Here is a 144,179-nt window from a genome sequence, read left to right as displayed (position 1 = left end):
ATAAAGTTTTAATGTGACACTGTAGGAACATATTTGAGGTATGTGTAAACAACTTTGAAATATAAGGAAGATCATAAATATGAATTCCCAGTGGTGTCCTTGCAACTTCCCTCCTATTCCTAAAGACCAAGTATGTTCTTGTAAAATTGATTGTGTCTTGGACAAATATAATCTGTCCCAAAAGAGTAATCATACAGAGTTATGTCAGTCTGAATGTCTTCTTGTTCCTTTTTAAAATAAGTTCCTTGTTGAGAGACCACCAGAGTTGGAATGAATTTTACATCTTCAACATATATCCCTTTTATTTTAATTTTTGAGGGATTTTGTAAGGAATTTGACCATACCTAATTTATGTGGAATTTAGGGTTAATAAACAAGCACATGTTCTTGAAAAAAAGAAGATGGATAAAAGAAAGCAAGTAAAAGCAAGGAAGTTAATCCTGTTGTGAAAGAAAAAAAAATTTACTTTCATTTGATGAATCTTCGCTTAATGTCGATGATTACAAGTGTAACCTTTTTCAACAATATTTTTTCTGAGGATGGAATGACATCTTTAATTACCATTTATCATCAAGTAATGATAAAATTCAAGAGGAACTATTCCATAAAAAACATGTTTATTTAATCTCATAGTATTTAGCATTGTAAAGATTATTCAAGAATATCCTGAAGTTCACAATTATGAATGCCTTCTTCCCAATTTTAGCCTCAGGTTGAAGAAAAAGAGAAACCAGCAGAAGCTACAGCAGAAGCAACAACAGCCATTGAGGAAACAAAGCAGCAGGAAGGAGAAACACAATCAGGTAACTTAAGTGATGTGATCAGGAAGAATGCAAGATGAGCACTGTCTATTTTGATCGCAGCAAATTGTTCCTTTTTGGCAGATGAAAGTGAACTTCTGCTGCTGAGGAAGTTTTGTTTACAAGAGTAATCCTGAAGATAGTATTCCTATTTAAGTTCCTGATGTCCACGAAAACATTCCCTTGGTCTGTAGGACTTTCATTCAGCATATCACCACAGGGTTGCTATGTATCCCTGACCCAACTCCAGTTTCCATGGCAATTTTAAAAATTGATCCCTAAATCAAAATACTTTTTTTTTCGGGTGATACACATTCTCTTTGTGATTCAGATTGGTGGGAAAGTTTTCTTTGGATACACCTACGGTGCTCTCACACGTGCCAGATCAGGGAAAATAACTCACATTTATTTATCTGATTTTGACCCCATTTAGAAAATCCCCATTATAGAAAGCAGCGTTCTTAAGATATTCTTATAAGAAATTACATGCAGATTAGCAGATACTTTTCAAAATGACAAATTTTGCAGGGGCTTTACAAAGTAAAAGCAAATTGTGAGATCTTTCGACTTAGATAAGAATGTGATTATTTTACTATAAAAAGTGAAAGCGTTGTTCCAGCCTCACAATTGTGAGAACTTTGAATGGTTTAGCCAAGGTTGAATGCCGTTAAAAAAATTTAAGGTACTGTAGTTTTCTTACCAGGCAAGTGTGAATAGGCAGATTCTGTTCCTGTGATAGTGTGGAAGTCAGTGACAGATGATAACTTATTGAAATGTCACAAGTTTTTTTTATTTGATTTGATGGCACTTGTGCACTTAATGTGTTCCATACTACCTAGCCTATACTTTGAAGGTTTTATGCTTTCTGACTCTCTGTTTGCATGGCCACCTCTCATCTGATATCAGCAATGTAGACCAATGTAGTCATCTGTATTTGAATAATAATAAAAATATTATTTGATAAACTTATTTTGTTGTCATAATGTGAACACTTCTAGAATGTGGACTTTAGTAATGAATTATCTTTGTTCAGTTTTGACCAGAGAAAAAATTAAAAATAGGAGATATTTTAATTTTTTGGTTTGAATATCCAGATGCGAGAAGATGTGCTCAACTTTTATGGAAATAGTTATATCCAAGTTTGAAGAAAATTAATGCTATTGTAGACCATCTGATGTCACAATACTCGTAAATTATAGGAAATGGTGTATTTAAATGAAAAGAAAAGTGCTGGGGTCATATTAGGTGTGCCAGCTAGGATGCAAATTGGTATGTGATGAAATGTTTCCAGATTCGACATCATCTTGCATGTGATAGGTTACAATTAAAGAAGAGTGTTATTCTTCTGGCATGTTCTCAAACAGCATGATATCCATAAATTGTAGACTTCCCCATCTCCAGAGAGTGAAGACCAACTATATATTTTTTTACTGCTCAGAAACTCCAAATACCCTTGGGAGGTAGGATAAACTCTGAAATTTATGGAGTGAAAGGTTCATCTCCATCAAAACTCCAAGGGCATAGGAAAACAACATTTACCTTTGCTTCATCATAAATTCTCATTCATGAAAAATAAGGTGTCCTTGCCCCTATGCAGTGGTTTACCCTAAAACAAACTATCTGGAGCTATACACATTATAATCATCTTTTTTTGATATATACATGTAGGACCAACATCACGTTTTACGAACAAATAGATAAGGACTACTTTTTTAAAGTTAGAAAAACATTGACTTCTGTTATGATAGTATGCTTACTTGATTCTCTACTTCAGCAAAATATCTATTCACAATTCCAGTCTACAAAACAGGGAGATGGGGTGCTGAATTATATTGGCGTACACAATATGATTGACCAGAAAAAATGTGTTAAGAGGGTGGGTTTTCGCGGGTTAAGATGCAATACTTTGTGTGATTAGGAATGCCAAAATGAGAAAATTTAAGAAAAGAGGGAAAAAATAAAGGGAAAAGGGGATTGCTGCTGAGTTTATACAGTTGCTTTCGGGATATTATTTCCAGAGAATTATAACTAATGCATATGAAAATCCCTCCTGTTTCTATATCTTTCATCTTTAGGGAAATGTATGGCACCGTTGAATGTTTAAATAACTTCCTCTTTCATGGCAAAAAACAAGGGGAGCATTTCATGAAGATTACTGTCTGATTTTCACTGATTGATTTTCTCTCAACCAATCGTTTTAAAGGTCTTTTCATAGCTTATAACGTCTTCCGGGGAAATCACCAACAAATATTCTTCATGAAACCCTCCCCAGGTTCTCAATTCAGGATGTTTTTTTTCCGGATGGTATAACCATATATTTTGGGAGTATCATTGAAAGTGATGCCCATGAATTCCCATTTCACAGTTGAGTTCCCAACCATGGCTCTTATCGGGCTGCCTTACCAGAGGCATTTGCACTTTGAAAAAAGTATGTGCACTGGCATTCCCTTGAACAAAATATCAGTTATGATAGTATATATGGTACAAGATGGGAAAAAAATTACACGGGCGATTTTGACAGAGAAATGCTCAAAAGTGTCCTGGAAATAAAAAAAGAAGAGCCGTGGAAAATCCCCATTCACAAGTTGCAATGTTAAAGCTTATCTAATGTTGCAGATTTATGCAGCAGTTTGCAAAAAGTACCCCTGAAAATAAATTGTTTTTGTTGTTGTTGCAGTATGCAAGAAGTGGTCGGGGGGGGGGGGGATATACAGATCTACCGACTTTGGGTGCAAATAATTGCCCTGTGTAGCCTTCATTAGAAGAGCCTATTTTATGCTCTTTGAAGACACATAATGTGAACCTGATGAAAAATGCTCACTCAGTATTGAAATGATTCTAAGTAAAAAACTTGGAATAAATTTCTTAGGTGAGCAAGGTTGACTCTGTATTGAATACTGACATGGTACGTGTATGCTGATGTGTTTAACTTGTTTGGTTCAAAACACTCCACATGAAATAATAATCGAGACACACCAAATGACCCTGATGAAGTTGGATCAATATCCCTTCTGGCTCAGTGTACTCTACTCAATTAACTGAAATCCATTCTCAATTAGTAAATTTCTATCTCTAGAGAACCCTGATAGATTTTGTGCTTTTACACCTCTCTTAAATCAGAAATTGTGTGTAAACTTAAGATAAATAGTTTATTTTGTTGTTTACCATTCCACATATAATTCATCTTGAACTTAAAACAAAAAACTAATGATATAACATTTAATATTCCTCAAGGAATGGACTTGTTTCAGGCCTCAAACAATTCAATAATTACTTTGAACATTCACTGTTAAACAAGACCTGTATGAAACTTGCACTAATATTTCATTCCCAGAATTTATGATTGATTGCTTGTATTTTTTCTTTCACACTGCAAATATCTAGAATTTCAGAAAGTATCTTAAATTATCATTCTTCTTTTCATGTTTGGGGTTAGAATATGAGATTCAAAATAATTAGAGATAATTTTCTTGATTTGGTTGGTGTAAGAGTGCTTACTAATTATTGTTCTAATTCTGTATCAATTAGCTTTCTTTACTTCCGCTGCCTACATGTATGGGAATTATTGTGGTGTAAATATCCAGACATAAATAATAATAATACCTAATTAGGTCTAGGAAAGTTTATAAGGCAAACAACTTTCATTGTTCTTAGTATTGGTCAATGAATATCCTATGGATAACAGACAATATTGTTGTGATTATTTTATCCTGCAGTCCAGTGATTGATCATCTGCCAGTCTATGTATCATTCAAAGATAGATTTTCTTCCCTCTGAATACTAATAACACTCACTGCACTGGCTCCTTATCAAAAATCGGATTATCTTTAAGATTTTGTTGCTTGCTTTTCATAGTATTCTTGGATCAGCACAACAATACAGTCTTTCATTTATCAATGACCAAGCAGGTCTTTTGCGCTCATCCACTTCTGGCTTCCTTGTTATTCCAAAAGTTTCAAACACCTGGGGGAAAGATCATTTGCTTTTGCATGCCCCACTTTGTGGAATAGCCTTCCTGGAAACATAAAAAATATACCTCTGTCGAAACTTTTAAAAATCCTCTAAAAACTTTTTTATTTAAAGTTGAATTAAGAAGGGGGTGAGTTTCCATAAATATAGGTTCTACACACAATATATAGTATATATAAGTTGTTCAAACAGATAGCAAGTCACAAAAATCCTCTGCCTTCTCGATATTTTGCTTTGAAAGTCTATGAAATTAGCCACCTGTCAGAGCCCGAGAGACGAGTGTACAGAAAAGCCACTCGGAGTGTGCCGTCACCGGGGGGGGGGGGGGGGGGGGGGGGGGATTTAGTATAAGAGGTGCCTGAATGTCATACAGAAATGCTATGCAGAGAGAGAAAGATATTTTACAATTTTTTTTCAAAGCAACTCAAATCAAACAAATAGGACTGATAAGTACAAATCTTTACTTTCCCTGTATAAAAAACAGTATGAATAACCATCATGAACTCTTCAATCATGATGTAAGATAGCAAACAGTGAGTTATTGAATGATATTTTCACTATTTCTCATTTATTTTATCACGATGTTCAATCAAGTGAATAGCTGGAAAGTAATTCCGGCGGCTAGCTCAGCTCTCGCTCAGCGCGCGCTGAACGCATAATACTAGTACACACAACACCCAGGCATTGAGTGTACTGTTATGGTCTGGTATGTCGACTTTATAGTTCATGGCCGTGCAGCGATCCCCTGGCGTTTTTTCTTCTTTTCTTTTGTCTTTGACTCCACTTTTATATCCTCTGGATCATTTCCACTCATAGCTCATTCCACAGAACAATCTTGAACCAAACGTATTATTCTTTCTCGGCCTTCTGAGTTGTTTTCTATATTTAATTACGCTAGGGGTCACCGTCACACATACAAACGCAATTCGCAAGTGAGTTGAAGACAGAGAGATATTATAGTAATTAGTATACATATCTATGGTTGAAGACAACAAGAAAGGTATGTGGTACGGTAGCTCGACAGCTAGCTGCGCCGGAGCGGGCGGCCGGTCGGCATAAAGCAATTCCGCAACCAACTATGTTTTTTTGCAAGGGCCGCGTCACACGCGGATAAATATGTCATAATAACACGTCTGCTACGTTATCGACTGGTGAGAAGATCTCGATCAAATTTCATATTATTCACCTTGAAATTATTCCTTTAGGGTCTATGGTATCATTCTGAGGGAATTTACATATTTGGAATAATAGTACGGCCACAAATATTTTAATCATTTCCTCTTTGCAAGTTCTATGGCTCGCAGATACAACTTCAACTGCAGTTATTCCATATGAAGGCGTACGTACATAGTACACAAAGCGGCACTGCCTTGTTTACTACACCGGGACCGAATACCCGCCGGTGACGTCACACTCAAAGAACACCCGTCTCGGTAGGCATTGCAGGAGCGAACTCAGGGAAAATGGGTAGGGATAAATCGTTCAAATTCACTATTTTGAAAAAAGAAAATGGGGGGTCGAATCACCTCTTAGTGTTTGGGGGGTTGTAAGGTTGCTATTAATGTAAATATCTCAATATTTGGAATCGTCTTCTTAATTCAACTTTAACTCTTAGCTCTTTATGTGCCTTGAGCACTCTACAGAGTTGATTATCACATTATTATTATTAAAGTGATTGGTTAACATTGGTTTGACTTTTAAAAAATCTGAGCTAGAAGGTCACACTTGTCACCTGTGTCTGTGATATGTTACAAAAATGAAGCCCAGAAAAAATTGTGTTCGAAAATAGTTATTTAGTGCTTCAAAAATTGAAATATAAAGTGACCGAAAACACCACCTCAATTTCATCCCATACACTTATGTGTACTATTTAGGCGTCTATAAGACGCCTATTTACAAAATCGGGGTTTGCCTTGTAGTTTTAGCTTTTCATTCTCAATAATGGTTGTTTTCAGGGTTTACTAGTTCTATTACATGCACTTGTACACATGTTTCATATTGGTTTGAGATTTTTTTAAATCGGCTGCTCACAAAGTTAAACAATACCTTTAATATACATTCTTCTCCACTACCTCAAGATTTTAGATAATCCCTCTTTTTCTGATCTGTTAAGTTTTCCTGATCAGATTGATTGTGATATAAGTCTTAGGGGATATGTAATAAGTGTGATATTTCTTTGGCTTATTCTCAAGATGTCATTAATAAGATTCTGTGTAAACTTGCTCAAGACTTTCGTCCACCTTCCAAGACCAAATTATGCTCCAAAATAATTCAAACAGATTTCTTCAGTACCCCAAAATCATCTTTGGCAAAGTTATCCTACAAATGAAAAGCTATTTCGCAAATTTATACAGCTAAGTCTCATTTGGAAAAGCTCTCTGGTTTCAGCTCTGAATGATTTATTTGTGATGTTACGATAACATTGCGCACTATTCAAATGTGGAGCTCAAATTTGCAAACACATTCTCACTGGTTTAAGTTTAAAGAATACTCCATATACATGCAGAATTTATTTGTTTCAAAATGTACGTTCGAAAAAAGGATATAACAGAAACCGCTTATCGTGGCTGGGCCGATAAAACCTCTTTTCTCAAAATGTAAATATTTTGATGACAGCTCAGAATAAGCTAGATTTTAGAGTTATAACATAGGTAGCAACCTTCTTTTGCCTCAAAAGAGTTCTCCATAGGTATCAGGAGACTATTGTCAGACAATACGAGACGCCACCTTTGCTATATTTCTATAATACAGCTTTTTCTATTTAAAGCTGCCCTCAAAATTTTTCCATTTTGAGATATGAGGTTTTATCAGCCCAGCAAGGGTTATGCTTATTTTTGGTTATTATGGGTGTGGCTTATAAACATGCCCAGTTTGACAGGGAGCATAAATCTTGAATATATGGAGAAAAGTTCAATTTCATTTATGGAGATTCCACTCATTTTATAACACAAACTTTTGAAGAACCCTTTTAAACAAGTAAATTTTGACCCTGTGTAGTTTCTAATTTTGTCATAAATCACCTCTTTTCTAACTGATATTATATCAAATAACCTGAAATTGTTCTGGTTTTCAGTGACGTTTGATGATGACCATTTATGGCATCCATTACAGCTGGGATGTGGACTTGCTTTTGATTTCAAAACCTGGTATAATTACCATTATTCATAAACATTTGGGAGGAACTCAAAGTCGCACAGTTTAAAGTCCTAATGATAATAGTAATAGTTATATTTATAGTGCTTTTACAGGAGATGTTTGCAGTTTTATTTTGGGATTTCTATTAATTGGGAGTATGCTTGACACATCCATTGCCTAACTAGATTCACATGTTCACAATTTCTATCTATAGAAACTAGAAATGATATGGCTTGTTTATTTATGTTTTCAACCCCCCCCCCCCTATTTTATAAGGATGTTTTTTTATAAACATACTGTCCATGAAGTTTTGTTTAATATTTTTTTCTCACTAAAGAGTTTGACTGGACTGTCAACTGATGAAGAAAACATTTGCATGGCTGAGCAGCATGCAGTCATCCTAACAAAGTTCAATTTCACACTCTAGCTTGCACTCTGAGTGAGTTTTAAAGAGGAAGCAGGGCGCGACACTGGCACTGGTCCGACGGTCCCAGACCAGTAAAAATTGCTGTCGGGCCAGTAGTTTTTCAGAAATAGCCAGATTTACTGGTCCGACATGACCAGTAAAAAGTATATCAAACTGATACAAATGATATTTTCTCTTTTGTAAATTATACAAATGGCTCTGGCATCTTCAAAAATGGCTCTCCAAAATTGAGAAATGGCTCTCATGAATTATGTTGTGGGGGGCATGATAAAAGTAATTAAAGTCAACAAAATAAACTCAAGTCTTTTTATATTTTTCTTCATTTTGGGGGACCAGAAAATTTTAGGTTCGGACCAGTAAAAAATTGAAAAATTGGGGATCTACTGGTCCGACATGAACAGCTTGGACCAGTAAGAAAAAAAAGGTTTAGTGTGGAGCCCTGGAGGAAGGAATGGAATTATTATAATGTACATGATAGCATTATAGACCCATAGGATTAAAAGATGTTGTGGCTCAGTCAGCCAATCTGCAGATTTTGAAGAAGGTCTGGGGTTCAAATCCCAACCCAGCAGTTGCATCCTTTGGCAGGGTTTTTATCTACATTTACCACTCTTCACCCAGGTGTAAAATGGGTGGAAAGAATTCCTTGAATGCTCGAGCAACTGATCAGGGTAGCTGTGCTAAAGCCTGGTTATAATTTGCAGCACTCATAAACATCTAATTAATCTCATTTAACATTTTCATTTTCCTTCATAATTAATGCATGATTATTAGGATTCTGGTCCCATGCAGCAAAGATTAAGTCAAACTCTTTTATTTACCAACCATTCCAATTCAGTTTTGAATACTATTATCAAGCTCTAGATAAATTGATTATCTACAAGTATTTGTGTCACTTTTAGCTCTCCATGAGACTTAGTGTAAAAGACTAATTTTTTGTTAGAGGTTCTGTAACTCTACTCATCTTTGATGCATATTTGCATGTAGAAATGTATCACCCCCCCCCCCCCTTTAAAGAAACATAAAATTTATAACTTGATCAGAGATAAATTGTGCTTATTCAGGATTTCTTTTCAAGCTTTCATGTACATATAGCTCAGAGAACATCCCGCATACCTTTGTTCCCATTCATGTAACTGTTATTTCTTTCCTCATGATGGTACTCATAAATAAAATTCCAAACTCCTCAAGTAAGTGAAAGTCCCGATTTCGAATATTGCCTACAGTTATTTTGTCATCAAACATCTCTTCCCTTTGAACATATTTTTTCTCTCCCGAGTCCTAGCATGTTTTGAAATCCATGGTATATTGCTCTTCAAATTTTTACCTGTATTTTGATGTGAATTCCACTATTAGAAAATAATCTGATAGTGCTCTGGTTTAACTCTTATGGCTAGAAATAATATCCGCTGTTGTGTAGAGAAAAAAGTACCTTGGCCATCAGAGTTAACTGTGATAGAAAGATAAAAGTCTTTCCCAGATGGAAATAGGGGAACAAGGCTTTTCCATAGTTCCAATGAACAAAAATGTTTAACTATTATTTGTATTGCTATTCATTAAATTATGTTTCAAAAAATTTTGATAGCAAAATGCAAAAAAAAAATTAACCCAAGGTATAATACACTACTCTATTTGCAAGACTTGTCTAATGAAAGTTCTGTTTTGTTTAACTGTGTTGCTCTGGCTTTGTTAAACTATTAATGATTTTACTATTTCTCTCTTAAAAATAGACCAGCATAAAAAATAACTAAACAAGTGAAAGTACAAATTTTATACAAATATAAATGATTTTAACAAGTTACATTTTTCAAAATTTAGAAATAAGCTCTCGGGCAAGATTGATTTCTCCCAATAGGTTTCAAAGTGGGGTTGAACCCTAAATGAAATACCAGGTATGATTGCCTCTGAGAATGAAATGAAATCAGAAATATTTCCCACAGAAATGCTCTGTGTAACCCAAACAAGGATAGAATGGTGTTAGGATTACATTGTGTTGTCAGCAATAGTTTTGACTTTCCACATTTCAGCATTTCAAAAGGAATTCATAAATCTGATCTGGCTTGAAATCATTGGGGAATTGCAAGAGTTGAGCCAAGGAGAAAATTGTCCTTAAAAAAGTTGGTTGTGGTTATCCAGATTCCTTTATGGTTTCAGGTGAAATGGGGCGTTACATTCCCGCCCTAGATATATTCATATTGCACTTTATATCCTCTCCGTAGATTCTTTGACGTTTAAAGTTGTTGGCATGCTAAATTGGAATCTGCCAAATTGAATTGTAGTCTGACACAATTGAACTAACCAAAGATTATTAATTTGATGGTTTTCAAGTAATGAGTCAATTGTGTTCCGGTTTCCCATTGGATCAGAGCAGAGCATGGTTTTTTGATTGAAATTGATTCATATAATTTCATTAAAATTATTTTTCATGCAGATTTCTTGGGATTATTATTGAACTAATGAAAGCAGAATTGAAAGATTATTCCCACTTAACTTTTATTCAGCAAAGCAGAATCTTATTACTATAGGATAGGTGGCAAAAATGGTTGATTTTATCAATATTCCAGGTATTCCAGGGAATGATTTTCGCAATCAAATTTGCCCCACATTTTGTATGACTGTTTCATAAGATTTCCTTAGTGTGCTCAGTTTTTATTACAGTACTGTACAGAAGAAAGCTTTTCTCCAACAACTAGAAACATTTCATTCCCTGTATTCTTTATATACAGTTGGTGTTACTGCTTCACTAGATATGGCTATCCAAGGTCCAGATGTTGCTGTATCATCACCAGAGACCAGTGCTACCCTACAAGGGTCTGCTGATGTGGATATTAGACCTGAAGAGAAGGTCCTTGTAGACTGTGTAGAGCTGGTGAAGGATGAAGAAGATAACCAAGAATTCGAGAGCACAGGGGAGGATTTTACTACCACTGATGCACTCTTGGAGCAGATAGCTGAGACAATCACTTCAATTGAAAAAGCACAAAACCTCAGAGCTTCACAGGTAAGATCTTACTGGAAATAGTTTCCCATTTAACATTCATTCATTCCCTCTAAGATGAAGCATTCAAACAATTAACTAAATTATAAAAGGATAATCAGTTTGAAGAATGGCTTAATTTGATTGAAGTTAATGTCTTTGAAGTCATTTGGAATGTAACAGTGATGGGTTATTATGCTAAACAGATGTAACAGTTGGAAGTCTGAATTAGTACGAAAATTGGGTATGACTTTAGACTGTAGGGGGGGCCCCTCAACGATTTGCGCAATATTTTCGTCGTGCAATTTTTTTTGACCGCGCCGCTCGCTGACTTTTGCGTGACCAATTTTGCGTGACCCGGGTATGCGGTTCCGAAATTACACAACATTATGTAAGTGCATGTCAGACCAAAAATTGCTCAAAAACGTGATTTCGTGTACAAAGTCAATGCAAATTGTGTTTTCAACCAAAAATCATAAATGTATGATTATTTTTAATTTTGCTGGTCTAATTGTATATATTTTATGCTGTTTATGATCTCAGAAGATTGGTTCTCAACAAATTTCGTTGAAAAAACAATGAAAAACAAAAGCTCCAAAAATCAAAGAGATACATAAGAAATTGCAAAAAACAATATAATATAAAAGAAATTGATCTGATATCGCAACTTTTTTCATGTACGCTTGCTAAAAACACCACAAAGAGTTTCTATACAAAGAATTAAAACACTTGGGGCTTTATTTAGGGAGTTAGAGGAAAAAGTATGATTTCGCATACTAATTACGCATAAATTGGCATAATCACTGAATAGCAAATTTGCATGAAATTAATTACTATATAATTTTGTAGATTATGTCCCAGACAACCTTCATGCCAACTTTCGGCGTGATCGCACGGTCGACGGCCGAGATCTCAAGGGGGGGCCTGGGAGACCCCCCCCCCCCCCCCCGGCCATATGAACTCCCAAAATACCCCGGCCTAGACAAGGTTAAGGTACCTAAGAGAATGAATCTAAACATTCTTGGAATCATCACTACCTGATTCTTAACCGATTCTTCATACTTTATAGGTGATGGATGTGAATGTCTTAGCCGACACTGCACCAGAGGGCAAGGAAGAGGAAGATGGATACGGACTAGATCTCCAGGCTGATATCCCAAGTCAAGTGGATGAACAGGGCATCAATATACCATCAGCTCAGATAATCCTAGCAGTACCAACAGAGAGTACTCTCCTTGAAGTGTCAGAGGAAGATAGATCAGATGTCCAGCCCGTAGACATAGACAAGACTAAAAAAGAAGCTAAGGAAGAAACCAAGGAAGACACAACAGAAAAGGATGGCGAAAAAGGTATGGATTATCCACCATTATGTAATTTTTTTTAGATGAATGAGGTAACTACTGAAAATGTAAAATTTTTATATCATCATTTTATATCATCACCATTGACACCATCATAATCATCTTCATCACCATTTTTTAAAGTCGACATTATACGCCAAATCTGTGTTGGCTTTTCAATAAGTTTCACTTATTTCAAACTTGGAGAAGTCTCCTGACTTTCTTTGATATTTGCAAAATTTTTAGTTGCTTTCTGATGATGGTATGAATCATATATTAAGCCACTATCTGTTACTCTCTAGATTCCTATACCATACAAACCTCGATGGATTCGTATATATATATAATGATATGTAAACAAGTTTTGACTTTCTGAATGATTATAGTTTAATAATTTGGAATCAAATATCTTTTGCATGGAACATCAGACAATTACATTGTTTAAAGTTGATCGGTACTATTATGGACATTATTCAATTACACCCCCTTTGCTTATTTAATTTCAGGTGCTACTGATGCAGAGGAAACTCAGGAAGGTGAAAGTGTGTCATCGCCAGGAAAGAGCCCAAGGTTCAAGCTTCATCTGCCTAAGTTTCACCTCCCTAAGATGCACCTGAGTGGCAAGAAAGACAAAAAGAAGCAGGAGATTGCACCAGAAGAGGAGGTCAAGGATGTCCCTTCCCAGGCTGATAGACCAGTTCTGGAGCGACTTGATGGAGATGGAGCCGAGAATACGGATGGACTGGAGGTTGATGTTGGAACTGATGGAACTGTCATTGCTGATGTGGGTGTCACTGCTGATGTAGGTGTCACTGCCAATGTTGGAGCTACTGTCCTTGATAAGGTTGCAGTCAGTGCTGATGGACTTGATGACCCAGATTGTGTGGTTCCAGAAAAAGAAATTGCTGATGAGAAAATAAATTATGTCGCAGGTAGTGCCAAAGGAGAAGTCTCTGTTGGGATTGATGCCCTAAATATTGTTACAGAAGTTGAAGAAACCAATCAACCCATACTTGATGCTGTCATAGAGGCAGAAATACCCAGTGCTGAAGTTGATAGAGGGGTGGATGTATCAGCTGCATTACCATCTTTAGATGCTGATGTTGATACCTCTTGTCTGTCAGAAGCTGTCACAGTGAACAGCCCCTCTGTTGACATAAATACTGCTTTAGATGAGCCAGAGAAGCAGGAGGTTGTGGTGGTAATGAATGAGGGAACATCAGAAGAAGATGATGGGTTGGAAGATAAGAAAGAAGATACCTCTGTGGTGCAAAGTGACGCTAAGATCACAACACCTAAGAAAGGGCGTTTCAAGTTACCCTCCATAAATTTCCACATGCCCAAATTTGGAGGAAGCAAAAAATCTTACAAGATGGATTCAGATGCTAATGCAAGTTCTGAGAATAGAATTGATGAAGGAAAGGACAAAGTGATTGAACCAGATATGCAAAAAGAAGGTGGAAGTGTTCCAGAAGTTGAAGGAAATGAATCGCTTCATGTTGAAGGTGATTTGCTGACTAAGGTGGATGCAGAGATAAATGCTGGTGGTGGAGACATATCAATAGATCCAGAGGTACCAAATGTAGAAATACCAGAATGCAAAATAGAAGCGCAAGAATGTAGCAAGCTGGCGGTTGATGCTGGAGATCTTCTTGTTGGTGAGGTAGCAGCTGTAGCTGTTTCTGCAGATGCAGATTTTCCAAAAGCATCTATAAATACTAACATTGATACCTGTAATGCATCTATTGATACACCGTCATTGATTCCTGAAGTAAGCAATGATGCAACAGTAAACATTGATAAAACAGTCCCAGAAGTCACAACTAATACAGTAAATATTGAGACAACAGTCCCAGAAGTTGCAGCTAATGTTGAAATTCCTCTTGAAAGTGAAAAAATATCAGTGCAAGAGCAAGGCATGTCTGCTAATGTAGATGTTCCAGAGATTAAAGCTCAAGTGGAAGGTCCTAGTGTGTCTGTTACTGTTGAGGAACCACCTTCACCTGCCATTGATGAGGATGCCAGCATCAAAGCTAAAAAGAAAGGACTATCCCTTCCTACAATGCATTTTCGTCCAAAATTCACAGGAAAGAAGTGGACCAGACACCCACGATTTAGATCAAAAGCCAAGGATAGTAAATCTTTAAGTGCTAGTGGTAAAGTCACAACAAGCCTGCCTAATGTTGCAACAGCTACATCTTTGGAATCACCTCTGTCAGGGGAAGAGATGAGGGCTAGAAGGGCATCTGATGTTATTGACCCCAAAGTTGCTGCAGACATTGGAACACAGCATGAAATTAGTGCTGCCGGAGACATCGATGAAACACCTGGGAAATCAAAAAGAAGCAGATTCCACTTCCCAAGCCTCCATTTCTCTCTGCCAAGATTCTCCTCACTGTTGTCACCTCATAGACCCAGAAAGAATGAGGAAATGGAAGAGCCAGAGATGACTGAGCTCAAAGCAGACATAGAAGTTGTGGACATCACTGCAGAAGCAGACATTCCTAAGACTAATTTGGATGTTGTTATGCCCGAGGTCTCAGGAATGGCAGAGTCTTCCCCCGAGGTAGATGTTGAAGGAGCAGTTGGTGGGGTTGAAGTAACTGGAATTTCGGAAGCAGAGCAAGCAGATGTAGATCGGGCGACAAGCCCACTTTCACTGGCAATTGAAGATTCTTCATCTGAAATAAAACTTGATACTAACCCAGTGAGTGTAGAAGGAGAGTTGCCAGTCATCAGTGAAAAAGTTTCTACGGATATTGAAAGAGAATGTACTTTGGAGCAGCCAGAAAAAACAGATGTTGGATTGAATATCCCAGACGCTGATAGTCCGAATGTTGAAGGTGCACTTTGTACAGATACTAGTGTTCCAGATATTAAAGTAGGAGGAAACATAGCATTATCCTCTGATGATGTTCATGTTGAATCACTAGAGGCAAATGTCCAAGATGCAAACAATATTAGTGGAGAAAAGAAAACCAAGAAAAGAAGTTTTTTGCCCAATTTGCATCTTCCAAAGCTTAACATAAAAGGAACACCAATCAAGTTTCGATCAAAGGGAAAGAAAGGAACCTTAGAGACTACAGACATTGAGGGTGATGTTAAAGTTGGAGGAGATGTTAACATTGCAAGTGTTGACACCCCAACTTCCCCAGACCTGAACATGGTTGTCAATACATCTGGAGAACCTAGTGTGACAGGAGACAGCAAAGATGTAGATATTGAAGCCAAAGACAACCAGAACATTTCTGGAGAAATTGAAATCCCTCAGGTTAGTGTTGGTGCTGATGTAGATACTGTGGTGAAGAAGTCTGAAGTTGATGTCAAATCACCAAGTATTGAAGCTGATGCATTAGTGGGTAATGTGCCAGATATCAATGTTGATCTTCCTAAAATTGAAGGCAAAGAAGAAGAGAAGCCATCAGTACCTGATGTAGATGTATCAGCAGATTTATTACCTGCAGCAGGAACTGTAGTCATTGCTTATGACACAATAGTTGAGTCAGATGTTGTGGTTGAAGCAGCCAAAGACAGTAATAATGATGGAAAAGGTCAATTGGAAATTGAATCAGATATCCCAACACCGGATGTGGATGTCAGCTCTGGGGCTACAAATCATGTACTTGATCTTGCATTAGGTGGTGCAGATCAGGAGTTGAAAGTTGATGGAAACATTGCTGATCTCAACATATCATCATCAGATAATGAGGACAGTGATACAAAAGACAAACGAAAGAAGAAAAAGAAAAAGAGGAAGGGACTTCATATGCCTTCTATTAATTTGCGAAAATTTCATCTCAGGCCTGAGAAGAAGCAACCTGCAAGTGCAGATGTTAGACTTCCTGATGTAGTTGTGCCTAATGGTCAAGTTGATGGATCAGCCAAACTAGAGGCAAGCACACCTGAGGTTATTTTACCAGAAATTGAGCTTTCAGAAAAAGCAGAAGTGAATGTTGAGGGCAAGACTGATGGAGAAAATGAAGTAGAAATGAAGCGAGATCCTCCTTCTGCTTTAGAGGCTGCATTAGTTGTAGCAGGTGTAGCAATGGAAGTGGGTCGTCCAGAAGCTGAAGTTGAAGTTCAATTGCCATCCACCAAGGAAGAACCAAAGTTAAGTCTGGCTGCTGATCTGAATGCAGATCTTCCTGAATCTGTGGAAGGCACGGTTGATACAACTGCCATTATAGAGAATGCTAGGGTAGAGATAGATGCAGCTCCAAAAGTTGATCAAGTTGTGGAAGAAATTGTTCCTTCGGTCAAGCAGGCGGTCACAGAGACATTGCCAGACATGGCAATGTCTGAGGATGCTCCATGCAAAGATGTAACAATAGAAACTGTAACTGAAACTTCAGAGTTAGTGTCCCCACAAGTTGAAGTCGACGATAGTGGTCTTGATGCCGAGGTTTCTTTAGACGACTCATCTACCTCAAAACCAGCCAAGTCAAAAAAGGTTAGAATGCCGAAAATCAATTTTCCCAAAATGAACTTTAAATTGTCTCCTAACAAATCTGAAATGCCAAGTCAAACTGCACCAGAAGATACGGAAAAGGAAAATGACAATTCTTTGACTCCTGCTGAAATTGAAAAGATAGAGGAATCCCTTCCATCAGGTCAAGCACAGGTAACTGTACCAACTGTAGAAATCAATGGGGTCAGTACAGAGGTAGCCATTGATGAGGCCTCTTCAGCCAAGAAAGGAAAATACAGGAAGAAGATAGGGGGTAAGCTCAAGAAAATCAGAGGGAAGAGCAAAGGAAAGGTGTCTGTATCGGAAAACATCAAAGGAGAAGGATTAACTGCTGGGGTGTCATTAGAAGCTAACAGTGAGCCAAATACAAATGGGAAGATAGAACCTATCCCAGGTGATGTGGAAGATCTGGATTGTGGCTTATGCAGTACACAGGATGCAGATGTCGGAGCTGATACTACTCTCGAAACTGGTAAGTTTCGATATGTATTTCGCTACACTTTTTTTTATTAGTACCATAAACTGACAGCTTACACGGCATGTTTTGGGTGCAGGCTAGTCAACCGCGTAGCCAGTATTTAATTTTAGAGGGGGCGGTAAGTGCACGCGAAGTGCGCTCCCTAGGAGGGAGGGGGGAGTTCCCCCCCCCCCTCCTTCGCAAACCGCGAAGTTTTTGATGTCTCATCAAATTCAAATTAAAAGAAGATGTCTCTAGTACCCTTATCAATTCAAATTAAATCAACTTTGCGATTAAAAAGAAAATTGTTTTTGAAAGAAATTATGAGTGCCCCCAAAATGGAAAAAGATTGAGAAATTTGAAATAATTCCTCTTACCGTACAAAGAATTTACTTTGTCAAATTATTATTTTGGAGGTGAATATTGAAGTATTAGGGTAATTTGTAATTGATTGCTAGCTCTATAGCACCTATCCCAACACTGGTTGCATTGGCACAGGTGCTTAAAAGAGTTACGGCAAAAAGTTCTGGTGTTCAGCTTTCTAGAATTTTATATTGCTCGATCCATTCAGATTTTTAAAAAATACAGACTTTTCTACTACAAAGTGCGATCTTGATCTCATGGTTTAATGTGCACACATTGAAATAAATGGCAGAAACAGCTTAAGTTTACCGTCAATCTTAATACGATTTGAAAATAGTGACAATTTAGTGTGCGACTTTTATTTACACAAATGCTAGTCAATGAGTGTAGGATCCCTCAATTGAGTAATTGCACAAAACCTTTTCATTTATAAGTTAAACCATTTTGATTTGGAGTGAACTTACTTTCTTAATGTTTTACTTTGAATTTTAAAATGGGGTAGGGAGTAACATGTATTTTTGTTTGTTTTGATATGAAAGATGACTTTTATGTCTGTCCTGTAATCTAAAACTTTATATCTCAGACATTCTTTCTCTGATACTCTTCATAGGCCAAGAGTGTCCATCATTCATTGGCAAGAGGGGTCAGAGGTCATGTGTAGAGTTTACTTACTGACATGTGATTTGGGGTGATGAATGATGAGATGAAACTACACCAAGTTGTTTCTGTTAAAGTAGAGATTGTTGTTGGTGGCAATAACATTTTCTTTCCTTTCCTTTATTCTTTTCTTCATTTCATTAAGCTAATTCGTCCAACATTCTTGTGAAGCAACCAATTCTGTGTATCACTATAAACATGGGAAGTTTTCCTGATGTGATATTTCTATTCCTAGTGAGCAAAATTAGTTACGAGTAGAGTGCGAATGCGTGGAATTTTGCTTCTGAAATATCTAAATAATCATATTTACTCTGGAATTTGGCTTGTATGTTTGGTGACATTCTTTCCTCTAATCCATAATGTAATGAATAGGTGTAGATATTTGTTATCCCCCCATATCTCTCTCTCTTTCTTCCAACCATTCACATCTCTGTCATTGGGGTACTAGATAAAAGTGCTTTTACCTCCATTTCATGCCATGTTGGTATGTGATGGACCTTCATATCACATGAAAACATGATAAAAGGACAGAATCAGTGAGTCCTATCTTTTCCGTTCTGGTATTTGACTGGTATACGTGCAAAAATGGACACTGCATTTATCCCACTTTGCTCCTGGGGTTACAACTCAAGAGGATAAGGAAACCATTGACAGTTTTACTGGCTGAGGTTTTTGTATTTTTCTTCAGCCTTTATACTAGCAGAGGTTGTTTTCTCCCAAGATATGTTCTGGGGCCCAGCAATGTAGGAAAGAGGTGATATGTGTTATCGGTATTGGTATGCCCAAAGATAGGCATTTATGGGTACTTGGTACAAGGGAGGGGGCTGTTGACTGATCCTGAGTCAAGGTAGTGAGTACATGAGATTCATAATCAAAGTCACCTCTCCAGCTACTGTTATAGTCATAATTGCAAACCTTTAGGTTACACAGGAGTTGCCTGAGGTATACAGACTGAGCAGTCATCCGAGTATGTCTCAGTAGCATACCACCATACCAAATCCCTCTGGTAGACATAGCTTCTCTGTGTCACAGCCAACTGCTCCAGCCCACACATGGCTCTGCCTACTGGCCCCCTTGGGCACAATGTACAATCAACCTGATCGATTTCGACACATTTTTTATTGTTAATGACTTTAATTTTATGTAAATTTTTCAAGCACTGTTATGATACGCTACTTCTTTTGTCTATGTTATTGTTGATTTTGTTCTTTATTCTGGAGAGATGAGAGGGTACATTGAAAAAGTTTGACTTTGAATACATCTTCAGAAGTAGGGTATTAATTTATGATATGTTCTTTATAAAGTTGTTTGGTAAGTCAACCTGTTTAATATCAATCAAACATACTAATAAATTTGACAATTGTTTGGCCAAATTCTGGTTAAAGACCATTACTTTTTAGTTCTTTTCTGGAACTTCAAAAAAAAATAGTAGAATTGTTTATAAACTCCTCTATTTAACTATGGTGAATAATCCATTCCTCTGATTGGTCAAAAGTCTGGTTATGTATTTCACCATACCTGCAAAACAACAAACTATGGTGGTTACCAAGGGCAACGGGCATAGTTAACAAGATTTCTGCCCATTGCCCCCTAATCCGCCATTTAACGACGGGCATAAATTTGGCTGAGATCCCCATTGGATTACGTGCAAAATGTTGCTTTCTGTGGTGATTGCAAATACCATAAATATCAGTGTGATTTGATTAAAAAATTCAGACAACTCGCGCATTTACACGTTTATTGCGCAAGTTCGCGCAACGGATATGACATATAGATGGAATTATACAGATTCTTGACTTTTGCTCTTATCCCCAATATTTTATTGAGTATTGTTAAAAAATAAAGACATTATTGGAAAGAATCTAAAGGGAACTTGTTACAGACATGACGGTTATATCAATCTTCAAGCCTTTTTGAAGTTGTTCAAGCCTATCGCCTTAACTTATGCTCGCAAAAGGTGAGTTCGGCTAGTTACGGTAGGGGACGTTATGACTAACGTAGAGTAGATCTAGACCAGTAATGTTATGTCCAACTTGTTTTAGATTTAACGTTAGCTGTTCCGTTTAATCTTAGAACTGATGTAGATCTAGACTATTTTGGATAAGTTACACTTATTATTATTAATTTAGTTCATAAAATATATATTGTATGCACTGCTTTGACATTCGAGACCCAATGTGACATGTTAGGCCTAGAATCTAGGCCTATTGTTTAAGATCTATGTTCACATTAGCTGTTCCGTTTAATCTAAGATCTGACATAGATCTAAACTATTTTGGAGAAGTTAACTTACTATTAATTCTGTTCATAGATATATATAGAGACTGCTTTTATATTAGAGACATAAGTGTTTCTTTTGGCTCGTGGGTAACGCACCGGCCAGACCATGCAATCGGGCATATTCCCGTTGTGGTCTTGTTGAGCCTCTAGAAACAACCATGCTTTTCATAGTGGTCCATATATCTATATTATTGCAAGGGAAATTTTGTCACCCCTGGAACATGTTGATATTGTCAAATTGTATGAATTGAATAGGCCTATACTTCAGACAGATTTGCTGAAGTAATGCTCTGCAGTCAGGAAGGCACTTAGGTTTGAACTGAAGCTTATTACTGATAGATGTAAAGTCATATGACCACACAAAACATTCACTGTTTGTGGTCGAGTCAGCCACAACATAGATCATATCTATAGGCATGATAGGCCTTTTTGCCCAGACATTGGGAAAACAGAGATAATCAGTGTGATCCAATCAAAGTCTCTGTGTTTTCTGTGCTATGCATGATAGTGGGGGACCAAATCTAGGCCACAATTGTTTAAGCAGTATCCATTTTCATCTGTGGCTATCACATTTCATGCATAGACTCATGGATCATGCGGAATGGGCATACTTGGAGGTGAGTGTACTGTAGGTGTCATAATGGAAATATGAGATTGTTTAGTGAACATAGCAACCTTTGCTCCTGTACAGGTTCCACTGTTAGATTCCTATTTCTTAATTTTTTCAGCTCCTCTCTTTCTTCCGTCACTTCTTTAATCCTAAATACTTTGTATTATCTGCATCAAATTAAAAAGAACAAATTTCAACCACAAATTTTACACCCCTCTCTATGATACAGAACCTAATGTCTATCAGTAGAAAGAATCTTCGTAGATGGTGATACGAATTTGTATGTTCTATCTCCACCCACAATGCTTCAAGCATTATGATTCTGGTGGGTGTTTCATAAAGCTGTTCATATGTTGTGAATGACTTTATTATATGCACTGTTGACCCTTTCTTGTGCTAAATAATATCCCAATATAGCTGACCTAACCTAAGAACATGTTCCAGTCGTGTGTAAAGGCGTGAGTGACTTTACATACAACTTATTGAAACACCCACCAGGGGAGCATTTCATCAACATTTTTGTCAGACAAGATGTCAGATCTGACAACTTTCCTCGATTCTGATTGGCTGAGAGGCACTGTTACTATGGTAACTGTCGGATAAAACAGGACTTGTCGGATAAAACATCCGATAAGGGATTTCATGAAACGCTCCCCTGGAAACTTAAGTATTCCAACCGATGGTCTTCATGAATTTATTTCAAATTTTCAAAAAGTATATCAAAATATACAGAAAAAAAATCAAGAATACAGACTAAATCTAATATCAAGCAAACTGATTGTTCATTGACATTTCAACATGAATTGGCCTAATTTCTTAATCAGTGGAAGCCCCCCCCCCCCCAGAAATACATATATATATATGAATAAATTGTGATCTTTTTATTGGATCTTTCCTGTAATTGAATGGTTCATACAGGCATTTAGATTTCTGGCACCATCTGTAGTGCTTGGCTTTAATTTCACAAGTTCATGTCCCAACTCTAGTTCAGGCAAATCATCATAAACTTAAAACCAAATTATCTCTATCTGTCCTCTCGGTTTAGTTGTTTCATGAATAACTTCACTAAACCTTTTCTTAAGTGCTCCATCAAAACCTCATCAAATCGGAGTCCAGGTGAAACAAAATCTTGCCAAAATTGAAAGTAACTGTAGAAGTCGAATAAAGAAACCGATACTCTCATGACATGTAATTCAGCCAACTGCAGAAGTTCTTTAAACTCCTTCTATCAAGAGCTTCAGGCCACTTGTTTCTTCCCATAACATCTTAATTGGTCACCAAATATTCAATGACCAACAGCCCAAGCCTTGTCCTCATATCCCTGGGGACTAACTACTCCTGATGACCCCAGATGACCTTTTGGTGACCCTAAGTGACCTCTGTATTGGCTTCAGTCCCTAGATGCCCCAGGTTCTAGATCAAGAATGATAATTTAGCTGTGAATCTTTCATCTTGGTTATGCTCTGATTCTTGTTATTTTCCCATGAAATCTAGACATTTTTGCTTGTCTTCTCTCTCTTTATGGTATTTACTTTCTTGTCTTTGGTTTATATCATCTTTCATCTTTGTGTGTTTACTGCCTGTCTTTACTTCCCCAAACATGAAGTTTCGTCAAAATTTTGTCATGTAATTGTATTTTTCCTTGTCTATTTCCCTTTTCTGTTTAATTACTCTATTCTCTCACTCCCTTCCTCTCTCTGTCTCCCTCTCATCCTCTCTCCCCTTGTCTTCATCTCTACTTCTTCCCAATCTGTCTTTCTCTTTCTCTTGTTTGTAGCGAATAGGGCTTAACTGTATATCAATTTTCATCCATTTATTACCTGTAAGCATTCTTATTTCATGCAAATTTGCTTCAGAAATGTAAACTTGCTGATGAAAAGTTTACAGATGAGTTTTGTCATGATTTCATTCCTTTTTTTTTCAGTCTTCATTATTTAGGGCATACTTTGATATTATGTGTACATGAGTGCCATGAGAAATGGATAGACTTTACTTCAGAGAAAGTTTGCTTGAGAGCAGAATATCAAAACTAACCTTTGCAGAGTAATGTAGACTAATCTACCTGACATTGAAAGGAATAAGCATACAAGCTAAAAGCCTATTTTGGCATACCTTGCATTTTATAGGGCTATTAGGTGATGATGAGGGCTTGTAATTTATGGTAAACAAACTTCGCCAGGAATGTAGAATAAATATGAAATATCAGAAACTAAGGGCAACAAAATATTCCTCTACATGTTCAATTCATAAATTGTACACTTGTCATTTTTGCTGGAATATCATATGACCTACTTTCATATGAAACCAGTTTTCTGAGTGTAAATCCTCCAAGGCAATGGTGCCTGTGTGCCAAAAATATGGTTCCGATTTCCCTCATCACTATCTTGAAATTATATCACTTTGTGACTCTACCTTAGTCCATCCTCAAATTGTGAAATTTCAGAGCTCTATAAGCATTTCTAATGAAACACTATTGTTTAGAATTAAATCAATTTTCAAGTATTCCTCAGATATAATATCCAATTCATCTATTTCCCACTTGGTCTTATATCCAATTCATCTAATGAGCAGTTGGGCTAAAACCATTTAGTCTAATTTCCAGTGTTTCTAACACCACTTGGTCTAATTTCCACTTCAGCTAATTTCTACTTGGTCTAATCTCCACTTGCTCTTATAGCCAAATGGTCTATTGACCAGTTGGGCTAATCGTCAATTGGTCCAATTTTCATTTTGTCTAATTGTCATATGGTCTAATGGTCAGTTGGTCTAATTCACATTCGGTCTAATGTCCATTTAGTCTAATATAAAATCATTCATTATGATTTATTTGATCTAAAATTAACAAATATGGTCATGGATAAATAAATGCACCATGCATCACTCAATACATGTTGCCAGGATCTGGAGGGGTATAGCAGGGGAAGGGCTGGTGGCGGACGCAAAACCTCTCTGTGAAGGACTATCAATGAGGAGATAGTCGCTCATCGAATTAATCATTCTAATCAATAATCAAATATAATTCTTATAATTAGGCCTATATCGATTATGTCTATGATGCTGAAAATTATATCATACTCGTAATCATTACATCACCGCATGCACATTTACAGATTCTAAGTATTTGGTGAACAATAAGTTGGGGACCTTGTAGCTTATAATGTTTGAATGGCGGGGGTTTCATCAGAATAACATTATTGTGTTATGCACCATTACAGACGATACTTGAACTTGGCGGAAAATAAGCAAATAGTTATGCAGTTTGGGGGATTCAAAAAGTTACAAAGCCATTTGATCATGTAATTTTGTTTGAATATTTTGTTAGTAGCTATTCATCTTATCTTCTCATTCTGTTTCTTGTTCTACTCCTTTGCCTCCTCAAAAAACCTTCAAATTTTTTTAATGTAGGGCTTCTTCTTTCAACCTTTATCACTCTCATTTCCTCTTAATGTATTTTTCGCTTACAAGTTCTTATTTATTATTCCTTCCCCATCCCTTCTCATTTACATTTAAGAAAATGGATAGGCCTAATATACACAACTGTACACATTTTGTACAGTTGGTTTCTAGTATTGTAGATAATGTAGGGTATGTTAATACATAATCGTGTTTTATATATTAGGTAGATTATTGTTTGCTTCAGGTGCTTCGGGTGTGTGCAAATTATTTGACTGATGGATATGTATTTTGTTACCATATTCCAGTACTTGTCGTAGTTTATACTTTTCGTTGTTACAATATATATATTAATGTTTTGAATACTAACAATAGGACCCCATTGGAAATAAGCCTTTCGGTTTTCATGGGCTATCCTGTCAAGGTATTCTTTAATTTCATTGTAATCACCTGTGATATTCTTGACGAATAAAATCAATAAATCGATCAAAGGCCGAGAGCGAACATCATGCAATTCAATATTAAATTTCTACAGTGTTCAGGTTCAAATATGAAAAGAAAAACACAAATAACATTAATAAACTGGAGGTATGATGGCCTAATGGGAATATCCCAACAAACCATTATCCCAAATAGAAATAAGACAAATTAGAAATTAGACCAAGTGGCATGTAGACGAAATTGATGTTAGACTATCTGGAAATTAGACCAAGTGGAAATTAGCGGAAATGGAAATTAGACCAACTGCAATATAGCCCAAGTGAGGATTAGACTTACCGACTATTAGACCAAATGCAATTAGACCAAGTTACAATCAAATACATTAGACAAAATGGCAATTAGACCATGTGACGATTAGCCCAACTGGGCATTAGACCAAATGGCTATTAGACCAAGTGGTCATTAGACCAATCGGCTATTATACCAAGCGGTCATTAGACCAAGTGATCTTTAGACTAATTGGCTATTAGACCAAAGGGTCATTAGACCAAATGAGAATTGGACTATAAAGTGGGTTTAGCCCGAATGTTGTTAGCCCAGCTGAAGATTAGAAGATCAAGTGATATTAGACCAACCGTCAGTAAACCATTCTCCATACAAGGCTCAAAGCATGCTGGCGAGGCAAATCTTTTTTGCTTCATCATAGGTGATTGCAGTTGGAATCCTTTAAAATTTTGATAACTTTAGCCCACCTCTCCAACCCCCCCTCCCCAAAATACACCAACAACCAAACAAAAAAATCAACCAACTAACCAAACAAACAAAAAGCAAACAGAACAGAAAGGTATACCTGAATTGCCTTTGGCAGCACTTGAATTTTATTCAAAACTTGACCTGGTTTATATTACCTTACCTGACTCTGTTGCCAAATAACCTTGCAGAAAAATGATACCCAGGGATATTTCGGGCACAAAGATATTGCTTTGTGTGTTCTGTCTCTGTAAGAAAAAGAAGTAATGAAAATATTTGATTTTATCGCACATTCATACCTTGTAAAAGGTAATATTATCGGACATGAGGGGAGCATGAATCAACACATACCCGATCCCCCACGGCTTGGCATCTCCCATGGTATATCTATGTTTGCAGTATGCTACATATGCATGTGAACCCAATTTACATCTACAAAGTTTGGGTCTTGAATTTTTAGGCCAGTCAATAGGGTATCACTAGGTGGTTTTAAACGGCCTTGATCACAAGAATCCCTGTTAAATTACGATAACTTTTTCAGGCTCAAATATACCCATTATCTATTCCTTCATTCACCCCCCTCCCGAAACATACCCTTCGGAAAAAGTTCCTGACATTACGAGCATGCGCAGTATGGTCTGATAAGCAAGCAAGGCGCGAGATTCAAATCGCCAGCTCAGCAGCCACCCAAGGCGCCCAACTACACACTGGGCTTAATGTTCCCGTAATTTGCTTTCACACTGCCAAAATACCTGTGACCTTGGAAAAATCCCCAAGAAAGTTCTAGTATTTTTTACAAGTATCTACTATTTATCGGGTATTTCCTTTCGGGGAGATAACTCGTAATTTGCTTTCACATTGCCAAAATACCTGGAACTAAGGAACTTTGAGGTGGTCTGAATCCACCTCATGGGTTCAAGGCCTTTGATGGCCATGGATTTTAAGAACTAGGAACTTTAGCCCTGAAAGTTGACTCTCCCATTATTATATAATTTAATAATGTAAATCATTGTCTTTGATCGATTTCTGAATATTTGTGACTCCCGTAGACTATACAGGCCAAAAGGTATTTCAATATTGGAAAAAAAGAGAAAAATTGGCACAAATAAATCTCCAAGGCCAACAGTAGGGCATCCTCGGCCTTGGCGTCGGAAAGTTAACTCTCTCACTGTTGCCAACATCCTTGTTGAACTGATAGTTACTGAAATTTTTTGACCTCCATAAACAACCAAAAGTTTCTGCGTGAGTAGTCCCAGAATCATTCTGCACCTGAGAGATTTGAAGATTGCGATGTCATCATGTATTGGATGGCAGGGAAGGGGGGGGGGGGGACTTTACTTGGATTTTATTTTTTTTTTTAATAAGGACAGGTAATATTTCCCAACCTGGTAAATTCACATGATATAATTTAATGAAATCTTTGAAATCATGTCTAGGCCTATACGTTTCAAATCATTAGACTGATATTTTCCTTTTCTTACTTGCCAGTGTAAACGAGTTGGAAAAATTATATTTAGGTTCTCGTTATCATGGTTATGTATGTGAATTATGATGGTAATTCTACCTGGATCAGAAGTGGTTATGACCTTGGTGTCCTCTCACGTTTAGAATCAATCATAAGCTTTGAACAATGTGCAAAAGGTTAACATTATGATGTTACACGTAAAGGCAATACTGAAGCTTGCCTAGGAATGTGAAATAAAACCTCAAGCAATTGTAGCACGGGACCGTTTTGGGTGGGGGAGGATCTTTTACTTTACAATAACAACAGTGCAGCGGAAGGATTTTTATACATAGAATCCCCACCCTGTCCGTCTACGGAGGTAGAACTTAGATAAAACTATATGGTTGTAATTATTTTACTTTGTAATAATCACATCACATAATCAAACACCATCAATCAACAACATTCACACTATGTTATTAACTAATGTAAATTAATAAAACTCGATAAAATAAACTAACATAGACATAATATAAAGGATATATGTTCCTTTAATTCTAATCTAACAAATGAACATTATATACATGATATTTACAGTTATAAAAATATGGTGTAACTCTTGGTTACATAATTATCCGAACGGGTATGAACATATAGTTCAAATGATACTTATAATTTACTTAACTGGACATAACTTTCAAATAGTTGTTGAACAACTACTGTTATCAAGACTAACATAATGACATTGAAACTAACATAACATTGAGGGTCTCAGTGCAGGAAGAAGTAAAATGTGGATGCCATTCATGGTCAGAAGACCAGTGACCTGAGAATCAGGAAAATACGGAAATTATTGAAAAGTGATGTCTGGAGGAAGATGCTCTCTCTCCATCTCAAAAGTTGTGTATTCATTTTAATCAAAGCATGATTAGTTATTTCTTATATTAAATATCAATTATGAAACTTCATCTCAAATATTCTTATATCAACTAGGATTAGTAAATCATTTTACAATAATACATCAAATCATTAATGAAATAGAATGGTTTAGCACAATGTTATTCAGGAAAGTCTTTAATCAGATACATTAGAGTCCGCACAGTATTAACGCGGCAAGATAGGGAACTCAGCCTATCCGCTTGACCAGAATAATACCGTTCCGTTGTTTTGGATTCGCGACTTGCTTAGAATTTGTAATTCGCAAAGTTCAAAAGGCTCAACTATAAAACTCGCACCATGCTCGCGCTGCTAGACAATCATAAATAACAAGTGCTAAAGTGCTTCACCATGAACAATAATCATATATGGTTAGTAACAATGATAAGAAATTCAAACATTCAACAAGAAGTAGATTATAGAATAATATCTATCATCAGTTATGTAAAACTAAATTTTAAATATTATTCAATCGAAGATTGATAATAAGCCAAATGTGTAAAAGACAATTTTGGAAAAGTAACTTAACATTCAAAATTAAATCTATAAGATCAGTTATCAAATAATCTTATAAACTGAAATATGGAAGGATGACTTTGGATCTTACCTGAGAATCAGGAAAATACGGAAATTATTGAAAAGTGATGTCTGGAGGAAGATGCTCTCTCTCCATCTCAAAAGTTGTGAAGAGGATGCCTCCAGAAGCTCTATATATAGGTATTTTTGACAATACCATTATTTTTGGGAAGGGGTGTGTATATTTATAACAAGTAATACTTTTTGATCCTTGGTCATCTCTTTTCACAAACAAAAACCAGTAAACAATTATTGCTTACCCCTTTAGGGTAGCAAAGATGGAAGAGTCCATCAACTTTTCCCCAAAATACTACTACGTCATTCATGTCATTCACGTCATTATTTTCTGAGAATAAGGACCACCTGACCCTTACTCACGCTAGCCAGAACTGACCATTGGCTCTCTCTTTCGCTCTCTCTCTCCCAGTATGTACAAAAGGTCATCCAAATCATCTCACTCTCTCCTCACTCTCTGTATGTTATATACATATGGGTACAAATACTACAATACAAAATTAATAGAGACTAATCTCTTTTAACTTATGTCTCCAATTATGTAGCACCATAAGAGGGGCTACAACTCTTCCCTCCTTAAAAAATGAACCACCGTAAAAAAATGAAAACATACACATATATTGTAAAATATCAAGATAAATTCCAACTGCTCCAATCAGTTGAATAACGAATATAATTCTTGATCTCCAAGAGTTCCTTTATACCAAAGGTATTTAGTCGACAAAACGATGAAATGACGTTTCGCGTAAAAGCTTTCAGGTCCAAGTGTGACAACCAGTTGCAACTGACGAGTAGGGATTCCCAGAATCCTAGTATTGCAGTAGAGTTCTGTATGTCATCTTGTCTGATGCACACGATGAGGTCGCTATAGTTTATGCAAAAGGTCCTGATGTATCAGTTAATCAAGGACAATCTCAAATCAGTAAAAATCACGAACAGTGCTTGGGTTCCGGACCATTGTCCTGGTTTGGAGTTCGCAGCTTGTATTATTATACAATGTTGCAGTCCATCAAATTCCAAGATTGATGTGTGTCTCTGTCGATTACCCATGACAATGATCAATGTTCAAGTTCAACAATGCATTTGTTTTAGCAACCAAGTCTCTGTACTGGTGTCATCTTGTCCCAAGGGATCATCAAGAGGAACTGTCTCTCACTGGGGTAGGCCTCTGACAGGATCCAGGTCTCGTCCAGGATGCCAGCAGGTGGACTTCTACCTCTCAACTCCTCTGAGCACCCTCATGCCCTAACTAATCATCCTAGATTAAGTTATGACAATTATAGAATATGTCTAAACATAATGGTAATGCTATCTTAGACAATGTTCCTAACAATAACATACATTAACGTGAAGGTTCAAGTACAAACTACTATATGTAACAAAGATCCTACACTATCAAAACATTCTGACTTTAAACAAATAAGACGCATATTGGTTACATCAAATTAAAAAGTCATATTTCAAACAAACACTCAAACATACATACAAGCACACTATTCTTATATAACATATGATACTTGTGTAGTTCATAACAGGTCTGTCATAAATGCTCGCATTTGCTGTACTAGCGCAAGCTTAAAATCCAAATTGATGGGTTGACCAGGCTGGTTGTAGGACAGTTTATCAGGACCTACACCTTTATTATTCCTGGCTGACCTCCTCACTGTTGGTTCATCCACTGAGGCTGCATTTTCATTTGATGCTGTATCCTCAAGTTCACCAATATCTACATCAGGGGGATTTGATAGGTTTTCACCACTACCGATCACATTATCGTTCATAACAATATTGTCGTCTCCATCCCTACTTGCCGTATCAGCTTCTTCAGAATTATTATCTTCATTGTCGCTAATAATGCTGTCCTCACCAACTTCTGAATTATTTTCAGAAGGGTCATCATTAAGCTGACATGAATTATCCTCTGAAGGGCCAACAGATATGACTTCTGGGTCTGAAGTCATCGGAACAAACAAACTATTATCGTCATCATCACTATCATTACAATTGGATGAACCATCTGAATTGATATCCACCTTTTTAGACATATTCTTAGCCTTTTTGCGGGTGATGGGTGTTTTAGCACGAGGTGGGTCATTCACCTCTTGTTCTGCCTCCTGTTTACCATCATATGGCAACAATAGGTTCCGATGGAGGACCTTTGGTGCAAGGTCAGTACCCACCTTCTGCACTCGATAAACAGGTGAGTCATCCATCTTTGACAGAACTACATACACATCATCGCCCCATCTATTAGCTAATTTATGCTTTCCCCTTAAGTGTACATTCTTGACCAGAACATGGTCACCTTTCTCGAGGACAGGTGCCTTGGCTTTCTGATCGTAGTGCCGTTTATTGGCACTACTGCGGGCGGCCATATTCCTCCCAGCCAATTCATATGCCTCGGCTAACTGCTCACGCAGGGCCTTGACATATGCTGTTCTGTCAGTATCATGTACGGACCACTGCGGGTCTATCCCTAAGGCCAAGTCAATTGGCAGGCGTGCATTCCTCCCAAACATCAGATAGTAGGGTGAGAAATGCGTAGTGTCATGTTCACACACATTGTACGCATGCACAAGCGTACTTACATGACGCCGCCACTCTGACTTCTGTTTGTCGGAGAGACATCCCAGCATGTCAAGAAGGACACGATTGAATCTCTCCACTGGATTTGACTGTGGATGATAAGGGGTCGTCCTTACCTTCTCAACACCAGCCATAGCACACAGTTCCTTTATCAGGCGGGAATTGAAGTCCTGCGCTTGGTCAGAAAGGATCTTGGCAGGCCATCCATAGTGGACAATAAAATTGTCCCAAAGGGCCTTAGCCACTGTGCTACTACGCTGGTCTTTAGTAGGTACAGCAACAGCATACTTACTAAAGTGATCAGTCATGACCAGTACATTCTCTACTCCTCCATTATCAGGTTCAATGCTCAGGAAATCAATACATAACAGCTCCAAAGGTTGAGTTGTTATGATTGAATCCATTTCCGCCTTCTCTTGCTTTCGCTTCCTCTTGATGCATCGATCACATTTGTCGATCCATGCTCTAATAGAAGTAGCCATGAAGGGGAAATAAAATCGAGCCCTGGCGAGGGAGACACACTTGTCAAAACCCAGATGTCCACATTCATCATGAATACCATGGATGGCTTGATCAACATGGCTACCTGGGATTACCAGTTGGCGTCTTTTCTCGCCAGAAACCTGTTCAACCGCCTCTCGATAAAGAACACCATTGTGTAGAACCAGCTTATTAAGTTCACGGTAGAGTATCAGTAGCCTTCGGCTCGCTTGCTTCCTATCTTGCGAGGAAGGGCGTGACCGTGAGTCTACAAATTTCCTTACCGCATTTATATCTGGATCCAAACGCTGGTATTCTTGCCACTCAGCATTACTTATACCTGGCATTGCAGGATCCCCTTCGGTACCATCAACATAAGTATCAGGTATACCTGCAGGCTGCATCGCCAGGCTCGTAGCAATGGTGAGAGGCACAGATTCTGTCAGGGCTATCTTGTCTTTTCTAGACTTCTGAGATCTTTGTTCTGGAACATGAATGTGACCTTTGAAAATTGCATCAACTTCTCCATGGTCAACAGCCTTGACTCGAGACCTTAGGAAATCAACTTGATTATTTACCTCCTCCTCGATTTGTCCATCATCAGGGAGGAGATTTGGTCTCCTACTCAGTGAGTCAGCATCATTCAGGTTTTTTCCAGGACAGTACCTGATCTCAAAGTCATAGACAGATAGATTGGCAACCCACCTTTGTCCAGTAGCATCAAGCTTTGCTGATGTCATGACATAGGTTAGGGGGTTGTTATCTGTAATGACCAAGAATTTGGTACCATACAGATAATCGGAGAACTTTTCGGTCACAGCCCATTTGAGGCATAGGAATTCGCGTTTCCACGCGCAATAGTTCCTCTCAGAATTGCCCAAGCCTCGAGATGCATAAGATATTACACGTTTCACACCATCTTGTTCCTGGTATAACACAGCTCCTAACCCAAACCCTGAAGCATCACAATGAAGTTCAAATGGTTTGGAAAGATCTGCAAATCCAAGAACAGGTGCTGACGTGAGCATCTCTTTGAGCTTTTCAAAGGCTTCTTCGCACCTCTCAGTCCATTTCTCTCGAAATGGCTCGAGCTGTGCTCTTCTTACCTTTGAACGTTCTGATGGTGTACTTTTGCTCTTCCTTGGCATTGACAAACCTGTGAGTAAGTCATTCAGAGGCCTACAGATCTTGCTAAAGTTCTTGCAGAACCTCCGGTAATACCCGCAGAAGCCAAGCCATTGCCGAAGTTGTTGGACATTGTCAGGCCTCTTCCAGTGTATCACGTCTTGAATTTTCATCGGGCATGGATGGATTCCCTGGCCACTTATCTCATGACCAAGATGGGAAATGGTCTGATAGAGGAAATGGCACTTAGATTTCTCTAAGGTTAATCCAAAGTCTCGTACCCTACTAAGAACTCTAGACGTGCGTTCAATACACTCTTCAATGGATGGGGCATGTATGACAATGTCATCAATATAAGCGATTGCTTCCCTGAGGGAGCAGTCACCAAGACAACGCTCAACTACTCTTTGCATTTGGGCAGGGCTCGATTTGAGTCCTTGAGGCATTCGTTTGAATTCGAACAATCCAAATGGAGTGTTGAAAGCACTGTACTTTCTATCTTCTTCACGGAGTGGGATCTGAAAGAATGCTCCTTTGAGATCAACTACCGTGAAGAATTTTGATCCATGGAGCGAATTGAATAAGTCTTCTACCTTGGGTATGCTGTACGCATCTGGAATGACACGCCTATTCGGTTGCCGATAGTCGACTGTCATCCTCAGTTTTCCTGACTTCTTGCGTACCAGACATACAGGTGAGCTGTAAGCGCTCTCTGAAGGCCTAATCAATCCTGCATCCAAAAGACCTTGAAAAAGCTGTCTTGCTTCTTCATACATGCTTTGTGGAATTGGGCGTGCTCGTGCATTCCACGGAGTCTTATCAGAAATGTTTATGCTATGTTCCACGCCCTTAGCACAACCATAATCTAGATCATGTTTGGAGAACAATCCATCCAACTGATCTAGCTGCTGCCGCAAGGTGTCGGCTATATCTTGTGGGACACCAGGGGCAATGTCATAATCATTATCATCTTCATCATCATCCTCATTCACCTTGCTAGGTGAAGAAGTGAAATAGCAAGGGACAGACTTGCTAGAAATATCTACATCAAAATCATCATCAGTCATCATCTGCCTCAGGTTTTGAGTAACCTGTGACAAAGGCCTACTCCACATGTAGGTATATGCAGACGCAATTACCTGGCTATTGCGGAGTGTTACAGGGGCCTTTGTGTTATTGGCTATTGTGACCTTGATCTTGGCCTTCCTTCCTCGCACCGTATGAATGGAATTCAGCACCTGAATTCCTGGTGTTCTATGAGTTCCTTCCACTTCCTGAACCAGCACTTCATACTTACCAGCTGGCAGAGTATGGCAGAGGACTCCAGCTACCTCTACCACCTCAGAGGGTTGAATTGTGATAGGCTTACGTAACGTACTATTCACGTGTCCAACTTTACCAGTGATGGGGTCACCCATCTTTCCCTCTTTGATCGCCTTCTGGTAACATGCCAGAACAGTCGTTGGAATGTCTAATCTAGACAGAAACCCAGCACCCAACTGTGCTCTGCAGGCTTTTGCAAGGCCTCGAAACACATTGGTGCCAACAATGATTGGGGAAGGGCAAGATACTGGACAAGTAACAATAACCACTAACACATTAACAGGGCTATCGATTCCTACAATTTCTTTTGGGAGGGTAATGGGAACGGAAATGTATCCTTCGTACATTACAGGGCTTCCATTAGCACCTTCTATTCTAAATATTCTGTCTACTATTTTCTCAAGGGGATACTTATCTCTTAAGTGTTCGTCATAGAAGTGTTTCTGCATGGTAGTGACTACGCTCCCACTATCTATGAGACAGGTGGTGGGAATGTCGTCAACTACACATGCAGTCTCACAGGGCTCACCTACTAAACCTTCAGGGATATCAATATTACAATTACTATTGTTATCTGAACTTTGTGTCAAACAATGAGGGCGCTTTTTCCTCTCTTTGTTTCGACCACCCGTCCACCCACTGACAGGGGTCTTTACTCGTTTGGGGGACTCCTAACAGTTTTTGGCTCGTTAATTGCCTCCCATGCCTTAATAATTTCCTCTCTTTTGGCCATGTTCCTATTCTTGAGCTCTTCGTTTGGTGGGTTTTCGCACTCATCTTGATAGTGGTCAAACTCACCACACTTGAAGCACACGATTACCCTAACTGGGCATCGAGGGGAAGATTTGGGACGAGATGTTGAGGGATGATATTTGGATTTACTGGAAGGAGATGCTCCTTTATTTGGGCCTATCTGGGGTTTGTTGTGTTTTGGTCGGGTCTCTTTTTGTTCCTCAGTGTGATATAAGCTCATGTTCTCAAATTGCACATAGCTACGGACTATTTTGGGGTTGGGTTTGTATTGGGCCATCTTGGCATTTCTGGTTGCCTCTGCCTCTCTTATAATACTAATTAATTTAGGAAATGGGGGTGCAATGATCTGGTTATGCAAATTCGTTACTGTTAATATATATTCGTCGTGACATCCGAGCTTGAATTTGTCCAGCAACTTTTGGGTTGCTGCTTGATGGGAGAACTCCCCCACCTCAACCAATCTACTAACCTTCAATTGGAGTCGCTTCAGGAAATCCGATGGTCTTTCGTCCTTACCTTGGACCAATCCCATGAACTCCTGAAGCAACAGGTTATTGTTTTGAACAGCACCATAGATGCTGTCCAAATAGGCCAGTAGATCGAGTGAGGTGGTGCCTGCCGCGACTTGCTTAGCAAAGTCTTTAGCAGGTAATAGGAGGCGAGTCACTATTTCACGACGTTTTGATTGTTCGCTCAGGCCAGCCATAGTGGCTATTTCCCTTGCGACATCGTGAAATGTCTCCCAGTCCACTTCACCTTGCTTAACTGGTTCCTTTCCAGAGAAGAGGCCAAGCCTCGGCAAGCGGATCTGAGATGACTCTGGGGTAGAGATACCTCCTTGGGGGGTATTAGAACTCCCTCTAACTAACTGCTTCAACTCATCAAAACTTATCCCTGCCCCTGCAAGGAAATCACTCAGTGTATCTGAGGGAGAGGGAGGAGGCGAATCCTCCTTGACCTCAAAAGGGGTGGGGGTACCAACCAAATCATTAGCTTCAGCCATGATTAACAAACCAAACAATATTGGAAATATAACTAACAAAATACGAAAATTACGAACATGAACAGAGTCCTAAGATAATTGCCTGAAATTATCTATCAAATACAAATCTCAAACAATATCAAAATAAAAATGACAAAATATTCAACACCAAAATACTGTGCTCCTGTAAGGCAAACAGTATCAAAATATAATACAAAGAGAGAAAGAAAGAAAAAAGAAAACTAGCAACAGAAAAGGCAACTACCAAAGAGTTTGAGTGAAAACAAATGTACTATCAAACTGAGTAGATGACAGATTGATGGAACAAGAACCTGATCGGGAATAGTCTTATACCTAGACCCTAATTATCCACTATATTGAATGAACCAAAAGTGAGCGCGCAAATGCAGCAAAAGTATAATGCAAGAAAAAGATTTTCCAAGTAACCTGTTATGCACTCCTACGAAGTATCTTCTTACTCAAACACTAGAGCTAAATGGTGTAGAGATAGGATTTTCAATAACACACACAAATGGAACAAAATGAACTACTGTCATATACGAGTTCCTAAAGGTATCTTCACTCAATACCTATACTTACACCTTCTCCCCCTTAATACCATTTATTTAAAAGATAATCAAAAGGATTATACTATCACTTTGGTCATACAATTTATAAACCTAACAATTGCAAAGACATAGCAATATTATAGTCTACTAACAAAATATAAACCTCGCTCTGCTACCAATTGTAGCACGGGACCGTTTTGGGTGGGGGAGGATCTTTTACTTTACAATAACAACAGTGCAGCGGAAGGATTTTTATACATAGAATCCCCACCCTGTCCGTCTACGGAGGTAGAACTTAGATAAAACTATATGGTTGTAATTATTTTACTTTGTAATAATCACATCACATAATCAAACACCATCAATCAACAACATTCACACTATGTTATTAACTAATGTAAATTAATAAAACTCGATAAAATAAACTAACATAGACATAATATAAAGGATATATGTTCCTTTAATTCTAATCTAACAAATGAACATTATATACATGATATTTACAGTTATAAAAATATGGTGTAACTCTTGGTTACATAATTATCCGAACGGGTATGAACATATAGTTCAAATGATACTTATAATTTACTTAACTGGACATAACTTTCAAATAGTTGTTGAACAACTACTGTTATCAAGACTAACATAATGACATTGAAACTAACATAACATTGAGGGTCTCAGTGCAGGAAGAAGTAAAATGTGGATGCCATTCATGGTCAGAAGACCAGTGACCTGAGAATCAGGAAAATACGGAAATTATTGAAAAGTGATGTCTGGAGGAAGATGCTCTCTCTCCATCTCAAAAGTTGTGTATTCATTTTAATCAAAGCATGATTAGTTATTTCTTATATTAAATATCAATTATGAAACTTCATCTCAAATATTCTTATATCAACTAGGATTAGTAAATCATTTTACAATAATACATCAAATCATTAATGAAATAGAATGGTTTAGCACAATGTTATTCAGGAAAGTCTTTAATCAGATACATTAGAGTCCGCACAGTATTAACGCGGCAAGATAGGGAACTCAGCCTATCCGCTTGACCAGAATAATACCGTTCCGTTGTTTTGGATTCGCGACTTGCTTAGAATTTGTAATTCGCAAAGTTCAAAAGGCTCAACTATAAAACTCGCACCATGCTCGCGCTGCTAGACAATCATAAATAACAAGTGCTAAAGTGCTTCACCATGAACAATAATCATATATGGTTAGTAACAATGATAAGAAATTCAAACATTCAACAAGAAGTAGATTATAGAATAATATCTATCATCAGTTATGTAAAACTAAATTTTAAATATTATTCAATCGAAGATTGATAATAAGCCAAATGTGTAAAAGACAATTTTGGAAAAGTAACTTAACATTCAAAATTAAATCTATAAGATCAGTTATCAAATAATCTTATAAACTGAAATATGGAAGGATGACTTTGGATCTTACCTGAGAATCAGGAAAATACGGAAATTATTGAAAAGTGATGTCTGGAGGAAGATGCTCTCTCTCCATCTCAAAAGTTGTGAAGAGGATGCCTCCAGAAGCTCTATATATAGGTATTTTTGACAATACCATTATTTTTGGGAAGGGGTGTGTATATTTATAACAAGTAATACTTTTTGATCCTTGGTCATCTCTTTTCACAAACAAAAACCAGTAAACAATTATTGCTTACCCCTTTAGGGTAGCAAAGATGGAAGAGTCCATCAACTTTTCCCCAAAATACTACTACGTCATTCATGTCATTCACGTCATTATTTTCTGAGAATAAGGACCACCTGACCCTTACTCACGCTAGCCAGAACTGACCATTGGCTCTCTCTTTCGCTCTCTCTCTCCCAGTATGTACAAAAGGTCATCCAAATCATCTCACTCTCTCCTCACTCTCTGTATGTTATATACATATGGGTACAAATACTACAATACAAAATTAATAGAGACTAATCTCTTTTAACTTATGTCTCCAATTATGTAGCACCATAAGAGGGGCTACAACTATGAACGAATCCTGCTAGAAAATAATTGGGTCGCTCTATTGTAACTTGTACTGAGCATCTCAGGTTTGTTGAATTCTGTGTGGAAAGACCACTTGTTGATGATTAACGGTTTAGTATTGTGGTAATTCTAGAAGTTTTTATCATTCAAAGATTGATTTAGGCCTATTCATTTCTTTTATGGGATCTGTTATTTTTCAAAATAAAAAAACTAAGCCCAGTCCATTATTATGCAAGTTGTGAGACCTTTTTTTTTTTTTTTTTTAAATGTGTTTTATTGAATCAATATAATAAAAAAACATAAACAAAAATATATCAGTGATTTTAACAATAATGATAATAATCAACAACAACAAAAAAATAAAACATGACAACGCAATGTATACGAAAAAAGCAGCTTATATCCATGTACAGATATACGAATACATATTACAACCTAATATGACAGTCATCTTGTAAACTTCTATTGTGGCACCTGAGATAAGATTGATGAGCAGCATCTTTGCGGGGAATTCAGCTCATTAACCTTCCCTTGCTAATCTTCTCATTTGAGCAAAGAGAAAACAATGGGGAATGTTGGGTTCCTGATAAAAAGGCATGGCACAGTTTGTTGTTAAGATGCCGAATTGTCACAGATGTTTGAAATCGAAAAAAACAGAGATTCCTTGTGAATAGCTTTTCTTTCCCTTTTGAAAAATTTGATACTTTCAATTTGTTAAGTGGTTATCGTGGAATGTCAATGCCTGAATATTTCAGCTGTTATAAGTAGAAAAGAGCTATATTCCATAACGTTTTTTTTTTTAATGGGCCACAAACACAATTCTTGCAGTCGAGTTTCTGCAGAGGAGTTGATAACTTGTTACATTTGGCAAGCCTTTGCAGTAATTGTGTCTGTCTTAGATATTATCTTCATTCTTAAATGTCATTTATTTATTCATGTGCAGATTGTATCTGCAGACAAGCTTATTCCCTTATAATGATGTATGCTTTCCGCTCTCTTCCATTCTAAATGAATTTCGAGGTAAAAACCAGTCCCCTGGTACTCATTTCACCTCTCAATTTTGTGAGGCTCGGGTATAGACCTCTCTGAAAATAACTTTTGATTCACATACGGTACTCTATTTTTGTCTTATAAATGATAGATAGCCAAAGAAAAGGACTGAAGTGTAGATTTTATAAATATAGTAATTATATATATATATATATATGTGTAAATATGTTCATTAAGACACTATAATCCTTAATTAAATGAAGATAATAGAAAGATCTATCTCGCTGTAATCTGTTCTGATGCATAGTATTATTATTTCCTTGGCTTTGGCTCGAGCTGCTACCTCCTGTGTTCAGTGCATTCAGGGATCCTGCTGGGTACCCATTCTCTTCCCCTGGGTTGAGTGCAGCACAATGTGGATAAATTTCTTGCAGAAGGAAAACATGCCATGGCTGGGATTCAAACCCATGACCCTCTGATCGAAAGACAAGATAGAGTGAAGCTTTTGTAGTGTCTCTGTTGGTAGATACTATCATGTAGTATCCAATAGATTTGTGGATTGTTATTTCAGCTCCAATTGAAAGGGAAATAACCTTTTGAAAATACTACAGGTAGTGATATTTGTTTTGACTGTGATCGTATCATGATCATACAAGGTATTTTGGTTCATTCTGAGCTGAACTTCTCTTTCCTCAGACGCCCTATTCCCCAGATGCTTATTATCCACCCCCTTTAGATGACCTCATGCAGGTGATATTGTAGTTCTGTAAATGTGTACATTAGAGGTGACTGTACAGAAAAGTGGGACATTGACTTGACACATTTTTGCATTATTGCTTTTATTAATACAGCAAAATACAACATTGTCATGAACTGATATAATATATCATATAACAGAGTAACAGACAAAACAAGACATGACACAAGACAGATGATAAATATCTAAGACTAGAATTCGTCAACAAATTTTAATCCCATGTTGTTTTCTTTCCAGGGGATTTCTAAAGTTGATCTGTTTTTTTTTTAAATGACAATTTTTTTTTATCTCCACATTTAAATGTTAATCTGATTTTAAATTCTTTAGTGCTTCTTGTAGTGTTCACAATTTGGCACCTGGCTGCCATAAGAAGTATTCCAGAAACTTTTCAAATCAAATCAATTAAAAAAAAAATGATAACTGCTATCTGAAAAGTGTACTTTTAGCTGTATGGAGGAGGGGGAGGGTGTGGATATTAAGGGGGCACTAAGTTTGCCTCCCTCACAGATATACATGTACATGTATCATACTTCTCATTTTTCTGAAAATAACTTGACATAGTTGATGATGGTTGTGACAGAGACGTGATGATAGATAAAGAAGGGGGCTTGAAAGAGTTGATATCCTGTTGGAAGTTAGCTGGAACATGGGGGGAAATATGGCACTTCAGGTAGCAACAGAAGCAAAACTTGGCTCAAAGCACTTCCATCATAGGTCTTTCAGTAGAGTGATGTATGAAAGTATCTTTTCTTATCTTACCAAACCAAATAGATGAAATGTGTCTGCCAGATGTGTGGAATAGAAGAGCAGGTTATTTTCATGGTTTCTATCACTAGGGCCGTCTGCACCATCCCGAGTTTTCAAATTAGCGCGCTATTTCTGATCCGGCAAATTATCCCGATCTGAACAATCTCGAGATTATTTGCAATGGAGACGCAATTATCGCGCTAGTTCGTAGGATTAATCTCGAGATTGCAATCCCAAGTCAACTTGGGATTATTTGCAAAATAGCGCGCTATTTTACGAAATATGGCGCTAATTCGTAGGTGCAGATGCACTCGGGATTATTTATTCACGGCGTCAGACCATAATGCATCGATGCTTCGCTCAAGCAGGAATCGCTCTTCTTGCGATGGTGGAGACGGGGTTTCTTGAATCTCGAGATTAATCGCGAAGAGGGCCGATCGAGGGATGCACTTTCTGATGAAATTAAAATTTATAGAATTATGACATATAGAGTGCTGCTGTTATGTGATAATTCAAAATTACTTTAAAAATCAAAACTGTTATTTATTTGTGGATTTTTGATTGTTTCATTTTTCTGCTTGTAAACCACTCGATGTCAGGGTTGATTTTCTCATTCAATTGAGAACTAGAAGTATGGTGATGCTCCTGGTGGAGGGTTTGTGATTATATTTTGTGGTCATAAGTGAAGTTTTATATTGAATATTACTCAAGAGGAAGGAAATAACTCATTTCATAAGAACCCCTGGAGACGAAATTTTCGTTAAATATTTTGCCTCTTACATAGCAGAACTATGCACTTTAGATATCAAGTTATCAGCTGTCGGTAAATCATATTACTGAAAATTGTCAGAGGGTAAAATTTGGAAAGCATAAAAGTTTTGATATCAGCCCACATACACTAGGCCTACTTTTTTTTTCCAGTACATTACTGAGGTTATTTGTCTGTCTATCCTGTTTTCTTCTTATGATTACTAAAGAACCATTTAAGCCTAAAGTAATTGAAGTATCAATAATGGCATGTGGCCTAATCTAGATAGGAGTCATAGAGGCCGTTCTCATTACGCTTTCTAAAACTAGTTTACTGGAAACCGATTCAGGAAACCACTTTGGAAGATCGCTTAGCTAGCGTTCCCACTTGATCACACGAAAGTGGTTCTCAAAATCACTTCACGTAAAGCGCTCTTGTTGCTATGGAAACGCTCTCAGTGGGGTGACACGTTTCGCGCGAAATTCGAAACCGCAGCATAGGTATTCTACACCTGTCGTGTGGAGTAGCGCGCTCAAAATGTGTGAAGATCGCTTCCCGAAGAACGGTTGTATCCTCACTTACGCTAAAACCACTTTAACGAGGCAAAGCGATCTTGAAAACTACATCGCGAGGTGGTTTTCCAAACTGGTTTGGAAGATCGCTTCCAAGACCGCTTTGACCGTTCTCACTACGCGTTAAACTAGTTTCCAGTAAACCAGTTATAGGAACGTAGTGAGAACAGCCTCATAGGGTCAACATGACTTGTACCCTGTACTAGGGCAATATGCTTTGACCTAATCTTCATTCAGACTGTACTGCCAACCCATTTGAAAGTCAAGTTACCATTTTCACCAAGCATGCATATCGTACCATCCCATCCCCTCAAACTAGGGCCGTCTGCACCAGCCCGAGTTTTCAATTAATCGCGCTATTTCTGATCCGGCAAATTATCCCGATCTGAACAATCTCAAGATTATTTGTAATGGAGATGCAATCATCGCGATAGTTTGCTGGATTAATCTCGAAATTTCAATCCTACGTCAACTTAGTATTATTTGCAAAGTGCGCTATTTACGAACTATCCTGCTAATTCACAGGTGCAGACGCACTTGAGATTCGACGCGGGATTATTTATTCACAGCGTCAGACCGTAATGCATCGCTCGAGCACGAATTGCTCTTCTTGCGCTGGTGGAGATGGGGTTTCTTGAATCTCGAGATTAATCGCGAAGAGGGCTGATCGGGCTAAAATCTCGAGCTTGAGCAAACTCGGGCTGGTGCAGCACTGCCTACTGAGCCTAGAAATCACAATTATCAGTATAATCATATCTTGAAGTTGAAAGGAGAATCAGAACTGAGAGATTTGATATTCCAGGGTTAGAGTATCATCTTTGGTATGTCCTGGGTGCATGGGGGTCAAATCATTGCAGATTTCTAGGGTTATACTATGCCATCTGACTTGAGTAACCTTGGGATGCGTTCATGTTCAACTCTTTACCAGATTTAGCATTTCAATAACAAAAACAGACTTGTACTCATTGTCATTTTGGTCAATAGTACTAATCAAAGATTGCATTTTTAAAGCATTCAGAACAAACAAAAAAAATATGCTGATTTACTTGTTAGATATAAACTGGTTAAATTTTATTCACATTTGTCCCTTTTCACTTGACGCTTAGCATCACCCACAGTGAATTACACAGTGTAGGCTCTTTCAACTCCTTGCCTTTTTAATGGCACTCATGCCCTTAAATGAAAAGTTCAAAGGAAGTTATACTCCACTAACTTGAACTTTATTTACCATGTGCATTTAAAACGCTCATTGGAAGTATAAACACAGCCATGTTTCGTGTCATACAGCTACAGTTGCTGTAAATCAGAATGTTCAAACTTCAATAATTCATTTCCTGACTTCAAGTGAAGGAAGTGCATTTGGAATTGGAAAGCATCAATCATTTTTATGGTTTATCCACGTTATTGTAGTTTGCTGACTAGCAAAGCTTTGTTTATAGATTAAAGAGTTTATAAAATAGAGGCAAAGTAAGAATGCAAATAACGTTATGGATGGCTCAGGAAATTAAATGTTTTGCTGTTTTTAGGACACTCAGTTTATGTAAATTAAGCAACTGTGAAATAATCAGTAATTACAGTTCAACTTCTATTGTTAGCTGATATTTCTATATTAGGCCTACATGTAGTGTTGGTATATCTCTCTCCAACCATGGACCTATACAACCCAGATATTGATTTGCGGCTAATTCTGTGTCTGCCATACTCCACCCGACAGGGAGTTCTTACCCTCTACTCTAACATAAATATTGATGTTTGACCATCTGCCCAGGGGTTTCATAAATGACCAGCAGGAGATTAAAACAATGATGACAGAGTAGGGCAGGCCTTATTTGGGTGAGGGGGGGGGGTCTGCAGGTTAGAAAATTATGTAGATTCCTTGGAAGATGTTACTGGGTGGCAGGGGGGGAGAGAAATCTGGCAGCCCCCTGCTCCTTGCCCCTTTTGCATTATTTTTGTGTATCAAAACATGATGATGAAATAAGAAAAGCAGGAGGGGGTGGGGAACCCTGGTCTCCTCATTTGTATACTGCTGTTATCAAGCACTAATACATTATGCCTGTAAATGGACATAATTACATGCATTAGCTTGGACATGATTCTACATATATTCGAGAGTGCACATGGGCAACATTAAGATTGATTTTTTTTCAATTAAAGGGAGAGGGTCAGAAAAAGGTTTAATGTATATTTTACATGACCCATGTAGACAGTGTAGAGGAAAATGTGGGGGGGGGGCTGTTATATCATTAGTGGAACCAGAAAGTGATGTCTTTCCATCATGGCTTGTCATTTGGGTGGCATCCATCCCAGAGGAAAATTACCTTCTAAACAACTTAACTTTGGTTTACATCAAAATGTGTCACTTCTGAGCTATAAATAAAGTACATCATTATACTCACTCTGTCTTCCTCAGATTGTACACTAGCTGTGAATTCCTGAAGCAAATTGATTTAATCACTGTCCATTGTAACTTAATTAGGCATAACGAGTATCTATTTATACTGGTCTCTAGGGTTTCCAAAGTCAATGTTCCTTATCTAGTTCATAAATTAGTCACCTTTTTGGTATTTACATGTATACAAAAGAAGCAAAGCTTTTTTTAAATGTGGAACTATGGAGCTCTGCTAATATTGCTGATGCGTTCATATTCATGACTTTATTAAATTCAAGATAGTAAATGTTGACATATATTTCCCAGGTCCATGGTTCTATTCTGAACCCGTGGCAGGTCCATCACAAACATTATTCTACAATTAAATGGATGGTATCTAGAAGGCCTATTCATATTGATTTGTATAGCTGAAAGTAGCTACATGCTAGTATATGTCTGGATTGAAGTTTCTTACCTCAATCGTGTTATAAAAATAAGTACCTTGCCAAAAATTAATTTTGAAAAAGGAAAAGTTTGCTATATTTCCCATAGAATATTGAAATTGGCACAATAAATGCATCTGCCATACATGTAGCTCAGAATGTACAAACTTGTCTCATTAAAAGTGGGCTAGCTAAATTTAATTTGTAAATTTTACACTTGGTATTTATCCCGTAAATCCAATTTGATAATTGTATTATTATACCATTCTTGCTTTCATATATTCCAATTGTAACCAAGCAGCTGTTTTACAAGTTCCCAAAAAGTGTTGACCCAATACCATATCCTCAAGGATATTCTGAAATGATCTCCTTGGAAGTTTAAAATTGATCTAGATTGTAACATGTAAGTGTTTCTTGCTGTGTATGGCAGTATATATTTATATAGTTTGATGTACATTTTTCATTCATACCTTGACTTTGTACTGAGCTTCCTGCTGATGCGTTGGTGCCCAACATTCCTCATAGTGGGATGTACACAATGGTATTCTGTATTGTGCAAAACATCACATAACTTCAAATTTGGATACTGCGGCGAAACGGAAATTGAGACAATTTGACAAAAACTCAAATTATCTATTTGTAAACTTCCTCATAATATACCTTTTTTGTGCTTGAAGGAATACAAATAAACCTGTATCTGCATGAGTAGCACTTTCTTTTAACATCTTTATTTAAGAGGACATGATTCATGAATTGATTTATTGGATGAAATGCGTATATTTAACAAGGCATGTTCTGTTTAAGGCATTTGTCACGGTCCAAGAATGTCACGTTTTTATGTTTTTGAATCAGGAATTGTGGGTTCAAATGTCAAGATATGAACAAGGGAAATCCAGGGCATGATCACTTTGGCTTTTTAGAGCCAGAAGGCTGTTGGGTTACATTTACATTTCAACATTGTAAAATTGGACTCTAAATGGCAACAGTTATAGTAAACCTACAAAAATTTTAACATGATAAAGTGGAATTATCTCAATTGGAAATGGTGCTTTAATAGTGAGTGGGCTTAGAAACAATTTTCTAACTGGTAAAAGTTGATAAACACAGCCTTAGTAAAATGAACTAATTAGTACATCATTCTAATGATGCAATGAGTTCATATCAGAAGTAGACAGTAAGCTATGAGATACATAGTTCACTTAAAGTTCATGCTTGTGCTAATTAGGTTCTATAGGTTTGAGTAAAGAACTACATTGTGTTAGGTATGTTTATTGTAATTTTCTTTAACCCTCATATCACAGTTTCTGTTTGTATCTGCAAGTGAAATTACCCCCCCTTACCTTTTTAAAACCATTCTAATACAATCACAAACTTTCTTGGATACTATTTTTACCTCTTGTGCCCATTTCTTTCTCTTTTTTAGATTTTTTTGTAGATATCAGTCCTATGATAGTACAACTTTCTTTTGATCTCCACCCCCATGTCCAACTTTCCGCCTACACATGCCTGTCCCATGTAAATCTAGACAAATTGTTTACACACTTTGGGTTAACTTGATTGAGGAATAAGGCCAAAGTCGGCATACAGTCATGTACTGGTAGTGGCCATGATGACTGCTAGCAATGGAATGTTAGCAGGCTTGTACATGCTGAGCCCTCGAGTTAAGATCAGCCGTTCCCCTTTTTCGTTTCATACTAATTATTCCTGCTTCACCCACTCTTGAGCCCAGCCCAATATAGCTTCATGGTACACCAGCTTTGACTCTGAACTTCCCCTCTCACCATACTAACATGGATATTGTATAACACTGGACCTCCTGCATTTTGTATTGCATTTTGAAATGAGGAGAAATAGTTTAGCGTGTTGTGGATTTGCACTGAGGGATCTAAGTCTTTGTTTCTGCACAGTGCAAGTTAAATCTGTCTTTTGGCTCCATCTACCTCATCATCATCATCATCTTCATCGTTGGAGATTGAGAGTTCTAGCGGTGTGAATTTATGCCCATGCTCGCTCCTTGAGTACACATCATCCAGAGATCTCCCACCTATACCCATGCTAAGTAACGATCTTGATTATCTAGGATTGTGATTAAGGATGTCCTGCATGTTTGTAGTGTCATTGCCACTCTATCTCTGGAATGTAGGAGAAGTGACAGTTTATCCAGGCCTTCCAGGGTATCATAAATAAGGATCTACACATTGAAGTGAAGAGATATGGCCTGCTTGAAGTGCAGTAAAGGTTGGTGAAGTACAGTAAATTGTCAATGATTATGTGAGTGAGAACAGGAATGTTGCAAGGATTTTAAGCCGTGACTGCAGCCTGTTCCATATTGTAGACCTATAGTAGTAGATGACAAGTACATGAGGCAGAATTGAACTAAAAACTGAAATATAAATGTTCAGGTGAGGTCAATTCTATTTTATTCATTTGAGTAAATGATTGTAAGTGAATAAATCAAACTAGAATGGAAAAAGAAGTTTTGTGGCTATACGTACATGTAGAAATGTTATAGGCCTATTTTGTATAGTATGCACTTTCCTGTATGGATTGAAGAATACATGTAGACATTGAGGGTCTGAAGTTTTACAATCGAGGACTTTGGTCAAAAGGCACAGGTCATGGTCATGTATATTTAAAAAACATTTGCTTTCTAAGGATTGAAGACAGTAAAAATCTTGAGATTAGAACAGGTAAAACATTTATTCAACAAATTAGTTTTTTGAATGTTTTGATCACTGGGGATAGGTTTATTGAATGGGTGAGTTCTAGATTCAAGAATCGTTTAACATGAGGTCATTGAGATGTTCAAGTTATGTTAGCTTTTAATTTCAATTAAAAAATCATGATTTTTTTTAAAGTTCATAGGTGTCTTCCTTACATACAATCTGTATTTGTTGGAAAATTTTGATATTGATCACAATGCTGGCCTTTTCCTTCCTGTCTGTGCCTATTTCTATGACGTGTAATGTGAAACAACATTCATGTCCGTTTTCCTCCAGTTAAAATAAATGTCGCATTATTCTAAAGGGTTTTTATTCTTGAATTTATTCCAGTGTGAAAGGAAAAAAAAGAAAATGACACTGGTTGACATCATAAAGTATTTGACCCATGTTGCCATGGTGAGGTTGCAATAAGTCCAAACAAACAATGCTCCAGGGAGGGGTGTGATGCCCACAGCCTGTAGCACCAGGCATGTTATACTGTAGTCGTCTTTATCAGACTTATTCTGTAATGGTCAAATGTATCCTCAAATATCAAGTCCATAACATGTCATGAATTCTGTAGGCCTGTATATCTGTGTAACAAATTTTTTTTTTTAGAAAATTAATATAAATGCTATTATCATTCTGGAAAGAAAGTTACATGATATGCATAGTGCTACAAACATCCTTGTTGATACATGTAGGCCCATGCCTATTTGATGATTAAATGTATTAGATACATGTACAAAACTTGCAATTGTTAGGCCTAAATTGATGAGTGAAATCCACTTGTAGATCCATGAATTCAAGCAGGTCGATGGTGGTAAGCTTTAATAGCGAAAGTTTACCAACTAATTGTTCTGATCCTCCACATATTCCCCTGCTATAGAGACTATTTGGGATGGACTTCAATTTGTACCCTTAATTAATAATGCTCTTAGGCATGCATGAGGTTGGTAGGTTACATTTCCAAAGTCTTTAGGGTTCAAATGGAAGGGAGATAAATCACACTATTCTATACTTGCCTTACCTTCTGATTATGAGGTATGTTGAATCAAAGAGTATCTAGTCGTCCAAATTGATACAAAATAGAAAATGGTAATTTTAAATACAGTTTTCCTGAACGAAATATATGTTGGTTTTTTTTTTTTTGCAATGGAAAGGTCAAAGATTTGAAGTATGAACAACAAAACAGCAAAATCATGCCCCACATCTAATCCACTGATCAATGTATTTCTCTCAAACTATAGGTTGATGGTCCAAGTGACACCTACTAGTGCATCACACGAGTTTGTAGTTGAATATCCCTTTCAAAGACTATTCATTCATGTCATCTAGCACATATGACACACAAAACAGACAGAGATGAGGATGGTGATGATGATGATGATGATGGCAACAATGATGGTGTATGCTGATAATGATGGTGGCAATGATTACAATGATGATGATCATTATTGTCTACTGGATCCATTGTGCCCCTGGTCAAAAGTTATCAAAGAAGGCATAGTTTATGAGTCATAAACTATTATATACCCATTATATGTATATATATCTGTATGGTGCTTTCAATATTATTGACTTAAAAGGATGAGAGAGATAAGTAAGAAATTAAGAATTTGAATGAATTCTTAATCAATGAATTTACAGGAATCTGTTATCCATGTTTTTAAACCGATGATTTCCCCCAGATTGAATGACTGAGATGATTTTTTGTTGGAGTTTCATCGTCTAGACTAGAGAAGATTGTTCCTGTGACAATGATACTATAGAAATACGTCTTTTGGATCAGGTTTTATTTTGACATCAACGTGAGCATGCAACATTAGTGTGTCATGTTTCTCTCTGACATTAAAGTCATCCAAATGTTCTGCGTTGATGGATCAGAAGTTTTACAGGATATTGACCAGTATGCACTACTTGGAACTTTAGGGACAGGCTATGAGAATATGAGCACTGATGAATTGACCACAATTTTCTTAATATTTTTGATTTCCTATAATTATCGATGAAATCAAAGTAAAGTCAACTGATAAAGTGTGAAGTTATGGAAAAAATAATGAATTATGAATTAGCCTTTTCGTTTTTCACCCCAAATGATGCCAAATGGAATTTTGATTTCAAGAGCAAATTAACATGAATTCATTGGATTCATTCTCATTCTTCCTATAGTAGGCCCCATGTTATTTTGCTTCTAAAAAAACAAGACCCTTCAATGATCAGGCTTACATATTAATGAATAAACATTTTTTACAGTGAATGGAAAAAAAATCATTGTTATTGGTAACTTGAATTTAAGTATTGTGTTTTTCTTTTGTCCCAACCCTATCACTACTTCTCAAATTGATTTTGTTTTCTTCTCCAACCACCATAGGTGGTTGCTGGGGGCATCATGTAATCAAGTTGCCCATCAGTTAATCCAGTTTTCATGGACAGATCAAGTTCAAAATTCAAATGTGGTCGAAGTAGCTTGTTGGAGTGACAATGGCCTTATAAGTTTAGGGTCAATGGTCAATGGTCAAAGGTCAAAACTTGCAGAGGTCATTGTTCTTTCAATAATAAAAAGAACTGTGAAGGGATACTGTAACTTACAATTTGGCAAATTTTGGGTTCTTCCGGTCAAAGGTTCCAAAAGTATGTGATCATTGTTGCAATTAACATGTAGATCCAATTGAAAAAAAAAAAGAATTTAACACGGTTCATGAACTGGGAGTGACGATCTGATGAGATTATATAAGTTTTTGATAATTGTAGGAGTTAAGTGCACATGCATCCTGCATTTTGACTGGCTACATTCTAGAATCAATCTAGTTTTATCAAGATTAGTTGAGGAATTGTCTTGGTTAAGCTTCCTTAATTGAAAGGATAAGTTTTGAAGAATCCTTCCTATGTTTACATTGAGCTCTGTGTTGACATTCAGAGAATATGTCTACTATATTCATCTGAATGCGATTTAATTCATTCTTGCTCATAGATAATGTGAATGTTTAGCCAGAGAAACATTAACCCACCCTGGCTGTATATATCTACAGCAGACATCTTTGTTCAGAAAAGTGAGCTATATCTAGACACATTATCACTGCAACAGATGCATGCAAAGCTACGTGACTACAGATCTCTATAAAGGTCTTCATATCTTTGAATTCAGTCATTGCCCTCTCTCCAGACATATCACAGTGCCCAGAAAACAAAGACCAAGTATTATCATACCCTTTCTGCACTATGAAACTCTCTGAACTATGTGACTCTCTTGTGAATTCATTGGATGATTTGGGAGATAATTGTTATGAATTCAAACAAATCATGTGTCACTGAAATAGAAAGTCTTTCATGTGATACTGAAAGGCAAGGCATGCATGGCAGGGTGTGTATCAAAGTCGAGTTGAGTGAACTTGAAGTTTGGTTTTACAACAAGATTTTGACAAGCAATAGCCTGGTTTGATTCATCCTGAAAAGACACCATTTTCTTGATGGTGAATGTTGTCCATCTCTCTTACTCTCAATAGAGAAACATTTTAAAGGAAGGATATCTTTTTAAATGTTTATTAATGCACTAATTTGACTGCCCAAATATCTTCCTCGACTGATTTACTGATTAGTGAGTGGACCTTCTGTATATCCATGCAATTTTTGCCTAAGTTATATGCACAGTATATACATTTGCAGATAGTTGTGTTTTAATTTACAATTCCTCATATCAAAACATAAAAGGTGTTTTTGCTACTATTAAGTTTATTTAAGTTCACTTTTCTTTTCCAACATGAAAATTCTTTCAGGGCATTTTGAAATATCTCGGCGGGGGGGGGGGGGGGGGGGAGGAATAATCAATATTCATAAATCATGGATTTGAAACATGCCATCTGAGCTGTTCACTAACTTTGGTCACCTTTCACAAACTTGCATCATTGGGAAAGAATTCCTTTCTTGCACAATACATAGATATCTTACAAATTTCTTGTTATTTCATTTTTTTTTATTAACACATTTGCCATATCATAGCAATATGATCCCAGAGTAAACTCTTCAGCATTCTCATTGTATGATTAATGGTCCACGTGATAAGAAGTAAATGTGAATGAAAAGTAAACATTGGATATGAAACTAGGACTGTTGAATGTGCACGTACTACTTGATATTCAATGAATCACTTATCGTCATGCTTGATTGTGGTTTCAGAGTCAAGTGTTGCTGTTGATACAATTACCCCATACTTCTGTTTCTGAGCTTGTTGATCACCGTGGTTACAGAACTCTGCTGACAGAAAGGGCATTAATTTACCACCCATTGGAATGTGGATTGGTGTACACAGTTATTCTAGGTTTATGAGGTTGATTTGGTTACCAATATTCTAAAGTGTCTTAAACTGATTTCAGACCCAGCCAGTCATGAAAAAATACATTTTTGTTTGTTTTTTATTTTGCCAGGGTGAAAGTAACATTTTTGTGATATTCCCTGCTTTATCTGGCTCAGATTAGTGGGAATACATGAAATAATTTACAGGTATTTTGAGGCCTGATAACAAGGACTTAATAATATGCAAGTATATTGTATTTTTGTGGTCTGGTGGGTGTGAATGAAATGGTAGTCTATGTTTTTCCAAGGTTTACTTTACAACATATTACACATCTATTCCATCTATCTAATATATAATAATCCCTATCATTCAAAAGAAAACTTCTACTTTTTAAAGACTAATGATAGGTGCCAATTTATCCATGTTCTTAGTGAATTGTATTTTTTTTTTCTTTGTTTCATTCTTTGACTTTGGAGTAAGTTAAAACTTTACAAGTTTACATACTGCTTTCAGCCAAGTTTCAGGGTCTAGAATTGGAGCCTACAAGAAATGCAAACATCATATAATAACGCTCTTCTTAGAAGACTTGTATTATAAATGAGTATTAATCAATTTTTTGAAGTCATTGTATTGGTAATCTCGGTCCTCCACATAGATTTGTTGCACCTATTGAGGCAGAAGGTTGATAAGTTTGCCAGGTTTTAACATGGTGCTTTCAAGTAAGAGTGATATTCATTTTCTTTTTTGCTTGATATTTGGTTATAATTGTTTCTCTCAACTCTCTATGTTGTTTGGGGAGGGGGGTTTTAATTTACTAGGCCTACACGCTAAAGCTATTTTAATGAAGTTTTGAGTTGTTTGCGCTAAAAGAGACAAAGGAGAGTCCGATGACTCCAAGTGTACTATGTGATATCATTGTATAGATGAGAGTTAGAATTAGTGCTGTAGCCGAACTGCCGAACCGAACGGAAGTTCGCCGAACTTGGCACTTCCGAACCGGACCAAACCGAACCGAACACAGAAGCCTGGTTCGGTGGTTCGGTAAAAAAAAAATCGGCACATTTATTCACTACGTAATATGAACAGTAGCGGGGACTACATATATTTAAATATAAAATGAAAAAAAAAAATAGTGGTTAGTGATTGTGCACAATAAGAATTCCACACAAAATATGTTTTAAATCCACCATTTAAGCTCACATCTTGTCTTTGATTGAATTGTTATCAACTTAAGAATATTTTATTAACATGAATATATTTTTTCTTCATTAAATGAGGGGACATTTGAAGCTAAACTCGGTATAAAAGTGTGGTTGAATTACGTATTGCCGTAATCGATCGTGATCGTAATCGGACCTAATTGTTTTCTATTTAATTAAGTAAAAGGACAAGACATAAATTCATTCCTCATAAATGACAAAGTATGACAGCTTTGGTCTCGTCTTTGATTGAATTTTTATCAGTCTCAATTTTTTTATTACCATGAATTTATTTTTTTTTCTCATAAAATGTGGGGACATTTTAAGCTAAACTCGGTTAAAAAGTGTAGTTAAATTACGTATAAGTGTAATCGATCATGATTGTGATCGGGCGTCCATGTAATTGTTTTGTATTTAATAATAGAAAAAAATGACATAAATTCATTCCTTGTGACTGACAAAGTAATGGTAAAGTATGTATATTTATCCTTCTGAAATATACATATCAATATTAAAGATAAATAAATAAGAGATGAAGAAATGAGGTTAGAAAAAACAGAAAAGATAAAAATTCAAAGCAAGTCAACGCATGTTCCCTGATCGTGTACCGGAAATGGTTGATAAGGAAAGTTGAAACAGGAAGTCCAAACAACCTGCTCTCAGTTGCTATTACGCTGGTAAAATTCATATTCCGAATTTGAAATGTTTTTCCATTGTCAATATTTTCTAAAAAGTGGTTTAATCTGGTCATTTACTGAAAATGAAATGATAAATTTTCAGTTCCGTCTTGGTTCTGACGATCAACGCCGAGTGATTTCATAACACTAAAATACACAGTACAGTCCCATGTACTCATTTTCGTGTTGGAAATATGTTTGAAGTCACTCGAGTGTCGATCTTTCGGGACCAAGAATGGACTGATATTTTATCTTTTTAAAGTAATTGATTGACCAGATTTAACCACTTTTCAGAAAATATGGACTTTCTAAAAGATTTCATATTCTTTGGAGTGTGAATTTTACCAGTATAATAACAGTTGAGTGGAGGTTGTTTAAGTCTACTGTTCCGACATTCCCGATCAACACTTTCCAATCGGAGAATCTGCGTTTGCAATGGCATTGTAATCGATCATGATCATATCTACATGGAATAATCAATGAACAAAAAATATTCTGTTCTTTGTAATTCTGTTTCTGTCCTCATTCTCTCGCTATCAATATTATTTTCTTTGTTTTTTTTTATTTGATTTAAAAATGAAAGTAGAAATGACTCTTATTTTTGGTTTCAAGATTGAAATAAATAAAAGAAAGTTATGCAGCAATTTTTATAACCATTCTTTTTAAAAACAAAATTTATTATAAATATACAACAGAAATTTCATATGTTAATTAATATCTTCGAGGGTTGGCAATCCTTAGTTTTATATGTTGATAATTTAATTGCGCATTTATTGCCGAACCTCGAACCGAACCAAAGTTCTGAAAAAATTTGCCGAACCGAACAGAACCCGAACATGCCGCCTGACTTGCAGCACTAGTTAGAATCAGAAGGCCCAATATTTCTTTTTCAGAAAAGGGTAAGGAAAAATAATACAAGGGTTGTTGTGATGAAACTATGTCATTGAAAATAGAATAATTTGCAATATGTTTATATTATACTGATTTTTTAATGAAGCAATTAGATGACATAGAGGAATTAATGTCAATTTTTGCTCACTATGGTAAATGTCTGTTATATCTTTTTATTCTATTGTAGATTCTCCGCTCATCCATGCTAATGATCTGATCACCAGCACACCAATCAAAACTAGTGTCACAGTAGATGATAGACTGTGTAAGAACAACAGTGCCTTGGCCAACTCGGAACCATCTTCGCCAGAATCCATGAATCTAGATGCCGCCATCGCCATCAACAGCATACAGGCCACACCCGAACCAGTCTCGCCCATCACCGAGAGCAGACCATTCTGGGTGGTGGTTGCCATTGACTTTGGAACCACCTTCAGTGGGTATGCCTACAGCCTGACCCGTGAACCGGAGAGTGTGCACATCATGAGGAAATGGGAGGGCGGGGACCCAGGGGTGACCAACATGAAGACTCCGACTACATTGCTGTTGACTCCAGAGGGAGAGTTTCATTCGTTTGGATTCACTGCCAGGGACTTCTATCATGATATGGATCATAAGGAAGCTATGAGGTGGATGTACTTTGACAAGTTCAAGCTCACCTTGCATGGAAACCCAGTAAGAAATATATTATTATTACACATCTTTTACTCATATAAAGTAGTGCTGTTGTCGATAGGCCTCATATCGACATTGATGTCGACATACGAAGGATTTTCAATGTTTCCGACATGTCGACATGCACGCACCCACATCGACATGTAAACATAAAATAAAAAGGGGTCTAGCCTAAAGTCACAAGTGTAAAGCTTAGCTGAAAAGTTAGAAGCATTTATCCACAGTAATTGGCGCGATTAAAAGGTTTATTCAGCTTAGCAGCGCATTAAATGAAAAAAGAATACCTGCGAGCTGCGCGGCAGCAGAAATGCGTCAGTGCGGGGCCGGCCTGCCCGATCGAGCCGCCCTCGTCGAACCCGACGATCGCTCTAGATCTATATCTAGCGCTATAGCGAGCGTAGAGTAGTAGTAGTAGCATTCACCGTACCCATCCACGGAAATATGTACCCATCGCTATTCACCGTGCTTGATAATACGTTGCTCCTCAATGCATTACTTTTCATATAAACGTGAGCAGCAGCGAACACGTGTTTTTGTCAAAGTTGTGACCGCCGCAATTGAGCGCTTACTTCATATCACGAAGTCACAGTAAACTTCATTTGGAGATCGTTGCAAGGATCGCCGCGGAAGTGATACTGAAATTATCGGTCGATTTTCATTATTTTTTATTGTCAATTTGAGGAGTTTGCATTTGCAGCACATGTGTACCAGCGTATAATACGCAATGATCACTGTTGTAATTGATGATTCTCAAATTGGCTCCGAGTGTTATTGCGCAATGCCTTCGAGACCGGTCACCGGATCGTGGTACAAAAACTTGATTCTCCAGAAAAAAATGTGGATTAAATCTGTGATTTTGGAAGTGATTTCACTCTAGCTTAGTGAAAATATGTTTTCCCGAACTGAGCCTGTATCATATAGATCTAGATCTAGTGTGGGGATATCACTCGTGTCAAGGTGAATACATTTGATTGAGAGTGTTATGTTCCACGATCGAATGATTTTTTTATGTTAGGGAGCCTAGGCTAAATTACGGTCCCTTTTTCATGTCGACATTGTCGATGTCGGGATTAATTTTTAAGCGACATGTCGACATGGATTTTTGTTCCCGACAACAGCACTAATATAAAGGTTGAAAAAAATATGTTAAGTTCAAAGCAGCAAACTCCATCTTCATCAAACCAAATGGGAAACAAGTGAAACTATATGAGACGCAAAATGAATCGAACAGAACCCGAAGAAGTCTGGTAGTGCACTGCTTTAATCTCTTGGCTACTTTGCCTCAGCTAAACTCAGAATAATAGTATAATTTACATAAATATTTAAATTAGAAATAACTACCAACCAGACGAAAAATAATGAAAGGATCTAATGTAAGAACCCAATTCACAAGATAAAACAATAAAGAATGAGATGAAAATGACAAAGATGTCTGGGTGATTATGTATTAATGGAATAGAAACTAAGGAGTCAGGTGAGGGATGGAATGAGCAGAATACCTGAAGAGAGAAGGAATGAAGATGAAGTCAAAAAATGAAAATAAAATCCTCAGATTTTCATCTCATGACATTAAAGATTCCATGTATTTAATTGATCACCCATCTCAAAGTTGAATTATGAACAATTATAATCCCAAGCACATAGGGACTCTGTTATGTAAATGATATTTGCTATACAAGTCATTGCCATTATTATTCAGAATTCCTCACAATTTATAATGACGGTTGACAATGATGATTTCATACTGTTTGACAAAAGATTTTTATTGTGTTTCCAATTTGCCTGACATGCCTTCACATACATCAGCATATTAAGCAATAAAACATTTGGTTCCATAGTAGAAAGCCATTAGTGCTATATTGGCAGTAAGGACCTTCATCACTTGGAAATTATTGAAATATTGGTGTCTGTATCAGGTTTCCAAGAACATCATTCTGATTATGTTGAGATTCCTTCCAGAGCTTTCTGACCTTGGTTTGGAGAGCTCTCAAGTACTAAAAATGAAACTATTTCTGGAATGTCTTATATTGCCAGATAATAGGGGTAGAATAGGAACCAGAAATATTATATCAGAATTTTGAATACCCCTGAGAGAGGGAGGTATGAATTATAATCACAAACCCATTAGCCTGAATTTGCAAAGTTGGTTTGGAATTTGTGGAAGTTGAAACCATGGATCATGAAGATGTCATGGATTGATACATTGATTGATTTAATATTGAAAGAGAGTCCAATAGGTCTAGTTAATTCATAACAGCTTGATGAGGCAGGGCCTTCCCTTAAATCACAGTTCTTAATAATGATATATTTTGATTAATGAAAATTAAAATATTTCCTTTTCTTTTAACAATTGCCCTACCCCATACTTGTATCGTATGCATTCAAAGCTCTGAATATTTTAAATTTAAAAAAAAGTTAGGAATCTACTGTTTCATGTCATACTTTCTGGAGGTACAAACTTTCCCATTCCAAAGAGCACTTCTGATCTCATATGGTACGTAAGGTGAACCAAATCATACATTAATATTGTGTATAGAATATATCTCTGTCTTCCTTGCAATCTGTTTCCAATAAATCATCCACTCTTCATATTTTCATAGCAGTCAATATGTAGAATACAATGTAGTTGTGGGACAAACTGATAATTCAAGGGTCTAGGCAGATTTAACAGGGTTCAAGACAATGCTCTTCAAATGGTTGTGTTTTACTTTCCTCAGACAAAGTTACTATTTAGAGTAGACATGTCCGGTGGTCCAGAAAGGCCACAATAACCTTGGACAGTAGTTGGGAAATGGAGAAAAAGAAATGTTTAGAGAATCAATTAAGCTTAGTGATCCGAAACTAAGGTTGGACTCTGATTGGCAGCTCAGCTCTGTTAAAGACTGCTCAGTTGTGCAAGTTTGTTTCCCTGGTTGTGTTGGGATTTAGATTATCCCTTGTATGTGTGTTATCCTCTATCATTCCATTTTTGATACAAACTCCTCCCATCACCAAAAAGTGCATCATGAGCCTACAAGGAGATGTGGAGAACCTGATCACTCTCCCCAGAGGACTCCTCACCCTGGGCTCAGCTTTATAGGTCGGACCTCAAACATGGAAAAATAAGCAAAGCATTCAACATGTAATCCTATTCCTTCTCCACTCAATCCTGTCCGCTTCATTTATAACCAGCACAACAGACTGCAGCGCCATGCAATTTTGACAGCATGCATATTTCAAATGGAGCCTAAAATTGTGGAGTAATGGCCGTGGGATTTATCCCAGGCTTACAATTTTGATGGCAAGTTAAGAGATAGAAGATGCATTGTTTATGCTAGAGTGTTTATATTGACCTTGATTGTAGATGGATAAAGTGATGGGGAGGAGCTTATTACTCTTGTAAAAAAAAGTAGTGGCTTTTGTGTATTTCAAGTTATGTTGTGAATAAATTATTCAGGATTTCATATAAGATACTAAGTTGAATGTACTAAGTTAAATGTACTAAGTTAAATCACTTGATAAATTATACTACATGTGCATGCACCCATCCATGATTGAGGAATGATATCGAGCTACATCTTGGACTTGTATACTGTGTTCAACAGTAAAATCGCAGAGGGAGGTAATGCATTACTTGGAACAGCATCAATGAATGAAGGGTTTGCTCCACTTTTAGTGGGGAGTTTTATGTACATTTTTCCGGAGGGACTAACTCTTGAGACTTAATCTAGTTGTTTACCTTGCAGCAGGGTTTGTTTACCTGCAGTTGACCATTAGTGTACTCAAGCTGATTTCATTATAATCATGGGGCTGATACAGCTACCTTATAAAGTGATTATAAATTGACTTATACCCCTTTCATAAACCCAATAAAACCTATCCTCCAATTAGCCGCCTAAGAGTAATGCGGATAATTCAATAAAACTTGCGTTCACAAACTCCGAAAATTATCCGCATTATTTTTACGAGCGCCCGTCCTGAAAAAGGCGGATAATCGTCATGACAACTGGACACGCCCCCTCCGATGCGGTTGTGTTGGAAAAGGGTGACCTTGTGACCGCACCATGGCAATTATCCGCATTATTTGGAAATACGTTCATAAACTCAAAATCTTGTCCCGATGCCGCTATTATGCGGATAATAGCAGCATCAGAATAATGCGGATAACTCTTATCCTCCTCTGATTTTACGACCAAATTATGCTGCTATTAGCCGCATAATTGGGTTTTATTGGGTTTATGAAAGGGGTATTATCTTGGCCCATGGACCTCAGGTTTTGTTTTTGGTTTTTTTTTCTCTGAGTCTCTCTCTCTCTCTTTCTTATACTGTTTAATTCATACACATGTCTATTAAATGGCAAGTCCACCCCAACAAAAAGTTGATTTGTATGAAAAAGAAAAATTCAAACAAGCTTCACGCTAAAAATTTCATAAAATACTGGGGTCAAATATGAATTTTACATTACCTTTTTTAAAGTTTCGTATAATTTCACAAGACGGTGAATATGCACGTCCTGACTGGTCATAAGGGAACCAATGACATCACCCCCTCACCTTTTCTTTTGTACTTTATTATATGAAATATGAAATATTTTCACTTTCTCCTGATTATATATCTGAATACATGTAGGTAAGCCATTTCTTCAATTTCATGTACAGTAATTGCAGAGATGATACACTCTGAAATGAAAAAAAAAGATAAACCATTTTTGCAGATTTTTTACTGTGCCACATGAAGATGATGAAAGCAAATTGTGTAGATTAAAAAAAGAAATCTATAATAAAAATAAGTTATATACCTACATTGTATCATTGACATTTCTATTATTGGCTCATTTGCAATAACTATGAAGTTGATATGTTGGTTCATTGTTAACTGCTTCACAATAATATTTCTAAATGTTCAGAGGGTATGAAAACTCTTACATGTTGGAATCAAAACAGATCATATTTTTCTGGTGTGGCTGGAGGGAGGGAAATGAACAAATCATTTGAAAATGTTGACTCATTGCCTTTAGCTTTGGTGTAGCTTTTTTTTAAAGTTATCTTGTTGACTTGTTCTAATAAAAAAATTCACATTTGTTGAGAACTATTTTTTAAACCTTATTTTCCTGTATTAGCCATAATACTCTAAGGACAATTTGACACCAGTGAATTTGGAATGACCTCATAAATCTCTACAAATAATCCAGCCCTAAAAATTCCTAAAATAGTATCATTTTTTGTTCACCAATGATATCCTATTTCACCTACTTTCTCACAATAGACAGTTCTTTTGTTTTTTTAATCAGCCAGGTTTCAACTGATTTATCTGACTGATTTACAAGTAATTATACAATTTTAATTGAAATGCATGAACAATTGCAGCTAGGTTTATGTACTTGCACTAAATGACTAGGTACAGTAATATATTACAGCCCAATAAGGTGTAAACATTATTGTTCCACAACCATGAACCAGACTCTTATTTCGCTTTCAAGATATTTCACCCATTTTTTCTTTCTTCAAACGTTTGAGGTTACATATTGCAGAAAAGTGAAATTAAGAATTTCCCCTAATTTGTCATTACAAATGTACTTTAACTACATGTAGGTCAAGAACAGAAAGTTTTGAACAATTTTTTTTTTCATTTGAATGGCTAAAAAATGCCTTTTAATATATTTATTCCTTTTCATGTTTGGAAACATGCACAGAATATGACACCTATTTAACGTGAAACTTGGGAGTTTGGAGGTAGCAGTTCATTAGCTGTTTATAGGTTTTAGAGTTTATCTTTATAGATGATACATGTAAGATTTTTGTTTATTTTTGTGATGTGTCCGCTTTATTATTCTTTATCTTTAATAACCCAAGTCAGAAATTTGATTAATGAAAACTTCAAGGCCTAATTCTTCATTCTGTAAAAAAAAAGAAATAATGTTTTAGAATGACTAATCAAGTTGGAGGTAACACAAAGGACCAATTGGTTTATGATATAGAGTTGAGAATAGTCATTTTACCTACCTGAAGGCTGAACTCCAAGACATGACCAAGTGACCAATATATACCGATATGAAAAACTACAGAAATACCTTATTGGGCATTAACAGATTTCAAGTCCTGGTAATAAATAGTCAAACCCCTGAGGAAAAAAAATCATTTAATACTGAAAATGTGCACTTCTTCATTCCCTGTGAAGCATGGTGTAAATCAAACCTTGGAATTCAATCGGGGTAAAACAAAGCAAAGCTCTTTATGCCATACCACCCCTTTTTTTATTCTTACCTTCAAGATTAACTTCAAAGAGAGAGAAGTATGGGTTTTGAATTTCAACCTGAAAGATTTGCCGTAAACTGACCTTGCCCATGCACCTGGGTCGCATTTAATCCTGACAGCGATGCTTTAAAGAGAGAACAAGATTTGAAAGTCAAGAAATCCTATCAGAGAAATGGAGAAATCCTGTGAAGAATGAGGAAATCCAGGACAAAATGTGAAAGCTGTTGAAATGAAATCGCCAGAATACTCCATCATTCAAAAAAATAATCATGTGTCAAAAATGGGAAGGAGAGAAAAATTATGACATATTGGTGATTTTCATAAAGATATTTTGCTCTCATGTTTATTCATATACTTAAACGTCTAAATGCATCATGCTTATGTTTCATTCCTGAATGAAATTAATTTCCAGAATGCCCTTTTAATTAATTAAAGATTTGTCATAAATTTCAAGACTCAATAAGAATTAGAATTTATTTTACCTGTGTTTTCAAGATGTCATCAGACACATTATTTGATACCCACTTTTATAAAAACAATATCATTACAAATCATAATTCATGAAAATCATAAATGATATGTTGGGGGCAGTTTGTTGTGATATCACCAATTAAAACTTAAAAAAAAAATCAATTATTACTGTAATTGAGGCCTTCATTATTTTTTTCCTCTTTTGTCAGCTTTATCAAAACTAACTAGAATCATTATGTAATATAAAATGCATAAATCAATTTTTTTTTAATGGTTCTTGATGACTTAATTTTGTTTTCTTTTTAGTAAGAGGTGTGAAATGATTTGTCTATTGTTTTACTGAAGTACAGTAAAAACCATTTTCTGAGAAAATGACATTTCATTGATTTTTTACCATACGATATGTAGGAAAGCTGCTCGCATATGACGTCACAAATCAAACAATTAAAATTCTATTAACTTTTTTATTGTTTGATGGATTTTTCTCAAACCTTCTGCAATATTTTTTTATTATTTTTCTGCTATTTTTACAATAATTTTTTTGTCAGGGTGAACTTCCCCTTTAAAGACACAGCACAGACTTTTAACATGGTGCATTATCAGGCCAGTGCATTTGAAACATGTTTTCAGTTACCAAAGTAACCATTATACCGCCTCGTATACTAGTAGTATTTATTTCTCATAAATGATCTTCCTTCACTTAGAACCTGAACTTGAAGACGGAGATCAAGGCTGCCAATGGCAAGAGTTTCCCAGCTGCTACTGTCTTTGAGCACTCCTTGCGTTTCTTCCATGACCATGCTATTGATGAACTATGTGATCAGTCTATGGACGGTGAGGTGGATCCAAGGGATATCAGATGGGTCTTGACAGTCCCTGCAATCTGGAAACAACCCGCCAAGCAGTTCATGAGACAAGCTGCTTACAAAGTAAGTCATACCTGTATCACCCAAAGAGGTACCTTTGTGCAACTACGCTTCCCTCGTTTGCTCTCCCACGTTCATTATGTAAGGTTGTTTTGGGGGACAATTACAATTGATTATTTTGTATTTTTTTAATTTTATGTTAGTATTGGGCCCAGCAATCAACAATGATGTGATAATAAATGAGATAAGATCAATTTTGACATACAGCAGGTATTCCTATTTCCTGGAAATGTTTTCAAACTCACTTTTTCTCACTAACTGAAGTTTGAAACCATCTATTTTTCAAAACCCTTACTATGATCAAACTAATTTTACAAACCATATGCGCTCATCTCAGACAAAAAGGGAAGGAAAAAGGTTTGTACAATAGTTTATTTGTTACTCGATTATGATGTATTCCCAACTGCCTGTTCAGAATAAAGTCCCGATGGCAAAATGGTAAAATTGAAGAAGAGCATTTTATGATGAAGTAAAGAATCATGGGCAAACATTTACAGTCAAGCCTAAATATCCTTCATTTATGTACCTGCTGCTTGTTTAGGCTGGTCTAGCATCACCATCCCGACCTGATCAGCTGCTGATAGCATTGGAACCAGAAGCAGCATCCATCTACATCAGGAAACTACGTCTGAGAGAACTAGCACCAGAGCACCAATCACAAAGACAGAAGTGGCTCAGGAGTAGCACAGGAAAAATCACCAAGTCCAACTCGCAGGTCTCAGAGAGCATCAGACATGGTAAGGTGATGGTAGGAATCATGGTGATGATGATGATGATGATGATGATGATGATGATGGTGATGATGGTGATGATGATGATGATGATGATGATGATGATGATGATGATGGTGATGATGACGATGGTGATGATGGTGATGATGATGATGATGGTGATGATGATGATGATGATGATGATGTCGTCGACAGTAATGGTGGTGGTGTTGATGATAATAATGATAATGATGCTAGGTTATTACAGTAGGGTTCTTAGCTAATGAAATTATTTCAGTTTGTACTCTCGCTCATCATACTTTGATCAGATTAAAAAAAAAAAACTGCAGTCAAAACTACGATTATCTAATCTAACAGGTGCAAATGATGCAGGCCTTGATATTAATTAATTTACTTGAATGAAAATAAACTAAAAACCTGTGTGTGAACTGGCAAGTACACCACCTGGATTTGTTTTATGGTTTTGTGTTGTTCCTTATTTTTTCTTCTGATATTTGAAACCCACCCTGAAGGAAGAACATTCCCTAATGATGCAAATGTTCCACATAGAAATGCAAGATCACTCACACTTCAACATTCATATGCCAGTCTCTTTATCCCAAGAGAGTAACATATAATTGTAGTGATGACATGGGAAAAAAAAACCAGGAGCAGGGAATTAAAGGATGGTTAATTAAGATTCTAATATACATGTACAATGTAGCTCAGACTGGGGAATATGTATTAATGAGATGAACCTCTTATTCTATGACAGATTCTTCTGAAATATGGTCTCTGTACAAAATTTGTGAAAAGAAGAATGCTATTTGAAAACAAAACAATGCAAAAATTGTTTGAGCTTGACATTAAAACCAGTGCCAATATGAATGACAGCTTAGCGCTATGATACAACATGACTCATGTGTCTCAGAAATGATTCAGTAATACTATAAAGATGGAAATGGTTTATCATGGAGCCCAATGTGTTGCTAGGGAAGGAAAAGGAAATGGGTAAAAAAATGAGAGGATGTGAGGCATGATCCTCCGAGATGAGAGCCAAGGGTTTAAACCATAAATGTCTACTTTCTCCCCTTTGCATATTTAAAGTGACATGAAATATTGGAAGAAAATGTTGTATTGTTTTACACCTAAGGGATTAAATTTCAATATGAAGTAGCCTCTTAACTCTGGACCCTTTTATAGCCTGCCACCGCTCCCCCAATCCATTCATTTCAATACAAACTATTCAAACAATGTTTTAGTACTTGGTTGAATGTCTTCTTTTTTTTTATCAAGTTCAAAAGCTCCATTCTCGGACCATTTCATAGTTGATGAATGGTCTCTTACCAGTTGAATTTTACCTCTTTTCCATATTTTTTAAAAAGTACACTGTACTAAATCTAGCATTTATATCATGTAACGATTCTATTTTGTTCACATTAGAACAGATAAAAGAGAATTTTCAAAGTATGTGAACACTAAATATGTTTTTATTTTGTATTTTCCACTTATAGACATTGCAGCTTGATATGAACATGTCTTCTGATTGTTATTATTGGTAAATGAGATATTGTGATTGGGTGGAGGCATTATTAACAAACAAAACATTTTGTGGTGCAGTGGTCTCACTTTCCTTTCTCAGCACTGGTTTAATAACTTGTATTCTGCACATACTGTGTTCACTTATTTCACTTCTGGTTTGATTTCTTTTTTTCATGTTTGAATGATAAGAAATGAAGTCTATGCTGGTGTAGAGGGGGACTTATGAATTGTACAGTGCGATTTCATTTGTTATGGCTCTTATGCTGAATTTCCCCCTACAACGGCCGTACAGCAAGTCTAAAACAGCTGTTTTATTCAAACCACCTATATGTAGCTGGTACAAAAAATGTTAAAATGGCTGTTTTTGACACGCTGTATGAGTAATATGACGGCGCCACAATGTTTAGGCTGTTTCACAAGGAGTTGCTCTTAAATTGTGGTAGTTACACATAGATGTGACCTCAACACCCTATTCCTACCTATAGCTCTTTGACCAGGCAAAGACATTGTTTAGGTCTGGCGCAGGCTATCCTAACTCCAGATTGGAAAGGGTACAACAATTTTAAGTACAGTGTCGATGGGAAAGGGGTTTAAGTCACACTTCTTGTGAAACTGCCCTCAGGTTTCTTCTCACTTTTAACCACTTTATAATTTCTTCAACTTCATCTTGTATTCAGATATAACTTGTACGGGGCATGTACTGATGGTTTAAGAAATTTGCAAACCTTTTCTTTTCTTGATTACTAACAAGTCACAATATTTTTTTTAAAGAATATATACACTGCATTGTGGCTTAAGTAATGCTTAGAAATGACCTGCAAGAATGTAGCGATTTCTTTCAAGCTGTTGTTTAATAATCATGTCTTTAATGTGAAATCCCTTCTCCCCACAAATCTGAAAATCAATATTTTATGATTATTTTATTTTCCTTTTTTAGGGGGGACAATTTCAGACAAAATAAAAAATATTCATCAGTACAGTATACAATAAAAGACAGGACAACATAACAGAAAAACTGATGAAAATGTACCATTTAAAAAACATAGCTTTATACCTGGTAATTATTCATATTCAAATTTTAGAATATTTATTTAGTAAATTCTTATGAACACTAAAAATAATGTCTAATTGTATGTTACCAGGTACTCGATACATGGTGGTAGACTGTGGAGGAGGCACTGTTGATATCACTGTCCATGAGGTGGAGGAAGGACTTGGTACCCTCAAAGAACTTCACAAGGCTGCTGGAGGAAGGTATGGCTCAGTCAGCATCGACCAAGAGTTTGAACAACTCCTCACAGACATCTTTGGTCAAGACTTCATCGAGGAATTCAAGGTTTGTTTGCCTCATTCTCAAAAGAGGAATTCAAGATATAGATAGGGTCAGATGCATACAAAGTGGCAATTGCATTTGATAGGCTTTTGCTTGATTCCGTATGCATAAAAATGAACGAGCAAATGCTTTTGCTAGTAAGTTCAGTTCAAGCAATGGCTAACTGACTGCTAGCATTTCCTTGATGGTTAAGCTATTGCTCTAAAAAGCATATGCATAAAGCGAGCATTTCGCTTGTGCGTTTAAGCACTTGCTTAGGTTTTTCCAAGCTCCATCAGAGCAGCTTGAGCGTTTGCTTGATCAGGGTATTCACGTTTTTAATCATGTTTATGCACTTGAGAGAGAACCCCAAGGTGTACCGTAGCCTATATGTACTTGTTTTCTTTCTAATAAGTGCAAACCAAATGCCACATATATAAATTTATCAAAAAGAAACAAGTTAGTTTGACACCACATCTGAGGAGAGATGTTATATGAAAGAAGCGGTAATTTGCACTGCCACACCTTTGCGTTCGAGTCCTGCCTTTTCTGTGAGTCTTGTTCGCACCAGTGGGACGTCACTATTGTTCAAACTGCTAGCAATTGCTTTCTGAAGGCAAGAAAAGGGTTCAAGCATTAGCAAGGGGTTATGCATATGAAATAACGCAATTGCTGAAGCATGATCTTGTGCTTACCAGCAATTGCTACTTTTTATGCATCTGACCCATTGTTTGCCTCATCTGTTTCACCTAATTATTGAAGACCAAATCACCCCAACAAATGTTATTTTGCATTGTTGTGAATAATTCTGAAACCGAAATTCTATCAATATTCAAATAAGAAAGTTATGACAATTTGAATCTTCGCTTAACAGCACAAATGGTATTGTGCACATCTTGGTGGGTGTTTCATAAAGCTGTTCGTAAGTTACAAGCGACTTTACGAATGACTGGTGAACCTTTGTTAGGAACTAAAGCAGTGCCAATAGAAAATCTGGTGTGTATCATCTGCCACAAGAAAGGATCACCAGTCGTTTATAAAGTCGCTCGTAACTTAAAAGTTGCTTTATGAAACGCCCACCTGCACAGTATGCAAAGGAGGGGACTGGACTATCGACATCAACAACTCACTGTTTCTTTTGTATGTCATTATACAAAATATGGAATTTTTAATTTCAGGTGAAGAGACCAGCAGGATGGGTGGACCTGATGATTGCTTTCGAGGCTCGCAAGCGAAACGCGAGCCCCTGGAAGAACAACCCCCTCAACGTGTCGCTTCCTTTCTCATTCATCGACTACTACAAGAAATACACCAATGGAAAACAGATGGAAGATGCCGTTAGGAAATACAACTTCAAAGATGTCACATGGTCGGCGCAAGGTAGGTTATTCTCTTGACAGGCATAAATATGACTGCCCTGCTCAAAAGACACAATGGTTCGTATTCTCAAAAGAAGATTCAATTTTATCATGTACAAAACCAAGGATTATGCAGATTTTTTGTATCATTGCAGTTCCCTTTATGCGCCCTTTGAAAAAAAGGTGCATTTAATTTGATTTTTCTTACGGTACGCAATGAAATAAGTATTATTATGTAAAAAATCTGCATTATCCATGATTTTGTACCATGATACAATTGAAACCCACGGGCCAATTAGTCAGATACAATTAATTGTTATTTTTGTAGTTTGTAGAAGCAGGTCCGAAGCTTAAAATTGATACACAACTGGTCAAATTAAGTATGTGATTCAATATAGACGAATTTTGAGATATTGTCTCTTGTCCATGCGATATGACACCTGGTGAATAATCGCAATGTTATTGCAGACAATTCTTTGAGCTCTTCTGAAAAGATGACGGCTTTAAAAAGACAGGCTTGTATTGCCCCACCAAATGATATTTGATATTTACTGATATATTTAGAGTTACCTCTTGTACAGAAAAAACAAATATGAAGTGGATGAATAAGTAACTAGTTTGCCCTCAAGCAAGATATGGGGTATCGATCCGCAACATTGTGAATCGATGTTCAGGGAGGCAAATTTCATCACCATTTTTCATTTATTTGATATTGATTGGCTGAAAAGCCACCGATGTTTTTATTCTATTTTGTTTATTTTGAAAAGTAAAATTACATAGAAATTTAATTCTGTTAAGTACCTTTTATTTTTTATAATGATATTTAAATGTACATTTATCAATGCAAGCATCATTTTAGCACCTATAACTTGCATTACATAGTTGTAAACATATATATTTTCAGATTCACTCCTATCAATGTTATTGGGCTTTACGCATGTTTTTTTTTTCTTTTTTTTTTTTCTTGCTGTTATTTGAATTGAATGTTGTTTCAGCATAGGGACTAAAATACTGTACTGAATGACTTTATATTTGTGTGCTCTAATTTGATTTGAGCTTATTACTGTGACATATTACTGTTTCGTTGCATTAAACATACATATAGTGGCTTATACAAAACAATCTATTTCCACATGCTGCCAGTATCCATATACATATACATCTGGTCGCCCATATTTCATTATTAGAATTGAATATATATTGTCACTCCATGTAATTTTCTATGAACAATGAAATCAATAATTTCACAGGTTATTTTGCTCCATTACATGTTATGCAATACCAGTGTATATGTCAATGAAAATATATTCAATCACCCATGTTTCATTCATATACCGGAGGGGGGGGGGTTGTTTTATATTTAAACCTACTCTTATCTCTTTCCATGTCGTTCACTATCAAAGGCTCAATTAAAGGCTATAGCTGTGAAGTCAAGTTGTAAGACAGATATAAAGTGCGCTATGTTCCTTTGCTTACACTTCACCTTGTGAATTATGATGGTTCCCAAATAATATTTTATCATTCATATACTGTACATAAAGTTCTTTATGTAAAATTCTTTTACATATTAGGGGGAAAGAGTTAAATTCAATACATAGGATGAAAATGACACATCTTGGAGAATATATGTGCAGTATGTTTTAATATGATTTTATTTTCATTTTTTTTTAAAACCTGGTACATACCTTGAATTATCACACATTTTACACATGAACACCCATCTGCCATTTCTCAGAGCGCATGTCATATCATATCATGCAAACACATTTGACATCTCCAGCTTCCGCACTGACCCATTAACCATGCTTTCATCCTAACATGCCACCCTCCTCTTCTCTCTTGTCTCATTGTGTTCCGCTCTTGGAGTTCCAGGTATGCTGCGGTTCACACCTGAGGGTATGCAACGGCTGTTCGCTTCCACAGTGGATAGGCTCATCACCGGTGTGGAGGAGGTACTTAGCTCACCGAGCCTGACTGGAATCTCTTATCTCTTTGTCGTGGGTGGATTTGCCCAGTCAGCTCTCTTGCAGAGTGCCATCCGCAAGAAGTTCAGTAGCCAGCTGAGGATCATCATCCCTCGTGACCTGGGTCTCTCCATCTTGAAAGGGGCTGTCCTGTTCGGCTTGGATCCCTCAGCGGTTCGGGTAAGGCGCTCGAGGCTCACCTACGGAGTCGGTGTCCTCAACAAATTCCAAGCTGGCAAACACCCTGATGACAAGAAGGTGACCAAAGACAACGTTGACTGGTGCAAGGACATCTTTGATACATTCGTCCAGGCTGATGAGTCTGTGGCCGTCGGGGACAAAGTAACACGAAGCTACACACCGGCTAAGCCATCCCAACAGGCGATCATCATCAACATCTACTGCAGTGACAGGGAAAATGTGAGATTCATCACGGATGAAGGCGTTCGTAAGTGTGGAACCCTTCACATCGATGTAAGCGATTCACAGTATAGTGGTATGAAGGGTAGAAGAGAGCTTCAACTCACCATGCAGTATGGTGATACAGAAATCAAAGTCAGCGCTCTTGATGTCCCGACAGGAAAGTGTGTCAAGTCAAGCATTGACTTCTTGAATAAGTGAACAGGACTGAGAAAACTGGACTTTATAATTGTATATAAATATATATATATTCTTCAGTTCATGGTGCTTCTGTAATGTTAAATAACTTTGGCGAAATAATGTTAAGGGCCATCCTGGAAATAGAACTCTGGGTACGTATTTAATACAGAGTGCACCAATAGGAATACTCTTTGCAGTTCACTTATGAAAGGGTATACAATATTCTCCAAAATGAATTGACTATCAAAATTAAGCAATTTGCCTGCTGTTCTAAATCAACATAGTAGTATGTGAATGCCTAATAGGATAATTGGTGTTAAACTTGATCTCAGTGTCTTATGTTTAATGTTGCAATGAATTTCTTCCAGTTTTTACCATCTATTTACATTCAGTATTGAAATAGGAATGCCATTCCTCGCACACCAGTAGGTCTTGCCATGTTAAATGTAGTGCTCCTTTTATAGCATCTGATTCTGATGCAAGTAAAGTGTCTTCTATGAAATCTTCCGCTCAAATGAAATAACCTCTGTGGGATTCCAATACTAATCTATGCATTCCACCGTCTTGCCTCTTAAAATATTTGCTACCAACTCACGTAACCAAAGTTTGCCCGTTTTCTCTTGAAATGTCAGTTATTTGTTTTATGCCATTGCATGTTGTATTTATTATTTATCTATACACTCTGTATCTCAGGCATATTTGTTATGTTTATTGTTTTGAAATAAATGTAAATATTACATGTTCTTTATTCACAGTGATATTATACAGGTGTATCAAATTCATTGAAGATGTGTTGCCTGCTAATGAAATGATTTCTATATTGTCAATTGACCCTCATAGCTTTTGCTTTTTTTTTTGTCTTTTAAAGAAATCAAATTTGTAAATAATCTTAAAGACAATCTTTGAAGGCCAAATCCATCCCAACACATATTTCATAAAAATGATAAAAGTTTTGGCATTTTTAAGTTTTTAATTTTTTTCCTGATAATGGTGATACACAGTGGCCTGAATTCTGAACTCGGGTTTAAATTAAAGGGCCTGGTTTAATGTTATAGTTTAACTATAGAGAGCCAATTGGGGCACAAATCTCGATTAGTACATGTTCAGTTTATTAACTCTTATGACACTCAAATTATTTATAACTGTCTCACAATGATATCTGAAATGTTTTCTTCATTATAAAAGCAAAGGGAAACAATATAGTACATATAAGAAATATACAATATAAAGAGAATTTTGGCTCCCATAATTCTAGCACAGAGTTAGACCATGGTCTAAGTTAAACCTGACTTCAGAATACGGGCCATTATGTTTGTATGAAAAATGAGGGAGACGATAACGGATATGTCACACTCTCTTTTCATCATTTCATTTTGTGACATTTCAATTTGATTGACTCTGCAAAAGAAAAAAATGGGAAATATTACATCCAACTGACCTGAAATTGTCAGTGCTACATCTATTTTTTTTCTCAAAATTCTCTTTTTTGAATAAAATTGCTTTTGATGTAGACTCTGTCTTCCATGTTAAAAGTGGAGTCCCCCCCCCCCAAAAAAAAAGAGAGAAATATTTGAGAATAATAGGAAAAAAATACTCAATTAAATGTGAATGCTGCTGCATAATTTGATATCAGTTGTGTATATAAGTGCCTACCTGTTTCAAAATGTGTATTTTGTGATAATATGTACATATTTCATGTATTGATTATTGTTAACACAATATATATAGGATGAATGAAATGATTATTGATTCTAGTTTTAGTATAAACTTGCCATGTTATCATTTTATATAATATTTTGCATTTTATAATATGTAAATAAAATGTTATATTCCGGAAACAAAACAAAAAGGTAGAATATCATTGTAATTCCAATTCAGGTGTAAGTTAAGTAAGAAAATTTGGAATATGATGAGGAAGAGGTCTTTTATGTGAAGTACATACTCACCCCCACTCCCTTATTAATGAATTTTCAAAGGTTTTTACATTTTAACATTTTAAAATAGACTCATTTGGAAAAGGCACAAGAATTTTGGCATGACAAACAATTCATTTCAAGGAGGATTGCCGATTGCTGTTCCTACCAGCATTTCACTTTAATGGTTAAACTATGTACCATAGTTTCTCTGGTAGAAAATTCTTCAGGAGTTAGTAGTGAAGTACTTCACTTACTTTCATCTTTTTTTTTAAATTTCTTAACCAAGGTTGTCCCTAAGAATTTAATAGTGTAATACCTCATTTGGTATGGAATTTGGTGCGAAACAAATTGAAGGGGGGGTTATGTTGTAGTTTTGTAAGTGTATTTATCCAAAAGCTTTTTATCTATTTCTCTGTAAACAAAGTATGTATCATTAGTTCCTTGCATGTCAGTCAATAATTGTGACATTTACTTTTTAATACTGGTTCTTTTTTTGTGTCTGTGTTTCATATAATGGTTAATCTGCCATTGTGCAATTTATACATTTTGTATAATCATTCTTTGTATGGCATTACAGACAGTAAGGTGAAGCCCTTAAATCAAAGAGAGGAGGGTGTGTTATAATCTTGATAATCACACACGTGTATACTCCAATGAAATGACATTTACAAGAACGGGGTGTTTCACAAAGATTTAAGTATGAGTTAAGAGTCGCACTTAAATGCCGACATGATATGTAACGCGCAATCTTATTGATGGATACATGGTAATGCGTGTCTCGTGTGCATGATCTGACCAATGAGGTAGTGTCTTCTATACCGTACGCAACCGGGAATTTAAGTGCGAGTCCAAGTCATACTTAAATCTTTGTGAAACACCCCCCAGGTTTGATTAATAATTTAATGATACAAATTCATGTATCAATTTCAAATAATACTCATCAGTTAATATTTTTATGTAAATGTAATGTGTCTTATCCACTGAATTGTAACCTAGCTATCTTTATCTAGACATGGATAAGTTTCGGATAATTGGTTTCTCTCTCTTTTTTAAAAACAATGGCTGTTGGGTGAAATTCCTTTTCTCTCTTCATTTTATTGAAATGCAGCCAAATTATTTGAAATACCTGCTACACACATGAATTTCAAACGAATATTGCGTTTCTCTGAATAGAGACTCGTTGACAATTGAGGCTTTTGACTGAGTGCGTCTGGTTAATTATCCTCGAATTATATCAGTCACAGTGCATGTCATTAAATTGTTTGGATATTTAAACAGTACCCTTTTTATTAATGTAGAATATTTTGATAGTTTTACACTGTTAATCAGTAATTATAAATAAGCCTACTATCTTCCTTTATTTGTAGCTCTTCCTGTATGTATATATTTAACTCTTTACTATCTTATTTTTATCCATCAATGTATAGAAGTTCAAATTTGTATCTCTTCAAATATAGTGTGCTTGGAATAGCATCAAAGATAATCTCATAATTTACAATTTAATCTGTAGTAAATATACAGCTTTTTTAACATTGTAATTACTTGTCATCCTTATATGAATTAGCTATTGTTATATATATTGTATTCAACTACTTTGTAACGCTTTGTATGTTATTGTTAAACTTACAATATTTTGTAGAAATCTATGTACCTCATGTTTATGTTGTATCAAGAATCCAATAAACTGTATTACTGATTCATTTATGGATGATATTGTGTATGCACTGTTTCTATTTCTCTTGTGAATGATCAATTGATGGGGGTTCCTCTTATTTTTATTTGCTTACTCTTGTTTACAGATAGAGTCGTGCAGTTGCTCAAACTGCCTCCTAAATGGCGCGTGGTGATGAGTAACGGCGCCAAAAAAATGAATTGGCGCAACAAATTCAATTTTTGCACCACTTTGGAGGCTGTTTGAACCACTGCACGCCACTGGGCACCTCATTGGCGACACTAGGCATCACAGCCGCTTTTCATTGGCGAAAAGTGGCGACGGCCCAGTAGACTCCTAGCATAAGTGAAATAAGGTACAAAAGTAATGGGGAAGTTGTTTGTGGTTACCTTGTCAATGGAAGGATCTCCCTAGCATTAATAAACCTAACATTAAAATGCTCAAAACTCGTTTTATTTAAGTTTTCTCAAAGTTTCATTGATTTCAATGTTTTATGAAAAAAGAACGCTGGTTTCATGGGTTTCATTCTCCTTTGAAGAAAGTCTTAATTCAATGAAAACATTTTTATCCATATCAAAACGATACCAATGGAAAGTAATAGACCAGTTCGTAGTTACTTCTGGACAATTTTGGTCAAATGACATTTCATTTCTTTCATTATGATAGGCAGATTTCAAAGCAAGATATTACGTAAGCTTGCCTTACATAGCAGGATGAAGAAATTGAATAGATCAGGTGACTAGAATAGCACTTAAATGAACACTTTATGAAGGTATTTGTTGCATTCCTACTTTGAATGCATATCATAGCATGTTGCACAATGTACTTGGCAAACTGTGAAATACCAGTAGTTCGTGGACGCATTGTTGCTTTTTGTGGATGTAAATGAAAACCACAATTCAAAAGAATATATGAATAATCAAGACATCAAAGTTGGTGCTTATCTCATTAGATTTTAAACCACCATGTCACTTTAGTACAAATGACCTTTCTCTGATCATTCGTAGAATCTTTTGATCATGCGCAGAAAGGAACTACGAACTGGCTTATCCTGGATTTCACAATGGCTGTATTGAACCACACATACACATCTGTGTAATCCATAAAGATCTCTGCTGGTAGTACATCAAAGACTGGAAAATATGACATCGTCAATCATAATATATTGTTATGAAGATCTATTATTTTATTAGATTTCTGATCATATAAAAAAATACACAATGGTCAGAAATTTCATGTATATATTATCTAGAACATTTTCTCTGACACAAAAATTATACAAATGAACAATTCATCTTCAGCACTTCTCAATTTTTTAATTTTGCTTCTGAATTTTGAGACCCATGTATGACATGAAATATGAATGAGAATGCAGTTCATCTTGATCTAGTCAGTCTTCTATAAATATATAAGTTGACTGTTTCCTCTGTCCACTACACGTATGCCACCTACATGTATTGCTATGTAGGAGCCAAATTCAAGCTTGCCAAATTTTTTTAAATTGTTTGAGTCTTTATTCTTTTTTTTCAATTGCGTTTGTTATGTTACATTTTTTGATAAAACAAAACTTAAATTCGATATCCCATGGCCAACATAATAGATTCCCAAACCATTAATTGAGAAGTGCTGATTACTAGACATACTCAAATACATTTCAGGTGTATAATAATGCTGCCATGTGCTTGAAAAATGGATGCTCTTAGTCTTTGGATAATCAGGGTTTTGAATCCCCTTCCACTTTTGGGGTTTTGTTTCTGCCCATAAGTTTCTAATCATTCATATAAAAAAAACAGGGTTGATGTTTCACAAGGAGTTAAGTATGACTTAGAGTCATGCCTAGTGCTGAATTGCACATGGTATGTAACGTGCAATCTTATTGATTAATACACGGTAACGGGCATCCTCTTAGCATAATTTGACCAAAGTGGTGATGCCTTTTATACAGCATGCAACTGGAAAGTTAGTGCGACTCTTTTAAGTCACACTCTCGGGTGTTCTAGTGTGATTTGAAAATCCAACATTAAACACACTAGAATGTTTTGTCAACTTCCAATGTCATCATTGTGTTTCATTTTTTTACACACAAACACAATTTTCATACTAACATCAGCCATCACAGAATAACGCATTAGCTTTTCCAGCTTTCACAAGTCAATCCCATTCTCACTCAGATTACCAAGAAAAAGCCTGGATTAATAATGGTCCACATTCTGAACTCATAATAAACTTAAATCTATGTGTTAACCATGGGGAGCCAAATGTGACACAAATCTCTATATTCAGATGATCAACTTATCACATTTTGCCTTACAAAAGAACAAACTAAAACCTGTCCTAGAAATGATATATAAAATATTCATCTATATGAAAAAAATGAGAAAAAAAAAAAATCATAAAGATAATGCAAGGCAAATCAAACACTTAGCTTCTTCAGGCTTGGTCCCACTACACTTACCAATGCAGGGAGGATGTAAAACGGAAAAGAATCTTGCCATCCATTGGAAAACGTTATGTATCTGATGTGTACTCTGCATATGTGCTTCATACGCTCTATATCCATCGAGCATCCGTCCACTGTGATTTCATTGTTCGCCCATTTTGTCCATTGTGTGGAGCGGATGAAAACAGATGGAGCCACCCTGAAATTTTGCTTGTTCGCTGTATCCGTTATGAGTACGTTTTGTGTCCGTCGGCCAGTGGGACCAGGCCTTTAATTCTAGCCTGGAGACCATGGTTTCAATTAAACCAGAGTCGAGAATATGGACCAATGAATAAGGACCACTACCCAATGATTCACATTGTGCAAAAGCTAATCTATTTCAAAGAGAAGTGATCTTGATCACATGGATTCTATGGCAGTACAAACATAAGTATATTCTTTTCCTTCTGTACTCGACTGCATAATATAAATTCATCTACACGTATGAATAAATAATATCAATAAATATTCACAAAGTCGTATTGCTCATAAAATATTTTCTAAATAATGATATGGATTCTTACACTAACCCCATGGTGTTGGCATGAAAATTAACTCTGGATGAATTCAGTGTTTATGAACATTTCATAATAAAGAATAACATTCCATCTGGAAAAAGACATCATCTATATGTACACAAAATATGCTGATTGTACATGTAATTTGTACCAATAAAAAGAAATAATGTGGAGGGCTATACTGAAAAGTCATTCCTCAACATGGTGAAAACACTTGACCAGTAAACCTCGATGAATGAAAAAATTAATTGTTAAAATGAATGAAGGAAAAAAGGATTGAATTGAAGAGTAGTATATTTACCAAATGGATTTCTACAGTATCTTGAAACACACTTCACTGAAAGAAGAAGAATATAATCAAAGTCAGGGGAAATCTCCAAAGAAGGTCCAAAAAGGGCCAAAATGAGAATATGCTCAAAATACATTCCATTTGTGGCAATGATCACAAAATAAATACTCCCATCCCCCCACCCCCAATATGACAAAATACTGGTATTTGAATGTGTAGATCCTGATAGAAAAATGTGTGATTGCTCAGCAATTTCAAAGTATAATATACAACACATGCTTATTTATTCATTTTGGTTATTATAAGCATTTTTTAGCATGACTGCTTTCAAATTTTCATCTCTTCACATTATTGTTAGAATTTGAAACAAAAGTTTTTATAAATGCCAAATTTTACAGAATTAAGTAGATTTTGGTACACATACTACACATTGTTTCAAATGTACATGGTGAAAACACTTGACCAGTAAACCTTGATGAATGAAAACATCAATTGTTGAATGAAGGGAAAAGGGTTGAATGGAAGAGTAGTATATTCATAACGAAAATAAATACCCTGCAAAAATAAATAAATGTATGGTTTGTAAGATGAATCATTGATAATATTTCTAAATGATTACCATGGAAAAATTGCCTTCATTTTTTGTTCAGCTTAAAAATACTTTACCTGCCTTACCTCAAGAATTTCAGAGAGAAAAACATGACATGTAACTAGCACATAGTTACAAAGTGTAAGTTAAAAAACACAAAGTTAGAGATCTTTATTCTAAACTCAAGTTTAACTTTGAAATGTGATATGCATATTTAAAAATGGGTAGCAAAACGAAACTCTACCCTATTATTCTTATACCCCTTTCTCAAACAAGATCAACATCGATGCTTGTACTAACATGAAACCATTAGTCGGGTAAAACATAAGAAATACAAGGATTGAATTTTTAGATTCAATCCTTGAGGAGGTTTATTTGGTTTGACTGATAAATATATCTCATTTACAAAATGATAGAGTATCTCATTAGACCCAAAATAAATTTTACATCAACATTGGAATAAGTTTAACCCAGGTTTAGAGTATGGAAAAAGGTAATGTATGAAAATAAGAAAATAAAAAGTAAGATTGAAAGAATGCCTGAGGGAATGGTGGTGAAATTACCACAAGCACTGATTCATTATTAGTAAATATAGTCAAAAGACACAAACATATCAACTATTTGTTATGACTGAGTTTGAGTAGAGTAGGTCCAGGGTGCAGAACCTCTACTGGCGAAGTCTAGAATGGTATCCTCCTGCCACAGACTTCTTCAGAAGTTTTCAGTTTTTACTGTGTATTTGTGAAAAAGATAGCAGGAATGATAGGAAGAAATTTGGAGGCACATGAGGGGGTTCAATACAGGGCGTGTGCAGTTCATCAGTCCTCATAATCTGGTATGTCTTCAAAGGAATAGCCTTTGTAGCCCTTGTAAGCATAGCAAGCCAGTCGAACATGATAGGCCCCTGGTACAAAGAGTAGGACACCCAGGATCATGATGGGCCACAGACGATCGTTGTACTTGCTGGAGATGTGACCTGAGAGAAGGAGGGCTCCGACGCATAGCAGGGCAGAGCCAAGTATGAAGAGAACAATGGCTACGGTTATGGATCTCCACGGGATCTTGACAGGTCGCTTCTTGAACTGTGTGAATAAGAGAAAAATATTGACTTGCATTGAGGGAGATATCATTTATATTGCCTTGTATTAAGGGAGGTATCACCAATATTGCCTAAATTATCCCACGTCTTTGACTTGGACACTATTGTGACATCTCATCATGGGCCTTATTGGGCATGTTAAAAAAAATATTTGTGATTTAAAGTGAACTTTTAACACAAATATGCATATGATATTCACATGTCATCAAATTGATGTTTAAAATAATAAGAATCCCTTCAGCAAAATCTAACAAATGCAGTGATGCAACTTGCAATTTGAGAGCAAATTTAGGTCATGCTTGAAGGGAAATTTCACCATACCTTCAAGTTGGTTTCAACAAAAGCACAAAATATGAAAAAACAAATTAATCAATTAAGTGTTATGAAATTTTGATGTTATGTCCTCACAGTCACACAAGTGCAGCAATCTCATGTCATGTAATACAAATTCCATAAATTCTCATTTTGAACACTGCATGCATGTAAGGCAACGTCATACAAGATGAAATTGATAAGCACCCTAGGTATTCTAGGAAGTTACATCATCATTATCACATACCTGTAAAGCAGTGTAGCCATCCCCAGTAGGTGATTTCATTCGCTGGTATTTGATATCCGTTGACTCAGCTCCGTTTGCCATTCTGTGATATGTAGGCATTTCCTGTCCTATGTATAAGAGTCAGTCACATTCGTTTTAGAGGATGGTTTTCACTGGATCTATAGCAAATTCAGAGGGAGTCAAATTTGCACATGTCTGTTTTATATTTTTCCACAAGCCTATGAAAAAAAACATTATTACACTTACACATGTTACATACAATACATTTTGGATCACGTATATGAAGGCATCTTTAGCAAGAATAAATTAACTAGAATTGTGGCAATTTCAAGAAATCTGTTTGTAAATTTACAGGTAAATTAGGCCTACTTTTCTTGTTAGTAGTGGTATTTTACCCTAAATAACAGAATTCTGACCAGCATAAAAGACAATGTGCATTGACCGCTATCTACTTCAACTTATTGATGATGGTATTTTTTGTTAATAGTGTAGTAATGTTTCATTAGTATAACTGATACTGAAAAGGAAGACCTTCGGGTTATAGTTATTTAATCTTTTTCCTTTCCCGGCATCCATGTGACTCTCCTATTCCTATTGTTTGTATATATGTTGTTTATGTGTTTGATTATGCCGAATAAATAATAATAATAATAATGATACCAATTATCAATGACATCTACAATAACATAACTTACATGTACATCTAAGGTACATCCTTTTCTTAAACTGTACAATCTACGTTCTGAAACCACCATCTTTGTCTCCTGTGGAAAGAGTAGTGGATTAAGACATCCCACCCCAATCCAATCTGCCACATAAACTTCTGTCCTTGCAAAACCCCAGTGATACTAAGCTTACCACAGAACAACTCTGTTTGGTACCGCAAAATTGAAAATAGCTTTAAGAACGGACCTACTGAAGCTTTTCAACATGCACTCATCGGAGTAAAATCGCATGAATGACTATAATGCTAGAGCAAGACAATTTTTCAAAATAAAAAAAATTGGATTCCCTTTGATTTTTGGAGACAGTTCCTGCATATTCTGATTGAATCTGAATCAAGTAACAATACTCGGATTTGGCAGGATTCATTTAAATAATTAATACAAATTTGCAAATTTTCATTACAGTAGTGCCAATCGGAAATTCAGCAACAACACTACTAACTTTTTAGCTCTTGCATGCAGCCTTGGTAAAGTTTTTATTTATTCTTTGAATTATTTTTTTGTTGCCAAAGGCAAAAACTACAGGGGTAATCATTAGCTTGCATTTTCTCAGACTTGTTGCATGATTCTGTCAATGATTCATTCTGCACCATTACCATGATATTGATGATTATTGTGCGACAACAATACACCTGTAGACCTTTTATTTTCTCCTGGGCTGCTGCCTGCTATAGTGCCATCAATTAACAATTACAATTTACATGTATGGAAGGGGGCCCTAAAGCTATGCACCACTCATCGCGCAATGCAGTTTTTAATGGCAAATACGCACTCTGTGTGTTGGACTGTGACTGCAGAGTGATGAACGATTCCTATTCAATTTTTTCTACAGAGGCTGCAGTAAAATGCAGAGAAAACCCACAACTGTTTGGAATTTTTGAGTTATATTTGCTTTAATTTCATATAATCCTATACCAATATGAACATATTTAGAAAATTGAGAGTTTTGAGACACATGAGATACTATTTTTTGCATGATAAATCGAGTGCGTAGCTTTAGGACCCCTTCTAGTAGTTCTACATCAGGTGGCGAAATCAAGTTCAGAAAACATGGCAGGATTTACATAATCTTATACTAGTTATAGTGATTCTTTTTCTTCTTCCTGGTTAATGATCTTTATATTATAAATAGAATTTTTGCCACAATATTAGTGAAAGATAATTTGTTAAAATATCAAAATTTGCATTGTTTTTCTGATATCGTTTGTAAACAAACTGCGTAGCTTTAGGTGCCCCCCCCCCCCCCCATCATACATGATTATAATATATTTATAAAGCTGAATACTTACCGGAGGTTGCTTGGACGGGCCGGGGAATCGCTTGCGAGCTCGATTGACAACGTACTGCACTGCACTGTAGCCGGATAGGATACGGGCGCGTCGTCAAGAATCAGGAAGAAAATAGTTTCATTATCACGACAAAATACTATTCAGGATTAATATTTTGCACATTCATGAAGCCATGACGGATAGCAGTAGAGTATAGTGAACGATACAAGCAACATTTGCAATACTACATTCCAGATATTGGCTACGAATTTATTGTACCAGATTCAAATGAAATACCGGTACGTCGGTATGAGGCGCCGAATGTACCAATATTATATAGAACAATTATTTGTTATATAATCATTATTTATTAAATAATAACTATTATTTATATATAATTTACATTTTATTTGTAAATAACTACTATTATATAAAATATCATTTCTAATTATTTATATATAATTCCAAGTAATACTTCATTATTTGTAAATAATAATAGTTCGACATTCCATTATTTATAAATAATGATTATTTGTTTTTCATTATTTATAAATAATGATTATTTGTTTTTCATTATTTATAAATAATGATTATTTGTTTTTCATTATTTATAAATAATGATTATTTGTTTTTCATTATTTACAAATAATGATTATTTGTTTTTCATTATTTATAAATAATGATTATTTGTTTTTCATTATTTATAAATAATGATTATTTGTTTTTCATTATTTACAAATAATGATTATTTGTTTTTCATTATTTATAAATAATGATTATTTGTTTTTCATTATTTATAAATAATGATAATTGGTTTTTCATTATTTATAAATAATGATTATTTGTTTTTCATTATTTATAAATAATGATTATTTGTTTTTCATTATTTATAAATAATTTGTTGAGTTTTCCATTATTTATAAATAATGATTATTTGTTAAATAATGAAAACGTCTACTTCATTATTTATAAATAATTTTTTCGAGTGCACCATTATTCTCATTATTTATAAATAATCATTATTTAATGTTCGAGTTTTCCATTATTTATAAATAAAGATTATTTGTTAAATAATGAAATATCTACTTCATTATTTATAAATAATAATTTTGTTTCAATATCCATTATTTATAAATAATCATTATTTATATACAAATAACCATTATTTAATAAATAATGGCATTATTTAATAAATAATGGCATTATTTAATAAATAATGATTATTTGTATATAATGGCAAACTGTAAAAATTGTTTATAAATAATGATTAATGGGATATTGAAACAAAATTATTATTTATAAATAATGAAGTAGATATTTCATTATTTAACAAATAATCTTTATTTATAAATAATGGAAAACTCGAACATTAAATAATGATTATTTATAAATAATGAGAATAATGGTGCACTCGAAAAAATTATTTATAAATAATGAAGTAGACGTTTTCATTATTTAACAAATAATCATTATTTATAAATAATGGAAAACTCAACAAATTATTTATAAATAATGAAAAACAAATAATCATTATTTATAAATAATGAAAAACAAATAATCATTATTTGTAAATAATGAAAAACAAATAATCATTATTTATAAATAATGAAAAACCAATTATCATTATTTATAAATAATGAAAAACAAATAATCATTATTTATAAATAATGAAAAACAAATAATCATTATTTGTAAATAATGAAAAACAAATAATCATTATTTATAAATAATGAAAAACAAATAATCATTATTTATAAATAATGAAAAAACAAATAATCATTATTTGTAAATAATGAAAAACAAATAATCATTATTTATAAATAATGAAAAACAAATAATCATTATTTATAAATAATGAAAAACAAATAATCATTATTTATAAATAATGGAATGTCGAACTATTATTATTTACAAATAATGAAGTATTACTTGGAATTATATATAAATAATTAGAAATGATATTTTATATAATAGTAGTTATTTACAAATAAAATGTAAATTATATATAAATAATAGTTATTATTTAATAAATAATGATTATATAACAAATAATTGTTCTATATAATATTGGTACATTCGGCGCCTCATACGTCGGTGCAAAATAATGGTGGATTCTGTTTTTGTTTGTTTTCGTGTCACGCCTGGTTAGTCTTCTTCAAGAGTTGATACAAATAAAATAGAGGTTGATCTTGTTATTTTCATTACAACAACAACAAAAATCGACAAATCTGTTCAAAATACTTCAATATATATTTTTGATATTGAATAAAAACATATGAAATATCATTTTATATAATACTGTCGTCGAAAGGAATTAAAATGATCATATGAAGACGTCGAAATAGACTAGGCACACGGGGAATTTCCCCCAAATTTATTATCATCAGAATGTGGTTATTACGAGGAGGAACATTAGTTTTAGCACACTCGAGAAGGGCATCATATTCAGGAAGTTGTATTCCTCGTGCGGTCTCTGGAGCCTTGAGAGATTTACTAAATCCGCTGCAAGAAATAAAAAGCTTCAAGATGGCTGCAGCAGGAGAACAAAGATGGAACTCGGATAGTGCAGCTCTTCGCGAAGAAATCTCAAAGGCAAAACACATCGTATTTATGACAGGTGCTGGAGCCAGTGCCGAGAGTGGAGTACCAACGTTCCGAGGAGCGGGAGGGTTCTGGCGGAAGTGGCAAGCGCAGGTATGTGCATAGACGGCAATGTTCTGTCAGTATGACTAAGTTATAGTCAATATTCTTAACGGGTATGTTAACAAGTCGATTGAAGTTTATTTTGCTACCTTCAAAGTTCAAGAAATATTTATAAAAATTAGAATCATTGCATGACATTGGATATACCATGTGAGTAAAAAAAAACTTGACACCTCACACTAAGAAAAAAATATGTCATGAAAATGCATAATCATTATACATGGCTGGAAAAAGGAAAGAGTATCAACTCCCAATTAATTTAATATCTTATTTATGTGGTATGTCACTATGTGTTAATGCCTGGATGATCAGGAGTTATTCTTTGCTGTGATGTAAATTTTGACTTTTGCCAAAGTAAGGCATGACTGCAATGAATGAATCCAGATGCCAATGATGTCATATCCGACATGAGTTACAGTTAGTAAACATATTCGCAAATCGCTTTTCAATCAAATTATCAAAAAGGTGTTTTGAAATGGATGTTAGTGCAACCAGTGTATGATTATCTGGCTGCATTCATTGCAGTCATGCCTTACTTTGGCGTAAATCAAACTTAACACCACTGCAGGAATACCTCCTGATCATACAAGCTTTTACACATCACTGACATACGGCCAACCACATATGTATGGTATCAAATTATTTGGGAGAACATACTCTTTCAGGCCATATATAATAATTGTGTGTTCATGACATGATTTTTTTCAGGATTTGTGAAATGTCAATTTATTTTACTCAAACTGTATTATGAGATCAGGATTGATGACTTTTCATAGGTTAGTGAAAGACTTTTGAGGACTTACAAAAGTATTTGTAAATCTGCAATCAAAGAATTCCAGTAAGAATTCCAGTCTTTTACCACTCTGGTGACACTGATGTTTTCATGAACATTTTTTATAAGGGCGATGAGTGGTATCCTAATTTTGAATAGATGCAAATGTATGATTTGCTTTTTATTCTAGCAACTTGCCACTCCAGAAGCATTTCAGGATAACCCTTCTCTGGTTTGGGAGTTCTACCATTACAGACGGGAAGTGATGATTACCAAACATCCAAACAAGGGCCACATTGTGAGTAAGGACAGTGGTGAGAGGTATCAGTACGATTGATTTAATCAGGAAGTCGTGGTGTTTATTGGAATTTGTGATAAGAAAGAAGTGGGAGTAACTTAGGTGGTGGAAAAGACATACACTGAAAAATGATGATGATGATGATGATGATGAGGACGATGATGATGATGGTGATAGTGACGATAATTGTGATAGTTATATTGTTGATGTTGATGATGATGATGATGTGATAGTGAAGATGATTGTGATAGTTATAATGATGGTGATGATGATGGTGATGACAGTGATGGTAGTGATGTTAATGATGATATTGTTGGTGATGATTATGATGATGATGATGATGGTTATGATGATGATGATAGCGATGATCAATGATAATGATGGTGATAGTTATGAGGATGGTAATATTGATGATGATGATTGATGATGGTGGTGATAGTGATGACGATGGTGATGATGGTGGTGGTGATATGATGATAATGAAGATAACATTGATCATGATGATAGTGGTGTTGGTAGTTTGGGTGTACTGGTGGCAGGGCAGTTGTGGTTATGCATTATGATTGTGATGTTATATTATAATTTATACCATGATGATAATGATTGTGCTGCTAATGGTGATGGTGATGCACATATGCAATGATTGAAATAATGATGTTGATGGTGATGATGAATTGATGATTAAAAGGAGAGGGAGATGATTGATAATTAGATTGCTAAAATACAGGTTGATGATAGAGATTATATGTAAGAAATGGACAGGGGTGTTGATGTGATTATGATATGATGTATTATCTGCAACTGTTTTCAATGACTTGCAATCTTGAAACTGGTTAAATATGTGCACCTACATCAATCACACCCTCTGCTTCATTTGACATTGGTTGTAATTGCCACAGGTAAAAAGTAAAACAATATTGCTCAATAATCATATTTTGTTGTCAATTAAAAATGTTGAAATAAATTGGTGAGCATTCAGTAAATGACATCTGCTGAAATTAATTTTTTCCTTCAATTTTCCCCCAGGCTATTGCAGATTTTGAGAAACGGCTTAGTAAGCAGGGTCGTAGAGTAGTAGTCATCACCCAAAATATAGATGAACTTCATCGACAAGCTGGTTCAACCAATGTTATAGAGATGCATGGTAAGATTTTTTTATCTGTTAAATTATTCTTATGTTCTTCTGATCACTCCTTTTCTTCTGGTTTTATTTTGTAGTTTAAAAAAAATTAATTTCCTTCTGATTTTTTTTTTCTATATTATTTTTTCATAATTTATTTTAATATGCTATGAGTTTTTATTGAACTGACGGTTGTGAACTAATATATTCCTTTTATATATTTTCATTCCTAAAAAAGAAGAGTAAATGTATGAACGAATTCCTTACATGGATTTAACAAGGCATTTATTTTTACCATCTCCATTTTATGAAAACAGTATAAACATTTATTTTATTGAGCTTTAAAAATTCAAGGAAAGAAATCAGATGAGGAAAGGCTTTATCATGAAAAGATTATGATATTGAAATTCTGACTACAGTATTGATGATACAATGATTTCCTTGTATGGCAATATTGATTGTTAGCCTGTTCATGATTTCAATTCAATATTTGAGTCAATCTATTTTTGCTTCATCCAAAAATGTGTATTATTGTAATTTATTAGACATCTTAACAAGTCTGTGCTGATTTTTTTTTGCAGGAATCAGACTCATTGTCTTTCACAGTATCTTTCTGGGTTTCCCCATTGTTATGTGTATAAATGCCAAAATGATGGGTATATTATATTATATTATATTATATTATCAGCAAGGAGATGCAGTGGGATATCCTGTTGAAAGACACGGCTGAGATTTTTGTTAAGGTGCTTATGTGTTTCCTTCCTTTCAGGATCTCTCTTTAAAACTCGCTGTTTGAAATGTCAGCATGTTGAAGAGAATAGGAAAAGTCCTATTGTCCCTGCCTTGGCTAATAGAGGGTAAGTCATAAAATGGCTTCAAAATAGTTTGTAAGTGTAGGATTATATTTTGGATATACCCTCCTGAACTTGTGACAATCAATGTATTTTTTTAGTTTTAAACTAAGCAATATGTACTTAAAGGGAAATGAAAACTTTGGAACAAGTGGGCTTGTGTGGAAACAGAAAAATCAAAGAAGAAGAACAAAGAAAGTTTGAGAAAAATCAGACAAATAATGAAAAATTTATGAGCATTTGAATATTACGATCACTATTGCTATGGAGATCCTCCTATTGGCAATGCGACAAAGATGTATGATGTCACATGTGAACAACTTTCCTTTTGATCACTATAAAATGTCCCCAAAATGTTTCTTTTTGCTCTTTCTTATATGGTGATACAAACTCTTTATCCATAATATATTCTTTGAAAAGCTGTAGTACATCCCCTCCTATAGAAAGAATACATGATCTACCGATTGATGTGATAAAAGAGGCAGTGTAAGTGAAATATATACTAAAGTACCGGTAATGGGAGAGTTGTTCACAAGTGACATCACACATCTCTGTCGCATTGCCAATGTGAGGATCTCCTTAGCATTAGTGATCGCAATATTCAAATGCTATAACTTTCACATTATTGGGCCAATATTCTCCAACTTTCCTTGATCTGTTTCTTTGATTTTTCTGTTTTCACATTAGCATTCTTGTTCCAAAGGTTTCATTTTCCTTTAAAGGTCAAGTCCACCCCAGAAAACAGTTGATTTAAATAAATAGAGAAAAATCAAACATGAAGAACGCTGAAAACTTTAAATCGGATGTAAAATAAGAAAATTATGACATTTTAAAGTTTCGCTTATTTTTCACAAAACAGTTCTATGCTCAACTCAGTGATATGCAAATGAGAGAGTCGATGATGTCACTCACTCACTATTTCTTTTGTTTTTTTTATTTTTTGAATTATACAATATTTCAATTTTTACGAATTTGACAATTAGGACCTCCTTGCCTGAACCACAAAATGTTAAAATAATGGAATTCCACGTGTTCAGGGAGGAATGAAACTTCGTTTCACATGACAATGACGAGAAAATCAAACTATTTAATATTTCATATAATAAAATACAAAAGAAATAGTGAGTGGGTGATGTCATCGGTCCCCTCATTTGCATACCGAACAGGATGTGCATATATAACTGTTTTGTGATATTAAGCGAAACTGTTTTTTTTTGCTATGATGACTATACACAAGTTTGTTACATCGACAGCCAAGATTGCCAATGGCAATCTGCCTTATTTTGTCATTCCATTCAAATTACTGTGACACCAACTCAATGAATATGAAATCATTAACACATATTGGTCTGATTCTTTTTTCTTTTTTTTAATCTGTCTCTACCAGTGAGCCTGATGTTGATGCAGATTCATCTCGCATTCCCGAGGATCAGTTACCAAGGTAACAAGTTACAATTTGGACTACTGTTATACTCAATTTGATTGATGCTTTCAATATCATCTAAAAATTATATGTATTGTCTCCTTAGCAAGGTTATATTTGCTGTACATGCTGCAAATGCATGCTATTGCGAAAGGCTATTGTAATTGCATGTACTAGATATCAATTAGACAGTTTGAGTTTGATATCTATTTTGTAAATTTAATTTTCACTACTACCCAAAAGGCATAATGGGGTTTATTGAGTCTGCCCTGTATTGTTCTTGTTTCAATAAGGTGAATTAATTTTACAAATACTCATTAATGAAGAATTCCACTTGAATAGAATCCGGGGGGTGGGGGCACACAAATTATATTTTGATGGGAGTGTGCCTCATGAAATCCTGAAATGGTGGGCTACGGAACTGACTATATGGGTGAAATACAGGGTCTTGGGAATGAAAAATATACTAGGCGGTGTGAAAAACAGGGTCTACGGAATGGGATTGCGTACACAATGCGTTCTATTGTGCTAGCGCTGTGCATGTGGGCGCCAGCCATACTACTGTACATTTAACTGCATGGTATAGAGGGAATATGAAGCCGTGCGTGGAGCTATAGCTTTGTGATGCTCGACAATTTAGGCAGGGCTGGGGAACTGAGATGTTTTGTAACGGGTCTTGTGAGCAGGGCGGCTTCTGAACGGAAATTTTGTCATTTGAAGTATCTAAGGAACTGAAAATTAGGTCTGAAAGAGGGGGTCATCAAAGCGGTACGTTCCGGTACCACCAATGTATGTGAGTGCCCCACCCCCCCCCCCCCCGAAAGAATCTGAATCCGAGTGTGATCTAGTCTTTCAATATTTTCCTTCAGCAAGAAATTTACCCATATTGTGCTGCACTCAACCCAGGTGAGGTTAATGGGTTCACGGTAGAAATTCTTCGAATGCTTGAACGCCTATAATGCGGCTTGGCTACAGCCGGGGTAATAATATGATACTAAATGTTAAGCACAGTAGAGTATATCAATATAGTAGCTGCGTTATATAAATGGTATATACTATTATTATTATCATTAAATGAAAGGGGTTATCACTGCCTCTGGGATTAAACAAGCCACTCAAATTCCATCATACATTTTAGAATGATGCTGATTACGTTTGTATGGGGTGATAAACATCTGTTTCAAAACATTCATTTATTTTCACTTCAAGATAAAAACATTTCATACATACATATAAATATTGGAATGTGCAATATTCTCTCAACGGTTTTTCCATGAGGGCTCGCATGCCTCTGGGCAATAGGACTGAATTTTACTTTTGCGAGCCCTGGCCCATGGAAAAAACGTTTTCTTACTCTTTTCTTCTTTTCTTTCATTTCTACTTCATCCATATTCAATTATCCAATTTCAAATTGTATTTATGTAATTACATTGTTAAATTTTTTAATGTTTTTTATGGCTAAATAGGAGGCGCGGTAGCTCAGTCGGTAGAGTGGGGGTTTCGAATTCCGGTGACCTGGGTTCGATTCCCAAGTGGTGCGCTAGTGCCCTTTGGTAAGGCATTTATCCTCATTACCAGGTCCCTCGGAGAGGACCTTAAGCCGTTGGTCCCCTGGTTGCTTGCTCACAGGCATTTGTGCTTTCTTAGCAGTCAGGTAAAAAACCTCGGTATAATAATAATAATAATAATAATAAAAAAACAAGGTAATACAAATATCTTTAGTGGGAGGATCATAAAAAAACACATGAATGGCTTGTTGGAAATGTTCAAGGCCTGGGATCAAGGTGCAGGCTCTTCCAAATAATATACTGTTTTTACCCAAGTGTTCCCCCCCTTTTGAAAGTGAGGACCTTTTTTTTTTGCCATTCAAATTTTTGGCGGACGAAAACACCTCCGTTTTAGGTGAAAACCTTTTTTCTTTGGGGGGGGGGCTTGTCAAAATTTTCATTGGAAAATTGTGCCCTCCCCCTTTTGGAAAATCCTGGATCCGCCCCTTCATGATGTTAGAGTCAAACTCATCTACCATTGGTAACAACTCAGCAGTGAATCAACATCAAGGATTTCATTGTAGTTACCTTTGGATAGCAAAGCTACCATAGTTAGTGCTTTTATTCATCAGGGGCCTGAAAAGCTACTTTTTATCATGCCATAGTCACTCCAACAAAACCAACTCCATTGCACATAAGATTTTTACATTATTTCCAATGATCAAAGATTATACAAGGGAAGATCGGACACATCAGCACTCAGCTGTGTATAAAACATATGGGGAAAATTAGAAAAGGGATTTGGGAGAGGGCACAAGGGCGGCGCATGTGAATAATTCCACCTTTAATTACCCAGAAAACTCTGAAATATATTTTCATCTCTAATTTAAGGAAAATATATTTGAAGAAAAAAAATCTTAAAGTGTAAAAATCGTCTATTCCTTCACCCTTTCTCTCATATGTTTTGTACACAACCAGATTGCGATACGCAAAGGTAAAAAAAGGTTGTTACTTACTCAACGCTGTGGGGCGCTCTTCCTGAGCATTTCATTGCGTGCTCTATGTATTGTCCGATCTTCCCCTTGTAGTATCTTTGCAATTATACACCATTGGTAGGTTTAGAGTTTGTTTTGTTGGTGTGACTGTAGCGTCTCTATGTCTATTTTATTTAACCTGTTCCCTACTAGATTCTATGATTCCCATAGGGTGAAGAGATTCCACCAGGTTTTTGTAGGCAATGGGTTAATTAATTACAGAGAAGCTTGCCTGGCAATCAATTTCATGTGTGTTTTCAGCTGGATTGTCACATACTAAACAGTAGAATCGTTCATTCTTTTTATGTAAACCTCTTTCTCTGAAGATGCTCTCAGCCGGGCTGTGATTCTATGGTGCGCCCTCATGTGGTGTGGTTTGGTGAATCATTAGATATGGATAATTTGTCGGCAATTGAAAAGGAACTGAAAACCTGTGACCTATTCATGGTGGTAAGTTTCATTAAAGGAGAATGAAACCTTTGGAACAAGATAGCTTGTGTGAAAACAGAAAAATCAAAGAATCAGATCAACGAAAGTTTGAGAAAAATCTGACAAGTAATGGGAAAGTTATGAGCATTGGAATATTGCGATCACTAATAATATGGAGATCCTCAAATTGGCAATGCGACAAAGATGTGTGATGTCACTTGTGAACAACTCTCTCCATTACTTAAGTCTATATTTCTCTTAAACTGCCTCTTTTTTCACATCTATCAGTAGATCATGTGTTCTTTCTATAGGAGGGCATGTAATACAGATTTTTAAAGAATACATCATGGATAAATAGTTTGTATCACCACAAGAAAAAGCAGAAAGAGATATTTTGAGGGTATTGTCCATCGCCCAGAGTACAATCAGCTGAAGTAATGTTGAATGCACAGCACTTATTTCATTTGATACTTTATACAGGTATTTTGTATCCGCCTTATACGTATTTCTGCATATATGATTCCATTTCTTTCAGGTTGGCACATCATCGGTGGTATACCCAGCTGCGATGTATGCCCCAATGATGGCTCAGAAAAACGTTACTGTGGCTGAATTTAATCTGGAAGAGACCCCTTCTACATGCATCTCCAAGTAGGTCAAAGGTTTTTTTTATTATGTTTTTGAGAACCCTAGATTGATGTTAATATGGTGATGATGTTGAATCTGAAAAAAGTAAACTGAAACCACAACAAAGTAACAGTTATGAAAAAGAAAATTTTATAAGCAAATATGATCAAGAGCATTTTAACAAATATTGATCACTTGCATGAAATTACGGCAACTTGATTCTCAGCAAGTTTATGTTAATATTTCTTGTATCTTTGTCTGTTTAGGTACCATTTCCACGGGCCGTCTGGAAGCTTCCTCCCAGAGATCCTTGCCAGACATCCCAGTGAACCAGCGGAATGAAAGATAGCGGTTTGAGAGACTGAATACTGACCTGGGGCCCGCTTCATAAAGGACTTGCAACTGTTATAACTTTGCCATAATGGCAACTACCATGGCAACAGGGCTCAGCAGCCAATCAAAATCAAGGTTTCCATGGTAGTTGCCATAATGGCAAAGTTACAACAGTTGCAAGTCCTTTATGAAATGGGCCTCTGTAGGTTAAGATACTGAAGCTGTGTTTCTCTAAGTGCCATATTCTTTTGACTCTGCTGATCATACTATTCGACAACCTTGACCTCCTAACCTTCTGTATTCAGTAATACTCCTCCCTCTCTCGTTTATTTCTGCAGATTACTGTATCAATCCAAAGTCTTTTTCTTGTTCCCCTGTTGCTCATGAGGACCCTTTTATAACAAGTTACAACTATTGTAACTTTGTCGTAACTACCACAGTAACCTTGATTGTGATTGGCTGCTGAGCCCTGTTACCATGGTATGAAACATTCTCCTGACCTTGATCTTGTTCAGAAGTTGGTTTGAATGAAAAGAGAAAAATCAAACAAGCGTAACACTGAAAATTTCATTAACTATTTTCCCGCTTTGTTTAACTAGAGTAACATACAGGGGGCTGCCAACTTCGACAAAGGCAAAGAGTCGATCATCCCGTGCCAGTCTTCAGTTCTTAGTGGGGCGTGTTCATCGATATCTTCGCAATGGCAACTTTGACATTTCATTCACAATACACATAGGGTGCATTAAATCTATTGTAATACACTCACACACAATAGTGATGAGTACATTGCATTGTTCAGTGTACAGACAAAGCTTTTCTTTACTGTATTAAACCAATCAAAAGTTATTGTGAGTTGATTTGCATAATCTGTGTCAAACCGCTCCTTAGGTTACACCCTTAAATTAATGTAGCACAGGAGGGATTATGTCCATGGCGGGCAAAGAGTTAAAATCAGATGGAAAATAAGAAAGTTATGACGTTTTAAAGATTTTTAAAGATCACGACATCGTTATATTCACATCTTGGTCGGTATGCAAATGAGGAAACTGACGACATCATCCACTCACTATTTCTTTTGTATTTCATTACATGGAATATAAAATATTCTAATTTTTTTCTCAGAATTGTCATGTGAAACGTAGTTTGAATCCTCCCTGAACATATGTAATATTGTTTTAACATTTTGTGGTTCAAACAAGAGGGTCCTTATTGTCAAATCTGTAAATATTGATATATTGTACAATTCAAAAATATAAAAAACAAAGGAAGTAGTGAGTGAGGGACATCATCGACTCTCATTTGCATATCACTGAGTTGTGCATATAAATAAAAGCGAATCTTTAAAATGTCCTAACTTTCTTATTTCATACCGGATTTTGATGAAAATTTCAGTGTTATGTTTCTTCTCTTTTTTTTCAAATAAACTTTTATCTGGGGTGGACTTGACTCTTAGGAGTTTCTTCACCTGTATGATAATGTTAACAATAATATTCACTTTTGTGTAAGGCTCGTCACATTGGAACATTTCTGCATCATACGGTACAAGATTCTCTCTCCCCCATATCTATTTCCTACTGAATTCATATTAGTTTCTTTTTATGGAGGGCGCACTCCACACTGACACCGGTAGATGGCCTGTTAAATCTCACTAAATTTCTTGATTTTGTTGACCATGACTTGTCATCACTTCTACCTGCATAAGTTAGTTTTGATTTGTGCATGTGTCACAAGTGACTGATTTAGTTCCTGTTTTCGAAAGAAAAACTCCAGTTCACTTCATCCAGTGGTTATCAACTTGTAAATGCTCTCTAATCACATTTGTCTTCTTACTTTGTCTATATCTTCCTATACCTTTGGCTATCATTTTGTTTCTCTTTATGTGGCTTCCCGCCAGGGGGGCCACGTACATTGACGAGTGGATACCATACACGACCAAAAAACACCTAAAAAGGGTGTCTTTTTCAAGATAGGGCACGTTACGTACGTAACGTGATAAGGGTGACAAAAACACAAAAATAATGAAAAAAGTGTATCTATTTTGCTAGGAAAGCTACGTGTTTAGGGTCAAATTTGCGGGGATGATAAACAAATTAAAATGTTTTATAAAGGATGTCTTTTTTCCCCAAACATTACGTGTTTAGAGTCTGATTTGCGCGAGGAGTGGGGCCGTACCAAACCAAATGTGTAAAGGTAAAAACGACGACCGACTGACCCGAGACATAACAATAAAATATCGCTGTACTTGTTTAGGGGTTCATTTCAGGGACTACTTGCCAAGAGTATCGTTTTGTTTCCAATACTTGTCAAGGGTAGGGTTTCACATGCCAATACTTGTTAAGGGGTGCATTTTCCCCTTCTCTCTCCCATCTTTTTTCTGGCTCTCTTTCTTTCCTTTGTTTACTTTTTTCTATTTTTTCTTCTGTAAATTGCATCTTTCCTCAGTACTTTTTATTTTTTAAGTATAATAATATGTATTTTTAATTTCTTGTAGACCATCTATTGTGTAAACATTATTGCAATAATTCATAATTTCTGCTTAAAAAGGTGTTGTAATGACATGATGAATTATTTAATCATTTGAATTTATACTGTAATAAGTGAAGAATGTAAACAATTTTGTATTCAATGTTTTTTATGATCAGTGAAAGTAGTAATTTGCTTTATATGTATAGATTATAATTACATTGGTTATCAACTAGCGGTGTGGTTCTTCCCGTCTGTTATATTATATTGCCTTATTCTAGAAAATTAAGAAACATTTAAACTATTTATATGTAGACCATATCCACTCTGTTCCTCATGTTTGCTTTAGTTAGAATTGCTAAAAGTAAATGCAATTAGATACACGACACCATATGTCAAATGAAATAATATATGAGGAAAAGAGAGGCACATGGTCAATACTATTTGTCTTTTGAATTTGAGTATTCATTTATCAGCTTATACATGTCTGTGTATAAACCCAATTTTCATTTGGGGACCTTTTAATAACTAAACTCTTGAGGGGACTCTCTCTAGGATTTTGAATATAAATGATTTAAATTCCAAGTCCAAGAGGATGCCCCCTCCAAATTACTGTAAGAGAAATTTACTGTATTATCAGCATGTGTTTTATATTAAAGATTTTATTGATTTGTAATACTTGTTTGGTTAGGTTTTTTTTTTTGCATTTTCTTTCATAAAGTCAGTGTTGGGGATGATGTATCCTAATTTTTCACCTGAAGATAAAAAATTTCCCCTTGTGAGGTTTCATGCAAAACCTCCATTTATGAATACATAATTTCAAGTTTTAAAGACAAATTTGTGTTTCTCATTCTTTACCCTCCTTCATCCTCCACTCTCTCCTTTCTCTCTTTCCCTCTCTCTTCATCTTTGCATTTTACCTTTCTCTCCCCATGCTGTCACTCCTCTCTCTCTCTCTCACTCTCTCTCTCTCTCCCTCAACCCTCATTCTCTCGCCCCCTCCCACCCACTCTCACTGTCACCCATGATTTACTATTAATGCTCGTACCAAAAAAAAATCCAAGCATTCACACAAATAATTACAAAACAATTCATTTTATTTCAAACTCTGAATGAAAGCATGCTTCATTTTGAAATCAACTTAACTTTATGATTCATAATTGCAATCTTGGGCCCTAACACAAAGCCATGCAATCATTGAACATTTTATAATAATTGATTGCATTGACTACAATGTAATTACTCATGATAATCAATTGTAGGATTAATCGCTAATATCTCAGTCACATTTACTCTACGACAGCCGTACGGCGAGTCGAAAACAGCCGTTTTAACATTTTTTGTAGCAGCTATACATAGGTAGTTTGAATAAAAATGAATAAAACGGATGTTTTCGACTCGCCGTACGGCCACCGTAGAGCAAATGTGACCGAGGTATAACCTTTGTGATACGGGACACAAGTTATAGGAATGTCTTTAAAACTTCTCATCAGATCAATTTCCCTGTTGCAGAAATTCACACACTATCTACTTGAAAGTAAACTATGAAAGAAACGAACGAGGTAAACACTATGTACAAATAATACTATTTACAAGAAGTAAAAATATTTAAAAATACAAAACATGCAAACTGTTCTCAATTTTGTACACATTTTCAAAAACATGGTAACATTTATGTAAAAAGAGAAAGGTCACAAAATGTGTGAACGAGATATTTCAACCTCCCCCCCCCAAAAAAAAAAAAGCATGCAAAGAAACAATGGGGGGGGGCAGTCCATGCATGAATTTAAAAAAATCAATAAGCTATAAACTACATGAATTTTACATGTAGGCTAATCATTCCATTTGCAGAAAACACTTGTCAACATTTACAGTATGATGCCAATGCTTTATGAAACGGGGGGGGGGGGGGGGGGGAAGATGTTTGAAATTAACTATAGGGCCTGAAAAATCACCTTATCCAAGACTACAAGTATCGCCTGAACTACACTATGATCAATGAGTGTCTGGGTATGGATTAAGCCTAATATTAAGCACCACTATTCAATACATTATTGGTAATTGTTGCATTTTTCATCAACAGTTTATCTGTCGCGTTCTGATCTTCTCACTAAAAAAATATCTGTTCCAGACAAAAAAAAATTTCGGGGGCTACTTTTCACAGCTTACTTTACTGCCTAATCTGTAACATAATAATAATAATAATATAGGTATATTTACCCAGGGAAGCCACTTCAGTTCTGAAAACTTCTCCCAGTCGGCCCTGCTATTATTATTACCCCGGCTTTAGCTGGGCGCCCATTGGATAAGCAATTAATTAATTGGGATTTTCCGGGCCCCTTTTTCAATTACCAGGGCTCTTATGAGCATTTTGGGGGCCAAATCGCCCCCAAGCCATGTTATTTTTTTCCCTGATATATTTTGAGCATTTTCAGGTATCACAATTTTCTAGCACTTTTTCAGATTGCATAGATGAAACAGGTTGATATTCACTTGGTCTACGAGCAGTTGGTTTACTTCACAGATAGTCTAATACCATGTGGGCTAAACACATTGGCCCGTATTCTGAAGTCGGGTTTAACTTAAACTCGGGTTTGAAGTTGTGGTTTAAGTATGGATAGCCAATTGCTGCATAAATCACTAACGGTAGAGATATCATATTTCAGCTCATTTGGCTCTCAAATCATTCATAATTGTCTAGGAAGTATAAATATATGATTGTCTTCACCATCGATGAATCAGGAAAGAGCAAAGTAAACATAAGAAACATACAACTTAATAAAAATTTTGACACATGGCTTCCCAAAATTTTAGCACAGAGTTAGACCATGGTCTAAGTTAAACCTGACTTCAGAATACGGGGCATTTGGTCTACTCTTAATTTGGTCTTATTGCCAATTGGTCTGCACTGCACTTGGTCTAATGCATTAGTCTAATGCCTAGTTGGTTTAAATTCCAATTCGTCTCCTTTATTTCTACTATTGTCAAATTAAAATTTAGTTCATAAACATAATAATCCAACCATATCAAATAAACAATGGTGTTAAGACAAAGTGGACATTAGATAAAATGAGCATACAGTAGCCTAATTCAAATGAATTTTTTTTTTTTAAAGATAAATTTATAGGCTAAATCATGGCGAACGGACTAAGTAGTCGAACTGGGCCCCGTCTTACAAAGAGTTACGATTGATCGGATCAATCGTAATTATGGACGGCCAGCAACGTCAACATCTATTATGCATGTTTTTTCAAATATTTTCCAGCTATGATATATATTCATATATTCATTGTTTTCCTGATAATTCACTGCCCTTCTCTTTGCATACAAAGGACATTGTGCAAATTTTTCGTAGAAAAAAATTATGACACTGATGGATTTCCATAGAGTTACGATTGATAGGATCAATCTTAACTCTTTGTAAGACGGGGCCCGGGTTGTACATGAGGTAGGATTAGACCATGTGGGAGGATACCAAATGGAAATGTAGACAGGCAGGAGTAGACCAATTGGCAATTTCAATACTAAACTATTCACACCGTAGAGTATATGTACATATGCCTCTTGAGTCTCAAAACAATGAATGATGGAGGACTAAACGTCATTCACTTGTAAACCATGGTCTGCAGGCACAGAACTTTGGTTTTCACAATTAGCATAATGCAGAGTCTGAAGTAGTGAGACTAGATTCACGATGTACTGTGACTGTCTCTACTTATATAATAATAATAATAGCTGTATTTATAAAGCGTTTTTTGCCTGAGTATACAAAGCGCTGCTATTATGACCCCGGCTTTAGCTCGAGCTACCATCACCGGCGCTCAGTGCATGCAAGGAATTAATCCTGCACGGGTACCCATTCACCTCACCTGGGTGCAGCACAGTGTGGATAAATTTCTAGCTGAAGGAAAACACGCCATGGATAGGATTCGAACCCACGACCCTCTGTTTGAAAGGCGAGAGTCAGAACCACTAGACCACGATGCGCCCGATTATATGGCACAAACTGGGAGTTGAGAATCTAGTCTTCACTCTAGACATGGTATAATTGGTTAAAACGTCAAATTTGAGTCTGTGCTTGCAGACTAGGTAGGAATAATACTTTACTGCAGGCACAGTCCCATACATACATACATGTAGAGCACACATTTTGGATGATTTTTTATCATAGAACAGTCGAGCCTAATTAGCAGTGCCAGACCTGATTGTAACCCTAATCAGTGGCGTATGTGACCCCCACCTCAGGCTCCCTAAAATATTTTTTTAAAGGAGTGTGGTATCACTGTGGTAACACCCTTCCCTGAATATGAGAGTGGCTCAAGCGGAACAGTAGTTGGGGGGGGGGGGGGGTGGGGCGGTACATGAAGGATGCATTACTTCGCACCTCATCGTTATTGGGTCAAACCAACTTGTCAAACCCCCCCCCCTTAGCAAAAAAGCTAGATGATAGATCCATCACTGATTAGAGTTACAAATAGTTCACCCAGTTAAAGATTGGATGTCTTTTTTTTCATAATACACTATGAATTATGGATCTGTATATCCATTATCAGCAAATGAAAAACCTGGGCAAAGACTAAGAATATGAAATATTAAAAAAGTATTTATGGTATATTAGTAATGGTGAACAAAAATAACTATTTTAATTTAAGAATAACCTTTATGTTGGTGAATTCTTCATGGCCACATAATAACAGACTTTAGGACGTATTTGGAATGTATAATTGATTGATTGGGCAAGAAAATGTATTTATCTTTCATATCGAAAAGATTGGGCCAAAAAAAAAGCATTCGGGTAATGCTTACCATTTGGGAGAAAGGTAGGAGTCAGTTAAAAATGGAAGACTTGAGAATGGTCTTCTTTTGTTAGCTTCAAACGATTACAAGCTATATCCATTATCAAAGCACAAACATACATGTACAGAGTGTGCCAGAATATTTTCAATTTAATTTGCAGTTGATATTGATTCAATCACAACAAGATGAAGATAACCACCAGCAGCAACAACCCCAACAACCTTGGCATCACCAGCACAAAGATAAGGACCAACAACAGCAGCAACAACATCAAGATCGGCAACAACAATTATCAATGTTGTAGCACAAAAATTTGATTCTAAATTCAAATCTCCCCCAGACCACAGAAATATGTTTGATTTGGCACAAGTTTATTTTATCGAAGATGTACAAAATGCATGCTCTGCATGTTCTGGTCTGAAAATCAGGGTTGCCAATTTCCAAGGAAGTATTAGCGGGAAATGCTAGGAAAACTTGTCAATGCCAGGAAGTACTTAAGATGTACAGGGAGGTCCAGGGAAATGGTAGAATATGCTTGATTGAGAAACACAAGGGCAATACCTGAAAATATTCAAGAAGTAGATTTTGTAGTATTTCCCGGCATTTATTTCCATAACAAACACTCACAGACAATGGCCTGTCACATTGAAGATTGTGAATAACTGGAGGCGCCACACATATTTGTTATAAGCTACTGAAATCTTTTTGCAACTTGACTGGCCACGAGCAAAGTTGTCAGTGAAACTCACTATTGTTTCCTTAATTCTCCCCAAGACTTTGTCTTCACTGGTGACATTTGTCACAGGACTCTTTTTTTACATACCGGTAACCAAGTACATGTACTTATTCACAGCACCCTCAGTATTTCATACTTCCTGGCTGAGAAGAAAAATGGCATTTTGAGATGAGTAAGCCAGCGAGAGTGCCATCGCAATAGAGCTATTAAAGGCGTATTCCTGACAGAATTTTCCAGGAGTAAATGGAGCATGACAGATCAATGGGGCACTTGACTTGCAGATTACTTCAATAAGGAACCATTCATTGTTGTTTGGGATGGAAATACGATCTTGTTACTTTCACACAGCTTCGATATACATGTATTAATTTAAATACCTAATTAGAAATCATCACTACATATTTTTGACAAATGTCAAAATTGAACAAATTTCTTTGGTTTTGTTACTTTTTTTAGAGCTAACATGGTCTACATGTAGTCACCATTAGTATGCAGAAAGCACAAGCATCCATTAGAAATTGCTACATTCCGCGCCCTGGGCAATCAAGCAGGTACCTGTGAGACGATATTTATTGACGGATAGGAGCACCAGTCCACCCTCGAAGCATAGCAGATCCAAGGGCTAGAATTATCGAACCCATCTTGATGGCCAGGTCTGCTCGGAAGATTGGCATTAAAGTGCAATATTTCTCACCATTGGAAATGATATCTCAGTTTTTCCTAATGTTCCTGATGCTGTGAAAAGAAACCGAACTATCATCTGCCACGTACGATATAGGAGGATGGAGTCGTCATACTTGTAGCTGCATTATGTGGGTAATATGGCCCTGTAAAGGAATAGACAAGAAAATGGTAATTAAATACTTCAGATTTTCAATATTAAAAAAATAATGAAGGTGTTGTTAACAGTGCAAACTAGAATTGTTGCAAGAGTGATTAACACAGGTGTAAAAGGGCTTTTATAGAATGAATTTAATTGGGGATGAATAGGGGAAATAATGAAGGCAGACTGGAAAGAGAAAGGGTGGAAGTGAACAGAATGAAAGGAGAGATAAGGAAAATGTTGGATCATGAAAGAAAACAAAAATGAGAGTGGATGATTACTAAAACTGTACGCAAAATTTAATCAAATTGAATTAATTAATTCACACACAATAAAAAACATACTTCAAAGCAGTTTCATCAAAATATGTGATAAAACATAACACAGAACACCAATCTCCAACAGAAATCCTTAAAAAAAACAAGAACAGTACGATAATGTTGGATGGAGGAATCAATAAACGGAAAACACTCAAAATGAAATAAAAGATTTAAATTAAAACACAGATGAGGCATGACCTACAAAATATACTTGTTCCAAATCAGGAATTAATCACCATCACCATCTTATCTAAAATATACAAAACAAAATAGGATTCACTTGAGTCACTGACTATTGCCTCTTTGGACATTTCAAAATACTCCATAATTATTTCACCGACATAAAATTCTCTATTCTGATAAGCTATTTAATAGTATTTATCTTTATAAAATGATAAAATATCACTATTCCGGATCATTTCTCATTGTAAACAAAGACTCTTCTTGTGTGATTGCTCCAACATGTAAGTGAATTATATTTTAAGATGTAATTCAAAGTTGCTTGTATAATATGTTGCATACATGCATCACACAATATAACTTTACATGGCTATGTGTTTGTTGAATCATTCATACAACATACATGTATCAATAATTTCTTTCTGATTGGATACTTACTGGTTCTCCTGCCTCGCATCTTAAACACACCCTCCTCTCCTTGGTCTGTAAAGAAAACATGAATACAATGCTGAATAAACAATTTCATGATTATATATGTGATATTGTAATTAGTGTAAAAGTTAAAGAGTATGACACCAATACAGAGAAAATATGATGCAAAACTATACCATACAACCGGTGATATCCTTTTTCTGGTATGAAACCATTAAGGATGCAATATTAATTAAATTTTTAAAGCAATCTGGGAGCAAAATATCCATGAAATATATGCATGAATAAAAAAAATAATGCATGCACATACCTGTAACATTATTAATGAATCATTATTATCAGACAACCAGGATGTAGTAATTGTACAGGCAGCATCAAATTATACAGGACAGGAATTTGAACTCCAAAAAAGAATTACTATGGCCCGCATTCTGAACTCTTACTCTAACCTCTTGTCTAAAGTTATGGTTTAACTATAGAAAGTCAACTGTAACACAAATCTCTTAACAGTAAAGGCTCAATTTATCCTGTCAATCTGACCATTGATAACCGTCTTGAGAATGATGACTGAATTTGTTTTCTTCCCCATTATTACTGCATGGCGAAATAACATGGTCATCATAAGATACCTGTACATACAATGTTAACAAAATTTTGATATTTTCGTCTTACTATAATTTTACCAGAGTTTAACACCATGGCCTATTAAAGGGATGGTCCGGGCTGAAAGTATTTATAGCTTAATAAATAGAGTAGAATTCACTGAGCAAAATGCCAAAAATTTCATCAAAATCGGATGACAAATAACAAAGTTATTGAATTTTAAAGTTTAACAATATTTGGGGAAAATAGTCGTCATGAATATTCATTAGGTGGGCTGATGATGACACATCTCCACATGTTCTTTTGTTTTTTATTATATAAAATTAGGTTTATTCAAATTTTTTCCTCTAAGAAGTAGAAAAATTGGAATGACAACTGATTTAGTGCATTAGATATTCTTTGCTGCAAATTATTTCATTATAAGGGAGACATATTATTCACACAAGTATGAAATAATGAAAAAATTATGATTTTATGTAATAACATAAGAAAACGGAAAGTGGAGATGTGACATCATCAGTCCACCTAATGAATATTCATGACGACTGTTTTCACAAAATATTGCTAAACTTTAAACTTCAATAACTTTATTATTTGTTATCCGATTTTGATGAAATTTTCGGCATTTTGCTCAGTAAATTCTACTCTATGTATTAAAATATAAATATTTTCAGCCCGGACCATCCCTTTAAGTTTAACCAGGCATTCCAGACCTCAGAAAAGAGACCTATTTGTCCAATCGTTCTCAATTTTTTTTTTCATGTAACACATTGGTTAAAGCCTTCATCCTTCCCAATATTCACCCATCCCTAGAACTCACATCCATACATGAAGAAGGTCCATTAATAGCAAACTCTGCCTGCATAGTAAGCCCTGTATCCATACAATCCTCGTCAACATCGCCATTTTCATGCTTGTAATTTGCTATGTAACCATAGTAACCATTGCACATCACGGGTGTAGCGGGGTCGCCACCTCCGTTTATATCTATATGCTGCCCTCTGTCCTGATGGTGGAAGTTGCCATCTTGTTGATTGTGTTGAAAGCCGTTGGTATATCCGTTCAATGCGATTGCAGCATGTGACTGTTCACTGGATGCTAGGTCCATGTGGGTTTCAGAAAGACCTATCTGTCCCTGAGGTAGAGGATGATGATGAAATCCATTAGGAATATTGTCTGGTATGCTGCTCCATTCAGCAAAAGGTGTAGGTTCGAAGCATCGTCGTTTCTGAAAGAAAAAAAATTAATACTTTATTTATCAACAAAGCCCTTAACACATATCATTTTCCATTTAATAATTCATTTTGCTGCCTCAACTTTATAGCCTGCCAATAGCTCTTCAACAATTATACTTTAAGACCCTATACCTCTGCTGTAAAGTTATATACACTGGTACTTCTGGGGCCCGTTGCATGAAAAGGTCTTTGGTAAAACCACTCTACATGTACGTAAAAACGTGATATCACTTAACTGTTTCACAAAGCCAATTTGTGGAATACAAAGAACGGTCCTTGGAAAGACACATCCAGTCACGTCCTATTCATTCATATTTTTTGCACATCCCCCGCCACCGTCGGCATTGAGAAAAAAATGCGTTTACGACAAGCTACCCTGACATATCACCTTTTTACTATTTTTTTTAAGGGGGTCATTAGATTGCACGCTGATGCAGTTTTATCTGGGATGGCACCAAGTTATTTTTTGTATCACTTTCAAGTTTCAGGTCATATGTAAATGAATTTAAAATATAGATTATTATATAACTAATAAATCCATCACAAATGAAATTAGAAAAAAAAAATCATATTACATTCATTGTACCTATAAAAGAACAGGGTAGAATTGGAAAGTCCATACAAAAAGGCTAATTTTAAACTGTAGGGTATGTCATGAAAACCAATAATGTCTTGACTCCTTAACTTTGAAATGTTTCCATATTTTTAATATGTATTCTTGAAGCTTATGTTCTAACTTCCATAAGGTTATGAATTTCATGACCATTATAATTTTTGGCATTATTTCTGTAAATAGTATTTTTTCCATTGCCTAAGTATTGACTTCACACATTTTTCTATCGGTATGTTTTATTATTTGTCACGCTACTTTACCCACTTGACATGTTTGTAGAAGTTTCATACATGTATTTTGCTTGTCCTCGATTACTTTTCATGCAAAGGTATGTTTATAATAAAAATTAATCAATTCACATAATTTGTATTTTTGCGTTACCCGACAAATAAAATAAATAAATTCAATTTTTCACACGCAGCCTGTCAAATTTTCCTTTTTGGTCTTATAAAGTCAGACATGTTGATTCATTTACTCCATTCAAACCTTATTTTTACCTGAACAAAACCCATTTTATTTTTAAGAAAGTGAACCGTGTCATATTGTCATGAGTGCTGTCACTTGCAACATCATTTTGTCAACTAATGCCTCATTTCATAGCTTGACATGATGACTCTAGCAAAGTTAGATTTAGAATAGTATACATGCACTTCAAGACTCAAGCACTGATCGTTTTATCATAAGTACTTTTCAAAGGATAACGAGAGCAAACCAATAGTAAGAAATGATCAGTTAATTTTTTTTTCAGATTATGACTGTAACTTTTTATTTAAAGCCGGTCTTTAGCTTTGGTATTTAAAGGATTATTATTATAAACTATAGTATAGTGATAGGCTATACGGTACTCAAGTTTCATCAATGGGTTCACCAAATTATTTCCAAACACCTCCTAAAAAAGTTTCTCTGTGTGCAAAATAACCCCCTAGGCCTAGGCTAAACAATTTTTTCGCATGCTTCATAACAAATTTTGGCCCTCAAACAAGTTGTCGCCAGAATTATGACTCCTAAACCCTAAAGACTTTAGTAAAGTTCCTAAACAGGTTCGGCTAGTCTTAAAAAAACATACCCTAGGGCCTAACTAATTAGTAAGGCCTAAATACATCTGACCCAGCGATTGAAATTGACCAGTCTTTCAAAACCACCCTTCTTTACTATCTGTTTTATTAACTTATATGTACGTAACAAGTGCACTTGCGGGTAGCCAGGCGGCTTCTAGAGAGTAAAAATCATTTACTAACGTAAGGTCACTCTCATGAAGCCAGGGCTTCCGTCATATACTTTTGTGTGTACCACCAAAAAACCTGAAACTTTCTCCCCCGAGATTTCTACTTTCTTTCTAAAAGATCTAGCCCTAAATCATGTACATGGGATAAAACTTCATTTCCGACATTTCTACGCTCTCGTTGTTATTTTTGAACAAGAATTCATCAAAAAAATGAGAGAAATATTGTGTAAAGACGGAAGAGACTTGCCCGATGTTTACGCCGCCATCTTGTTTTCTATTGTTCTTCCCCAACGTTACCCGACGCACCCGACGCACGCGTCTGTAACGTTGGCGAAGAACAATAGGAAACAAGATGGCGGCGTAAACATCGGGCAGGTCTCTTCCGTCTTTACACAATATTTCTCTCATTTTTTTGATGAATTCTTGTTTTCAAAATAACGAGAGCGTAGAAATGTCGGAAATGAAGTTTTATCCCATTTACATGATTTAGAGCTAGATCTTTTAGAAGGAAAGTAGAAATCTCGGGGGCGAAAGTTTCAGGATTTTTTGCAGTACACGCAGATGAATGGGGAGGAATGCCTGGCTTCGTATGAGAGTGACCTTACGTTAGTAAATGATTTTTACTCTCTAGAAGCCGCCTGGCTACTTGCGGGCCATGTCCATAACTGAAAAACACCCCTTTAAATGTGTTTTTTTGGTCACGCATGTGTACAGCAATATATTTAACTGGCCCCCCAAGACTTCAGTCCATAAGAATTATGGCAAAGGCAAAACTTAAGTCTTAAGGCACCATTTTTAATTTAAATCCAAACTCAAACAAAGACAGTCAAACTCAAAGTCAATCATTTGAATTGATGCGAAATTAAACTGCATTGCCAACAACATCTGTCCAGATTTCTTTCATGTCTTTAGACTGTCTTCTACACATTATTGTAACTTACAGCTTCAGTAATGATTATGGGAGTGTCTTTTCCACTTGAAGTGCAGCTGCCGATGTCGTATCCAAGTCCCAAAGCAGCACCGTTGTCAGCGGGCTCCTGAAAATCGCCCCGCCGCTTTCCCCGGGGAAGTTGGTGTGCATGCAAGGCCATAAATCCGAGAGACAAATCCTGGCGCTTCACAGTTCAAGATTGAATGATTGGGCCAAGTCCCTGACACAAAAGCGTCGAGCAGAACACTGGAAGTTGAACTAAATCATTACAAATTTCAAATCATGGGATTTATAGAGTCACAAGTAATTTAATTAAATGATAATTACTCTTAAGAAGCTTGAAAATTTGAATCTTCGACAAGCGGCGGGCACGTTAGTTAGTTTACCGATATGGTGTTGTCGATGTTGAAATTAGAGGGAAAAAATATATATTACGGTCTAGTAGGGTTTCAGAATTTTACTTTCTTTCACCTGTTTACCCTCCACTCTTTTACTGTTCATGCACTTTTTGCAAATATGTTTATATGAAATCATTTTAATGTAAGATTTGAAGACTTAAAATATCTGGGCTGAATAGCTGAATTTAAATCTTCATTATGTAATCGTCTAATTAGGGGTTTAAGATATCATACATTTCTATTGGTTATATATATTTCCAAATTGATTTCTTCGACTTGTTCAGTGAACAAGACATGATTATTGCCGAAAATTTGGGTGAATATTCGCCATTTCTTCTGATTATTGGAAAACTACTACTAGTACGTGTATTTTTATGCAATATTCATGACGCGCAGTGCAGAGGATAAGCATGTATGTTGTTGTTTTATATTATTTTACCAGCGAGCAAAAGGAAAAAGTCTTCAGTGAAGCTGGTACCCGATAAATAAGATACATGGCCATAGAGATAAATATACATGGCTGTACGCAGATTTTTTTTTTGCTTGGGAGGGGGCGAGATGCGTAAACTTTATTTTAAAAACTCGAAAGCGAAGTGACTGCGAGCTTGTCATTTGGACACTTTTGCATTTTGTAAAGTAAAATTGAATTATTTTGTGCATATTTTTGGTGAATTTTGTGAAAATTTTTAACAAAAAATGTACGTTTCCAAAACTTCTAGGGGCGATGCCCCCCCCCCCCCCCGGTGCATACGGCCATGTAAATTATAAAAATAGTTTTTTTTTTTAAACCATTGAATTATTGCATTTGAACCCCCAGAAAAAATGCAACCTGTAGGCTTCTATCTTGGTAAATAATTTACCTTGATTAATTCGTTATCAAAATGAAATCACCTGAAAATCCGGATCAAGGGAAGCACTAAACTAAACGTTGGTCCAATGCCATGCCAGTGTCCCTTTGCACAGCGACAAGAGCTGCAGACAGCTTAAATATGTCTGTTTGGAATTGTTTTTATACATTATTTTTTTTACTTACTTTTATTATAATTTCTTCTCAAGTGTAGCAATACTAGTCTAGCGCCGACAGCAGATGAAACAGAGACTGAAGCTTTCATGTAGTATATGACAAGAGTTGCCTTTGTGCTCTGTCATGACGCCATTTGCATGTTAATAAAAAAATTGTGAAGCTTTATCTCTCATGCCTTCATTAGCCAACTCGTGCCCCTACTTTGAGTACTTTCCAATTCCCAGGCGTGTCCTAATAATCCATCCCATAGGAGAAGAAAAATAAAATATTTGTAATTACATTTATTAGAAAAGGGGGGTTCTTAGAGGGTTATGTGCTTGTCCCATATTTTGGACTTAGGTTAATTCCCGAAGAGGTTCCACATTACCTTAAAAGCCACTTTGAAACATTTTATGTTCTATATAGAGCACACGTGATAATAATTTTTTTTTATCGAGGGTTCAATATTACAGGAGGCGTATCATACATTTTGATAACCTTTCAGCATATTCATTAACATACATCTCTGTTACTCGAAAATGGAGAGGGGTGAAAAACATTTGACACTTTAACCAATAACAGGTCTAGAGTAAAGACTAGACCCCAAAGGCTCCGTCTGCCAGCCACAATACATAGTGAATCTAGTCTCACTACTTCAGACTGTGCATTATTTACTATGCGAATGGCGTAAACCAAATTATGGTCTGTGTCTGCAGATCTCCTAGTTGGAGATGGCGAAGTTGAGCAGCAACTCCGCCATCTACGACGAAAGCCTGGAGAAGCCTGCAGCCTCGCAAGTGAAAGTTTGCCAATATGGGTATTATTGTAAAAAAAATAAAAATAAAGTTTTGCATGCCAATGAAGATCTTCTGCTGATTCTAGGATTTAAAAATGTGTAGGAGATTTTCCATACGTACGGTGATTGTCCTTCCCATGCACTCCTAGCTAGACTTATACTCTCGTTGGATCTGTTTTTATTTTCCGTTTATATCACAATATTTATTTATATAAATGTGTTGCAGTATAAATGCAGAACACACAGAGTCTGAACATAGGGCAAAAATAGGCTCTGGGTCGTTTTTGCATTTCTTTAATTTTTTTTTTTTTTTTGGGGGGGGGGGCAAGTGGACCTTTGCTTTAATACTCCAGCCCCCATTCGAATGGGAATACACGCATGAGTAATATTTACTAAATCAGTTGTTTTAAAAGGGAAAGGAAGTGAATTCTTTGTGTTTCGATATAGGAGGAATAAGGGAACTTGCCTTCCAAAATATTCACGAGGCCATCAACTTTTTTTTTTTTTTGCCTTATTAACCCCATTGCCCACCCCGAGGAATCGCATGTTTTATACGCAAAATATATGTGACAGAATGAAGGAGGTGTCTTTTCAGCTTGTTCGCCTCGCCCTCTCACAATTATTGTTTTTTAGAATGCACCATATAAGACTCAGCACCCCAACAAATTAATGATCGCACGACTTCCCTAAGGAGCCCGATCTTTACCCGCTCTACAGTGCGTATATCAAAAAAAAGTTTACACTTTAAAAAAGCCCTCGGAATTAAAAAATATACAACATGTGGGTAATTTTTCACATATATTCTTGGGTTTGGGTCTCATCTATCCAATGAAAGTAAAAGTTTTGACAGAATATTAAACTTGAGTGAGCACTGTCCATTTTTGTAAAGCTTGCAGAAATCTGTTTGCGCAGAAATGCTCGTTTTCACGTTGTGTCAAGGGGAAAAGGCGAAATCAAACTTACCCTGCGAAACATTTCTCATACATTTCCCTTGCACTTTTAGTCAATTGAAATAAAACGGATACATTCAAGCATTTTGTAACAATTTCAGCACTTAGTAAGCACAACATTTACCCTTTTTGTGCCAGCTGGATCTGAGAAAATAACTTAATCTGAACAAAAGTTTATTTCAGACATTTCCAGCATTTTTCATTAATTTCTTATCATTTAAAGGGGGTTTACATTTCATTTTTCATTTATTACTTGTTTCTCCACACTTTTCCCAAGCTCGATAATGATTAACAAAATAAAAATCAAGCCAAAGCCATGTCATGTAAATCACAGCTCAGTGTAAAGCAAATATTGTCACGATGGCTTCGGTGTGTTAGGGAGTGGGGTGGGGCGCAATTCACTCTTCAAAGTGTTTTGGGCAAGGACACAAGTTGAAAAAGGTAAAAGATATCTTCAAATCAATTTTACTAGCTAAATTCCATGTGTTCTTCATGTTTAAGGTCTACTTTTCTTCACATAACTATTTCAAAGTTCTGCGCAAATCCTTTTTCGCTAACTTTTCAAAAGTAAGTGGTGCTCACTCAAGCGTAAATATTTTTCGACAGTTTTATCGTCATTTGCTTAAATGGATCTGTACTAATGTTGAAATGTGGAAAAATCTTCAGGATATTACAAATGTATAATTTTACAGGATTTTTTCTAAGTGTAAACTTTTTTTTGATACGCACTGTATAGGTGAAACCAGATTGATTAGTAAGTTGATTGATTAGGCTCATGGGTGACACTATGTTTTCATTCGGTGCACCTCCCCCCCCCCCCCCCCATTCTATGACCAACGTGGGCAAACTCAATTTGATTTCACTGTCTTTGGATGTGTTTATATGTGAAGCCAATGGGATGTGTCATGTTTTTTATCTTAGATTTTTTTTAAGTTACCAATGCACAATCAAGCTCATTTCATAACTAAAGTTTGAAATAAACCCCAAGCTATCTAGGGCTATATTTTCCTCACTTACCAACATAATGAACAAAGACAAGGGGGATAGAGCAAATAAAAACTGCGACTGTTTTACTGCACACTAATCTCAACCGAAATATCTAATAACTGAAGTAGCAAAGCGTTGAAGTACAGGGTTTGCATTGTTGTCAGAAGACGATCTTTGTTTGAAATAGTTCAAGAAGGGGCTCTTCAAAACTTGAAGTACCTCTTCTTGAATTTATCACTCAAGAGCCTGGAAGTGTCTTCCATCCTAATGGCACGTTTTAGTCCTTTGAAGCTGGTATTCGTGAGAAGAGCCCCTCCCTCCCATTCCCTTCTCTCCTTTTTTCTCATTCTGTCATTAAATGAACAAAGGAAGTAAGATGGGATGCATGATTGTCAGGTTCAAACTTGACTTCGTTAAGAGTGATGTCTTCTTGAGGAACGTCCATCAATCAAAAAGTTAAAGCTGACCTCTTTGAAAAAACTACAGAAAACTTGTAAATTGATTGGGGCAGGCCTACTGGTCATCGGGATTGCTCGTCATATTGTATGCGAAGTTCTGATAGTAAAACAAAAGGGGTTCACTTTTCATAAAGGCATAAGGTCTGTGTGGTCACGAGGATTCATGAGGTACGTTATCAATTATATGAGATGAGGGCCGCGATAATATTCCTTGATAGTCATTAATCATAAATACCTTTATGGATAATCGAAATGTTGTGTTTTTTTATATTAAAAATGTAGAAGGATACTAAAACAACGTGATGCTTTTGTACGATTAAGGACCAATGTCCAATCATTCCTATCTAGCCCTGGCTATCTGGGGACGGGGGTGGATGTGATTATTATCACCCATAATTCTCTTTCAAAATGCATCGCGCAGGCTACCTTCTTAAGTTCATTAGTTCTTCTTTTACGCCCCTGAATAGCAACATGATTACAGAAGATCGATGGATTATTGAAGACACCATACATGTGAAAGATTAGCATTCCCATTCACAGCTTTGGACACTCTCAATCTGTCTTTGATGGTATCAAACAACATTGTGTCACATAGTTGATTTGATAACGAGGTATTCACCGTTATGTTTGAACTGTCCTTGTTAAGTCTTTGATCTTAAGAGGGGCAGATCTGGGATCAATAATTCATGATGATTGAGAGGTCTAAATGTCATCAAAATAGCCTTGGGGGCCTCAGGCATAATATATTCCAGAATGCAAATATTATCACAAAAGTCATAACTAAGTCAACAAATTAATCAAAGGCAGTGTGTTTTTAATGAGTTTCTAAACGTGACGCTGGCAGAAAGGATGACATTTTTATTCTATTTTTTTTTAATTATACTATTCTGGAGGAGTCTTTCACCAAATTGTCAGATCCAACAAGTACAACTTCATTTCGTTTTGATTGGCAGAGAAGCCAGTGAATACGGTAACTGCCGGATAATGTTAACAACTTTCATGATATGAAATGGTTTCCTGAATTAATGAAAATTATTTATTTAGCTATCTTTTTATCTTCTACTTTATTTGATTTGCTCACCTATTGCATTTCATGCTTTACGAATCAACGAGTTTCATTTTTTAACACAATTCAGTTTGCCTCCTCCTCCTCAGAGACGGTCGGAGTTTGGGCAAATTATTTTGGGCGCCCTCTATTGGTCATTAACGTTCTTTGATTGACAGGTCCGTGGTGTGACTCTAAGCCAATCCCATTGAAGTTGTTCAATAGTCAGTACTTAAAAGCAATCTAGACACAAGAGGCTACTCGTAATCTTCACTTACTAACACAATGGCCATGTTGTGAGAAACCTCAACTTATCTCGCACAAAACCCCTTCGTTAAGAGGAGGCATTACATGAGCGACTCCCCGGAGAGGGACTGGGACCACCTATTCTGATAGAAGTTTGTTTGTGGGACCACAGCAATGGGAGTATTTGTGAAATACAGTAATAACAATGACACATTCATCACTACATAAGTCATGTATGTGACTGCAATTAAGACGAAAGAATGCGAAGCCCAAACACACCGCCCATTTTGTTCTTTACAATATTACCACCATGCAATAACGTATTGTGTGGTGATTTTTTTCTTCGTTATTTTTGCCCCCCCCCCCCAAAAAAAAAAGCAATTATAATAAAATATTTGAGTTTAGTTTTTGTATGGTGGTTCTATTCTTTAAACAAAATCCCAAAAAAAAAACACCATGCCAAATGACAGCTTCGGTGAGCTTAAAAAAAAATCAGGAATTATACTGGTTTATACTGAACCCGTGTGACATGACTTTTTTTTTCTATCTCGTTCTCTGGACTTATAACTCCTTTCCTCGACTAAATAACTCGTTCCATCGACCTATATAACTAACTATAAGTCGATAGAACAAGTTATAAAGCGAGGAAACGAGTATAATACCCTTTTTACACACGCTAAAATTTCCTTAACCCCGTACTATAGGTGGGGCTAAATTGCCATTTAGCCCCACCTATAGTACGGGGTTAAGCTTAGCCCACTTTCTTTTTACACAGCATTTTTGCAAGGTGGGCTAACCCCACCTTTAGTACGGGATTATTTGGCCCTGCAAAAAAGCAGGGTTATCCCAGCAATTGCGGTGCTAAGAGCGATAGTACGGGGTTAAAATCGCTAGTGTAAAACGAAAGTGGGCTAAGCTTAACCCCGTACTATAGGTGGGGCTAAATGGCAATTTGGCCCCACCTATAGTACGTACGGCGTTAAGGAAATTGTAGCGTGTGTAAAAAGGTACGAGTGAAGTACTTGTACTACGAATGATCGACAAAAACCACTAGTCCGGGGTTAGCGAGTTTCGTGTGTGAAAAGCAAGCATTCCTTATCCGGGGTTAGCAATAACAATTTGGCATGTGTAAAAAGGTAAAAAAATAGTACGGGGTTAAGGATAGTACGGGGTTAGCGATAGTCCGGGGCTAAGAAAATCCTGTGTGAAAAGGGTATAAGACGAGGAAATTATAAGTTATAAGTCGTATGAGCGAGTTATAAAAATAATGGGATGTAACGAAATTCGAATTCATAAAGTGTTTTTTTACCAGCCAAGGAGGAATCTAGCCAGGGGGCGGGATTCCTAGATGATCCGCCAACAACACGGGGCAAAACTCCTTGAAATTATGACGACTTTCTTTCGTTTTCTCGGTGATTGTGTTTTTTTTTTAGATATGACAATTTTGTCGTGATAATATTTTAAGTGATGACCTTCTATTTCAGCTTGTTGGTATTTTTTTATGACAATGACCCGATAAGGTCTTTTCTATTCAATAATGTTAATAGGGACATTTTTTCTGTCTTCTCACATTTATAATATACATTCAAAAATATATATAGTTCCAGAACAAGAAAATATCCATGTCCATAATTATGTGGTTTTCAGTAATCAAGAAAAATATTTCGAAATGAGCTCACATTCATGTATATCTATATCTATGCTCTAATGACTATGATACAGGAAAGAATAATGAAATTTTCTCATTTTCTCACTTCATAATACTTGTCAATCAAATTACACTTGTCATACTCCAACGTTAGATGCTTATAGCGCTAAGTTAGTAGATGAAAGTGGGTGATAGGAGGGGGTCTAATCTCTCGGGTATTCACCTGTAGTTTAGGGTGTGAACACCCCGCTGTGCTACCCACCACAATTACACGACCCGTCGGTGCGAGGTGAATCGTAAGATTAGGGACCCATTCACATTTGAAATTTGCATAATACTGCGTGTGTTTATAGACAAAATAATTATATTCACGAATAAAGCATCATTTCAGATAGTCCCATTTATATCATGAAACAAGACAGTGATGATCCCAAACATAACGACACAGTGGAAAAGAAGAGGAATGATGATGAGAGTTCGAACTTTCCTTGACGTCAACTTCATCGCCGCCACCAAAAAGATATTATACTATAAACGAAGATGTATGAACAAAAATAAATGAGCATGACATTGTAATTTTCATCGAAATTGGATATGAAATATGAAAGCCAAGAAAGTTTATAAGTTTCGCCAAATTTTGCAAAACAAAATTATGAACAACATGCACTGAGAGAGCCCGTGGTGTCATGCACTCGTTTTGTCTTTTGTATTTTTATTTCATTTTCAATTTCGGTAGATTTGATCATGAACGTGATGATTGATGAAGAATATCTTTATTCAAATAAATCACATATCAAATCTTAATTAAATCAAAAGTTACAATAATCGTAGTACCGAAATTTCACTTTCACGCGTTTAAGGTGGACTTAAATCTGCATCTAGTATAGTTTCATAGTGGGGGGGGGGGAATAAACTTTTTTTTTCATGTACGATATGACAAAACTAAATTGTATTGTTTGACGACAGTGGTTCCCATATTTCAGAGTTCCATATCAAGCGAGTTGTAGTTATAACACTGCTCTGTGAAGAAAAAAAAAAGAGTTAAAAAAAAAAAAATTCAAGATGCGACCAGATTTGTTTCCACCAAGAATATACTTTCTTTGGGTTATCTTTTGCTCTCCATTTTGTTACCTTTGCTTTGATATATTGTTCATTGACGATTCACGTCATATTCATTGAAATTGTTATTTGCATGTAGGCCTATTATGCAAACATGATATGATTTTTAGGTTTGTAATATCACATCGTCGGTTATTTCATAGTAAGAGTGAAATGATGATAAATGAGTCTTCCGTTATTTTCATGAGATGTGAATCGAATACTTTGATGGTCGACCTCGAACAGCATTCATCATCCATTCGACTCGCCCAATACATACCAATTAGCGGGTATTATCCCTCTTCGACAAGCGTTAGCGTTCATCGGTAAAGAAACTCGAGATGAAAGGATCACGTCAATGGTTCTTATCACCTCTACTTGGGGTGCTATTGTGCCCCCATTGTGCCCGCATCTCAGCGTGACAGAGGAATGACAGCACCCCTTTTGTTATGGAAGTGTCATCTACTTGTGACGTCCCAATAAAGACAGAAGACATAACAGTTCTCCCCCCCCCCCTCTCTCTCTCTTTATCATCGCCTCTCACGAATAGTCATCAAGCTTTGTATTATCTTCCGATCGTGAAGACCTTATTACCTTCTCATTCTCTACCCGAATCATTTGAAATAAATGAAATATTGTTCTCTCCTCTTGATGCTGAATGGAAGTGAGGAGATGTTTGAATGTGCAGAAAATGAGAATAACCAGATCAAATGAGAGAAATGAATGTAATTACGAACCCTATTATCAAATCACAAGAAGCTACATACAGCCGTGTCAGACTGGATCTATTGTGCGTAATACCGGAATAATACCATGATAATACTCAGAACACTCAAATAATTAGGATGTCATTAAAATGTAAATTCCGCGGCCCACATCTGATATTAAACAACTGAGATTTAGTATAGAGACACGGTAGGCTCTAACCATCTTTCATCAAAACGATTTAAAAAAATTCACCTCGGGATAAATCGGGAATGAGTTTAATAATCATCTCTATTATCCTATGAGTTAATTCATGATCCGTATATTTAAAGTTGTTGTATAATAATTATGCTTCATGGAGATGATTTGAAGATTATGAAGATGGACTTGGATATCATTATGTTCGCTTGGGTCATTTATAAGATGACCTCGGTGGAACGATGTGATTGAATGACCTTACATGTATCAAGTCAATATTTGTGCTGGAAGTGATTAAGTTCTTGTCTAGTCACTACAATGTATCAACGTCTGTAAATCCAAAGAACATCAATTTTTAAAGAATAGATTTGTTATCATCAGATAAAGTATCAAAGAACACATTTTGTGGGGAAAGGGTGGTCTTAAATGCGATGGATGCAATGTCTCGGCTTACTTTTAGTCCGGTCGTCGACAAATAAAATAAAAAATATATACGTATTTGTATTTAGTATGAAATCACTTCTCGAGTATAGAATGTGGAAAACATGTGAATATAGCTTTCTAAATCAAAATGAAGATAGCCGTTTACAAGTATTCGGAGGGCCTTCATTTAGAAAGATCAAAACATCACCGAGGCCGAGAAATTTCATTAGCGGATCATATCATACTTTACAAAGAATTATTCTAAAATAGTGAGTGAATATAACTGTACTAAAAATGAACAATATGATTCACGTTCTTGGATCTTTACTAAAGCTTTCGACGTGCAGGGTTTGTATGTATAAAGTACTGATTTAGATTTGTTCATGTTTTCGTAAAAAAAAACACATTCAAAGTAACTTTACACAAAAGAGCAAGAATATCAAAGAAAATGTATCAAGACATTCGAACAAAGCGAATTGGCGAAGAAAACATTTAAATGAATATTCCAATCGGTAAAAATTAAAATCCATGTTTAAAAGTGATTTGGGGAGCTTCGCAAATCAAACTTATGATAATCGTAAATTGAACATAATCGTCAAATTCAAAGGCATGAAACTGAGGTGAAATGATAATAATAGTTTTGATACTCATAACCCATCACTGGGAGAAATTATTAGATGGAGAGGAAATTTGTGTGAGTGGCTAGCCTATACACCTCCCGCTGCTCCGCTGGTCAGACGACAGGCGTGAAGGAAAGTGATTTTTGATGGGCGGGAAATTTATCTCGTCTTGTTCCGATCAGCAGGATACCTGGTGGAAAATCAATGCTTGGGTTTATTATCTCATGCCAATCATTAATGAAGAAATCAAAGAACTATGAACCCACCATGAATGATGTCAACAACAACCATTAGCTCTCAATGGGAGGGGTTTATAAAGCATTGGGGAGGGAGGTTTTTCAATAGCAGTAATAACACCCCCCCCCCTCAATGACCACCCTCTCTATAATTTTGTTTCTATGTTTATTATTTATCTTCTTCTCTCAATCTCTCCCTTTCTCCTATATTTTCTATCATCTCACTTTCGCTCTCCACCCTCTTCTCACCGCTGTACCCCCTTCCCCCACCCCCTAACTTCCCCCATAGTGCCACGGCACTACTTCTCCACCCCCTCTACCGCCCTCCCCCTTCTCCTCTCCCCACCCCTTCTCTCCTTGTCTTGAAGATGGACATGAACCCGTCAATAATGTTTTGAGGTTAAACGGTTAGCTCTCTTACAAAAACCCGTTAATAATGATAGATGTCAAGTCTTAGTTGTTCGCCCAAGGGGGGTTGACTTTGGAACAGGGCTTTTAGCCGCGTGCTGAGTGAGGACTTCAAACCAATCAGATTTCTCCCCCCAGCTTCGGGGGTGTTCTGCTAATATTTTCGCATATTTGGCCTTCACTGTGCACAGTGCATGACTGAAAACTGTCAATAATACCCTTGTATAGAATTAAGAATTTCACCACGAAAACCAAAAACAATACTCATTTTGCCGAAGTGCTTTCTGAAAATGACCGATGTGGGCGGGGTTGTATTCTTCAGCTCTCCGTTATTTATTTTCACATCCTGTTTGTCTCGATATTTCTAAGTAAACGATTTAAACGAAAAAGTTTGCACGGACCTCGGTTGTGTGATAAAAAGTAAATGTCTAAATTACTTGTTGCGAATTGAAGCATATAGCTAATGAATCCACCTTGACAAAGAGATAGAAAAAGAAAAGCATTAAAAAAGTAAGTACCATACAAGTAGATCCTGATCGACAATACAACTTACAAGCAATGACATTGCCAAAATTCATGTTGGCTTTATTTGATCTTTTCAAAAGGGAAAATATACTTGAGACTAATAGCCCTAATCCGAATACGGAGGCGTAATTCTGAAAGCGTAGTAATGTGGCAAAAAAGAAGCAAAATCACGTTGTCAAGAATAGAATAGCAAAATTGTTGTCATCTACTTTATCGTATAGGCCTATACTTGACACTGAACTTTTGAAAGTATTTTCTTCTTTATATCAAACCCTCAAGGGAGGTCTTTATACTTTAACATGTTTTCCTAAGATGATTTTCGTACACATTCAGTTTGCCAATATTTGTTTTTAGGGGAGCGAAAAAAAATGAATTTCCTATTCTGAAGGGGGAAAGAGATAGAAAAGGGGAGCTTAATTTCCCAGGTGGAAACGGTCGTCAAAAAATGTCTTCATCTGGTTCTGTCACGCATCTTATCCTCTTGCAGTAGACAGTCTGACTAGATTACCTGCTAATAAACATCCATACAATGTCACATCAAAGAAACGTGAAGGTATAGCCCTGATCTCTGAAATCACCTGCGAAAATAGATGAGACAAGACGAGGACTTAGCCGCGAGATGCCGAAGAAGGCCGGTAATGCAGGATTGAGCGTGGGCTATTCGTACAAGGCTTAAAGAGACTATCAGGGCCCAAGAAACATAAACAGAGGTTCGAGGCTCCCATCGCTCTGTGTCGTCAGAATGATTGCTCCATGGGACGTGAGTGGCAGGCTTTGAAAGAGATGTAAAAATCCTTTTTCTCTTATAGTACAATCATGCCCAATCGATGCTAGTCTATGACGAACATGGGTTTTTTTTTTGGAGGGGCGGGGTTTTTTTCATTCAAATTTCAGAGAAGAGAAGGGGGCTATTCGCTTCTCTACTTGTACGATTACATTCCATGCAAACGGCAGCCGAGCTGTCCTGATTTTTTTTTCAATTGATCAAAATTTATGAATAATATTTCAGCAGAAGCCAACTTGATCCCCGTTCAATCCGTTCAGGATTGCCCAATGCGACAAATGTTGACGAGATAAATAAATACGATTGTCATAAAATGCATTATGTTAAGTAAAATAATTGAATTGACTCATCATTTCTCATTTTACCTAACGATAATTGTACTCACTGAGTGTTTTCATTTAAACAATCGTTACGTGATATATAGTAGATAAATAAACTTTCAATTACTATGAATTGTGCCATCAAGTTCTTAAATTATCGAGTCAAATGACCTCAATTCAAGTAAAATGAAATTACCAGAGAATAGAAAAGTTATTCAAACCCCCTTCTCCCAACGAATTAAGGATGTGAAAGTGTTAGTTATGAAGAAGAAATAGTTGTTCAAGCAAACATATTTTCTTTGTCGATCTATACCCATACATGGTTTGCTTTCACCATGAAAATTACTATAGCCGAACGTTTCCGGACAACTCAAATGTAAGAAAGTCAAAATGTATTTTTTTTTAAATTATGTCAAGATTTAAATACAGACTTTCGTTTAAAAACATTCGACCTTGGGTCCCAGCCCCTCCCATATAAAATGACGGTATCGCCTCCTAACTCCCATGTATTCCCTTTACTGGATACAATCTAAATTTCATAAGTTCATCAAAGATTAGGTAAAGTACACCGGTGTTTGAATGACGTGACAATACGACGCATTGCGTCAATCAAGAGATCATAGGGTGATGTATGGAGTCGAGAAGGTGAACTCATTATTTAGTCCGCCATCATCAATCCTAGAAGAAGCCTTCTGATCCCACTCTCTCATTTAGCTTGACCCCTTCTTATCCTCCATATCAGAGAGGATTCTTTCTCGGATCTCTCAGGCGATGTCTTATGAAAGCAACTCCCTAACTATCTTTAACTTTATTCTTCTTTCATGGTTCTGTTATTGCAGCGGATAGCACCTAATGCGCAACTTGTCATCCATCCCTCGTCTTGTTTTTCAACCATACATCAACCATCTCGCCCCTGAAGGCAAGACCTACCAATACAATCATGTTGGGGATTAACTCAGGACAAAATACCATCACTTAGGTGATTCCTTCTTCCAAAACAGTTTATTCAATTCACATTCTATTTTATTCCATATTGACAGAGGGCTAAGGCTCGTAGCCCCGCGTGAAGAGCGTCGTATTTTGAGATAGGTTTTTGACAACAATGTCTCGGAGCGAAGTGAAATACTTCGGAAGGGAGGCTAAATATTATCACAACTCAGTTTCTTCTTGTTTCCCATTAGCCGATCTTGAGTGGCGCTCTGTTTTGGCAGAGATTCGACCCAGTGCAAGGGGGCCGTCCTAAGGAGTCCCTTCCAGGAGCTGTTTACCAGACCTTAAATGACCCCTTCCATCTTTCGTATGCCCGGAAGAAGTTGTCCAGAGAATTTTCTCGCGGTTACCTTTCCAAAGACCTCTCCACGGTGCCCCCGTTTACACCAACCAAAGTGGCGGTGGCATTCCAGAAGCAGACCGACAGCCGAAAACGTCATTAGTGCAGCAACATCCCATTCTGACCGACCACATCGACGATAATTGTAAAATGGGAGGCTAAGACTGTTGGTATGACAAAGAACAGCTCAGCCATACCTAGATAGGCCTACATGGTCACACAAACGTCTCCAGTCCAAACGCAAACCGACATGAACGCCATCAGACCTATAGACCGCCGATTTCGGTCAACATCAACAAAAACGACGGAAGTCTGACAGCGTTACGACAGTACACAGATCAATGACATGTGAAAAAGAGAACGATAACAGAACGACATCTGATCGATAATATAGAGCTCGGAATTGCCCTTCAGTCCTGACACCACACATCGTGGAAATTCCATATTCATAGTGTATCTCTGCTATATGGATATCGTTATGAATAACAATGCGATGTTGACGGGTTTTTTTATATTCTTTTTTTTTTATGTCTCGCAAATACAGACCATTCGTAACTTAGTTGACGCTACAGCGTCTCAGCGCGCTGTAACGAATTGGTCAGACTCTCAATAGCGCCCGAATCTCTTCGTCAGTCTCCTGTTAGTATCGGTCGCTTCAAAACGTAGCCAAAATTCAACTTTTTCTTTCCGCTCTCTTTTACGAAGGATGAAGAATTACTTTTATGTGTTTTTTTTTCATTATCATTAATAGTCTTCGTATTGAAGTAATGATATGTTTACTGTTTACCATAACCGGCTGCCAAGATAAAAAACTAATCAACATTTCGCTCTTAAAAAAAAATCATTTGTAACATAGATAGGTCGATGAGAGCGTCGACACTCAAATGACCTCGGGTAATGACCATTTTGTCAATTGTACTTATTACTCACTAAAAGTACAAGAAAGTGCAACCATTTTATACCGTACAGAATGATGATAAAACGAGGGAAAAGTTGTAGGAAAGTGTGACAAAAGTTAGCAAGACCCTAAGGTATCGTCTGGTCATGGTGATGACAGGATTCGATAACGACTTGGCGTGACACATCTGACCATAGACCATTAGCGATGTGTACTCAAACCTATTTCGCTTTTTGACCCAGGGAGGCCTCCTCTACTTACCTGATCATAGTCTGTCAATGATCTCTCTGTATCAGATAATTCTCAGAAATGCTTCAACGTTCATTTTCGATATAGTTTGGGTGAATACATGAAATGAAACTGACGAGCAAAGTTGAATTAGGCTCGCTTTCTTCACTTTATTCTATCTTGTTAGTATGGAATGAGATAGCGGAGACGGAGCATTGACATTTTCATCATACCCCCCCCCCCCTTATCCCAAACTTTGCTTTGTGCCCTTGCTTTAATGAGTCCTTTTTTAAATGACAGATTTGGGTTGTCGGAGATTTGTTTTAATTGTACTTAAACAACATTTAGAGAGTAAAGTAGTTTGCTCCCCCCCCCCCCACTTTAAGATAAACTCCTGGATATTTTTGTGCTATTTTTGTGTAATAGCTATTATTTTAGCTATTAAATGCTGTATTTCGTCGCAGAACAAATAGCATTTTTGGAGTATGTGTACCGTGGAATCTCATTCTAAAATGAAGAAAACAAATCTGTACATTATTTTGGTCCCATTCGATGCTTTGTTGCACGAATAGAAAATAAAGTTGACGAATTGAAATTAGGAGAAATTATTGCCCGTATGTCACAGGGCCACCCCGAAGAAACGAAGGGTGTCCCATTGTTTAGGTTTAACTTTCTATCCACTTTTTCTCGAGATCAAATCATGAGGTTCTTCACCGAACAGATGATAAAGTTTGTTGGTTCGGGCCAACCAATATACCAAGTGCCCATAAATCATATTTATGAAGATGAAACTATACGGAACGAGGTGAATACAACGTCAAGAAACTTTACAAACTTTTATCGTCCGAGTTGCTCTATTATAAAACCAAGCCATGATCGCGTCTGCTGTTCAGAAGTGATGACGAGTGGCTAGTGTTTTAGATTTAGAGTTTCAAATTAATACATTGAGAGTTTGAGGGATGTGTTATCGAAAGTAATTTCTAAGTTGTGAATATACATGTAAATCAGCACTAATTTGTCAATGTAAAAATGTTTTTCTGATAAGAAAGAATAATAAAATCGGAGTTATCTTTACATACAGCTACTAAGCTTTGCTCTTTTCATGATTTTAGGATTATCAACATTCAGCAGTTTTGTAAATTAATAAAAGTTGAAGACATTTTATCTTGAAGTTCGTCGATGAGTTTAGAATTAGATGGTCGTTTGCAGATTGTCGCATAACAAAACGATGCATGATAAATGAATTATGCCACCTGTATATTTCCTTAATATTCCCCCCTCAATTTAAGGTAATATCACCATTTTGGCTTGTTAGTCCGTTTGAATTATGTTCCAATTGAATCATTGAATTCGACGACATTGATAATTTCCTTTTAAGGGCGCACCATTTATCAATACATTTTGTCAAGAGATGATGGCTAAATATTTACTGGTGTCTAAACCAGTCCTTCCCGAGCGTTGACCGCGAAGAACATGACCGCCTTCAAGAACACAAAATTATGGGCTAGGGGTATAACAGTTAACATAATTCCTTGGTATAGCAAACTTTTGATGAGCAACAAATTTACGAGAGTGATTCTTAGCACAGAAAAAGCTGTAAACTTTTAATGGCCAAATTTAAGTGCATTCCATCAGTATGATGTATGAGCTATTACAATTTATGGATCTCTTGTTTTGACTTCCAGAAGTTTTTGTTGAGTTGCTCCCGAAAGGGGCCAAGGTTAGGAGCGGGCACCTAATGAAAATATACAAAACTCTGTCTAATAATCTTCAACTATCATTCTCTTTCGCTTCCAAACAATACCGGTCCTTTGAAATAGCCCGCCAAAAGCACGGAGCGCAGTTTTGTAAATTTACCATATTAATAGTATGAAAACATTATCTAGACTAAATCATAAACAACAGTTATTTAAAATGAATTTAAATAGAATTTTAATATCCATTTAAATCTGTCCGACTGGAATGGTATAAAATCGGAAGATCGTTTCAAGATGCAACCGTACGCCTTACCGAAATTAATGAATAATTCAAATTTATGAATAAATCTTTTGTTTTACTCGTCCCGCTCTCTCCAACAAAGCAAAATATCACGTTATTCAAATTAAAACCGTCAGACCCGATATGTATCCTCAATAATTTTATCTTCCTAATTAACTCATATTTAAAGCCCTACTAACATTGATATATATGTTACTTTATATTTTTTATACAAAAATAAACATTTTTCGTTAACTGAAGGTGTTTTAAAATGATTTTACATAAAATTCAATTGTTCGATTGAGTGCTTTAATTACATTGATTTTGTTTGATATAGAAAATTAAGGCATGCATCTCTGTTTGATGAAGACTGATTATCTATATTTGTCTCCACTCCACCCTTTTTTTTATCTCTTTCCTATAACCTTAATACATTATTGGTGAGCCAAAATCTATTAAACTTTTCTCTTTCAAGTGTACAAATAATTCAATTCAATTCATTTATTTGACATCCTTTAAAAACATACAAACATATATACAAGTATAATATGATACAATAACAAAGGGGTAAAATAATTTAAATCATAGAATAAGCAATAAAAATGGTAGAAATAAAGATAATAACTTTATGTGATAAAGATTCTTTATGGGATATACTTTATTATTGCTCCGTATCAAGTTTTGGTCGATGTCTGAATATTATTCATCAGACTCATCAATCTCAGCACTGAATTTCCTTTATACTCTGACGCTCATAGGCTTGCAGTGCATTCTAATCTTCAGAAGATATAAAATAATTTTGGTCATCAATACCAAAATTACTCATCAAACTATCAAGGATTAGACTATCAAATCAATTGAATGTTCTGATATGCCTGTACCGCAATGTAGAATGTAGTACATGTATTTAAGGGAACTTTTACCCACAAAGCCTTTCTTTAAGCTCTCTTATTTCATTTCATATTTTCATGTATTTGTATATTGGCATATTATGTGATAATCGTGTATGTTATACTTTGTAAATATCTTTTTATCGAAATTAAATAAATGGATTCAATCAATCAATTAGCCCCCTATGGAGATATACCAAAATGCGGTGTGTTTAAAATCTATTTGAAATGATTAATTATTCTTCATTGGTATCTTGCCTTTAAACAATTATTATTGGGATGAACTTTCGGTTTGTCTATACCTGGCATGTCAAGTACGCCGATACATCCCGGTATATAGCCAAGCTTCTCGGTGACCCCGGGCCGACTCGCAGGTGGTGGCGGCGCAAACATGTCAAATTTTGGCGGAGTTTATGGGCATCAAAACTGGAACTTTGTTTGGATTATCGGTCCATCACTGCAAGGTGTTCTTAGACACGAAACACTCACCCATCTCTTCCCAACTTCCTCGTAACATGCAAAACTACTTTATGAAGACTCTGTTCACATTATGCTACCCTTCTGCGATTTCCCCCGAGCATTGAAAAAGCTCTGCAGCTGTTTAATTTCGTTCCATTTCAAATTTTCCAATAATAATACTTCAATGTATTCAGTCTACTATAAATATTCTCTCAGAAACTTTGTGGATACGATCATCACTAAGTTGCCAATGTCATTGTCACCCTACCGTCACACTTTCGTCACCCTTTCATCACCCTTTTCGTCAACCTTTTCGTCACCCTTATCGTCATCCTTTCGTCACCACTTCGTCACCCTTTTCGTCACCATTTTCGTCACCCTTATCGCCAACCTTATCGTCAACCTTTCGTCACCCTTTCGTCACCATTTTCGTCACCCTTCTTTTCGTCACCGTTTTCATCATCCTTATCGTCACCCTTTACGTCATATATGCTTGTAATATCGGCCTATCAAGTACATAGACCCATCCCATTCTACTATCGTTTATAAAATGCTCAGTGTCGTATAATTTTATATTAGTACATGCATTATAAGCACTGTAGACATTTTTCAAGAAATATTATGCCTATTAATAGGCGTACGATACTTTACAGTTTACATATTTGTTTTCGTGTAGTCTGTGACACAGACCGCACGGTTAAGTTAATTGCGTATTCTTTTTTTTTTTTCTTATTATTTATTTATTTATTTTGGGGACTGGAGACAAAGCATCGAAATAGCCGCTCATAAATGCATCTTATGTATTCTACCCCAAACATCCTGCCTCATTTATTTTGGTCAACGTGCTTGATCATGTAAAGTTGAATTTTGTTGGGAAGTCCTGGATGTTTAAAATATGGGGCAGCTATAAGATGCCTTTTGTATGTTGATTTCCAGCTAATGGACAGTGGATAAATATTCTTATCAAACTTTCTACTCGTAGTCCCATATTATCATATTTATGCGGTGTGAACACAATGAGAGAACCAAACGTCATCTTGAAAGATAAGAAGTGAAGAATGTCGAGGGCCACCTCTTCTCTGTATCTTCAGTGTTTTATGAAGAGTAGGGCCCACACCTGTAGTATTTTGCTTTCGATGAAGTATGTTTATCACTAACGAGACCCTCTTGTAGTAAAAACAACGATGAGCGATGGAGGAGACTGGCTCGTGGTGTCAATTTGGGAGATTAATGGTCTAGGAGATGTAGGGCAGGACTCCTTTCCCGTTGAGCCACCCTCCTCCTCTCCCTTCCCCCTTCCATCTCCTCCCCTCCCCATCCTGCCATACATTCATTTGAAGCCCTCTTGCATTGAAATTCGTCATTTTGCTTTCTAGATCTATGATTTAACAAGTGATTATCCTTAATTAAGCCCTTTAGATTAAGTATGCTTTTGGGTAATGTAACGTCTGTCATTGTAACTTTCTTACACCTTTTTTTCGGAATTATTCAGTAAAGCCGATCTTGTCTTGTCATCGGCCATCGGCCGCGGGGTATATTTCATTCGTTTTGAGCTCTTCGGCCTCGTCGGTCTTTCCTTTAAATAAGAACTCTCGTGTTTCTATTGCGATCGGTCTTTTAGACTTTGTAATTAGTCTTTGGGAATCTTAGATACGTCTGTTAGGATATTTCACTCGTCGTAGTGCTTACCCTTTCATTGATCTTTCCCTGCCCCTGATCTTTTGTAGGCCTATTGAAAAAAAAACCGCTGGCCTCATCTGTAGTTTTCAATTTTCTTCATATTCGAAATCGATCATTAAAACCAGTCTCGCGTTGTCATCGGTCTCGGTCGAGTTTTAGAGACATATATTAATGTATTTTCGTCCATTACTAAATGCTCGACAAAATGAAATGTCGATTGTGAATTAATTGTAATCTGTTGTATGTTTTGCTATTCTAAATTTCATTACATTTAGATCAACTATCTTCCTATCTCAGTTGATATCTGTAAATCAGATTTATAATACTATATTCCTATTATTTAAACAGTGTTATCCGTCATGATGTTATGACAGACCTTGCTTGACGACTATACCATCAAGTACGGCTGAGGACCACTTGACATAACTCAGACCAACTTGGAAGCACTCTGTATTCCTCGCTAAATCTGTCATCTTTCAAAGTGAACTCTTTACTCCTAACTACAAAGCAATGTATATCATTGTATATACAGCGCTTGAATGACTGTTCCACTTTCGCTTCCTGTCGTGGAACCATAGGGGTATGAAGAAATGTACATGTGCCCCACCCTCAACCGATTGTCCATGTCGGCAAAGAAAGAAAATATAAAGAGAAGACATAAAGAGGCAGAGAGAGAGCTATGGGAGAGAGAACGAAGAAAGTGAACACGACTTCAAGGCAATAGGACACAGCCCGCCCCCTCTCTACTTTATTGTAGAAACAGGGCATGACGCACATCACCCCCACACACACACACACACACACACACACACCCTCGCACACACATCCAAGGTGACATCGACCACCTTAAGTTTTAGCCACCCAAAGCCGCCAGTCCATTCCTACATAATTCAGGCCAGTTTAATAGTAAAGAAAAGAAGAATAGTACGCTGGTGTCATCATCAAGGTTGATCGGCGGTTTCAATAATTGTTATCTAATTAAGATGTAGAACTACAGAAAATCGCTAATTTGAATAAACACGAAACTTAGTGTGCGTTTTATTTATGTGGGTTAATGTATATAAGATTGATGTAATTCTCTTCATTTCATACCTGACGCTACATAGGCACTTCAATGACGATTGTTTTCCATCCAATGATGTATGTTCATCAAACATATTGAACATCTCATCATTTTGCCTTTTTTATGTAACGAGGTCAACTTGTCTATTCAAAAGGAGAAAAGTGGCTGGGAATGGTAGACTAGAAGGGAGACTGCTCAAGCTCAAATCAGAGCGATTATAAAGTTGACAGGTAGTGTAGGTAATTAACGTGTCAAGATGGTCCAATCAAACAACCATCCCAGAATTTACCCTAGAAAGAGATTGAAAGACAAAACCAGACTCCCACTCTGTGTCTCTCCCTATCTAGCCTTGTCATACAAACCCTGTGTTAATATATCTCTGTTTATATTTGTTTAGAGGAGCTCGAGAATATGGGAAGGCAAAGAAAATAACCAGGCTGTCTTGAGGTCGCGTTTAGTGGCTCGCCACCTTCCAAGTCAAGACGGCTAAAGGCAGAGGACCAGAGAGCTTTGTGTATATGTACATGGGAGGGCGAACAGTCGAAAGATGACGAGGTATTTTGTGACGTTAAGAGACCTAGCCACTTGTGATAACAAACGAGCCCATCTCAAAACGATAGCTACACAACTTTTCATATTTCCAAGACAGGGAGGTCGATTGAGGGTTGGGGCGTGTCTACATCTTAAATCCCAAAAGAAGGTCTTGGTGTCATGGTGCAGCGCAATGCTCGGTAATGGTCTATAAAACTAGAAAGGGCGCGGCAATTAGTCAGAGTGTTGATCCGAGAAGCGCTGACAATTGAAAATATATGATTGGTAGACAGTTACATCTGGGGCGAGGGACTGATAGTCTAGTCTGAGTTACCAGACACCTTTCCTTAATAGCCCTAGGGCGAAATACATTATCTCAATGCCAGTTTGATTCTTAGTTTCTATCTTATTTTTGTATAGTATATGAATTTATGAAGCCGTCACATATGTTACTATTCTGTAACAGACAACATATTTTGCCTTAGGATGGAAATGTGAACGTGTTGTACAATTATCCATGGCAGTAATGGATACTCTCTCATATGAAAAAAAAAGTTTTAATATTTGCAATGATCCATTTTAGTATTCCATAGGGTCGATATGATTAAAGGAGAATGAAACCCTTGAAACCAGCTGAATCCATATCAAAGAGAAAAATCAAAGAAACATATTGTTGAAAGTTTGAGGAAGATTGAATGAATAATAAGAAAGTTATGAGCATTTAAATATTGAGATCACTAGTGCCATGTAGATCCTCCCATCGGCAATGCGACCAAGATCTGTGATATCACACACGTACAACTCCCTCATTACTCTAGTACTTATTTCACTTATATTCTCACTTTTATAGAGTCTATCACAAGGTGAGGTGTTCTCTTTATGAGATGACAAGTACAGAGGTTTCACAACATTATACCATTGATGAATCGTTTGTCATATGATTAGAATAAGCAAAAAGAGATGTTTTGGGGTATATTTTCAGTGTCCAAATGGGAGAGTTGTACGTGTGTGACATCACAGATCTTGGTCGCATTGCCAATGGGAGGATCTCCATAGCATTAGTGATCTCGACATTCAAATGCTCATAACTCTTTTATTGCTAGTCCTATTTTACTCAAAGTTTTGTTGATCTTATTCTTTGATTTTTCTGCTTTCACAAAAGCTAACTTGCTCCAAGAGTTTCATTCTCCTTTAAGAAGACCTACGTTATTAAGTAACATATGATTTTATGACACGATGTCTGACTTGATATACTGCAACCAATCATTTTTGTTTCCCAATTTTTCTTCATTTCACATCAAAATACCATTTATTCATGATATTAATATTTTCAATATTATTTTTACAGAAAGTAAAATACTTATACAAGAAAGTTTTTGAAAAATAGTCACGTAAACTTAAAGCATTCGCGTGCCATAGAATGGCTACTTTCTTGCAAACATGACAAGCACAAGTTTGTTTATTTTTTAAATTCTATATTTTCAGTCATGTATTTCTGTTTTCTTTTCTTTGTGTGTGGAACCTAACTATTTTCGCGTATTTTTTCTAAAGATTAACACTTGACGTTACAAAATGGTTTCTTTGTTCAAAATGTTCAAACTGACAGTCATCATAAAACACTCTGATAATGAATTCGAATTCTTGAGTCGAAATTGCGGTTCCTCATCTAAGAGTCCATTCATCTATCTGACCACATAACACGTCTTGAATTAATCAATCAAAATACTTTAGTTAACCATAAGAAAGCACATTACATATTTCTAGAAATAAAATTAATGTTTACATTTTGATGTAAGCATCTATTAAAATCTGTCAAAATAGATAGGTATTTACAGGCAATAAATTTGACGGAATTCATATGTAGTGAATAACTTTATTATAAAAAGTCTTTGAGTTATATCTGAAACCATTTTTTTAATTACAGGGCTAAATTAAAACATTTCTTATGAAATGATCTTTCAGCTACATTTGAACGATATTGTATTTGGATTAAAAAAATGTCACCACTAGCATGACTAGGTCATCTGGCCGGCCAAGTGCCGCCCCTGTATTTTTTTAGATATATAATTCTATAATTTAATTTGGTGTATATCTGAAGAAAATAAATTCATTTGTCGCATCAAGAAAAACCGTGAATGATTATTTCCCCCCATATATCACAATCAAGGCAAAATGTTATAGGCCATTCTTTCTTTAAAATATTTTGTTCTCAAAACCATATCTCTTTGATTCAGATTTTTCGTTTGGAATGCCCATGACCTCGACAAGCATCATTATACTAAGTATGTACAGATGGTTTGTTAAGAGACAAAGAGCAATATGGAGTTTGTGTGTATCTGTCATCTTCGGAAGACACTACCAAACGGAAACGCATCACCGGATGATAGTCATGGAATTATTACACCCCCCTCCTTTTGGGTCCATCTATCTTACTGTTTTAACAAATGGAGCAGAGTGTGACGTGACGAAGCCCACCAAAAAGATGACAACAAATTTCATACAAGGAGAAAAATCGGAAAGGAAAAGCCCAGATATGACATGTGTTGATTTTTGTTAAGATGGAGAGGGATGGAGACAGGGCGAGACTGGGTGGAAAGTAAGAATGAAGGAAAAACAAACGAGTTGCTTGCTTGGAGGGAGCTGGTCCCGATTGAGCCGGGCCCACCCTTGTCGCTAGACGGAGGATGGTCGCCGTATACTGAGATGACGGTCTGCAGAGATCAGTTGCTTGGTATAAAGCTCTCAGTGCAAGCATTGTTCGAAGAGAAAATATACAAATGGCTTGTGATGACTCCCACCTGAGAGACTCGATTGACACTCTACGGAAAGAGGAATGATGGTCAGGAGAGTGAAGATTGACTGAGAGAGAGTGAAAGAGAGAGAGAGAGAGAGAAAATAGAGTGGATGTGAAAAGATAAAGAGAAAGAGATAAAGGAGTTTTAAATCATTAAATAGATGTCTGCATATAATATATGGATCGATTTTGTGTGAAATTCTGAATTTGACAGATTAAGTCAGATTTAGTATCCTATTTTGGTAATCATAACTGGTTATTATTATTCAATAGTTATATACACGGTTAATATCCTGAAGTTTTCGTAAAACTTCATGCTTGAACAAGGCTTTTTTACTCTAAGAAAAGTATTGTGGGGGACCCGACCTTTTAAATTAATGCATTTTCTTTTAAATATTACTCTTGAATATGAGTGTTTAAATTGAATGCATAATTTTTGTTCTCTTTCACCGAACAGTTTATTCTAATTAACTTTGAAAATGAAAGATTTTTCGTTTAACCAGGCTTTAGCATAATATAAGTGATGAAACTAACAGTTATATTCACATGTTACAGTCTTATTAAATATAATTTCCATACCCATTAACCTACTCTCCACAACTTCTTATCATATGATTGTTTTTGGATGTCAGTCTACTCCTCCTCATACTCACTCGTTCTTTATCTTCCTCTGATACTAGGGGTGGATCCAGAGATTACAAACAATAAGGGGGTCTACCTATCCGCCCATCGCAGTCCAATTATTTGGGTCTTCCATATAAATCAATAACTGTTCTATTTATAACACATAATTTTCGACACGAAATAGGCCCGTATAAGTTCTGTATATAAAAGTAATCCTATATAGGCCTAAACAATATACATGTAAGTAAATCCATGGACCTATTACAATAAGGTCCATGATAAATCCAACTCTGTCATTCGCATGCACTACTTTTAATTCAAAACCCATATTTTTTGTTAGAAAGGACATGTGAAACATAAGGCTATGACGGAGTTCATCCTCACAGCCTTTTCTAAGAAAATGTTCAAATCTTTCGTCAATATTACAATCAGTTTTTAGTATTACCATGCCATTTTTTTTTTACTAATACTGTGTTGATGCTGAAAGGATTCAGTGATCTTATTGTTGAGAACTTTTCATCCGAATCACCGCTAAAAGAGGCTTATTTTCTACTTTATAGGTATATATCATTATTCTATATGAGGCCACCTATTTTAGGTTGTACAATACAGTGGCAGTGGTAAGGTCCTGTATCTTACAAAATATGGAAGCTTTTATATCTGCCAATAATCCGTTTCAGAAATTGAGTGAATAATGAATATATAGGAATATGATTTAATCAAATATTCGGCCTCATACAAATTTAACAATCTGTAGAAAATATAGGCCTCGTGCAGGTACTGAATATTTTCATGCAAAATGCCCCATGCTACATTTGCTGCGCGGCTCACTAATATTTCGTTATCAGTCACCATACAAGGGGGGAGGCATTCTAGGGCGCCTCGCCCCATTTCCTGTATACGCCATTAGACTAGTAGTATATACAGCAATGTCCTCTCACTCTCAGATATCAATTAGCGATGGTTGATATACGGGCTGCCTTATCTCAGCTGTTATAATATGATATCTCCTCAAAAGTGTTTTCCCAGTGCGAATCAAGAATGTATCGACCAATAATCAAACCATATAACTAATCAACAAACCGTCCCACAACCATGGGAATAATGACATCACCCCTGCCAGCCCCAGGGGCGTATTTACCTCATATCAGTCGAGTTAAATAAACCGAATGTCACGGAGAAACAAGGTGGAAGTTAAGGATTCTAAATGACTGAGGTGGGATAAATCATTACTAATCATCTCGGGTTCAAAGCATACAAACAAGGAGTACCATAACAGTCATACAGTCGTGATAAGCACCTGAATTAATTGCATGGTGGACCAGGAAGAATGGACGTCATATCTCGACCTTTTGACATATACCTCAAGCATGCCAAGCAGGTCTACCTTGCAGAAACCTCCCAGGTTCTGTATACTCTCGGTCCGATCTTTCTGACAAACCAAAAGAGCACCGAAAACGATCGAAAGTAATTGCATCCACTGTTCCTAACTATTTCAAACCTTTTCCATTTTGTGGTAGATATTTTATATGTTATGTTAGGAGTGGATACAAGATTTGTAATCTAAAAAAAAATGTTTTTACCACTCACGGGGAGCATTTCCCCACATTGGTCCCTTAAAATGCTTTGGAATTATGAACATGTCCCTGGAAAGAGGGGGTGCTGGGGGTGCTGCATCTTCAAAATTTTCCTTTGGGGTGCTGCGTGTGTTATTTTCCAAAAGCAGCACCCCATAGAAAATCTGATAGGTATGACGAATGACAGAAATATAATGAAAATGAACGTTTTGTAGCAATGCTAGGAACCCACCCCCCCCCCCTCCCCACTTCAGAATTTTCCTACACAGTGCTTGAAATAGTGCTTAAAATCACAATTTTTCAGATCGGAATATAAAATATTTTAAGCTCGCGCTTCGCGCTCGTATTATTGATTTTCATAATTAAAAAAGTATTTAGAATGCCCTATCTTAGGTCTCAATCTAAACACGCGCACGCGTGTTTATTCAGATACGCAACATTTTTTTATTTATTTAAAATGTGCTTAAAGTTTAAGATCGAATATAAAAAAAATTGTGTTCGCACTTCGCGCTCACATTGTTAATGTAAGAATCTTTTTAAATTATTTTTTACATACGCATCATGTTCAGGATCACAATCATTGCTCAAAATGTACAATTTTCAGGAAAATACATGAAATTTCTATTTAAAAAATCTAGCTCGAACTTCGTGCTCTCACTATTTAATATATGTGGGAGTGCCCTTGCATGTGTGTGTGTGAATATAAAAGAACAATGTAAAACTCAATTGTGTCCCCCCCTACACCTATGAATAGAGATTTCAGCCCATGTCAGCACCCCCACTGAAAAAAAAATCGTTCGTTGATTATGAAGCAGTAAACCAATCCTAAAAGGGGCACGACCCCCCCCCCCCCAACGTTGCACGTCCCTGATGCGCGGAAATGTGTACAAAACTTTTAGATGCATTCTCTTTGACATTAAATGCTTTATATCGGTTGGCTCATTGCGACACGTATGTCTATGATGTTCTAATTCTGTATATTTCAATAATTAGGATATAATACTTTACAATCTTAAGGATTTAGTTATTGTGGATTATAATTTAGGATGTGCCCAGGATTCAAGCATTATAAACTTATTGAAATTACTAAATCTAATAATAGCACTATCTCAATTACACATGATGCAACATTCAAGTATATTAGCTAGAATGACAAATAAATTTTAACTACTCTCCACAATAATCATACCATTATCATGATTATATTTGACAAAAACGATTGTATACTGTATACGATTCCAATTATTTCAATGAAGCTCAAATGACCGTCTATTTTTCTCAATAATTTACAATATGTTTTCTATTGTTTTATAAAGGGTATCAAGACTATCGTATTATATAGGCTTATCGTCTTCTTGGAGTTCAGGTCTCATTCAAAACTTTGAACAATGTTATGCGGATGTAACGTATATCTATTTAAAATGTTTACAGGAATAAGTTTACCAGAACAACTAATCGTAACCCTAGGAAAATAAGCAATAAGTTTTTACAATTAAGTTGTGCAACACTGGAAAATAAAAGAAGAAAAAAGGAAATCAGAAGATATTTGTTATCAAAATCATTTTTTTGGGTCGCATTTAGTATTCAGTGGCAGTTACCTTTTCCCATAAGCAATAACTCAGGTCTACTATACACGCAAAATCTGTATCTGTTTTGTTGTGATGGAGTATATTATTTCATAAATCAAGCTATTTCTTCACAAAGATCCTATAACATTAATTTTCAATTATTGAACTATTGTTTCAACAAAGAACTTCTGTTATGCTATCATTACAGTCTTTACTTCCTCTCATTAAAATCCGATATTTTAATGACACGATGTCTGTAAGTTACCAACGTTCTTCCTCGAAATTGTTCTTCATTTTTATATCATCCTTATAATCCCTATACTAGTTTATATGACCATTTAAAAGACGATTTTCAATAGAAATATCTTTCTGCTTCCTATCGCAGCCTAGCAACCTCACCGGTGGCCGAAAGTCCCTCCTGCGGTACCCATCCCATTGGCATCCTGTCGACTTCCCGATTCAACTCCTCCATGAGTTTTATCAGCAAACACATTAGGCTTGTCAAATATTTATTATACAATTCTGTCGCGAGCCAAGCGTGTGCGGAGGAGGACTATAACCCACAAATTGAGGGTCGAATTAATATCTTTCATCAAGACAATACTCCTAAATATCATTCATAGCGTCCGAAGTACCCTTTTTAAAGATTTTTAATGTGTGGAGAGGCAAATAAAACCCTCTTTATGTTCGTTGATTGGTCATTAAGAGATTTAGCAAACATCCATTTTATTCCTTTGTTGTCAGCACGACTGAAGTCAGCTTTTCGGTTTCTGTACTTTCTTTCTTAAAACAGAGAGCATACAAGGCCTATATCATGATGTGCTTCTTAAGTGATAAAAGGCCGGTTATCCCTTAGGAAAGCAAAGGAACCAATATGGTCTACTAAACCGACAAGAAATTTGTTTTACAGCTTACTGTGTTTCAACAAGTTTGGTCTTAATTCTATAATGACCACAGAGGTGCTATCAATTAGGTGTTAAAAAGACAGAATCTTAGCTTCTTTCTCTTTTTTTTGCATATGGTCTCTCAATTTCATTAAGAGATCAAACAAATCAATAAAGGGCTGTCGGTATAAATTAAGAGTGAATACATTATTTAAACATTATTAATACGACGGCAAAGGCGTACCGCCCGCGTTTGGCGCTAATATAGGATTGTTTAAATTGGCAATAAATTATGCATTGGGCGATCATAAGCAGTCTATTACCGAGATAATCATTATTACAAGGTAAATTTATTGGTCTAATAGTTCGAAGAGATCAGTGGGATTTGATGAGATGTAATGCAAATGATCAATATCTGAAGTTATTGATTTATATTCAAGAGTATTTTTAGGGACCTAAGAAATACAAGCACGGCTTTTAATTTAGATTCCACCACTTTTGTTTTTCAGCAGATACCTGTTTTCCAACTTAATTGTACTTATTCTTTGAATATACTTTGTTATTTGTTTCTAGACGTGTTTACTTTTTAAACTTTATATTGTAATCCAATCAATACAATACAATATAAAGAATAATTATTCTTTGTTAATCGTGTATTATTAATTACAAATATCATCATTCTTTGTTTATCATGTATGTATCATTATGAATTGTAAATGAAAAAAAAGTTTACAAAAATAAATTCAAATTAAATCAAGACATTAAACAAATGAAGATATTCAAATCTTTTGTCAAATCCGACCTTCTTTATCTTTTCATTTTCACTAATGAAAGTTTGAAGAAAGTGACCCTTATAGGAGCGATCAATATTTTGGTTATGAATATTTGATGTTCTCAAGAATGATATTGATTTCACACGAACTTTTTAACTTTCACACGATTATTTTAATTGCTTTTAATTCTTCAATATTTTAGGGGGAAGGGTGAGGGTCGTTTTGGAGGTATGACCTTAAAGATTTATACTAATATTATCTTCTTCTTTTTTCCTTCAAATTACAGATGTATGCTTATTCTTGATCGATAACCCGCCCTCATCTTTTCGGTCATGTATTTATCTTGTTTTCCATTTATCTCTGTCGTTGTTATGGTCTATCTGGGGTTTCACATTATCATAATGATTATATATACAAGTGTATATAGTATGCTTCTGAGTGGATCTCGATATATTTCCACAATCATGACAACCATATACAGATCTCTCTTTGTTTTATGAATAACGGGGGGTTATAAAGGACAATCAATACCTTTGTGCGCTTATTTCATCTGTTATCAGCTACGCTATCAAATACCAATGAAAACTGATCAATGAAGTCGTATTATTATCTGTTTAAATTTGATAAAAACGAATTATAATGTGAATTATCAATGAACACACAAAAAAGCGAGAAAAAAAAACAGAGAAGTTCTAAGTAAGCAGTATCAAAAGTGATAAGAACTAGAACATGTAATGAACTTATTAATGAATGAACAAAAGTATTAAAAAATATGCAGCTTCTAGCAGCTGGTAGACAAAGAAAAACGTAAAGCATTGATGACCGTCAACTTAACGTCTCTTGAAAACTCTCAGAGATGTGGGATGACATGATAGATTACATGATTTGCAGACCATCTTTTCTTCGCAGTCCTAGATTCCATTTCGGTTTATGTGTCAACCGTGTAATTCGACATCCCTCTTAGTTGAGTGAATGAAAATAAATGAAGAAAACTTTGGAATTGGAGTTGAAATAAACACAACCAGAAATTGTCATCATTAATCACCCGCCAAAAACTTAAGGATCCTTTCTTAAACCAATCATCTCCCATCTACCGACACATTATACCCTGACAAGGGGTGTATGTAGAAATCAACGAGGGGATGGGGGGAGTGGTTTACATCCATACGGTTATTCCTCCTCAAGTTTCATTCTTGAATAGACCTACCTACCACCTCGTTCCTGAAATAAATGGTATATTGTTTGTCATGGAGCTCATATGCAACTCATTTATTTCTTGATAATTTTTGTCCATCTAAAATAATCAGTTAAAAGTCTGAGGTATATGTAAATTGGATGATGTACCAATGACAAGAAATGATATCGTTCTTTAATATGAAATTGACATATTAGATTTTTTTTTCATGGGGGAAACTAAAATCATATAAGTTTCTTCCATATTTTCTTGTATTAGAAATAGTCAAAGAAAAGGGGCAGGGGCGACTCTCCCCCGGACAGGGATCCTCCTAGCCGAGTCGTCTGGCATTCCAAGTGTGTTACATGATCGCCGTTTTGTCACCGTGGTCGCGTCTCACGATCTCCTCTTTTCTTAGGTCATCACGTTAGATAAATAATCCGATTTCGAGTCCGTAAACCATGTCGGCAAGCTCAAGATGGGGGTATGTATTACTAGCTCATCAAATTTGGAGGAAAGATCACGCGTTGTTTCGCCGTGTTTACAAACAAACGACAATCGGAGAGGCAGTAGAAGCCCGTGCATGCTCGGGTGTATAAACCCATCTATGGAACAATATTTTTCACGCTGAGATATTTTACATATCAATATCGCATTATATTTGGTTTGGATTGCATTTAGTGCAAAATACGTAGATTGAGAAAAAGTGTTTAGTTTTTAAATGACGTGGTGTGAAGAATCTAAATATTCTGAATGTTGCTGCTGTTATCATTTCATCATTATCATTATTATGAATATAAGTAGTACTAGTAGTAGTAGTAGTACTAGTAGTAGTAGTAGTAGTAGTAGTAGTAGTAGTGGTAGTAGTAGTAGTAGTAGTAGTAGTAGTAGTAGTAGTAGTAGTAGTAAGGGGACACAACAAATTTCAAAAAAGTGTTGTCCTTTTTCGAAAGAATATCTTAAATTTTGTAATAATATTCGACAAATAGTATAGTTCAACCTTTTCTTTTTCGTTTCTTTCTTTTTATTATTTTTTATCTGTACGCCAGTGAGTAGAAGTAGAAGTGGAATTTCCACCCACAGTCATAATATGAAAAACATAGATGACGTTTAAAAATGTGTAAAAATATATATGTAATATCAAAGGATACAATGACATATATAGTAAGGCGAACATTCAGAGGGAAATGAGTCTCGAATTCAGAGCACTGTTTAAACAAAAAAAAATATGAGCGAACAAAGCAAGTGAGCAAATAGTTTATTTCTTATCACCAAAAAAGTAATTTGTTATATTTTCGTCATGTAAAAATCTCATATTAGCAAGAATAATCAAAGAATTATGATAAATATATTATGTAGAAAAAAAAATCAGTAAAAATGTACAATCAAATAACAGCAGTGCAGGCAGTAGGCGAGGATGAGGGCTCGGGGGGAGGGGGGAGGGGGGGGGGGTAATGATGACCGAGAAGGTAAGGTGATGTATCAGTCACATTTAATCATGTGATTTAATAAACATGGCTATTACAGCAGAACTAAGAATTAAATTTATATTAAAAAACCCCGAATATCATTTATCGCAAGTTTCTATGTGTTTTATCAAGTGTCTGTCATGACACAATTCACATTTTAACACGTGACTTTAGAAAACTAAGCACCGGTAAGTAATATGAAGATAAAAATATGAAGAAGAAAAAGGGAGGGAAAATGGGAAAGAAAACAGATTTTAGACGACTGTCACGACGTAATGTCATCACCTTGTCACTATTACGGTATTCGACTCGAGATAGACCTGATCGTAACCTGAGTATTGGAAGGAACATGGTTAGGATAACACTGCTTTTATAGAAGTATGGTGGAGTTAAAGTGTAACATTCAATTGAAATATAGGGATGGAAAAGGTAGAGCGCTAGAAATCACGATAGCATGAAGAAAGGAATTATCGTGTATATATTATGATCGTGTATAATGGGTTTGATAAAGAATCCTAAACCTCATCAATGTTTATCCATTATTGATTATTCGGTGACACGACAATTGCTCCGGTCTTGATTTCTCAGAGGGCTTAGGGTTAGGATTGTACTGGGGTTTCTGGTTTAGAATGATGCAATGATAAGGATTCGGGTTTATTTAGTTTTGGATGTTAGATTTTCCATCGGAGCAATTGTCGCCAGAGCAAACGTCATGGAACCCATTATTCAGCCTGATTTTAAAACCTGTTATACCCTTAATTTTTCATATACAAATTTGCAATAATTTTGTTACATTATATCACTTTGTAATATTTCACTTTGAATACATTTTACTTAGTAAACTATGAGCATGATTAATAACAGTGTGTATATCGTGTGTTTGTCCCTGACAATTAACATTTCTTTGACTTTACATTTGAATATGAAACCGTGACACCCAAACTCCTGTGCCTCTCATTACTCTTAAGGGTGATCGATCACTCTCATGTATCGTACATTATTCTGCTTTATATCGCTGAAGATGGAAATAAAAGGAATATAATTCTTTAAAATGGTTTAAAAAAAATCAATATCCCATATGCACCCCCTGCTGTGAGGGACGTAAGTGACGATGATGTTAAACTGTGCTGATGCGTTATAAAATATTTTATGAAATTTTATAAAATAAAATACAAGTTTTTGTAATTCTTATTACAATGATGATATAATATGGAATTCTTTAACATATACGTATGTAATTAATCCCTGCAATATGTTGTACATTGGCAATATATTATCGTCAAAGTAATTCAACAAAGTGAGGTGAAATTTCCATTCAAACTTTATTATATACCATTCAGGTAAGGTTCGGAAGGCTACCAAGAAAACGTATCCTGTGCACCCCACCTTTAAGAGTAACTGGTAGTTTTGGGATGAGGGGCATTGTGACACCTCTCAGCTGATATTGTATTACCCCATGGAGAAAGAGAAGAATCTGTGGGAAACAATTCTTGTTATGTTATGGTTATAGTGAACAGAAGAAACCCAAACTGTCTTCATACTGCACCAAACAGGTCCTATATTGAAGGAGTTGGAACAGGGATTGCCTATATAAAATCGTGCATATCTGTGGTTGCAATACAAAGTGTGACATTTTGTGTATACAGTTGTATGAGCATTTTCTGATTTACTTATTTATTATTTAATTATTTATTTATTTATTTATGAATAATTTATTTGTGTTTGTTTGTTTATTTTATATTTCATTTGTCTATACCATTCATAAACATGTCATTTCCACACATTACATACTTCACTTTCGCCACCCACAAATTCATATTTATAGTATCCAACAGAAGTTATTGAACCCCTCATGCACATTCATTAGAAAAGAATGCTTAATTGTAATCATAAATGAGATATAATTCCTTCTTTATACTTTAATTGTGGTTTGAATTAAATAATTATTTGTAGTTGCCAAGTACTGCACTCAGAAGACATTTTCGTTAGGAGTGTACCCACTTCCGTTAAATTGGAAATTGCCACCACAAAGTCGTTAAAGAAGTGCAAACTATGTAAAATATTAAAAACAATGCCTAATACATACATACACACATACACCCATACATACATATACACACACACACACACCCCCCCCCCACACACACACACACACACACATGTATATATATATATATATAATATATATATACATATATTTGCTAATATTCATGTATATATCTATTCAAAAATTCATGTATTCATTTATACATCTACTATTGGTATATCTGATAAATTTAATTTATTCATTCACTTTCTACTCCGCCTTTGACGGGCCTTCCTCCAAATTATGGTTTACTTACGTAAAAAAATGATAAAAAAAATCAGTAAATCGTTTATTTTATTTTTTTTACCTGATGACGTATGGTCACTCTGTTCATGACATACACTGTTAAACATATATAATTTTATAGAGAAAATTAAAAAAAGAAGATTTTGCAGGAAAAATAAATAACAGAATCATTCTTAAACTTTTATACCAGGAAATGTTCTGTAATTCAACAGAACAGGTCTATATAAACAAGTTTTATTACCGAAAATGTATAAAGTGTCATACACCAAATCCCAATTTCCTGTACAGACAATACAAGGTGCAGTAAAATTTCAGGTGTTCTGGGAAAAAGAAGAATTTACAGAAAAAAAATATATATATCTACAGAAAAAAAGCTGCATGAACCTTTGTTTTTAAAGAAGAATACCAGTGTAATTATCTTTTTTGGGGGGGATTAATCCTTTTATTTCCTTTTTTAAAGCTGTATCCGCTTGACAAAAGATAATCTGTATGTAAAATAATTACGGTACTCATATCACGTGACTTTATTTTTTTTAAATACTGCGAATTTCCATAAACCTAAAGGGCAGCGCTATTGTACTTAAAATGTCTACTTTATATAAGGCAAGACAAAGCATACTCGGTCAAATGCTTAATATACCTTCTTCCCTTCTTTGTAAAGTGTTTGTAGATGAAGACAAAATACGTTTTTGTTTGATAAAAAGCTATTTTGTGAATGACTGTTTTTTTCTCGGAGTTCCGACAATTTCGTTGCAAGTGTGAACAAAGATATCATGTATGTAAACTTGTAGTGCCACCGAAGGCGTCATGTCACTGGTGCCCAATGTTTGGTCTTGATTCGACTACCTTGAAGACAGATGAGGTGATGCTATAAGGGACCTTTACCACCAAGTAAGGAGGGAGAATGAAGGCATGGAATACCTGCATGCCCCTCGTTTTACAATATATCCAAATACCAAGAATACACTCTCACACTTTGTCCCCCTTATGTTCATCAAATTCGATATTTTGGGTCGTCTAGAGGCGAGGCAGAGCGATAATTGGTATCCAGATTTAAAAAAAAAAAGGAATCGGTGGATACAATTCAGACCGTTAATTTCAATGTTCATATATATATATATATATATATATATATAGCAGAAGTTTGACACTTTCATCTCATTTCTTAATCTTTCACTAATCCATCCTATTCTCACATATTACCCCCACCCTCCCCTCCCCCCCTCCTCTCCTCCTCCCCTCTCTCCCCCTCTCTCTCTCTCTCGGACCCGCTCTTGCTGTCGTTGGATCCCTGCTGTATATCTACATGATTTCTTCCTTCTTGCAAGGTATTTCCACTATTTTTATTGTTATTATTATTGTTATTATGATTATTATCATCATCATCATCATCACCATTATTATCATTATTAGCATCATCATTATCGTCTTCACCATCATTATCTTCATAATCATCATTACATTATTACCGTTATCATTCATGTCGTATTTC

At 36.0% G+C, this 144,179-nt stretch overlaps 6 protein-coding genes across 8 annotated transcripts; 3 read left to right on the top strand and 3 right to left on the bottom strand.

Annotated features, from left to right (window-relative positions):
- Window positions 1-10,624: 10,624 nt before the first annotated feature.
- On the top strand, window positions 10,625-18,611 carry LOC129272409 (neuroblast differentiation-associated protein AHNAK-like). Its single transcript, XM_064107873.1, has 4 exons — window positions 10,625-11,332; window positions 12,378-12,657; window positions 13,155-17,588; window positions 18,547-18,611. The coding sequence occupies exons 1-4, from the start codon at window positions 11,081-11,083 to the stop codon at window positions 18,609-18,611; spliced, it is 5,031 nt and encodes a 1,676-aa protein (XP_063963943.1). The 5' UTR covers window positions 10,625-11,080.
- A 16,593-nt stretch (window positions 18,612-35,204) lies between these two features.
- LOC129269933 (uncharacterized) lies at window positions 35,205-36,308 on the bottom strand. Its single transcript, XM_054907375.2, has one exon. It carries the CDS (start codon window positions 36,306-36,308, stop codon window positions 35,205-35,207), a length of 1,104 nt encoding a protein of 367 aa, XP_054763350.2.
- Window positions 36,309-47,638: 11,330 nt separating this feature from the next.
- On the top strand, window positions 47,639-74,659 carry LOC129273554 (heat shock 70 kDa protein 12A-like). Of its 2 annotated transcripts, none has more exons than XM_054910607.2 (7): window positions 47,639-47,723; window positions 55,436-55,923; window positions 63,332-63,556; window positions 64,095-64,290; window positions 66,948-67,141; window positions 68,296-68,497; window positions 70,348-74,659. In XM_054910607.2, the coding sequence occupies exons 1-7, from the start codon at window positions 47,699-47,701 to the stop codon at window positions 71,058-71,060; spliced, it is 2,043 nt and encodes a 680-aa protein (XP_054766582.1). In that variant the 5' UTR covers window positions 47,639-47,698; the 3' UTR covers window positions 71,061-74,659. The 2 variants fall into 2 exon arrangements, with proteins under 2 accessions (XP_054766582.1, XP_054766581.1); XM_054910606.2 differs by having other exon boundaries at window positions 70,342-74,659.
- A 1,131-nt stretch (window positions 74,660-75,790) lies between these two features.
- Window positions 75,791-82,478, bottom strand: LOC129273553 (transmembrane protein 230-like). Of its 2 annotated transcripts, none has more exons than XM_064107546.1 (3): window positions 82,175-82,478; window positions 80,161-80,318; window positions 75,791-79,584 (listed from the first exon to the last, which is right to left on the bottom strand). In XM_064107546.1, exons 2-3 carry the CDS (start codon window positions 80,257-80,259, stop codon window positions 79,321-79,323), a joined length of 363 nt encoding a protein of 120 aa, XP_063963616.1. In that variant the 5' UTR covers window positions 80,260-80,318; window positions 82,175-82,478; the 3' UTR covers window positions 75,791-79,320. The 2 variants fall into 2 exon arrangements, with proteins under 2 accessions (XP_063963616.1, XP_063963617.1); XM_064107547.1 differs by having other exon boundaries at window positions 80,161-80,267; window positions 82,175-82,464.
- A 1,824-nt stretch (window positions 82,479-84,302) lies between these two features.
- On the top strand, window positions 84,303-96,369 carry LOC129273552 (NAD-dependent protein deacylase sirtuin-5A, mitochondrial-like). The gene is made up of 8 exons (XM_054910604.2): window positions 84,303-84,847; window positions 85,819-85,926; window positions 86,953-87,070; window positions 87,816-87,903; window positions 89,285-89,338; window positions 92,168-92,291; window positions 92,806-92,921; window positions 93,164-96,369. The coding sequence occupies exons 1-8, from the start codon at window positions 84,542-84,544 to the stop codon at window positions 93,237-93,239; spliced, it is 990 nt and encodes a 329-aa protein (XP_054766579.2). The 5' UTR covers window positions 84,303-84,541; the 3' UTR covers window positions 93,240-96,369.
- Window positions 96,370-96,772: 403 nt separating this feature from the next.
- Window positions 96,773-107,988, bottom strand: LOC129273549 (uncharacterized). The gene is made up of 4 exons (XM_054910602.2): window positions 107,599-107,988; window positions 104,405-104,812; window positions 102,988-103,032; window positions 96,773-102,053 (listed from the first exon to the last, which is right to left on the bottom strand). Exons 1-4 carry the CDS (start codon window positions 107,746-107,748, stop codon window positions 102,018-102,020), a joined length of 639 nt encoding a protein of 212 aa, XP_054766577.2. The 5' UTR covers window positions 107,749-107,988; the 3' UTR covers window positions 96,773-102,017.
- Window positions 107,989-144,179: the final 36,191 nt, after the last annotated feature.

Source organism: Lytechinus pictus, chromosome 12, assembly GCF_037042905.1.
Source record: "Lytechinus pictus isolate F3 Inbred chromosome 12, Lp3.0, whole genome shotgun sequence".
NCBI lineage: Eukaryota > Metazoa > Echinodermata > Echinoidea > Temnopleuroida > Toxopneustidae > Lytechinus > Lytechinus pictus.
Note: the sequence above shows the minus strand (reverse complement) of the source record. Positions and strands in the feature narration are given on the sequence as shown.

Bases quoted from the DNA above. Each gene is read 5' to 3' on its own strand.
- LOC129272409 (XM_064107873.1), top strand. From the start codon at position 11,081: ATGGCTATCCAAGGTCCAGATGTTGCTGTATCATCACCAGAGACCAGT. The intron at 11,333-12,377 runs GTAAGATCTTAC...CATACTTTATAG, and splicing joins AAAACCTCAGAGCTTCACAG to GTGATGGATGTGAATGTCTT. The intron at 12,658-13,154 runs GTATGGATTATC...ATTTAATTTCAG, and splicing joins AGAAAAGGATGGCGAAAAAG to GTGCTACTGATGCAGAGGAA.
- LOC129269933 (XM_054907375.2), bottom strand. From the start codon at position 36,308: ATGGCTGAAGCTAATGATTTGGTTGGTACCCCCACCCCTTTTGAGGTC.
- LOC129273554 (XM_054910606.2), top strand. From the start codon at position 47,699: ATGGCCTGCTTGAAGTGCAGTAAAG. The intron at 67,142-68,295 runs GTTTGTTTGCCT...TTTTAATTTCAG, and splicing joins ACTTCATCGAGGAATTCAAG to GTGAAGAGACCAGCAGGATG. The intron at 68,498-70,341 runs GTAGGTTATTCT...CCGCTCTTGGAG, and splicing joins TGTCACATGGTCGGCGCAAG to TTCCAGGTATGCTGCGGTTC.
- LOC129273553 (XM_064107546.1), bottom strand. From the start codon at position 80,259: ATGCCTACATATCACAGAATGGCAAACGGAGCTGAGTCAACGGATATC. The intron at 79,585-80,160 runs GTATGTGATAAT...TTATTCACACAG, and splicing joins ATGGCTACACTGCTTTACAG to TTCAAGAAGCGACCTGTCAA.
- LOC129273552 (XM_054910604.2), top strand. From the start codon at position 84,542: ATGTGGTTATTACGAGGAGGAACATTAGTTTTAGCACACTCGAGAAGG. The intron at 85,927-86,952 runs GTGAGTAAGGAC...ATTTTCCCCCAG, and splicing joins ATCCAAACAAGGGCCACATT to GCTATTGCAGATTTTGAGAA. The intron at 89,339-92,167 runs GTAACAAGTTAC...CTTTCTCTGAAG, and splicing joins CCCGAGGATCAGTTACCAAG to ATGCTCTCAGCCGGGCTGTG.
- LOC129273549 (XM_054910602.2), bottom strand. From the start codon at position 107,748: ATGGCCTTGCATGCACACCAACTTCCCCGGGGAAAGCGGCGGGGCGAT. The intron at 104,813-107,598 runs GTAAGTTACAAT...TTTTTCTTTCAG, and splicing joins CCATAATCATTACTGAAGCT to AAACGACGATGCTTCGAACC. The intron at 102,054-102,987 runs GTAAGTATCCAA...ATTCCTTTACAG, and splicing joins GATGCGAGGCAGGAGAACCA to GGCCATATTACCCACATAAT.